At 37.4% G+C, this 144,179-nt stretch overlaps 7 protein-coding genes and 1 long non-coding RNA gene across 14 annotated transcripts in view; 5 read left to right on the top strand and 3 right to left on the bottom strand.

Annotated features, from left to right (window-relative positions):
* The first annotated feature begins 36,492 nt into the window (after positions 1-36,492).
* Positions 36,493-40,514, top strand: LOC136202569 (transmembrane 9 superfamily member 8). The gene is made up of 7 exons (XM_065993267.1): positions 36,493-36,766; positions 37,824-37,988; positions 38,091-38,200; positions 38,312-38,420; positions 38,500-38,612; positions 38,718-38,871; positions 39,161-40,514. Exons 1-7 carry the CDS (start codon positions 36,641-36,643, stop codon positions 40,316-40,318), a joined length of 1,935 nt encoding a protein of 644 aa, XP_065849339.1. The 5' UTR covers positions 36,493-36,640; the 3' UTR covers positions 40,319-40,514.
* Positions 40,515-42,573: 2,059 nt separating this feature from the next.
* Positions 42,574-43,063, bottom strand: LOC136203482 (uncharacterized). Its single transcript, XM_065994642.1, has one exon. The coding sequence runs from the start codon at positions 43,021-43,023 to the stop codon at positions 42,721-42,723; it is 303 nt and encodes a 100-aa protein (XP_065850714.1). The 5' UTR covers positions 43,024-43,063; the 3' UTR covers positions 42,574-42,720.
* Positions 43,064-53,622: 10,559 nt separating this feature from the next.
* Positions 53,623-55,164, top strand: LOC136202183 (early nodulin-like protein 14). Its single transcript, XM_065992683.1, has 2 exons — positions 53,623-53,895; positions 54,651-55,164. The coding sequence occupies exons 1-2, from the start codon at positions 53,712-53,714 to the stop codon at positions 55,013-55,015; spliced, it is 549 nt and encodes a 182-aa protein (XP_065848755.1). The 5' UTR covers positions 53,623-53,711; the 3' UTR covers positions 55,016-55,164.
* Positions 55,165-56,232: 1,068 nt separating this feature from the next.
* Positions 56,233-61,133, bottom strand: LOC136204245 (nucleoid-associated protein At4g30620, chloroplastic-like). Its single transcript, XM_065995465.1, has 7 exons — positions 60,937-61,133; positions 59,496-59,644; positions 58,434-58,534; positions 58,116-58,155; positions 57,974-58,045; positions 56,711-56,767; positions 56,233-56,528 (listed from the first exon to the last, which is right to left on the bottom strand). The coding sequence occupies exons 1-7, from the start codon at positions 61,031-61,033 to the stop codon at positions 56,454-56,456; spliced, it is 591 nt and encodes a 196-aa protein (XP_065851537.1). The 5' UTR covers positions 61,034-61,133; the 3' UTR covers positions 56,233-56,453.
* A 10,079-nt stretch (positions 61,134-71,212) lies between these two features.
* Positions 71,213-75,774, bottom strand: LOC136203589 (uncharacterized). 2 transcript variants are annotated; one of them, XM_065994784.1, is made up of 7 exons: positions 75,698-75,774; positions 75,386-75,623; positions 75,238-75,293; positions 74,759-74,813; positions 74,090-74,170; positions 73,764-74,002; positions 71,213-71,598 (listed from the first exon to the last, which is right to left on the bottom strand). In XM_065994784.1, the coding sequence occupies exons 2-6, from the start codon at positions 75,588-75,590 to the stop codon at positions 73,782-73,784; spliced, it is 618 nt and encodes a 205-aa protein (XP_065850856.1). In that variant the 5' UTR covers positions 75,591-75,623; positions 75,698-75,774; the 3' UTR covers positions 71,213-71,598; positions 73,764-73,781. The 2 variants fall into 2 exon arrangements, with proteins under 2 accessions (XP_065850856.1, XP_065850855.1); XM_065994783.1 differs by having other exon boundaries at positions 75,386-75,769.
* An 8,135-nt stretch (positions 75,775-83,909) lies between these two features.
* On the top strand, positions 83,910-87,629 carry LOC136204156 (uncharacterized). Of its 4 annotated transcripts, XR_010675054.1 has the most exons (5): positions 83,910-84,079; positions 86,272-86,411; positions 86,688-86,996; positions 87,109-87,309; positions 87,388-87,629. It is a non-coding gene; the product is annotated as an uncharacterized lncRNA (long non-coding RNA). The 4 variants fall into 4 exon arrangements; XR_010675052.1 differs by lacking the exon at positions 86,688-86,996; XR_010675053.1 differs by having other exon boundaries at positions 86,272-86,996; positions 87,409-87,629.
* Positions 87,630-123,587: 35,958 nt separating this feature from the next.
* LOC136203168 (pentatricopeptide repeat-containing protein At4g31850, chloroplastic) lies at positions 123,588-130,890 on the top strand. 3 transcript variants are annotated; one of them, XM_065994252.1, is made up of 3 exons: positions 123,588-126,201; positions 126,301-127,468; positions 128,826-130,890. In XM_065994252.1, the coding sequence occupies exons 1-3, from the start codon at positions 124,153-124,155 to the stop codon at positions 128,873-128,875; spliced, it is 3,267 nt and encodes a 1,088-aa protein (XP_065850324.1). In that variant the 5' UTR covers positions 123,588-124,152; the 3' UTR covers positions 128,876-130,890. The 3 variants fall into 3 exon arrangements, with proteins under 3 accessions (XP_065850324.1, XP_065850321.1, XP_065850323.1); XM_065994249.1 differs by having other exon boundaries at positions 123,588-127,468; XM_065994251.1 differs by having other exon boundaries at positions 123,591-127,570.
* Positions 130,891-140,671: 9,781 nt separating this feature from the next.
* LOC136203328 (uncharacterized) overlaps positions 140,672-144,179 on the top strand; it is a 3,925-nt gene continuing 417 nt past the window's right edge. The window contains exons 1-5 of the mRNA XM_065994450.1: positions 140,672-140,939; positions 142,149-142,415; positions 142,716-142,847; positions 142,984-143,100; positions 143,698-144,179. The exon at positions 143,698-144,179 is cut by the window's right edge and continues 417 nt beyond it. Of these exons, the coding sequence (XP_065850522.1) occupies positions 142,149-142,415; positions 142,716-142,847; positions 142,984-143,100; positions 143,698-144,039 (858 nt within the window). The 5' untranslated portion in view covers positions 140,672-140,939 and the 3' untranslated portion in view covers positions 144,040-144,179. The remainder of the gene's footprint in view (positions 140,940-142,148; positions 142,416-142,715; positions 142,848-142,983; positions 143,101-143,697) is intronic.

Genomic DNA, 144,179 nt, shown 5'->3' with positions numbered 1-144,179 from the left:
TTCCGTTCTTTCCAGTTTATCGACATTTCCGGGACTACGGCAGATATTCATGTGTGGTATTCCATGCTAGGCACCGCGGCGAGAGCCCGTGTGTGAGAGTTGGGCTTTGAGCCCTTTATTTTAGCGCTGCCCCGCGCCAACGGGGTGTGCGACCGTTTCGGCCTACGGGCCTTATGCGAGAGATGGGTTGACTCGACCCACACCTTCCATCTCTCGTTCGGGGAGATGACGATCTCGCCTCGTGACTTCTCTTTACTGACCGGGCTGCGGGGGAATGGTACTCCAGTTCCCTTCTCCTTTGATACGATGCGTCCACGGGTTGACCGTGCTAGATTGGCTGCTTTGATTGGGCCGGGAGTTTATACGGGTGTCAAATCTACCCCGGCGAAGTTCATCACTACCTCGAGGCTCTTGAGTCGTAGGGACTTTTGTGGGACCAACGACACTGATCTGGCTGTCCGTAGCTTCCTGATATATGCTTTAGGCGAGACGATCTTCCGCACTAAGAGCGGGACGATACATGCGGGTCTCATCCAGGCCTTTAGTGATTTGGACGCGGTGGCGTCTTACGATTGGGCAGGAGCGGGTCTAGCTTACCTGTACAAGTTTTTGGATCTGACTTGTCGGAAGCGCAAGGACTTCGACGGTTACACTTTTGCTCTTCTGGTACGTGGTTCATCCTTAACTTGCCCCTTTTATCTTCTTCGCGCCTTCTGTTCATAACCTTTGTTTTTACAAGCAGGTTAGGGCCTACGAGAGGCGGATTCTTCCCAGCGAGCGTCGGCGCAGGCCACGGGTAGTGACGCCCCCACTTATGGCTCGGTGGAGCAAGTTCGGTCTAGGTACCGGGGAGAGGCAGACGGTGGCGCAGCTCCTAGATTGGATTGATTCACGGACCTTGGGGCAGGTAAATATCTTCTAATCACGCTAGATTTTGTTTGATCGGACCTGACTTTTTCTTTGTGCTTTCAGATTAGATTCAGGTGGGACGATCTTGACTTCGGTCCCGATTACGCGTACGTCACCCTGATCCAGGAGCAGCAGAGCATGCTTACCGGCCCTTGCGTGCGGGCATGGTACTTGGGCGACCGGGGCATCACCGGGGTTAGTGCCTCGCATTGGACACCAGGCGAGATCCCCGTCTCCATGTTTGCGGTGCGGACTATGCCCTTATCGGTCATTCGTCGGGATTTGACTCGCCGCTTTGCTGGTAGAGATGTATGGATTCATGCCGGGGGCCGTGTCCCCTATTTATCGACATTATTGAGCGCGAGGGATGCCCCAGCGGTGGCGATGGAGGTGGACCCCATGGCGGACATGTTTTCGAGGGAGGCTGTCGCTGCGGTCTTCGGTCAGGAGGCGGTTCCGGTGAGTGTTTCGGCCTATTTATTTTTATTTACGAGATAGTTAGTGGTATTTACTGTGCCTTTGCTTGCACGAGGGTTCGTGGAGGAGTGCCCACATGTCAGATTTCTTCGATGATGCCCGTGCTCAGGCGTCTACGAGCGAGCCGCCCTATTATGTCGGCGAGTCCTCCGGCGCCGCCCGACAGGAGAGGTCCCCTCTAGGCGTACCCGTCCCGGACTTCGGGAGGGATTTCACGACTATTTGTTATGACGAGTCCGGGATGGCCTATGCCGGTGTCGAGATGGCTACTCCCGTCTTTACGTCGAGGATACCGTTTGATCCCTCAGACGCTCTCTAGACTTCGAGGGAGACTTGCACTGATTATGTGGGGCTGTCTGGTTACCTCCGAGATCGACTCAGCTTGCGCTGTGCTGACCATCTGGTAAGTATCCTCATTTTATTTTAGTGTAGTGGAATGTATGCATATATGTATGTATGATTTCTATTCTTGCCAGTATTTCTTCTTTCCCTTTTTTTTATATCTGTTTTTTTTTCTTTTTTTTTCAGAGTGATCTTCACACACATAAGCGGAGACGGAGCGAGTCGGTGCGGGAGGCCGATGCCAGGGTTGGCCAGGTCTACCGGGAGAGGAACGACTACAGGTCAGGGGTGATGCGGACAGAGATCGAGGGACGCCTTGCTGTCGAGGAGAGGGCGCGGGAGGAGACTGCCGGACGCCTTGCCGCTGAGGAGAGAGCGCGAGTTGCCGAGGAGAGGCTTCGAGTCACCGAGGAGACCCTATCTGCGGAGCGGGGCGTCGCATCTGAGGGACTTCGAGGCCCACTGGGATTTCCCTCCTTATTAGGCTTATCATGTATAGTTTCGTAGCTTTTATTAGAATTACCCCGATGTATAGCTTGTGTATAGGGAGTGGGGTGGATAGTATGTAGGCTTTTTATTGTGAAAAGAAAGGTAAGAAATGTATAACTCATGATTCGTATTACCATGCATTCAGTAGATTATAACGATTCCAATCATTCTCTTCAAATATATTCATGCCTTTATTTATTTACAAACAACAGAAATACTTAGCCTCTTATACATTATTTTTATAATTGCTCAAGATATAACTACCGTTACCAGGACCTGCCTTTTTTCGGTTTTCAGATCCTAGCGATTTTTTGTCTCTCCTTTTACTATCCCAGAATTTTCAAATGAGTGCCCTTTCGGGTTTTCACCCATTGGGATGTCCCTTATTGTTGCATAAGCCGCCCTTTGCGGGTTTTCGACCTAATCGGGAATTTTTCTTTCTTTTCTTTTTTTTTTTTTTTTACGAAAAGTATTTCTTAAGCCTATCCAGATTGGTAGGTTCGGAGAACTCCATGCCGTCCATAGTAGTTAACTTCACCGCTCCTTTGCTTAGTATCTTCTTCACGAAGAACGGCCCTTCCCAGTTTGGCCTAAACTTGCCCCTCGGGTCGGTGTGCGTCACACGGATCTATTTTAGCACCATATCCCCTTCTTTGATAGGGCTGGCCTTGACCTTTTTGTTGAAGGCTCGGGCCATCCTTCGTTGATATAATTGCACATGGTAAAGGGCCTCCATCCTTTTCTCGTCCACCAATGCTAACTGTTCATACCGCTTCTTCACCCATTCCGTCTCGGGAATCTCTGCTTCTACTGCGATTCTCAATGATCGCTTTTCAACCTCAATCGGGAGAACAGCTTCTGCACCGTATACCAAGGAGAACGGCGTTGCCCCAGTTGACGTTCTAACTGTCGTGCGATAAGCCCATAAAGCGAGCGGAAGCTATTCGTGCCAGTTCCGATGCGATTCTATTGTCTTTACGAGAATCCTTTTAAGGTTCTTATTAGCTGCCTCAACTGCGCCATTAGCTTGCAGACGATACGGAGAAGATCTGTGATGTTCAATACCGTACTCTCGGAAGAGACTCCTCACTTCCCCTTGAAACTGGACCCCATTATCTGTGATTATGTGATGAGACACTCCGAATCTGGTGATTAAGTGTTTTTCGATGAACTTCCTCATCTGCTTGGACCCTAACTTGCCGAACGACTCTGCCTCTACCCACTTGGTGAAGTAATCAATAGCAACTGCGATGAATTTGTGTCCATTTGACGCGTTAGGTCTCACCTCACCGATGATGTCAATGCCCCAAGCTACAAACGGCCAAATGGGCGCTAACACGTGCAGTTCCATAGCCGGTAAATGATTATAATCTCCGTGGATTTGACAATCATGGCATTTCTTCGCATATTCGTTACAATCTCTTTCCATGGTGAGCCAATAGAAGCCTTGCCTTATGATTTTCTTTCCAACACTGCTCCTCCCATATGGGCCCCGCAAATTCCTGAGTGTACTGACTCCATTGCTTCGCGGGATTCTCCCGCATCCAAACACCTCAGCTGTAAACCATCGGCGTGCCTTTTGTAAAGCAAGTCGTTGTGGATGACGAACTACTGAGCCAACCTTCTAATCACGACCTGATCCCTAAGTTCCGATTCTGCTGGGTATGTTCCACTCTTCATGAAGTTTACGATATCGAAATACCATGGCTTTTCATCTGCCCCTAATAGCATTACGTCTTCGTAGCACGGTTTGTGAGATCTCTTCAATACCAAAGGCTTCGAGGCCAGGTTCCGAGGGTTGTCCCAAACTGACACCAAAGTGGCCAAAGCATCCACTACCTGGTTCTGTGCCCGAGGAATACGACAAAAATGACATTCATTGAATCTTAGTGCCAATCCCTCCAACTGGTCTAGGTATGGATGCAACCTTTCTTCCCTCACTTCCCAGTTTCCTTGTGCCTGTTCAATGATTAGCTTTGAGTCGCCCCAGATTTCGACATATGATGCTCCCAGTGCTGCTAATGACTCCAACCCATAGATGCACGCTTCATATTCGGCCATATTATTGGTGAGAGGGAAGGATAGCTTCTTTGCCATCGAGATTCTTTCTCCTTCTGGTGAGATAAGTAGCACTCCTACTCCGGCCCCATTCGAATTAACTGCTCCATCGAAGAACATTTTCCATGGTATGACTTCTATTGCGTTCAAGTGCTCATCGGGGAAATCATAGTTTATCTCTTCCTCTTCTGCGTTCAGAGGTTGGTTGGCCATAAATTCTGCTATGGCCCTCCCCTTGATAACCTTCTTCGTTACGTATTCAATATCAAACTCGAACAAAAGCAACAACCATCGGGCTAGCTTCCCTGTTAAAGACGGAGTTCGGTACAGATACTTCACGGGATCCATTCGGGAAATAATGATCACTTTGTAAGATTGAAAATAGTGCCGTAGTTTCTTTGTTAGCCATACTACTGCCACGCACGTCTTTTCGATCATGTTATACTTAAGCTCGTACTCCAGGAACTTCTTACTCAGATAATATACCGCGTGCTCCACGCCCGTGTCCCCTTCTTGGGCCAACATTGCCCCAATAGATCGCTCCTCGATCGCCACATAGAAGAGAAGCGGTTTTCCCAGTTTAGGCGGTCTCAGAACTGGCGGATTAGACAAATAGCTCCGAACACTTTCTAATGCTTGCTGGCACTTATCATTCCAAATCGTGGGTTGATCTTTCCGTAGCAGCTTAAAGATCGGCTCGCAGATCGCAGTGAGTCGTGCTATGAACCGACTGATATACTGAATCTGTCCCAGAAATCCTCTCACTTCTTTCTCATTCTTTAGTGCCGGCATTTCCTGTATGGCCTTCACTTTGTCGGGATCTACCTCGATTCCCTTGTTACTGATCACATAGCCTAAGATTTTCCCTGATGAAACGCCAAAGAAGCACTTCTTCGGGTTCAACCTCAGCTTGAATTCTGCAATTCGGGCCAAAAACTTCTCGAGTGCAGCGAAATGCCCCTCTCTTGTCTCCGACTTGACCATCATGTCATCCACATAAACTTCTACTTCCTTGTGTATCATATCATGGAACAGGGATGTAGCCATTCGCTGGTAAGTTGCCCCGGCATTTTTCAAACCAAACGGCATCACCCTATAGCAGTATGTTCCCCACTCAGTTGTGAACGAGGTTTTTGCTTTGTGTTTGTCGGCCATCTGAACTTGCATGTAGCCCATGAAACCGTCCACATTCGTGTGTAAGACGCTCGATGCTGCACTGTCGATTAATACGTCGATGTGAGGCAATGCGAATTCATCTTTGGGGCACGCCTTGTTAAGATCTCTATAATCGACGCACATTCTTACTTTGCCGTCCTTCTTCGCGATGGGCACTACATTTGCGACCCAAGGGGGATAGTCGATTACTTCGATGAACCCTGCTTCTAACTGCTTCTTCACTTCCTCTCTGATCTTATCTGCCCATTCCGGTCTCATGCGTCGGAGTTTCTGCTTCACGGGCTTCGCGTCGGGGTATGTTGGAATACGGTGAGTTACGATTGATTGATCAATTCCTGGCATGTCTTCGTATGTCCAAGCAAACACTATTTCGTATTTTTTAATTATTCTCTCAAATTCTTTCCTCTCTTCAATAGTTAATTCTTGAGCAATTTGTATAAGTTTAGGATTTTCATCCGTGCCAAGATTGAAAGTTGACATTTCTATTGTATTGATTTCAAATGTAGGCATGTTATATGAATGAGAATGCATGGAATGATCACGATCAACATCAAGCAAGTAAGCAAAATCAGAATTCATTTCATTGATAGTGTTGGCGAGTACATCATCGGATTCAAATAAAGCAGTAATACAATTTTCATCGTCAGGGTTCTCGGGTTTCTCATAAGCTTTGGAGGTACTGGGCTCGTCCACCGCTCCCGCAGTTGCTTCAATAGTAACGACCTGCTCCTCGGCATTCAAATCTAACATCATAATCTCCTCGACGAAGCAGCTTGCCTTTCCTTTGCCCCAGTCGGTAACATCACTGAAGATCTCAAAGCCCGGCAGAATCTTTCCTTCGGCGCTAGTCCATCACTCGGGAGTCCCCGAATAAACCTTTCCGTGTCCCTCATTCACGAAATACTTCCTTAGGCCCACCTTTCCTTCAATACTTGTGTTGGACGGACTTCCCTGCTCATATCCTAAACCCCTCCGGGTTTTCTGACTCTTGAAGTCCGGAAATTCTGGCAACCCTTGATGGTGTGCTCCCAACCCATACCAGGGATGAAGCCTCCTTTCATCATCTTCACCACATCGGTGGTCATGCTAGACTCGTAAATCCCAGAAACTTGGAATCCGGAGAAAAGCTGAGGCTCAATTCCCAATGCCGCCATCGAGCTCAATTTTTCTGCTCTGATCGTCACTATCTCCTCCCCGAAGGGGAATTTGATCATTTGGTGGAGCATGGAGGGCACACCTCCTAACTTGTGGAACCATGGGCGTCCTAACAATACAGGAAAGGTTACCGGGATATCCAGCACCGTGAACTCTGTTTCTTCTTCATGCGGCCCCACTTTCAGCTTGGCCTTAAAAACTCCTTCGATGTGCCTACGGCTATCATCATAAGCCCTGATCACAGTTTCCGAGGCCGTCAGGTCTCCTCTTTCTACTCCCAACTTAGACAAGAGTTTCAGCGGGCAAACATTAATGGCTGATCCATCATCGACCATCACACAGCTAGTCTTCTTCCCGTTAATCTCAGCTCGGATGTACAAAGGCTTGTTGTGAGCCTTCCCCTCTTCTGGGAGATCCTCGTCAGTAAACGTGATTTCGGTTTTCTTTCGAGCCATAATTGCCCCCACTAACACTGTCGGCTCAGTATCGGTAGAAATAACCAAATTCTGCAGTTCTTTCATCAGATTTTCACGGTGGTACTTGGAATGGCATAGGACTTCCCACACCGTAGACTTAGCTTGTGTTTTCTTCAACTGCTCGAGGACTTGGTCATCTGGCTTGGGAGCCGATCCTTCTCCTATCTCAGTGTCCACCATAGGTGCCTTTCCCTCGGCCACTCGACCTGATCTTGTCATGACGGCGATTTCCGGCTCATCATCAGATTTATCCCAAATATTGATAGGAATCCTCTGATTAGCATCCTCCTCGTCCGAAGAACTTTCCCAAATTTCCACAATCATTAGATCCATTACGTGAGGGACGTTCGGATTCAAATAGAAGGGATCCGCTGATCCATACAAAGCCCAGCCTATCAAATCATCATAATCCCGGAGGGACACTCTACTCATCCTTCTTGCCGCCAACGGAATTGCACCTCTCTGTATGCACATGAGCTGCACCTTATCACTCATCGTTTCATGACACTGCTCATAGCGGTGCCTCCACCTCCTAGCATAATCCACGAATGGTTCCTCGGGGAATTGCCTGATCCTATCCAAATCCTCCAGGGATCCCGTCCATGGAACATACATCTCATATCTCGCCACAAAAGCGTTCCTAAGAGGTATCCAATGACCCATTTCCTCCTCTGATAGGCCTTCGTGCCACAACAAGGCTTCTCCCATGAGGGTTTCCGGGAAATGTTCATGTAATTCACATTGAGGGAACCCGGCATCATACATATGGTTGTGGAATATCCTCGCATGCTCAATAGGATCTTGGTATCCACCATACCTAGGCATTGCCAACACTGCCTCGGGTGTTTCATAAGAGGGTGAGTCCGGGGTTTGCTCCGCCAGCATCCATATCGTGTACTCTTTGATAAACCTCTTCATCATTGCCGCCCAATCGGTCTTGACATGCATCGGAAGTGACATATACCACATCAACGGCTCACCCATCAGCGAATTACAGAACAAGCTGGTGATCTCTCCTTCATTAAAACCCAAAGGCCCCATGGCCGACAAGTAGAAGTGAAGATGTTCCATCGGATCCTTGTTGCCATTATACTTACTGACCCTCGGTAACGGACGCTTGATAGGTCCAATCTGCATCGCAAAGCACTCTGTAGTCCTGTCCTCAGCTCTTTGGTACTTTTCTAGAAATAAATCTGACAATCGATCCCAATCATGCTTGCAAGAGTCGGGTAATGAGTGGAACCACCCCAAAGGCTCGCCTATTAGCGAATGGTGGAACCATTGAGCAATCTCGTCCACTCCGAAGGATTCAACAAACATATCGTGCATATATTCACGCAAGTGCACATCGGGATCCTCTCCACCACTAAACAGACCCAATTCTGGCACAATAGTCCGAGATGGCCCTTCCCCAGTCTCTTCAGCACTATCTTCATCATACGGTGCTCCACCGTCCAAACCTTCATCCATCGGTTCACCTTCCTGTTCTTCGCCAAGGAAGGACACATATAGGCCATTTCCTACATTTCTCTTTTCGTCGGAGTCCAACAACTCCTCATTGTCCTCCCCGAAGGGTTCCATCACTACACTTTCTTTCAGACCGACTCCGATCATGCTCACCCTATGATTAGGCAATGGATTACGCCTAGTGGAAGGGTTCGCTGACGAAGGATCAGCTATCTTCTTCTCCTCAATCAAATCTTGGATCTCGTGCTTCAACCTCTCACAGTTCTCAATAGTATGCCCATAACTGCTGTGGAATTCGCAGTATCCCCTAGCTTGTATCTGCGGGGAAGGTGGAACTTTGTTATAAGGAGTAAGAGCTTTCAGCAACCCCTTTTTCTGCAATCGTTCGAAAACTTTTGCGTAGGTTTGATCGAATTTGGCGAACTGCCTCTTTTCGATAGCATTAAGATCAAGCACTTTCACTGCTGCAGATTCTGCACTCGCACTTGGCCCTCCGGCACTATATCCAGACTTCATCCACTTGGTATAAGCTTTCTTTGGTTCTCCGTCCCCCTCAACTGTCAAGGCGCAGCTATACATTTGGTTGAAATCGGTAAAAGGCATGTACCGCAGCTCATTCTTAATATACGGCAAGGTGTTACCGACTACCATTCGGATCTGATCCTGCTCAAGCGGCTTCTGCTTCATAACCGCGGCCTTGGCCCTCCATCTTCTTACAAAATCGGAAAAAGATTCCCCAGTCTGCTGCTTAGTGCTCTCAAGTTCCTTCAAAGTAACCTCAAGCATGGTGTTGAAGCTATACTAAGGGATGAATGACTTTGCTAAAACCTTCCGATCTCTTTTCGTCACCATTGGCAACGCATGAAACCATGTGAGGGCAGCCCCCTCTAGATAAGTGTTAAACAGCCCCAGGACTTGATCCTCAGTCAGGATCGTGTGTTTCATCACGGCAACATACTGATTCATGTGAGCAGTAGGATCTCCAGTTCCATCGAACTTTTTCATGTCAGGGAGCCAGAATTTCAAAGGCAAAGCCGTTACCGATAAACAATTCTTCAAGTTATAAAAGTCCTGACTCCCGGAACTTCCCCCACGTAGATCCTGCACCTCCTGAGTGATGTGTTGCTTCCACTCCTCCTCCTTAGCTTTCTCTTTCTCCAGCTATTTCCGGATATAATCCTGATAGTCATCCTCATTCCCAAAGCGAGGTCCATCGTTCACCTCATTCTCAGCGTGCTTACTGCCACTCTTGTCATCCTTCATGGCCAACTTAGCTATCTAGGCCACTATCGCGGCTAACTGCTCATTAATGTTGTTCACAGAGTTTTCCAATCCGGCCACTTTTTCATCGGTCGCAGACATACTGACGGAAGAATGAGTATACCCGGATGAAGACGAATCAGAAGCCACAATTGCTGATTCGGAACTGTCAATCTGTAACTGGTCAGACTGCCTAACTAGCCGACTGCTCTCTCGGTACCACAACCGCTTAATGATGACGTCTGCGCGAACGGTATCCATTAGTATGTATGCATGATTTTATATGCATGATTCGTGGTGTGTGCGTTTATTATTTACGGATATATAAGATAAGAAGAACAAACGTTAGTCTAATTACACGTATCACAGCATCTCTCTTCCACCCTTATTCCTCCACACACACTCGATGGTCCAAGTCTCTTTCCTAGGATTTTGGTTTGGGGCTCACATTGCGGTCCAGGGGACGCGTGATGCCGTCGATTATTACGGAAAAGTAAATCATTCATCAGACAATACAGTTCGTTTTAACGTATCAGCGTTCAGCGACTAAGATATCGACCAAATGGATTGTCCTATCGGAATAACCCGTCTTTTGTCATTTTGCGAGACGCATTAGTTCGGGTTTTGACTCCCTTTTGAGCGTATCTCGGATTTAGACGCGGTACGAGTTATTCTTCTGGTTCAATCGTTCGTTATTGACAATGACTCGTTCCTTTTTATTCGCGTGGGTTCGTGTCTCAATTTTTGGATTACGACGGGATCTTTTGGATCTATCGAGAGACGTAACCACGTGTTCATTCAGTGATGAAAGCACTTTTTATTTTAAGGAATGGACTCATCGCGTAACGTGTTTGTTTTTAGCGTTAAGAATCCGTTTGCTCGTTTTTGGCTACGTAAAAAGACGGCGAGTCTTATTTGAGCGCACGGTAATCTTTCGGCTATTAACAACTCTTTATTCCTTCCAATCTACGGGATATATCACCTTAGTGTGGTTATAGAAAATCAACGTTTCGTTGAATCGCATGTTTATTCGAAGCAGGGATATTACCGTTCTTTTTCATTTAGGCACGAGTTTAAGCAAACGTGCATATCGGGCCATATTTCTTGTAGTTTTGGTAACGGTCGAAATGATCGAGCCATTAGTCAAATCCACAGTCTCGTCCATATGGCGCAATTATGGGGTTTGGTTTAATTCGGCTTCGTGATTTTTAAGCGGAATATATACCCGTTCGAGACATGTATTTAACGATATTGGTTCATTTTCTTTAACTACCCTCGGGATGGATATATGTCGTAGATACAGAATGACTTTGGTCGTTTGTCTATTTTTGCTTTTCTTTTATTTTCTTAGTCACTTTTGCGGACACGTCCATTTCTCTTAAGAACAACACAAGGCGTAACGTAAGGGTTTGTTTTTTATTCGGAAGGGACGGGCCACGTTTATGAAACTCTTTACGTTACAACGGGGTTGTTCAAAACAGAAATGTTCTTCGTTTTCGTTTTGTCATAATCTCGTTTTATCCTAACGTATTCAAAGAATGTGAATAACGGCTACTGTTAATATAGTCTTTTGAACTGAGATATAACTATCCTTAATATCAAACCGACTTGAACTAATACGTGCTTACGTCGCAACGTATTTTCTGAACATGTGCCTTCTTCGGGACACGGAAAGGGACCAGGCGGGTCGCACAAGTTCATTCATACGAGATGACTAAGTCGTCTTTAGTTCGAATTGTTTCGATGTTTTGGGGTAGTTTATACATCGGTTTAAGAGTATATATTAACGTATCGTTTCATTTCCTTTACATATTTCAGGATTAGACACGTATCATGGCAATTTGAAAACACGAACTGATTCATTCATCACATCAAAAATGGTAACGGGTAATCCTATGGCAACTTCTAAGGCTACTATATGCTGACACGGATGATCGCGAGACCTCACAAGACCGCACAAATTCGCCCCTAACGAATGGATGGGGACCCTTTGGCGCCTTACTGTAAGGGGGAACTTACACTAGCCTCTTTCGAGCGACGAATGGACTCTCGCTAGAGGTTTCACGGAAATTACCCAAAAGGTTTGCAATAATGCACATGAATGCATACGAAAAGAAATAATACGATCCGTCCCCGTTAAGGGCTTAATACACGCCTTCCAGAATCAAATTTCTCGCTTCCCCAGCAGAGTCGCCACTTGTTAGACGAGGTGCCGCAGCCTAATCTCCCGGGCGGACCGGGGGGTGGACACCTAATGGCGACGTAAGCGGTGATTGGCGTCGAAAGCAACCAATCGTGGAATCAAGCTGCTCGGCAGGACCGGAGCTCGGAGTATGGAAGACTCACCACCCACGAATGGGAAAATGAACACCGATCCCTTGCGGGAGACCGGTGAGGGTTCGGGAAACTTAGGTACGAGCCGAGAAGGCTAGCTCCTTTCCGGAGAAAGGCTACTAGGCACCCCGACATCGCCCGGTTATGAACCACCGGCCTCCTACTCAGCGTGTTAGGCGATAACGGACTAATCACACATTTCTTTAAGTTTAAAATTCATTTGAAACCTTTTCTTTCTCGTTTTAAAACCGTTTTGAGCATATATTATTGAAAGCCATTTTGGTAAAGAATCACCCATTTTGCATAAATTTATAAAGGAGAGAGGGGGAGAAGGGAGAATTGATTTATTTTACAGTGTGTCTTATGCTTCGATTCACATGTTAACTCTACACTAAACTCACTCCCCGAAAACGAGTTTATTTACTTGGTTCGTACCTTAATCGCCGTTGGAACGATTTAGGTACGTTTCAAAACCCCGTTTATTTATGTGGCCTCTACTCGAACCGCCATTGGAACGACTCGAGCGTTTGAAGACGTGGAATAAAGAATTTTAACCCGAAAACGTGGTTAGGCATACAAGTCAATTTACTTTGTACAAATCATTTAAGAAAACGATTCAAAACTCTATTATTTACGATTAAAAGCTATTTTAATTACAAGGTTCGCTTAATCCGTCGTTGGAACGGACTAAGGTTTTAAAACATGATGTTTTAAGAAATGGTTTAAAAATGTCAAGAAAACGTTATTTACACTTTAGGAATATCTAGAAAACTTTAAGTTTAAATAAGCAAATTAAACTCTCTTTTTGTGATTTTACTTTTCCCTTTTCACTCAATTAACCTTTAACATTATCATAATTACAACAATAAACTAATTAAACCAAAATTCATCAAGAAAAACACATTTGGAATATATACATATATACAAGAATAAAATAGAAATACATATATACATAGTTTTATCTAAAAATAGGGATATATCTATAGATGAAAATAAGTAAGAAATATTATATGATATAACAAAGAAAGTGAAAAAGAATACTAAATATAATACCTTTTTATTCTAATTCAAAATATGTAAAAACAATGAACCAAGTTTATAAATGGGAAGAATAACATTTAATCTCCAAAATAGTTTTACCCAATGATAACTAACATAATTCAAATGAGCCAAAAACCATATATATATACATATATACTACTTTACAATATTAAATCCAAACGAATTAAATTTCAACATGAAATAAATAAATATATAGTACATAATAAATAGCTATAGGATTAAAAAATAATTTTTATAAACATATTACACAATAATATACATATATATATAAGTAGAAATGTCAAAAAGTGGAGAAAGGAGGGTAAAAATGGAGATTTTCGGTTTCCAGCAGATTACCGACGGAAAATCCGTCGCCAATCTGCTGTTAGTGACAGAAAAGGCAGAATTACAGCAGCACTCCAAAACTTTCCAGATTCGTTCAAAAGCTTTAAATTAAATCTAATTCAATCGTTTCGGATCTCCGAACTACCAAAAATGGATCATAGTCTATAACGGAGTTTCCTAAAACGACGTTTTTATTTTAAAACGTTATTCGGAAATGTTTTTTCAAAACTTATAATTACAACATTTTTAATACCCGAACTACCTTTTAATCGGATCACGGTTCGTATTTGGATATTAAAACGAGGTTTTTTATTTCAAAACTAAACCGAATTTTTATTTAACACGGGATGAAAATAAATAAATACTGGAAATTAAATAAAACGTGACAAATAAATAAATAACTAAATAAAATTATAACATAAAAATAAATAAAGAAAATAAAACAAATGAAATAAATAAAACGAGTCTAGTCCTCGGATAATACCTCAAGTTCGGTATTGACGGTTGAAGTCGGTTGATTCCACAAATCGTGCTTTTCCGGTGTTTTTGTGTTTTTGATAAAATTTTAACTTTTAGGAAATTTGGAATTTTTAGGAAAAAAAATGTTTTTTCCCAAAAAAAAGATTTTCTCTCTCTAAAAATGTTTAGAGTGAGAAGCTCCTCCCAAAAAGTCATCTGGAATGCATGGGGATCCGTGCCTTATATAGGCAAACGGATCTCCGGAACTTTGGGCGATGCCCGAAGAAAATTGGGCATCGCCCAAAGTCAGTTGGGCGAACGCCCAAGCTAGTTGGGCGAACGCCCAACTTTCGTTGGGCGGACGCCCAACATTAGTTGGGCGAACGCCCAACTATTGTTGGGCGCGCGCCCAACCAGCGTTGGGCGCGCGCGCCCAACTGACGTTGGGCGTTCGCCCGACAATCGTCGGGAGTCCGCCCAACGTCGCTGGGCGCTCGCCCAGCGGCTTCCGGGCGTGCCCGCCCAGCGGCCGTCGGGCGTGCGCCCGCGCTGTCGGGCGTGCGTGCCCCACGGCCGTCGAGCGCGCGCTCCGCGTTGCCGGGCATGCGCGCCCAACGGACGTCGAGCGTGCGCCCCGCGCTGCCGGGCGCGCGTCCAACTGTCGTCGGACACGCGTCGGCTGCCGCTAGGCGCTCGCACCATGTCGCTGAGCACTCGCGAGCCGTCCACTTGACGACCGCGACTCACAATAATTTTTCTTTTCTTATTATATATTTTTGTTTTAAAACTTCCGGAATCAACCGCTTCGACCGTCTTGTTTACAGGTTTTCGTCACAGGTCCTCCGACTCGGTGTCTACAACAGTATGCTGTCTAGTTGACTTTACCATAAAAGGAGAGACACTCTGCCGAGCTGACCAAAAGCTGACCGAGGACAGAAGATACTCAAATCTGATTGGCCGAGAGCTCTGAGCAAGACAGGATGACAACGACAGGAAGCCGTTTCCCTCCAATGGTTATTTCGAAATTCAAAATGACCGATGCCTCAAGACGTCTCTATAAATAGTGCCATCAGAAGCTTCATTCAACACAGAACTTGATCAAGCCATTACGCTGACCAAATTTCTACGCAAGTTCTGCAAGCAAGAAGCAAAGCAATCTTACACTAAATTTCATATCTTTTGTGTAAAAGTCTAGAGTGATTATTCAATCATCTAAGGTGTCTTAGCAATCATTGTTTAGGACAAACACTTATCATTTCTAGAGATTAGAAAGGAGAGGCTGAGTACTCGGTTATAGTACTCAGCGAGAGATTAGGATTGAGTAGAGGTATAGAGGAAGGTACTCTTGTTATACACAGTTGCTAAGATTGTAAAAGGTTTGAGGCTCTACCTTTAAAGAGCTCAGTAGAGGATTCGAAAGCTCGGAACGTGTTCCGGGGACAGGACGTAGGCTTAGAAGCCGAACCTGGATAAATCTGCCGAGTAACGTATTTCTTACCTTAAACTCCTTATATATATTGCTTGCTTAAATAACCAAAAACTGACCAAGTAAAGAGGTCAAGCTGAGTTGTGCGCAACGAACATCTGAGCTCAGGAATAGACTCTAAGTGCTATATCCTGACTCAAGTTAAGAAACTGACCTAGTCACCAGTTGACTAAGCCAGTATCTTGCTGTTTACTCAGCGCCGCTGTTAAAAACCTTTTCTCTTAAGAAAAGAAGTCTGCCCTAAATTTAAAAAGTTTAAATAGTTCCTAACCCCCCCTTGGAACTATACTTGTAACGTTATAAGGGACCAACAAAAGGACCGTGTCAGTACCCATTGGGGTTGATATGGGTTTACATGTTGGGGTTTAGTGTCCTATAGACAATTGTTCTAGGATACAAACTTAATGTAAATGAATTGTTCTTTATATCATTTGTTTTAATGAGATATATGTTTTATAACTATATAAAGGCAATTCCTTTTAAGCGCTAAATAAAGTCTAATAAAAGGAAATCCGTAAGTTTATTTAAAGTGATTATAAAGTGTTCATACAAGCATGAAGTGAGACAAAACTTTATAATAAACTAATAAACTTAAAACCACCCCAAGTCAAGTGATATGTTTAGGATTGATATATCACTGTTGAGACTTGTATGTAACAATGTCTTCTGTCCGACAGAAAGCTGATCTCACAAGCTTCATATATGCAGATATCTGGACAGTTACATAGATCCGATGAAAAGTTATTCATTAGGATTGGGGATCCGATTTGAGATAAAAGGATGGGTAGATTCATCCTTGTCACCTATTCATCTCATTGGTATTAATAGGTATAACTAATCCTCAGACTCAAAGGAATATTAATTGGTATTCTGGATTACGGAATGTGACGCTTTGACTTTGGTGTAACACGATCCTTAACAGAGATGACTCTGGGGTGTGAACATTCGATGTTGGGTATCACAGGAAGTGATTGCGGGATCGTTATATATTGGATTGAGCATTTATCACTCCCGATAAATGGGAGATACATCCATGGATCGCTTGTGGAAGACTCGACTCTAAATCCTTGCAAGGTGATAGCTTAAGACTTGAAATACAGATTTCACTTAACCTATCTATTTGAGTTGACTCGGCATGTACAAGTAAAACGAACGTCTCGCTATATGTGACTTGACATCACCCATAGTCATAAGATTCAGTTCAAGGATGTAGTTGATAAAGGATCGAATTATACTGTAACTAATACGGAAAGGTTAACGACAGAATCAACCTGTCTTCTTATAGCTCTGGGGGAATGATTACGGACTTGCTAATCACATACTTTGTACATCATTCCGTTATGCAAAGATTAAATATAATTCTTTGAAAATTATTTAATAACGTTGCATACGGCTAGAAGCAATAAGAACCTAATGGGTCACACATAAGACTTGGAACCCAAAAGAGAGATAGATGTTAATTAATTGATGGAAGCCCAATTGAGCCCAATAAGGCCCATGGACCAAGGGGGGAGGGATCGAAATTCATGTAGTGATATACATGAATAATTAATTTGATTTTGTTAAACCTAATTAGATTGGGACTATGAATTAAATTAATTAAGAGATAAATAAGTTAGGAGTTTTAATTAGATTATAATACTCCTATTATTATCCAATAAGGTTATTATTGTTATCCTTAATATATTAGATATATAATGAGATAATAATTAGGAATTCTATTCCGAATTGAATTCCTATTCAGTAACCTAATTCTATCTAACTAGGGATTAGATACAAGAGATTATAAATACCCCTCCCCTATTGATTTTCGAAATCTCCAAGAGAGCAAGCCCTAGTGATTTTCGAAATCATACATTAAAGAGAGAGAGAGAATTTCGACACCCCTAGTTCGAGGACGAGATTTTCTACGGCTTCTTTCCGATCAATTGATTTCATCTATTTCTCTTATCCTTGATCTTGTGTTGATTAGTTAGAGGCAATCTACTTTGGTTGTTATTCAACGGTTGATTCTAAATTAATCCTCCCGTGTTTTATTTTGTGTTTGGGAACTCGGAGAAGAGTTGTGGGCACTTTATTAACAACGGTAGATTGATCATCAAAAGGTAATTCTTCTTATCCCTCTTTATATGAAATAACGATTAACGGATCCTATGATTAAATGGAAATAGGTTAAAAAATTTATATTTCCGGTGCTATACCTTAGCCTAATTTCCAACATTACATTCTTCCATATCAAATTTCTTTAACATTTCTTTGGCGTACTTAGACTGACTTATGAAGATGCCATTCTTACCTTGCTTGATTTGAAGTCCAAGGAAGAAGTTGAGTTCGCCCATCATAGACATTTCGAACTCAGTTTGCATCTGTTTGCTAAACTCTTTGCACATAGAATCGTCAGTAGCACTAAAAATTATGTCATCTACGTAAATTTGTGCAAGTAGGGTATTTTTACCCTTTTTCTTAATGAACAAGGTTGTGTCAGCTTTGCCTCTGACATAATTCCTGGTCAGCAGGAAGTTGGTCAACCTTTCATACCAAACTCTTGGAGCTTGCTTTAGGCCGTATAGGGCCTTTTTGAGTTTATAAACGTGGTTTGGAAATTTTGGATCTTCAAACCCTGGAGGCTGACTAACATATACCTCCTCGTTTATAAAGCCATTAAGAAATGCACTCTTAACATCCATTTGATATAATTTAAAGTTCATAAAACTAGCATAGGCACACAGTATTCGTATAGCTTCTAACCTAGCAACGGGTGCAAAGGTTTCACCGTAGTCAATGCCCTCTTGCTGACTATAGCCTTGGGCTACAAGTCGGGCTTTATTTCTGACTACATTGCCTTGCTCATCTAGTTTATTTCTAAAGACCCACTTAGTTCCTATGGTCTTTTGATTCCTATGTTTAGGTACTAAATCCCATACCTCATTTCTTGTGAATTGATCAAGCTCTTCTTGCATAGCGTTGATCCAATATTCATCGTGCTCAGCATCAACAAAATTCTTTGGCTCATGCACTGAGATGAAGGCAACATTGCTGAGATCCCTCCTAAGCTGATCTATTGTCATCAGCTTGTTGTCAGCAGCATCAAGAATGGACTTCTCTGAATGTCCTCTTGGAATTTTTATTTCTTTGGGCAATGTTGAGTTGTTTGGAACAGGTGTTTCTACAATCTCTGCAGGAACAGATTGGTCAGTAAAGGTTATTTCAATCTCTTGCTTACCGTTGGTCAGCCCTTGTATTGATGACTCAGAGGCTCCATTTTGATCAGCGGAAGCTGAGCTTGGTTCATCTTCATTGAGCTGAGTTGACTTTCCTGCAGGGTCAGCTTCATCGAACTCAATATGGACAGACTCTTCTACAACCTGAGTTCGTTTATTATATACCCTATATGCTTTGCTGTTAGTTGAGTACCCTAAAAAGATCGATTCGTCAGCTTTAGCATCAAATTTTGCAAGATTGTCTTTTGTGTTGAGTATAAAACATTTACACCCAAAGGCACGAAAGTACCCAATGTTGGGCTTTCGTCCTTTCCAAAGTTCATATGGGGTTTTCTTAAAAATAGGTCTAACTAAAGCCCTATTGAGAATGTAGCATGCTGTGTGGACATCTTCACCCCAGAAATACTTTGGAAGCCTATTTTCACTCAGCATTGTCCTAGCTATTTCGACAATTGTTCTGTTCTTCCTTTCAACAACCCCATTCTGTTGAGGTGTTCTAGGAGCAGAGAAATTGTGGTCAATACCACTGGTTTCACAGAATTCATCAAACTGTTGGTTTTTGAATTCTCCACCATTGTCACTTCTAATATGAGCTACTCGTAGGTCTTTGTCATTTTCAAGCTTTTTAATCAATGTGATGAACATCTCAAAAGTTTCATCCTTGCTACTCAGCAAGATGATCCAAGTGTACCGAGAGAAATCGTCTACAATGACCAAGGAAAATTTCTTACCTCCCAAGCTGAGTGGCTGGACAGGTCCGAAAAGATCCAAGTGTAGTAATTCCAATGGTCTCTTGGTTGAGACAATATTTTTACTTTGAAATGACTTCTTAGTTTGTTTGCCTTGCTGACAAGCGTTACACAATTGATCTTTTTCAAATTTAAGTTTGGGTAATCCCTCAACTAGTTGCTTTCTAGCTAATTTGGCAAGAAGATCCATGCTTACATGACCAAGTCTTCTATGCCATAGCCAGGAGTTATCCTCTTTAGACACTAAGCATATATTTTTAGAAAACTGTTTTTCTAAACTCAGCATGTATACATTGTCTATACGAGGGGCAGTTAAAATCAATTCGTTTGTTTTTCCCTCGAGTATTTGACACTTAGTATCATCAAATACAACCTTTCTGCCGCTCTTGCAAAGCTGAGCTACACTCAGCAGATTGTATTTCAGACCTTTAACTAAGGAGACTGACTCAATAGTTGGGTTACCTCCGATAGTACCTGAGCCGACTATCTTACCCTTCTTATTGTCTCCGAAGCTTACACTTCCACCTCGTTTAAGCTCTAGTGTGATGAACTGAGTTTCATCACCGGTCATGTGCCTCGAGCATGCGCTGTCTATATACCACAGTTTTGATCTCTCCACGCATCTCAGGCTCACCTGCATTTTAGACTATTCATCTTTAGGTACCCAATTCGTTTTGGGTCCTCGTTTGTTAGCATAAACAGGTGCAAAGTCGTATTTTAACTTATGACGGCATACTTTGATAGTGTGGCCACTTTTACCACAGAAGTCACAATGAATTACCCTTTGAGGGTGGTCAGCATTATTGTGCTGAGCATGCCAACATACTTTTGTGGTATGTCCTTTCTTTCCGCAGAAGTCACATTGGACAGTCCGCTTATTGTACCAACACACTTCTCTTGTGTGTCCCTTTTTTCCCGCAACAGTCACACTGTGTGAACTGTTTATGCTGACTAGTACTTGAGTACTCAGCATGGGGTTTATTTTTATTTGAGCCTCTTATTTGGCTCTGTAAGGTAGTGACATCCTTTTTCAGTTTCTTTGAATCTGATTGGACCTCCGAGACAAACTTGTGCATAATTTCCATGTTGCTATACAAAGTTGAGTTGTCTTGGAGAAGATATCGGAGGTCACTCAGCTTGACCTCTTCAATCTCATCACACCGCCTGCTGAGTGCCTTTACTTTCTTATTGCACTTTTTAGTTAGCACATATAAATCACTCAGGGCGTTTATCATCTCCTGGTCAGTTTCATCAGAGAGGTCAGCTTGCTTAGATTGAGAGTGGTCAGCATCATCGGCCATGAAGCATATGTTTGCCGTTTCATTTGCGTCAGCTTCGGATGAGGTTGACTCATCACTGTCACTCCATGTTGCTACCATTGCTTTCTTATTTCCCTTCTTATCTTTCTTGAGGTTTGGGCAGCTTGACTTGATGTGCCCAGTTTGGTGGCACTTAAAACATGTAACAGTCTTGGAGCTGTCCTTGTATTTATCACTGGACTCAGCTTTGTACCTATCATTTTTTCTGAATGGCCTTCTGCTGTTCTTTTCATTCTTTCTAAACAGCTTCTTCATTTTTCGTGTAAACATGGCCATCTCCTCATCGTCTGATGAGTCAGCTTCGGTCGAGTCAGCTTTCATGACAAGTGATTTTTGTTTCTTGTCCTCTGACTTCTCCTTTTCTTCAAAATTTTTCATTGATATCTCATGAGTCAGCAACGATCCGATCAGCTCATCGTACTTATACGTAGTCAGGTCCTGAGCTTCCTCCACAGCAGTCTTTTTGGCCTGCCAGCTTTTGGGGAGACTTCTTAAGATCTTCTTCACTTGTTCTTCCTCAGTAAAGTTCTTTCCAAGTCTTTTCAGCTCATTTATAATGTTGGTCAATCTAGCATTCATTCCCGAGATGTCCTCATTATCATTCATCTCGAACAGCTCGTATAGTCTCATATGCTGATTTACTTTTGATTCCTTGACTTTTCTTGTGCCTTCGTAGGTCACCTCAAGCTTCTTCCAAATTTCCTGTGCTGACTCACAACCTGAAATCTTATTGTATTCTGCAGCATCTAAAGCACAGTAAAGCATATTGATAGCCGAAGCATTGTTTTGAAGTTTTCTAAGGTCATCTTCTGACCACTCAGTTTCACTCTTAACAACTTTCTCATTGTTAACAGTTTTATATGGCACGTATGGGCCTTGAACTATTGCAAGCCATGCACTCATGTTTGTGGCTTGAATAAAGTTCTTCATCCTATTCTTCCAGAATGTATAGTTAGATCCAAAGAATAGGGGAGGCCGACTAATAGATAATCCCTCAGGGAGCATCTGTGTTGTTTGGTTCCCGGGAAGGAAACGAGTGCTGTTCTCAGCCATTAGTTGGGATCCGCTCAAGATAGTTATATCTTTGAGTAGTGAGCTTAGGCTCTGATACCACTTATTGGTCCCGTGTGATTAGTTCCAAGGGGGGGTTAGGAACTAATATAACTTTTTCGCTAATTAATCTTGCTGACTTAATAATTTTGATGAGTTTATTAACTCAGCTTTGGTCAGCTTGGCCGTTCTTTTATGTAAGACAGCTTTAGTCAGATACTGACTAAGACTGTTTCACTTGAGAGTTGAGAATTGACACTTTTGTGGTCAGCTTCCAACTCAGCACTCCAATTTACTCAGTGTCAGTTTATATGCTGAGTAAATACAACAAGCAACACATACACATATATATATATTTGAGAGGGTTAGAAATTACTCAGTATCACTTATCCTGGTTCGGCCTCTCTGCCTACGTCCAGTCCCCAGAATCCTTCGGGCTTTTAGAATCCAATACTGAGCTCTTTAAGGGTAGAGCACAAACCGATTACAGGCAGTTGAATATGCAAGAGTACCTTCCTCTATTCGTCTACTCAACTCCTACTAAGCGCTACAACCCAGCACTTAGATTTCTCTACCACTAAGTACTAAATACCAAGTACTCAGCATACACACTCTCAATATTACAATTGATCACAAACTTGTTCCTTTTAAGATAAAGAACACTTTAGATGATTATAGATAATCAATCTAGCATTTACACAAAGAATAGAAGATTAGTGTAAGCTTTCTCTTTTGTTTTGAGTGCTTTGAATTTGTATCTTTCTCACTTGTAATTTTCTGTAAATCGACAATACTCCAAATGATATCTTTGTCCCTTTTATAGTTGAAATGTGAGGAACAAATCATTTGAAATTGATTTGTCCGTTGAGTCCAAAACGGCTCTTTTGGGGAGACAACTTCTGGTCAGCTTCAGATGTGCAGGCCAATCCTGTCATCTGAATTCTTTAGACGTCAGATTTATCTTCTTCCTACAGACTTTGTCTTCTTGTGGCAGTTTGTCTTATAGCATTGAACAGTTGACCCATGCATCTTGGAATTTGGCTTTTGCGTAATTCAAGGCTTCTATTATTGGTGCAGACAGTTGTCGAATTTGTCTTTTAGCTAACGGATCGTTCATGCTATCCCGAAGATCACTCAGCTTCACTTCGACAATCATTGTCTTTTATTTTCACCAATACTCATACTGAGTTCTTTTTCCACTCAGCTTCCATGGTCAGCTTCGTTTTGTAGAATCTATTCCTTGGAGCAGACTTCTTCTGTGCTGAGCTTCGTTTCACTCAGCTTCTTTGATTAGCTTCATTCTGATGATGTTATTCTGCAGAAGACTTATCATCTCTTATGCTGAGTTGCTTCTTCACTCAGCTTGTGTTGTGTTCTCATGCTGACTTTGTCCTGTCTTAATCTTTATTTCTTTTTGCATTCATATTTATACTCAATATTGAACAAACGGACTAGTACAATTAAATCAAAGCACTTAAATTTAATTGTCTCTTAATTATGGATTAGACTTAAATGATTTTGTCAAATCAAAATCTTGTGGAAAGGTGTTTCAACACCAGTGGCTTGGTGAAGATATCAGCAAGCTGCTCATCCATTGGGACATAGGTCAGCTTGATCTCTCCCTTGAGTACATGGTCTCTGATGAAGTGATGTCTTATGCTAACATGCTTCATCCTGCTGTGCTGGATTGGGTTCTTTGACAGGTCAATGGCACTTTTGTTGTCACATTTGACTTCAATCATTTTAGTCTGAACACCATAATCTTCTAGCTGTTGCTTAATCCAGAGGACTTGAGCAACACAGCTTCCAGCAACAATGTACTCAGCTTCAGTGGTTGACAGGTCTACTGACGACTGCTTCTTACTGAACCAAGACACAAGATAGCTTTCAAGGAAATGACATCCTCCTGAGGTGCTTTTTCGTTCAAGCTTGTCTCGTCCGTAGTCAGTGTGAGTGTATCCAATGAGTGTGAAATCATAAGTATTGGGATACCATAAACCTGCATTCACTGAGCCTTGCAAATATCTAAGGATTCTTTTTACAGCTATGTAATGAGATTCCTTAGGGTTAGATTGATATCTAGCGCAATAACATACTGAGAACTGAATGTCCGGCCTACTGGCAGTTAAGTAGAGTAGAGAGCCAATCATACCTCGGTACAATTTGCTATCTACTGACTTACCATTTTCGTTAGCGCAGAGGACAGTGTCAGTGCCCATTGGGGTAGATATTGACTTGCAGTTCTCGAGTTCATACTTCTTCAATATCTCCTTAGCATACTTAGTTTGACTGATGAAGATGCCATTTTTCCCTTGTTTTGTTTGAAGTCCAAGGAAGAAGTTGAGTTCTCCCATCATTGACATTTCAAACTCAGTCTGCATCTGCTTACTAAATTCCTTGCACATGGACTCATTAGTGGCACCAAAAATAATGTCATCAACGTATATCTGAGCCAGTAGGGTATCTTTACCCTTCCTCTTAATGAATAAGGTTGTATCAGCTTTACCCCTGACATAATTTCTAGTCAGTAGGAAACTGATCAGCCTCTCATACCAAGCACGTGGCGCTTGCTTGAGACCATACATAGCCTTTTTGAGCTTATAAACGTGGTTTGGGAACTTGGGATCCTCAAACCCTGGAGGCTGATTAACATAGACTTCCTCGTTTATAACTCCATTAAGGAATGCACTCTTAACATCCATTTGAAATAACTTAAAGTTCATGTAACTAGCATATGCACATAAAATTCTTATAGCCTCTAGCCTTGCCACTAGGGCGAAGGTCTCACCGTAGTCAATACCTTCTTGCTGACTGTAGCCCTGAGCTACAAGTCTTGCTTTGTTCCTGACTACGTTCCCTTGTTCATCTAGCTTGTTACAGAAGACCCATCTTGTTCCTATGGTCTTCTGGCTTCTTGGGTTTGGCACTAAGTCCCATACTTCATTTCTCTTGAACTGATCAAGTTCTTCTTGCATTGCACCCATCCAGAACTCATCGTGCTCAACTTCAGAGAAGTTCTTTGGTTCCAGAACTGAGACGAATGCTACATTGCTGAGGTATCTCCTGAGTTGATTTCTGGTCATCAGGGTGTTTTCAGCCGCATCAAGAATAGCACTCTCTGAGTGTCCTCTTGGTATTCTGATCTCCTTTGGTAGAGTGATGTCTTTAGCTAGTTGTGTTTCAACAATCTCTGCAGGTATAGATTGGTCAGTGAAGATAATTTGAGTTTCACTTTTACCTTTGGTAAGCCCTTGAGGTAGTGACTCAGCGGCTGTTTCTTGGTCAGCAGGTGCTGAGTATGGATCATCCTCAGTCAGCTGCTTGTCTTTTCCTACAGGGTTAGTTTCATCGAACTCAACATGTACGGACTCTTCTAAGACCTGAGTTCGTTTATTGAAAACTCTGTATGCTTTGCTGTTTGTTGAGTAGCCTAAAAAGAAAGCTTCATCAGCTTTTGAATCAAACTTAGCAAGGCTGTCTTTAGTATTTAAAATGAAACATTTACAGCCGAAGGCACGAAAGTATCCAATGTTGGGTTTTCATCCTTTCCAAAGTTCGTAGGGAGTCTTCTTTAATATGGGTCTGACTAGAGCCCTATTAAGTATGTAGCAAGCTGTGTTGACAGCTTCTCCCCAAAAGTACTTCGGAAGCCTATTCTCACTCAGCATTATCCTGGCTATTTCAACCAAGGTTCTGTTTTTCCTCTCAACTACCCCATTCCGTTGAGGCGTTCTAGGAGCAGAAAAATTATGGTCAATGCCGCTAGCTTCACAGAATTCAACAAACTGTTGATTTTTGAATTCTCCACCATTATCACTTCGGATGTGAGCTAACTTTAGGTCTTTATCATTTTCAAGTTTTCTTACTAATGTTGAAAACGTCTCAAAGGTTTCATCCTTGCTACTCAGCAAGATGATCCAAGTGTACCGAGAAAAGTCATCTACAATGACCAAGGAAAATCTCCTACCACCCAAGCTCAGCGGCTGGACTGGTCCGAAGAGATCCAAGTGTAGCAACTCGAGCGGACGCTTGGTTGAGACAATGTTTTTACTGTGAAAAGATTTTTTAGTTTGTTTTCCATACTGACAAGCATTGCATAATTGATCCTTTTCGAACTTAAGTTCTGGAAATCGCTCAACTAATTGCTTTCTTGCTAATTTGGCCAGGAGGTCCATGCTTACATGACCAAGTCTCCTGTGCCATAGCTAGGAATTTTCTTCCTTTGACACTAAGCATACATTTTTTGAAAATTTCTTTTCCAAATTCAGCATAAAGACATTATCAACACGAGGGGCAGTTAAAATTAATTCATTTGTTTTTCCCTCGAGTATTTTACATCCAGTGTTATCAAATATAACTTTTCTGCCGTTGTCGCATAGCTGAGCTACGCTCAAGTTATATTTAAGTCCACTGACTAGGGAGACTGACTCAATAGTAGGATTACCACCAACGGTTCCTGACCCTACTATCTTACCCTTTTTGTTGTCTCCGAAACTTACGCTTCCACCTCGTTTACGCACAAGTGTGGTGAACTGAGTTTCATCACCAGTCATATGCCTCGAGCATGCGCTGTCAATGTACCACATTTTTGACTTCTCAGCACACCTCAGGCTTACCTGTAATATAGCTAGTTATCTTTAGGTACCCAAGTCTTTTTGGGTCCTTGTTTGTTAGGCTCAGCAGGTGAAACATCATGTTTAATCTTATGACGACACACTTGGATGGTGTGCCCATTCTTCCCACAGAAGTCACAGCTAACCTTCCGTTGGGGATATCTCACTGGATGGTCAGCACCCCAATGCTGAGCATGCCAGCACACCTTTGTGGTGTGTCCTTTCTTCCCACAGAAGTCACACTGGACATTCCACCGAGGATTCCATCTCTGCTAACTAGTACTTCGGTACTGAGTGTTCAGAGGAATATTTCTTTTATTCGGAACCTTGAATTGATTCTGAATAGATGTGATGTCTTTTCTCAGTTTCTTAGAATCTGATTGGACCTCAGAGACAAACTTGTTCATAGTTTCTATGTTGCTATGCAAAGTTGAGTTGTCTTGGAGAAGATATCGAAGGTCACTGAGTTTGACCTCTTCAATCTCGTCACATCGCCTACTGAGTGCTCTAACCTTCTTGTTACACTTTTTGATAAGTGTATAGAGGTCACTCAGGGCATTTATCATTTCATTTCTGAGCAGGGGTAGTGATATTACCTCAGTTGAGTGTGCCTCATCGTCAGATGCAATGGAGGGGTCAGCATGCTCAGAAACACAAGGCTCAGCAAGCTCATCAGCCATGAAGCAAATCTTTGCTGACTCAATGACATCAGCTTCTGATGATGATGACTCATCACTGTCACTCCAGGTTGCCATCATTGCCTTCTTGCTGTTCTTCTTTTCCTTCCTCAAGGTAGGACAGCTTGATTTGATATGGCCAGTTTGATGACATTCAAAGCATGTGATGGGCTTTGAGCTGTCCTTCTTGTACTTGATGTCGCTGGACTCAGCTTTGTACTTGTCAAACTTCTTGTAAGGCTTCTTGGAATATTTATCATTCTTTCTGAACAGCCTTTTCATTTTTCTAGTGAACATGACCATTTCTTCAACGTCTGTTGAGCTCCCATCAGTGGAGTCAGCTTTCATGACAAGAGACTTTTGCTTCTTGTCCTCAGACTTCTCCTTCACCTCAAAGTTCTTCATTGAGATCTCATGGGTCAGTAGAGATCCAATGAGTTCATCATACTTGTAGGTGGTCAAGTCTTGAGCTTCCTCAACAGCAGTTTTCTTGGCTTGCCAGCTTTTAGAAATATGTTACTCAGCAGACATATCCTGGTTCGGCCTCTCCGCCTACGTCCAGTCCCCGGAACTCGTTCCGAGCTTTTTGAATCCTCTACTGAGCTCTTTAAAGGTAGAGCACGAAACCTTTTACAACAGAAGCTGAGTATACAAGAGTACCTTCCTCTATTCCTCTACTCACTCCTATTACTACCGCTGAGTACTATAACCGAGTACTCAGCTTCTCCTTTCTATACTTCTAGAAATGATAAGTGTTTGTCCTAAACAACAATTGCTAAGACACTTTAGATGAATAAAATCGCTCTAGACTTTTACACAAGATTGGAGTTGGTGTAAGATTTGCTTTGCTTTTCTCACAGAACTTCAAGTATCAATTTGATCAGCGTTTCGACTTGATTGAAGATCTGCATAGAATGAAGCATTTGAGTGGCCTATTTATAGTGACACTTGAGGCACCGGTGATTTCGAATTTCGAAATAACCGTTGGAGTAAAATGGCTTCCTGTCGCTTTCACTCAGTAAAACGGCCAATCATATTCTTGTATCTTCTGTCTTTGCCAGTACTCAGCAGCTTTTCGTCAGATGAAACAGAATGTTCCCACATTTATGGCAAAGTCTTCCAGACAGCTTCCTGCGCCTTCTGAGCTTTACCCAAAGTAGAAATACTTTGTCTCTAAGTTTATTCTGTTCTACCGCTGACTTGTACTTTTTGTCGTTCAACTCAGCAGCTTCATCTTGAAGCTATTGGTAGAAGGCTTCTCGATCCTTCTTGTTGCTGGGCTTATGTCTTACTCAGTACGACGGCGTTTTGAGTCTACTTGGGCAGTGAGGCTTTGACTCTCTTTTATGGACCTTGGGTCCATTTAGCTAATTGGCTTATTAATCAAATAACTCAACATTGAACAAACACATTAGTATGAATAAATCAAAGCATTTAAATTTAATGTGTTGGAATATTTTTATCATTCACATAAATAATTTTATCAAATCAAAATCATGTGGAAAGGTGTTTCAACAGTCCTCTCATAAGCTGGTGTGAGAAATTATCACCTTGACATTATAGCTCCTTATTTTGAATAAATTTTATGAAAGAAAATAGGGTAAATAATTTATTAGTCCCCACATTTTTTACATAACATACTGTTTAGTCTCTCTATTTTGAAAGCACATTATAATGTTCCTATCTTTTGTCAATATTAACATTTTGGTCTTTTTGTTTTTTTTTTTTAGATTTTTAACTGGACATATCTTAGGTCTCAGGATAGTCATAGTATGATATAAAATAACCATGTTACTATGTTATTTTCTGCCTGGTTTTTTTTATGTCAAATATAATGGTTAAAAATCTAAAAAAAATAGATAAAAGGATCAAAGAGTTAATATGACAAATGATAGAGACCTTATAATGTATTTTTCAAAACAAGAGGATTAAACATGGTATTAGGTAAGAAGAATGAGACTAATAAATTATTTACCCAAGAAAATAATAATTTAACTTACTAGAATTTTACCCTGCTTGCTAAAAAAATAGAACAAACTAATTTACCGTTATTTGACTTGTTATTTAACTGTCATATTGGACACTCTGAACATTAATCATATCTAAAATGTTATTGTATTGTAACCGTGGTTACAAAAAAAAAAAAAAAACTATCAAAATGCCAAAAATTAAGTAAAGCTAATCATACAAAAAAAAATGTCTAAATTATTTATTATGTTATCAACACAATTATAAACGATCTGATAAAAATATAAAATTGCTAATAAATATGTTTGGAATATCTGATTTAAGAATCAAATAACTGTTTCAAAAAAAAGAATCAAATAACGGTTAAACTAGTTTTTTTTAAATTGTCATAAAAATAAAATTGATCATACTTAAAAACGTGGGCAACAATATTTTACTATTTTATACATTAAGATAAAGGGTAAATTACACTCATGGCTACTAAACTTTACGCATTTTAACATTATGATCACTAAACTTCAATTGTTAACGGTATGACCACTGAACTTTACACTTTTTAACAACGGTAGTCACTCAACTTTAATTAACTCCTCAAAATAACCGTTAACAACATCAAAATGCAAATATTCAAAAATTAAAGTTGTTCATGAAACAACATTTTTTTATCTTCCAAAATCACATTTTTTTGTAGTTTTCTCTCTCTAAAAGTTCACACTCTCTCCTAACAAAAAACACCTAAATGACCCCAAAATGAAAAATTTCAAGAATTAAAGTTTCTTAGAATATCATTAACCCTTCGAATTTTTTTATTTTGAGTCATTTTGAGGCGTTGAGTGTCCACCGGTGTTAAAAAATATAAAATTTAGTGACCATGCCGTTAAAAATTGAAGTTCAGTGACTACAATGTTAAAACGGGTAAAATTCAATGGCCATTGGTGTAATTTACCCTTAAGATAAATTCACATCTCTCAAAAACTAAGAGAATTTAAAATCATATACAAGTATAGAATAGAATATAATCCTATGCTATCTATGGGTACAGCCATAATTAAAAGAGATGAAATAACTATAAAAGATCAGAATGACCAATACTGAAATCTTCCTCAAATGTAGTGACATGACATCAACCTAGACCATCTATATATTTAAAGATATAGTCTTTAGTCCATATATACACCCTCTAAGTCTATAAAATTATTAAATTATACTATTTCAATTTATTAGTTAAATTTAGGGTATTGCTATTCACCTTCCATTTTTTTACTTATCACCACCTTCCATTTGACAATTTTGCCCTTCTCATTTTTTTTAACCAAGAACTGAAAAAAAAATCATTCTGTCGAGCAAAACTGAAATTCTAAAAAAATGGACCCGAGCACTCAAAAAATGGACGATTAAAAAAAAATTAACTCGTTTGGCTTCGGCGGGAAGTTCATCCCTCTGCCTAAAGGGCGGGCGGGAGATTCATCCACCTAGTAGGCAGATGACGAGTGGATTTGGAGACGGAATTCGTGTTTTCGATGAAAATTTAACAAACAAAACGTAACTTTCCACTAATTTGCTATCATTTTCCGCCATGATTCTTGTGTAGGTTTTTTTTTTTTTTTTTTTTGAGAGATTAGAGAGAAAATGAGAAGTTTTAGTTGAAAAAAATCAGAAGGGCAAAAATGTCAAATGGAGGACAGTGATAAGTAAAAAGGGGACGGTGAATAGCAATCCACTAAATTTATACAGAATTTTACTCATATAATTATAATCCTATAATTACCAGAGAAGAATAAATTAGAATGTAATTATTAAGGGTAAAATAATACATTTCATATGTATATTAGACTTTGTATTAAAATTTTAGGGATAATGTATACATAGGAGTAATTTTACCTTTAACGTTTAAAATGGTACAATTTTACCCTTAATATTGGCAACCAAGAGCAATTTTACCCCTAACGTTGACAAGTTGGGTCAATTTGAGAAATTATTCATAGAATTTTCTTCTCGGTCATGAATTTTGTCATCTACACTTCACATGTGTATTTTTTTTATCACTTATTAGTAATAGATCACAAACATATAATTAAACGTGATTTTTTTTAATTTTTAAAAAAACATATTGTATTTTGTATTAGTTGGACAAAAAAATCAAATATTTCACCGAATTTAAAAATATTAATCTCAAATTCTATTATTAAATCAAAAAAAAGTATGAAATCTTTTTTTAAGAATCAATTTATGTGCAATTGATGAAGAATAAAGAATAAAGGCCCTGTTTGGGAATTAGCTGTTAGCTGTTAGCTGATTACATTAGCTGATTTGACTAGCTGATTTGATTAGTTGTTTGTGTAGACCTGTTTGGTAAAAATTAGCTGATTGATAATAGTGGTTTGTGCAAAAAGACGAATAAGGGCATTAATTTTGACGCAGGAGAAGAGGGAGTCTATCTATTAGGGTTAAAGAAGTCCATTAATTTTAATATTGCAAAACGCTAATTGAAAAAGCTCATTTTAAGAGCTTTTTCTAAATTAGCGTTTTCATCCCAAACCTATCTCCCAAACCTCTCTCCACCAAACACTCCAATTAGCGGTTTCAGTGGTCAAACCTCTAAAGTTGGTCAAAACCGCTCTTTTTATCCCAAAACGCTCTTTACCAAACAGGGCCAAAATATATGTATTTTATAATAATGTCTGAACCCGACTTGTCAAAATCAGGAATAAATTTGCTCTTGACTGCCAACGATAGAGGTAAATTTGCACCATTTTAAATGTTAAGAGTAAAAATTGCTCATGCCTGTAAACGTTAGGAGTATTTTTGCATTTTATCCAAAAAAATTAGAATAAGATTGCAAATACAAGATAAAATCAAACTAAAAAAATAAAGTGAAAATAAATATAAAAACATAAATAAATTGGTTGAAAATAGTTATCTTTTAGGAAACATAAACCACCAAACTTTGAATAATTCTTCGACATATTAAACTATAGAGATTGACGATAGAGATTTGTATATCCAAATACTCTAACCAGATAAGTATCTGAATCTTCTTGTAGAGCAAATACAACATAGCTTTGGAATCTTAGACCCGTCTTAAAATCTTGAATGATTTCTCGGACCAGGTGCTTGAAAGGGAGTTTTCTGATCAAGAGCTCCATGTTTTTCTGGTACTTTGAAATTTCACTAAGAGCAATGGTGTCGGGAGTGTGAGGTTTCTTAACACCACATGTTGTCGAAGCAGATTTACGGGCTACTTTGGTTGCAAGTTGTTAGGTGCTTTTCCTCTGGTGGATTTCAGATGTGGTATTTGAAGATAATCTATGATTTTCTTTTATTCGAAAGAGAGATAGATCGTTGTTGTTGGTTATCTACGGTGGATATCGTCTGGAACTTGGATCGTTGGCGTTGTATTGCAGAATGGAAAGCTGGTACATAGAAGATTTTTAATCTTCAGTGTTGTTTTTTATATGATAGACGGTAAGGATTGCATTTTAGAAAATTCACAGGGATCGATGACATGGACATTTGTATTTGAAATTGCAATTAATTGAGAGGGAAATTAAAACACTTTGTATTCTGAATGTCATTCCAATGCTTTTGGTAGAATAAATGTTAAACATACAATCGGACCCTTAAACTTATATAGTTTTAAAAATTGAGTATTTAATTATTTATTTTTTCAGATTAAATCCCTATAATTTTAATTTTCACACATATTGAGTTTTTCAATAACGGTGTCGTTGACTAAATCGTTAATAAACGACTTAATGCATATGAAAACTAAAAAACATGAAATTAGTTAAGAATTTTTTTAATGGTGAGACTTATATAGCATGTTTTTTTTATATTCTGATAGCCCAAATTTAAATTCCACTATTTATATATATATTTTTTATTAAATATGGAGGTAAAACTAACCAGAAAAATGGACATGTTCGCGATTAACTCAGGCGGTTCAAATTGAATGAAAAATCACTAGACAATTTAACAAAATGAGTCGGAAAGCTCATGCTTTGAGTACAACATTAAATGTTTGGAGTAAATGAAAAATGACCATAGTGTCCCTATTTATACTTAGACTTTTATACTTCATACGTGAAGGCATTTTGTGGGCTTTAATCTTTATATAGAAACCATGGGTATTTCTAATCACATTGGCCCAACACAATAAAAGGATCCTTTGGAAACATATAATAATATATTTAATATTTAAAAGATTTTTTTGTTAATCTCTCAAAAACATGTAAGGTTGTAAAAAACACTAGAATAACATAATATAGATATCTATTTTCATAATTATTTCATTAATAGGTATGTTTTGGTCAAATATAATAATTATTTTAAAATATAAAAAATATTATATATCCATAAACGGATGTTCGATTAGTACATAATAAAGAGTCACTAACTAGTGTTTTATTTTGTATTATTCATTCATTCATTTTTTCTTTCTTTCTTTTTACTAAATAAAAATTGACTTTATTTTACTAAACATTAACCTCTAAACCATAAATCTAAATCTTAACGTTGTAAAAGACTAGACTGAGTACATAATCAGTCTTTTTAGAGCAATTATTATATCAAAAACGAATTTCGTAACTATGCATTTCAATATATAATTTATTTCATATATAGAGCTTTTTATTGTTAAGAGACGAATTTTATTCCACGTACAGAGAATGATGCGATTGAAGATAAACTCTGCCAAGTTTTAAAGTGTCGGATTTTAATACTTTCGAACCATGTTTTATATGAGTTTTAAAGACATGGGTGTCGTCTTCTCCAAACGCACCACACACGGGACAGTAGATCCAATGTTTTGAAAACCGGACCGGACGTTGAACCGGTGAGACAACTGGTTCAAGGTTCAATAGGTTCAACCGGATAAATAAATAAATAAATAAATATATATATATATAAAATAAAATGATGTTTCATTGAACATAAAATTAAAAATTTCATACATATAATAAACAATTCTTAAGTTAACATATTAATTAAAAATTAAAAATTCATATAGATAATATAAAAATTCACACATCGGTAACCAATCCTTAATTTAACACATTAATTAAAAATTCACACATCTAAATCAAACTCATAGTTTAACACAATATTAAGATTAAAATTAAATTAATTAACACCAATTATTAAAGAGGTTGTTCTCTACCTAATTTTTAAATTTTTTCCTTAATTCAATATGTTTTTCAAAAAATGGTAAAAAACCAGGGTCAATCCGGTTCACTAGTTCAACACCGGTTCACGGTTCAACACCGGTTCAATTCCGGTTTGATGCGGTTTAATATAGTTGAACCTGTATAGCTAAAACCGGACCGGACACTTGACTGGTTCGCGGTTCGACTGGCCGGTCCGGTCCGGTTTTCAAAACACTGAGTAGATCAGATGAGCTGTGCATCTCGATTATTGAAGCTATGGTCAATAATAGCATGTTTCCACTCTCCATTTACATCCAGTAGGTCTTGTACCAGTCCCGTCCAGAGAGCTGCATTTTATAGGTAAAATTACATGATAAATCAAGTTTGAAAACTATTTTCCAGTTATATAAAGTAAGCAATTTTTATTTTTTATTTTCCAATATAAACAATTACTTTGTGAAATTATAAACAGGTACTTATTAGTAGATATGAAGTGTGTATTTTTTTAGATTTGACATAATAACAAATAATTTTTAGAGATTTAACATAATAAAAATTACTATCACAAATTATAGAAACTTGTATTTATTTATTGAAACGTGAATATTTTGTAACTATCCCATTTTATAATACAATACAAGAAATCAAATAAAATAATGAAGCCCAGTCTAGAAGTTATTGAACCATATTTCTTAGGTCCAAAATATCATCTATTGGGCCCAGTATCCTTTTATTGTTGCAACTGTACAAATATCATCTATGGAGTGTTCATTTGTTGTATTCGTTCAAATTTAATATAATTGGATTTTTTAAAAGACATTTATATTTTATCCAATTAATCAATAGATGAAAGATCCCTATATTATAATCATCATATAAAGTGTTCGCGCAAGATGAAATGAAATGAAACTTTATATATAAGCTAAATGATCATAATCATAAAACATCTCAAGTTAATGTATTATATAATATGATTAGTATATATTGTTGAGATTGTTAGAGATAAATATCCCTGTATAATTTTTATCTCTCATTTTCTGTATTTATCTCTAGGATAACCTCAGTCATCTTAATTCTTTTGGGTTGAGTTTCATTAATACTTATTTATACCTCTTTATATTGATTTGTCTGTTACCACCATATTATATAGAGTTTAGAGTATAGTTTAGATCCCGTTTTACATGTTTTTCTAGCCTTAATATTTGTACTTTATAATGTCTTCTACCTATTATTCGTCTAGTGAGTGTTTTGAGTTGTTTCAAGAACAAACGTGCATGAAACGGAGCAAAAGGCCAAACTGACAGCACTGCTCGGCGAGCAGCACAAGGGTCACTGGAGCACCTGCACAGGCCTTTCTGATAGGTGGGTCAGTAGCAGTCTGGATCGGGGCCAGTGGTAGTATGGTTGCGGGCTCTGCCACGCCTGCGAAGCTAGCGGGAAAGAGTTACTCCTTTGTGTCGGTCCTGCTCTTGAGGAACTGCTAGATCTTCTCGTTCTCTTCCTGCAGGCTTTGCTGCTGCTCGATTATTTTCATATGTGTTGCGGTCTGCACGATTTGGGTAGTTTGAAAACTGTGTATTACAAACATTGACCAACTGAGCGGCAGTGCTGGCAAGAGTTAGTGCCTGCGGGTCACCCATTTTAGGTGGAAGATTCTGATTCGACTAATGATCATTTGTTCTCCACGCTCACCATACCAAATAATGGAGACGTGGGGATATCAAGTGATCCTCATTGTCGCTTTTGTGCATGTGCCAAGAACGGTCCTTGGGGACACTTCATCGATCAAGTTAGTTACTAAAAAAAAGAAAGTGAGAAAATATTAACATAGAGAGAGAATATATCAGACCTATCTATTTGGACATTGATGGTCTCTTTTATAGAGTGCTGCTGTGATGTAACGGACTGCTAGACCATGGCCCATGGTTCCCATGAGCCCTTATACCGGGCCAGACCATGCGATTGATGGGCTTGACCCATATCCCTCAATAACTAATAAATTATTTACCAATTTTCAAAAGATATAACATTTTAAAATTACAAATTTTTGGTAATAAATTCCAAATACATAGATTACGGTTAATAAAATCCAAATTTTAATTTTCACAGATTTAATTCCATTTATATTTTAATTCTCATTAAATATTTTCCTATTTCACTATCAAATAAGCTACAAGAAATCTTTCAAAAGAAAAACACGTGTCAACATAAGGATAGCGAACCAGCACTTACCGTAAAAATATTAACCGGACGCAACCAAGAACCGGATCTAAAAATCCCAACTCAAGCTTCTTCTTCTTCCCTGTTGACCCACATCTTTATTATAACATAAAACCATATCTTTCATTTTTCGATCTCACTCTCTGGATCTGCCCTTCTCTCTTTCTCCCACTGCTCTCTTCCTCCAAATCTCAGAGAAACTCCCATGGAGCCTCGAGGAAGTAAATCTATACCTCCTCTCTTATCCACGATCTGTTTAGTTTTCGCGGTTCTGATCCATGGTTGTCACTGCTTCTACCTCCCCGGCGTCGCTCCTGAGGATTTCGTCAAGGTTAGCGCCTTCGATATTTGTTTTTATTTCTCGATTTGAGTATGTATTGAATTTATATCGTTGTGTGCTTGTACTTCCGATCTGGTTCTGATTTGCTTGGTTTTCTGTTTAAATGATGGGGAATTAGAGTGCAATTGAAAGATTAACGTGTTAATTTTCTCGATTTATATGAATGTGAACGGATTCGTAGTTGCATTGTCGATTTTGATTCATTCGCTGTACGTTACTGTTACTGTCTTACTGAATGTGGTGATATCAGATTTGTGGTGGCACTGGAAGTTGATTTATACATTTGCATTGCTTTCGTTTATGTTATTAAATGTTAGCTATTCGGTAGATGGAATGCGGAGTGCAGTCCTTGCTTTTTAAGATCCAAACAATTGAAGTGTCAGTCAGTGTCGGTTATATCATTGTGTTTTCCGTGTTCCATTGCTTAACGGTGTTCGTTGTTTTCTGTTGTCATAATTCGTCGGGAGTTTATACTTGAAATTGCATGATAAACATCTTTTAGTCTTTTTAGCTTTGAGATCCATGGTCTTGGTGCATCTGAATATTTATGCTCAGTTAAATTGAGGAATGCAGAGCCGTGTATGTCTCATGTGTTTTAGAAAACTGAAAGATGTGTGTATTAGTTTTGGATATGGTATGGGCTTGCTTGTGATATGATTTACTGTATGGCTGCATTGTAATGTGATGGTTCTGTGCTCAGGTCTCTTGATTTATTTTACTTTTGCAGCTTTTTGCTTACAGTCATGTATGTAATGCAGTTTGTCTGATGGCTTAAAAATCTGTAACATTGATGGTATTGAGTCTTGTCCAATGTCATGCCCCCTTGACAACTTAACTTTTATCGGGCTGTTCTGAAGATTGACCAAGCTTTAAGCATATGTCATTTCTAATTAGCGAGTAATTTAACTTTTCATTTTTGTTATCTTTCAGTTGCTCTTAAAATCAAGAAAAGAAAGTACTTATCCTTTTGAAGCTGTTTGAAAGCGTGACAAAACCATTAAAATGACATTCTTAATAATTTCGTTCTTTATTTTCCTGTAAAATTCAGGGAGATGAGTTGAAGGTGAAAGTAAACAAATTGACTTCTACAAAGACACAACTTCCTTATTCATATTACTCGCTTCCTTATTGCCGCCCAGAGAAGATTGTCGACAGTGCAGAGAATCTTGGAGAAGTACTTCGTGGTGATCGTATTGAAAATTCTGACTATGTGGTTAGTTATATTATCCTTGCTGACCTAAACTAGATTTTCAAGGAGTTCCATGTTACTGAATTCCATGTTACTGAATTTTCCATCTATGCTGGAATATTGCAGTTTAAAATGCGGGAACCGAAGATGTGCAACATTGTTTGCCGTCTTGTCTTGAACGCCAAGACTACAAAGGAGTTTAAAGAAAAAATCGATGATGAGTATCGTGTGAACATGTATGAAGCACTTTTTTTTTATTTTTATCAGATCCATAGAGATTATGCTAATGAATGTGGGACACTTCCCAAGTTCCATATTCTGATAATCTTTTGACTTGTTTGTTACAGGATCCTTGATAACCTTCCTCTTGTGGTTCCAAGGCAGAGGTTGGATCAGGAATCTCCTACTATATATCAGCTTGGTTATCATGTTGGTCTAAAAGGCCAATACAGTGGGGTATGTAAACTAATGTATTTCAAACTCCATTTCCTGTTGATAGGCCTGTTTCTTTAGCTTACTGTCTAAGTATATGCAGAGTAAGGAGGAGAAATATTTTATCCACAACCATTTGGCTTTCACTGTCAAGTATCATAGAGATTTGCTAACTGACTCTGCAAGAATTGTTGGTTTTGAAGTTAAGCCATTGAGGTCTGTCGTTCTCTGTTGTGCTTTCTAAAAGCTTGCTTCTTGCCAAAATTTCTCTTCATGTTATTTAGTTTTTGCATTGCTCAGTTGATTCTTTGGATGATACAGTGTAAAGCACGAATATCAAGGGAAATGGAATGGTGACAAGACTCGCTTAACCACTTGTGATCCCAATGCAAAGCACACCGTTGTTAATTCCAATACCCCTCAAGAAGTTGAAGACAAAAAAGAAATTATCATCACATATGATGTTGACTTCCAGGTGAATTGTTTTGCATAACTATCACTTGCGTTAAACTTTTTCTTGGTTTTCATTTTAGTATTTCAGGCGTCATTCTTATGGATAGCGGAGTACAATAGGAGGTTTAAATGCACAGTTCATTTTCAGTGCATTTGTGGATATTCTTTTTCTTATTTCTTCATCTTCCTGCGGTGGTGTCTAGGTTTTTATATCATCGGATTTGAGCAGTGAATTGTGTTGCATGCTCATCTGTGAGGTGTGGTTAGGCACGTTACTCTATTCACTGTCTCACTCTTTATCTGCTTTGCAGGAAAGTGATGTGAAGTGGGCATCTAGATGGGATACCTATCTTTTAATGAGCGATGACCAAATTCATTGGTTCTCTATTGTCAATTCATTGATGATTGTCCTCTTCCTTTCTGGCATGGTGGCAATGATAATGCTGCGAACCCTTTACCGTGATATATCCAAGTATAATGAACTGGAGACCCAGGAAGAAGCACAAGAAGAGACTGGATGGAAACTTGTGCATGGAGATGTTTTCAGACCTCCATCAAATTCTGATTTACTCTGTGTTTATGTTGGAACTGGTGTTCAGTTTCTCTGCATGACCCTTGTCACCATGATGTTTGCAATTCTAGGATTCCTTTCTCCTTCTAACCGAGGTGGTCTAATGACAGCGATGCTCTTACTTTGGGTTTTTATGGGTCTTTTTGCTGGTTATGCTTCTGCTCGTTTATATAAAATGTTTAAAGGAACAGAATGGAAGAGAATCGCTCTCAGGACTGCAGTTATGTTCCCAGGGATTGTATCCTCCATTTTCTTCGTTTTGAATACTCTCATCTGGGGTCAGAAATCATCTGGAGCTGTACCATTTGGAACGATGTTTGCTCTGGTATTTTTATGGTTTGGAATTTCAGTTCCTCTTGTGTTTGTGGGAAGCTATATCGGGTTCAAGAAGCCAGCAATCGAAGATCCAGTAAAGACTAACAAAATCCCAAGACAGATCCCAGAGCAAGCTTGGTACATGAACCCAGCCTTCTCGGTTCTCATTGGAGGAATACTTCCTTTCGGAGCTGTTTTCATCGAGCTCTTCTTCATCCTGACATCAATCTGGCTGAACCAGTTCTACTACATCTTCGGTTTCCTGTTCCTAGTATTCATTATCCTGATTATCACTTGTGCTGAAATAACCATAGTACTCTGCTACTTCCAGCTGTGCAGTGAGGACTATTTATGGTGGTGGAGATCATACCTGACCTCTGGCTCCTCCGCACTGTACCTCTTCCTTTACGCAACATTCTACTTCTTCACAAAGCTGGAAATTACAAAGCTCGTTTCTGGTGTGTTATACTTCGGATACATGCTCATTGCATCGTATGCATTTTTCGTTCTAACCGGAACAATTGGATTCTATGCATGCTTGTGGTTCACAAGGCTCATCTATTCATCAGTGAAAATCGATTAAATAAAGCAGGCTGATTTCTCTCTCTCGTCACCAAAACAAAGGTAAAATTCAAAGATGGTAGATAATTATGTTTTTAGGTGTAAAACATTTTTGTTCAATTTTTTGAAACGGAGACCGTACGATTATAACCTTTTATTTACCTGTTGTTTAAGAATGTTCTTTTCCATAAAAATATATATAGGTTGTTGAAAGAGTAGTTCATTTTGCTTTTATTTGATTGTTCACTGAAAATTTAGGACATTTGCGTTTTTGTTGAGAAGGAAAGACCGACATAGACAAACCATGTAAAGGAGTTGGAAAATTATCCAACCTCAATCTCAATAATTTATGTCGCTGACACGACTTGATTTCACGGTTTCGTATGACGGTTCATGTTAGCCAGCCCAAATCATTTCGGGACTAAGGCTTTATTGTTGTTGTTGTCATAGAGTTCATTTGTTTCTCCTAGGATTTATTTAAATGTCTCACATCTAGGGAGTTAAATAGCTTCTTATACATGTACGATAATCCTCTCCCTTTGAGTTGAGTTAGGCGTTTGTTTACAAAGTATTAGAGTAATGGTTCATTCTTGGGTCCCACGCTAATATTAGCTTCTTCACACTAATATTAGGTTCTTCCCGCGTGAGGTGGTGTGTTGAATATCTTATATTCCTTAATTAGGAAATTGCATGAAAACTCTCCCTTACTAGTGTTTCCACAATTCGTGTCTGTTTCCGTTTTTTTTCTGTTTTCATTACCGGTGTCCATAGTCGATCTCCTGCTCGTACGATTTGAGAAAATGAAAGAACAACAAATAGAATGAATCAAAAGGACCACAAGCAAAAGGACTGAAGTCCTTAACAGAACCCAAAGAAGAGAAGCCCTTTTTTGTTCTTTTTAGTTTTCGTTTCCGTGCGAGTTAAACCTTTATTACAATTTCAACCACTCAATTAGGTCCAATTTGATCCAAATGAGATATCTATTTGGCAGTTATACTAAATTCTAATATCATGTGAAGAAAATATGCGCACTTCAGCATAATCAATTTGATACGGTAATCATAAGTTCAAAGTTAAGTTTCATTTTGGAAAATATTTTGATCTAAATCTTCATATTTTTTGCCAAATTGATAGGGTGACATTTTCCACGCGATTAAAAGATGACTAAATTTAACCCTAATGTTTTTCGAAGTTTGAAGTTTTAAAGAGACTAAATTTAAAACTAATGTTTTAGAAGTTTTAAAGCTACAGAATGATATTTAATGTAACGTTTTCAGAGCCATAAAAAGAGACTAGTTTATTTTTTAGGTACAAAATGGACTCAACATTTAAAATCAATTTTAAAGCCACAAAAAAAAAGCCAAAATCAATTTGAGAGCCGACGAAACTTGTTTGAAACATTGACTTACCATAAGTTAAACGATCTTACTTGAAAGGGTCAAAGATTAAATTTATACCATTTTGTATAGTCTTTGCTATATTAGTAAGACTAGACTAAAATTGATCTTAATATATTAGTAAGACTAGACTGAAATTGATCTTTTCAATAAAGTTAGAATTAAATTGAATTCTAACTGATTGTATCAGAAATCGACATGAGAAATATATGGTGCACTGTTGCTGATTAATATATGAAGCCTGTTAAAACTTGTTAAGGATCTCTCTTGAAACGGATTATCAGTTGGTTGGGGAGAAAAACCAGTAGCAAGTCTAAACTTTCTTACCTTCGTCGAGTTGCTTTTACAGTCACTGTTTATCAAATATGAGTGGCTCGTAACAAGTTCTACTTGATGCTGAGGTCCTGCGGACTATTAGTTTTTTTATTATGCTTGAGAGCGTTCTTTTTGGTTTTTGCTCTGCTGAGCAGAGATTCTTTCACTTTTTTGTTTTATGCCTTTTTTTCTCTGTGTTTTTGTGCTGGTTGCTTTCAATAATATGGTGCTTTTATTTGATAAAAAAAATCGACATGAGAAAGGAAAAAAAGGGAAGAGACGATTTTGATAAGACCTGATTATGGATCGGACCGTGCCGAGCAGAGTGTTCTTGGTCATGGGTCGCACCATGCCGAGCGGGCTGTTCTATAAAAGAACAAACACCCACTACATTATGGACTCCCCAAAAAGAGACTGTCTGGATGGCCACGGGTCTGGACGGACCGGGCCGCGGACAAGTCTAATTTTGATAGATTGAACTTTGACAAACACATGCTTAATTTCATAAAATAAAAAATAAATGATCAAATGTATTAAAACAAAAAATAAAAGATCATAATCAAGACACACCAAAATCAAAATGATTAGATTAGAAGTCACAATATAATTTTCACCTAAACATAAAACTATCCATCCCATCCCATATTACATAACCACAAACAATACTCAAATTAAAAAAAAAACATTTCCAAAAACATTTCCAATAAAATAATTACTTCCTAGGATGAGTATCTCTATAATCAGCAGAATTAACAGCAACTTTAGCAACATCGCCGGCGGTAGCTTCAGGTTTCTTCTTAGCATACAACACCACATATCCAACAACACCAGTTATAACAAATCCGGCAACCGCCATCGTTGTCATACTAAACGGAAGTTTCCGCCGTTGATGTAAGATTTCCCCGGGGTTCCGGCCCGGTGGCCTCTTTGATCCTTCAACTCCTGCAGCTTTCACCTCTTCTGGACTCATTTTGTGTGTATCTGCTGTTTTTCTCCAGTCTTCATTTCCTGCCATTTGATCTCTAGATTTATTTCTTAAGGTTGAAGATGGAATTAGAAGGTTTTTTATTTTATTTTAAGTAGCTGAAAAGTGGAGGTTTTGTCTGAGAAACACGTAGCAGTTGCATGTGGAAACTCACACCTTGGGGACACGTGGAGGGTAATTGTTTAAGTTGCAGTTTAAGCAAGGATGACAATGTAAGTGGTTGGGGTGAAATTTTAAAGAACGAAGGGCGAATTTGTAAGTTTAGTTTAAATTAAAGTTTAGGTAATAATTTAGTTTTAAAGTTTATAAAAAAAAAAGAAAAGTACAAAAATAAATTTCGTGCTTACATCTTATTGCAGCTTTATGATTTAAAAATTTATAAAATGGTATATCTGTTTATCAAATTGACTAACGATGTTAAAAATCAAAGAAAAAAGAGTTAAATTGATCTTTATATTTATTTATTTTATAAATCAACCTCCTATATTATCTAATTATCACAAAAAAAACCTCAAAATAAAAAATAAAAATAAAAACCACAATTTTTTTCATATTTTTTTAATTTCTTATTTTTTTTTCTTTCTCCTTCTTCTCTTCTCTTTTGTTAATTTCTCTCTCTAAAAATCAAACAAGCTTGAAAGATCAAATCCAAGAAGACATGGACGAAATCCCGGCGATCTCTCTTCTGGAACAACTTTCTGATCAGTTTCTTCTGATTCAATTGGCTTCAATATTGCTCCCTTTTGAAACCATGGATGTTGCCTTATTTCACAGAGAAAAATTATATATGAGAAAAATTATTCAATTGGGTTCAAATTTCTACCATTCAATGCTTGAAGCTTCGGACATGGTGGATAATAATTCAACCTAAACAAGAATCACTTTTCTCATCTTTTAACAGCTTACTCAACACATTCCTCGGCTCTATCCCCAATCCATCCGCCATTAATTCCAATACTTCATATGTCATTCTCTTCACTTCTTTCCTCTGTCAAAAACAGAGGAAACATTAAAATTGAAAAAATTACCTGAAATCGGGATGGATAATGGGGAGAGATTTATGGAAAAAATTACCATCAGGGTGGAACGAGCGCGGAACCTAGTTCCACCTTACAGTGGAACGAGTGCGCCATACTTTTGGTGGAAAGTATGGCCGACGCCGTTGCCACCACGGGCAGAACGAACAGTTCGTCCGTTCCGTCCGTGGTGGCAACGGCGTCGGAGTTCCGTTTAGGTAAAAAAAAAACGGGTTCCGCCTCCGATTTCGGAGGCGGAACCCGTGATTTCGGACATATTTTTTTAAAAAAAAAATTATCGGAAGATTCATTAAGCCTTTTCCCCTTCCTTTGGCGGCATGTCGTTTTAGGTCGGGTTTTATGAAAAGCTTCAAAAGCTAGAGAGGATTTGAGAGTTTTTGGTTATTGGTTTGAAATTGTGAAGAGGGTATAAATGTCAAAAGGGTGCGGTGGAAAGTATAACCTTTACGGTATATAGCAATACCCGTAGTAAAACAAATGGATCCCAAGCAATCCGGTTCTATTTACAAAAACAATAAAGCCACAAGATGAGAAATAGAGATGTGGAGTAAGAAAAAATTCTAAATAAATTGTAAATGCATTTTGACGATGAATTAGAGAAAAAGACATATAACTTGGTTTTTTTGAAATTTTTTTTGAGCCTTTCCAATTCCGGTATGTGAAGGAAAAACATTGCTTTAGGACTTCTCAAAGAAATGTAGAAAAATTTGAGAAAATCTATAAAAATATTCCGAGAAGATATAAAGTGATACATCCGTAGATGGATTTCAAGTATAAAATTCACCTGAAACTTGGACTTTGGCTCGTTTGATCAAATCAGTTGCTAAGATGTAATTAAAGTCATTATAAGATCCATGCTCACAACATGCTTCTTAGTTTTTGTAAACATGTCACTCATTCGAAATAAAGAAGGGAGATTTGATATACCAAGAGTCACACTTATAAATTTCAAAGTTTACAGAGGACGATTTTATTATTTATTTTCAAAAGAATAGAAGTAAGAAGAACATGGAGAAGATGAACAAAAGGAAGCAAGACGAGTTTTATGTTGCCTTCCATATATTCTTCATGGGAGGAACGTGCGAACTATGTTGTTGGAGTTAAAGGTAGTGATTCGGGATACGAGTAAAAGGCCCAAGAGGCCCAAGAAGGCCCAAGCAAGCAGAAGGGCCCAGGGCCCAAACACCCTCTATAAATACACAACTCACATTGGAAGCTAGGGGCGGGTAATCTTTTCAATCACTTGCACATTACATTCAATTAATTCTCTTGAGCGACTAACTGTCTTGCTCGTCGGAGTATCCGCAGGGACCCTTCCCGGCGCAGGGGCGAGCCATCGGTAATCCAGAGTACCTCTCCGGAGACCAAGATCACTGTGTTCACATACCTGATTATTTGGTGCGATGAACGTGGACTACAAGTGACTCCGGATCTTCAAACAAGATGCAAACCCCTAATGACTCGGCTCCAACGGTGGTACCCGAAGCTGGAGCGACCAGCTCCACGACTCACGCCGGAGGCGTGATCCAGAGCCTTCTGATCTCCCCCAGAAACCTTGGCCCTTTGATGGAGGAGGTAGGCCCAGAAGAAGAAGAAGCCTTCAACGCCACTCAACTCCTCAGCGCAATCCAAGGTTTTCAAACTACGCAGGTCGTACACACGGCGGCTCAAATGAAGATCATTGACCAACAGAGAAGCTTGCAGGAGGAGAATGCCAAAATTTGGCAATACCTCAAGGAGGCGGCAGAGTTACAGAGGGAGGGAGCCCTCCCGGAGTAGGGCCCGGAAGCAGCGATCATCGCGGGAAAAGAAGCCGGAGCCGGAATCACCAGAGAAGGCGAGGAGCGGCGAGCGGGAGCCACAGCTGCAGATAGCGAAGAATTATTGGAACTAAAAATTCAGCGTTTTCTCGACAAAAGGGCACTCAGGGGTGTAATGGGAGGTAGCATCACGTCCAGCAAAACACCACTGGTGCAAAGGATAATCGAGAAAAGGCTCCCGCGTGACTGGAAAGCTCCTCGACTGGCCCAATACTCAGGGACCGAGGACCCCAACGATCATGTGGCGTCGTTCATGAGCACTATAAATTTATACTCGAAGGACGAAGACATCATGTGCAAGGTCTTCCCCACCACTCTCTCATCCAGCGCGCAGGAATGGTATCGGGGACTTGCCCCGGAGTCTATCGATTCGTTTGATCTCCTGAAGGACCTTTTTCTCTCTCGTTTTGCCGCAGCGGCAAAGGTCAGGAAAATCAGTTCGGACCTCAACGGTCTCAAGCAGCGAATAACCGAGCCTCTGCGCAATTTCCTATCGAGGTTTCATCACATGGCCTCGCAAGTCAAAGGCCTCAACCTGGAGGTGGCCCACGACGCCTTAGCAAAGGGGACCACTTGCGAGCCTCTAAAGCAGAAGTGTTTCCGAAAGATGCCTAGATCCTTCAAAGAACTGATGACCATGGCACAAACGTTTGTCCGATACGATGACTGTGACCGACCCGCCGGATACGAGGAAACAGAGAGGGATAAGGCCAAGGGTGACACACAAAAGCAAGAAAGAAGCAGAGCGGCCCCGGAATCGCGTGAGGAGGTCCGAGTCCGCAGGGAGGCGCCGATGCCCTATCCGGCCCGTGCTGAGCGCACCAACTCGGAGCGAAGGGGGGACAGATCCCGGGGCAAGGAGGTGCATTACGCCACTCAGCATCAGCCTCGTCGGTTCACACAACAGATTTCGGTCGGTGATAAGGGCAAAACCCGAGCAGAAAAGGACTACTGCAAGTACCACAGATCCTCCGGACATTCCACGGATAACTGTTATCAACTACAGAAAGAGGTCGAGCGAATCACGAAGAAGGGGACACCGCCAAAGGCGAGCAGGCAAAGAGAGCAAAGCCCGAAGCAAAGGGAGGCGGGGCGAGCAGAGGAGTCGAAGAAGCCAAGGTATCATGGAGAGATACACGTCATAAGGGAGGGAGCACCGGCACTTTCCGCACAGCCCGACTGCTCCCGAAAGAGAAAGGCGATCGGACAGACGTTAACAGTGCAGCCTCCACTCCGATCTAGCCACTCGGAGGCCCTTGTCGTCACCATGAGCATCGCAGGTTTCAAAACTCACCGAGTGCTTGTCGACACCGGAAGTTCAGTGAACCTGCTCACCTGGGCGGCACTCCGCGCTATGAAGAATACTCGCACCGCCCTCCGGGCTGGGACTTTCCCTCTGGTCGGCCTTTCAGAAATTGAAGTGCCGGTAAAAGGAGTTATAACACTACCGACTATCTTGGCCGAAGAGGTAGAAGAGGTCGAGAACGCCGCGAAATGGGTGGTGGTCGATATCCCCCTGGCTTACAATGCTATTATCGGGAGGCCTCTCCTGGCCGCCCTGAGGGCCACAGTGGATATCTCCGAATTGTGCTTAACGTTGCCCTCCCCGCGTGGAAAGATCACCGTCCAGGGTGACCGTATGCTGGCCAAAAAGCTGCAGTGGAAGGCAACTCAACCTCGAACAACGCTCTACTTAGAAGACGGGCTGATGGACATGAGGGGTTATAATCCCGTGCCCATTGAACCAGTCGACGACTGTATCCTCGGGGATGGTATGATAGTGAAAATGGGAATGAAGCTCGCTTCCCCGCTGGATGAGGAAATCAAGGCTGTCCTAAAGGAGCATTCAGATATTTTCGCCTGGCGCACCGAGGACATCACGGGGGTCGCCCCTGAGAGAGCAATGCACAAGCTGAATATCGACCCCTCCGTCGAACCAATGAAGCAGAAGATGAGAGTGCAGGCGAAAGACAAGCAGGCGGCAGTAAAAGAAGAAATTGACAAACTCCTAGCTGTAAAATTTATCCGCGAGGTCAACTATCCGGACTGGCTTTCTAATGTTGTACTTGTAAAGAAAGCCAGCGGAAAGTACCGTATGTGTGTAGATTTCACGAATGTCAATAAAGCCTGCCCCAAGGATTCTTATCCGCTGCCTAACATAGATTAACTCCTAGATCAGACGGCTGGTCGAAAGATCTTGTCGCAGTTTGACGCCATCGCCGGTTTCCAGCAGATCCCTTTGGACCCTGCCGACGCCGAAAAGACCTCCTTCATTACGCACGAGGGGACATATTGCTATAACGTCATGCCTTTCGGGTTAAAGAATGCAGAGGCCACATACCAGCGTTTGGTAGATAAGATGTTCGCCCATCTCATCGGTAAGACGGTACAGGTGTACATTGACGACATGGTGGTCCTAAGCACCAAAGAGGGCGACCATTCGCGAGATTTGGCAGAAGTATTCAAAATCTTCAGGGCCTATAACCTCAAGCTGAACCCGGAAAAATGTTTCTTCAGAATTCGCAGTGGGAAGTTTCTGGGTTGCGTGGTGTCGGAAAAAGGCATCGAGCCTAACCCCGCGAAAATCGAAGCCATTTTAGCAATGGAGCCACCACGCGACCTGCAAGGGGTGCAAAGGCTCAATGGAAGAATCATCGCTCTGGGACGTTTCATCTCCTGCTCGGCTCAGCGATGTCTCCCGTTCTATAAAGCAATCAAGAAATAGCACCCCTTTAAGTGGTCGATTGACTGCCAGGCCGCGTTCAACGCCATAAAAAACTTTCCTCGCAACTTCCCCTCTGCTCTCGGTGCCGAAGCCAGAATGGGACATTCACTTATATTTCACCATCACGGATGAAACAATAGGGGTCGTTCTAACTCAGGAGGAGGGGACAGAGCTTTTTTCGATTTATTTCCTGAGCAGAGTGCTGAAGGGAGCCGAAATCCGATACTCCGAGGTGGAAAAGGCCCTTTTCGCCATCACACAAGCTTCAGAACGTCTGAGACCATATTTCCAAGCGCACACGGTCATCGTCAGGACGAACTATCCGCTAAAAAAGGCCGTCCAAAGGCCAGAGGTTTCCGGGCGTATCACCAATTGGTCTGTTCGTCTCTCCCAGTTTGACGTCCGTTTTGAGCCCAGAACGACGATCAAGGCTCAGGCTTTATCCGATTTCATTGTCGAGTTTACCGGCCGTGCTACCACCGAACTTACGGCAACGCCAGCTCGCCCGGGCGATGTCTGGACGATGAGCATCGACGGGTCTTGCGCTCCTGGACGGGCAGGCGCCGGTGTAGCCATTCAAGGACCCAACAATCTCCGCTTACGTTACGCCGTCCGATTGAATTTTCCGACCACCAATAATCAGGCCGAATATGAGGCCTTGATCGCCGCCCTCCGACTATCAAAAACAATAGTCACTGGCCGGTTGACAATATGCTCGGACTCGAATCTGGTCGTTAGCCATGTCCGTGGAGCTTATCAAGCAAAGGACCCCACGATGTGTCAATACCTGACCCTCGCCACGTTCCTACTCAATGATCTCAAAAACAGAGGCATAACCCTGGATCTGGTGTTAGTCCCACGAGAAGAGAACGAGGAGGCAGACGCTATCGCTGCTCTTGCGGCAGGCGAACAGTCTAGTGACCCACTCACCTTGATTGAGGTTACGAGCGCCCCAGCTTTTCGCATTGAGAATTCACTACAGATCGACTCAGCTGACGCCGCGGCGGGAGGATGGATAAGCCCGATTATCGGGTACCTGCGGGATGGGACGCTTCCAGCAGATCGGACAGCGGCATCCTTAGTTGTCCGACGTTCTTGGCGTTATGCATTACAGGGTGGCTTACTTTACCGCAAATCAGCCACGCATACCTGATTAGGTAGTATTTATCAATCTTTCAAAATCATAGATGAAAACGTTGGTACTTACCACTTCAAAAAAAAAAACGTTGATACTTACACTATATTCTATAACAAAGTCGGGATTATCAAGGAAAATTTAAAAACAAACAATTATTTCAGCAAAAATTAGAACCACGAACTTGTATTGTTAATCATATTTTTTCCATGCTAAAATTATTTAGGAAGAAGAACGAATAATCCATGAACTAAGAACAAAGTCTCACTGAGAGAGAGAGAGAGAGAGAGAGAGAGAGAGAGATGGGAGGGGTGCATGGGTCGAACAGGGGGGAGAGAGTGTGTGTAATTTTACGACGCGGCTGTCTCCTTCCCGTCTGACTTTGCAGATTCCAGCATATGCGAAGCCTGCAAAGCTAATGTTTGGTTTAGTTGATGATTTTAATTAGCATATGCGAAGTCTGGTTGTGTTTTTAACAAAATTCACTAAGTGATATATAACAAAAAATGCTAAACAACAACGGATTCTAACATTAAAATCATAACATTATCAAAATTTATAACAAGATTGCCACAATAACAACATTAAAATCATAACATTATCAAAATTTACAACAAGATTGCCACAATAAACTTCTAACAAATCTCTTCAAAGTGAACGTGACGAATCTGGATGGAAATTTCTCTCTTTACAGGAAATCCAGACTTTTTGGGATGAGAAATGGAAGTCGAGACTTTTTGGGATGGACGTGTCCCATGGTGCACATCAAGATTGACACAATCTCTCCTAACCAATCATTTTAAAGTGAATGTGCCAATCTTGAGGGAAGTAATCCCTATACAGGGAGGAAAGTCATCTCCTTTGCAGCCCAATACGTCGCCTTCCAGAAATGGATGTTGTGTATTCAACCACCTTCAGAAAAAAGTAATCGTGTTAGGCAGAAAAAAAGACGACTTGGCTTCACGAAATGAGGATTAGCGAAGCATGCGAATGTAAATGTGCATGGAAGAGGACGATTTTACTTAGCGAATCGATGCTTTCGCGAAGTCTGAAACGTGACGATCTACGTCGCATATCGATGCTTTTGCGAAGTCTGCGAGTGAAATTATGAACTTTTCTACTCGCAGACCTTGCGAAATAATCGATTCGCTAAGTAGATCGTCACGTTTCAGGCTCTTTCTCATCGCAGACTTCGCGAAATCATCGACTACGCGAAGTGATTTTAGATACTTACATTTTTCGCACATTTCACCCTTAAAAGCGACAATAACAATATGATAAACTGGGAAAAACGATGGAAATAACGTAGAATAATCATTTCTTTGATGATAACAAGAAGAAAGAAACCAAGGAACGAGCAGGAACAGGAAGATAAAGAACCATGACTTCATTTTCTAGGATTAGGAAGATGAAGAATCAAAAGATGAGGAGAGGAAGAAGAGAAATACATGATGATTTGGAGAAATGGTGCAGATTTCGTGCAATTTAAAGGAAGATAGGAAGATCAAAAGTCTGGGAATCATTAATGGAAGAGTAACCAACCGTTTCGCGTAACCAAGGAGAAGGGGGAAAAGGAAAGGTTAGGGATATTATGGGAAAGTCACACAAAAACAGTATAGATATGTAGTAGGTTGAGTAAATGAGTTAAATATGTAAACGAGCCTTCAATTTGACCTAGTTTTGTAATGTTCCCTTAAATAATATGTTACTGAGTCTAATACATTAATTTGCCACGTGGCAAACATTCACAACAAAACTAGCTGTTTTTTTTTCCATCAGTACCCATTTTAAATTATAAAAACATTTTAAATTAAAATAATTAAACATCTCATTATTTTACAGGGGAAAATTACAAAATTGGGTCAAATGGGAGGCCATTTACATATTTAACCCATTTACTAATCTTACTACATATCTAGACTGGTTTTGTGTGACTTTTTCATAATACCCCTAACCTTCCCACTTCCACCACTCCTTGGTTATGCGAATCGCGGCTCCCCCTATCTCCTTGGTTATACGAAAAGTTGCTCGTGCATTAATGATTTCAAGACTTTTGATCTTCCTTTCTTCCTTTAAATTGCACGAAATCTGCACCATTTAGTCAAAATCACAATGAATTTCTCTTTTTCATCTCTTCATCTCTTGATTCTGCAACTTCCCAACCCTAGAAAACGAAGCCATGGTTTTTCATATTCCTGTTCGTTGCTTGGTTTCTTTCTTCTTGTTACCATCAAAGAAATGGTTTTTCTACGTTATTTCCTTCGTTCTTCCGATGTTATCATATTGTTATTGTCGCTTTTCGGGGTGAAAGGGACGAAAAATGTAAGTATCTGGTTTTTTTTCTGCGTTTTTTCATGAATTCACTTCGCAATCGATGGTTTCACGAAGCTTTGCGAAGAGAACGAGCCTGGAAAGTGACGATCTACTTCGTTAATCGTTGATTTCGTGAAGATATGCGAAGAGAAAGCGTCTGAAACGTATGGATTTACCTCGCGAATCTATTAGTTCGCGAAGTCTGCGAATAGATCCTCACGTTTCAGACCTCGCAGACTTCGCGAAAGCATCGATATGCGACGTAGATAGCCACGTTTCTAACCTCGCAGACTTCGCGAAAGCATCGATATGCGAAGTAAAACCCTGCACATTTACATTCGCATGCTTCGCTAATCTTCATTTCGCGAAGCCAAAATCGTCTTTTTTCCTGCCTAACACGATTAATTTTTTCTGTAGATGGTTGAATACGTAATATCCTTTTCTGGAAGGCGGCGTACTGGGCTGCAGGGGAGATGATTTTCCTTCCTGTATAGGGATGAACTTCCCCAAGACTGACACATTCACTCCTAAAGTGGTTGGTTAGGAGAGGTTTTGTCAATCTTGGGGTGCACCATGGGACACGTCCATCCCATGGTGCCAATCTTCAAAGTGGACCTAACTTAATCCGGTACCAATCTTGAATCGGATGAGTAATCTTGGTGGGCACCGTGGGACACGTCCATCCCAAAAGGTCTGGAAGTCCAGACCTTTTGGGATGGATGTGTCTCACGGTGCCCACCAAGATTACTCATCCGTTTCAAGATTGGTACCAGATTAGTTAGGTTCACTTTGAAATGATTCGTTAGGAGAGTTCATTGTGGCAATCATGTTGTAAATTTTGATAATGTTATGATTTGAATGTTGTTATTGTGGCAATCTTCTTGTAAATTTTGATAATGTTATGATTTTAATGTTAGAATCCGTTGTTGTTTGCCATTTTTTGTTATATACCACTTCGCGAATTAGCTTCAAGTCATATCCAGCATTCGCATATGCGAACTAAATTCATCAACCAAAACAAACTTCAGCTTCGCAGGCTTCGCATATGCGAACTAAATTCATTAAGTAAATCCAAACATCAGCTTCGCAGGCTTCGCATATGGTCGAATATGCGAAGTCAGACGGGATAGAGCGAGCCGCGCGTAAATATTGAGGGTATTATGGGAAAGTCACACAAAATCAGTCTAGATATGTAGTAAGATTAGTAAATGGGTTAAATATGTAAATGAGCCTCCCATTTGATCCAATTTTGTAATTTTCCCTATTTTACAGACGGGTTTAGTAAAAAAAAGTTTAAAAATCTGTCTTCCTAATCAAGAGGTCAATGTAAACTAAAGACCTCAAAATCCTTTGCTCCAATAATAACATAACACGTCAGAAAAATATATAACACGTCAGAAAATATTTAGACGAAATAAACATTTAAAAAATCAAAACGACCGTTAGATTTCTTCCACTCTGTCAATACTACATAAGTAAAAAACAACAGTCAACAACAAAACGCCTGAACAAAAAGGCCCCACCACACTTATCATCTTCTCCAACGGCTACTTTCTCACTCCTATAAATTCCCCAATTTCCACCTCCATCACCACACAAAAAAAAGCTTCGTACTTTACTCATTTTCTCTCAAAAAAATTCAGATTCTCTCTCTAAAAAGTTCAGATTTCTCTCTCTAATTAGCTTCCATGGCTTCCTTTCTGAGATTCCTAGCTTCTTCCATGGTAGTTTTAGCTCTGTTGTTTAGCTTATCTGAAGCTAAAGATGTTCTTATTGGGGGTAAATCAGATGCTTGGAAAATCCCTAATTCTCAATCTGATTCTCTCAATAAATGGGCTGAAAGTTCCCGGTTTCGTGTCGGAGATTCTCTCGGTAATTTCCTCATTCTTCAATTGTTTTTTTAGTTCGGTTTTTATTTCAGTTTTAAACAACTTTAATTTTTATAATTTTTTTTGTTTTGAAACCATTTAGAGAAAATAATAGTTTAGAGTGAGAAAAGTCGGATTGGAAAATAAAAAATTAGTGATTTAATGGAAATGCGTTTTTAAACGATTTTAATTTTTCTATTTTGAGGTCGTTTTTTATAAGATTTTCGTATTAGTAAGGTAATGTTTACGGGTTTTTATATATGGTTTTGAAAGAAATGGATTACAAAGAGATTAAAGCTTAAATTGAAGGGCTATGAGTGTAATTTATCGGGTTTTTTCCATGTTTTTTAGGAACGGTCAAAAAAGTAAACCTTAGATTTGAGGGGTAATAATGTAATTTTGAGATTGTTTGAATAATATTTGGAGTGAAAATTTAAATGTCTATTTGGAAAATAAAAAATTAATGATTTTATAGAAAACGTGTTTTTATATAATTTTAATTCTTTTATTTTTCGATTTCAATGCTGTTTTCTTTTATAATATAAAAGATTTTCATATTAGTATAAGGTTTACAATTTACGGATTTTTATATCTAGTTTTGGATGTAAGAGCAACACGTCTAATTTATTTATCCGTTTTTTATATGTTTGTTAAGAATTATAGAATTATAGAAAAAGTAAAGCGTAAATTAAGGAGTCACGAATATAATTTATCGTTTTTTTTTTTTCAATATTTCCTAACACGGCCTTTTTATTACAGTGTGGAAATACGATAGCCAAAAAGATTCGGTGCTCCAGGTCACGAAAGAAGCTTACGTGACCTGCAACGTCTCAAACCCGATCAAAGAATACAAGGACGGGAACAGCAAGGTGGAGCTAGACCGATCCGGGCCATTTTACTTTATCAGTGGAGCTGAGGGACACTGTGAGAAGGGACAGAAGGTTATTGTGGTTGTTCTTTCTCAGAGGAACAAGAGGATTACCGGAATTTCTCCGGCTCAGGCTCCTTCTCCGATGGAATTTGAAGGAGGTCCCGCGGCGGCTCCTGCTCCGACTAGCAGTGGTACAAGCTTGAAAGGAAGCTTGGTTGTGTTTCTGGGGATTATGTTGTGGGGGTTGTTTTGAAAATGTTTGGTATTTTTTGTGAACTTTTTGAATTGTGAGGGGGAAATTGGGTTTCCTGAGAATTTAAATTCTTTATTCGTTTATTGTTTGAGTTTTGTTATTATGTAGAGAAAGTGATGTTTCTATAAAAATGGATCGTTTTGGAGTTATTGATATATTTATGTATATTTCTTAAATTATTTCTTATTTTATGTTTTTTTAAAATTATTTCTATCTAGTGAGATTATATAATGAGAAGAAGAGAAATTAAAAAAGGAATCATTTTAATCCAAACAAGTCCCCTAAAAAAATATTTAGTTTTTTAATAATAAAAATTAAAAATTTATATTTGTAAATAAAATTTTAATACAAATTGTACTTAAAAATTTTAATCATTAATATTAAATCGACCTATATTATTTTTATAAGACATTTTAGGTGATATTTTGTGTTTGGAAAGTGTTTTTTTTTTTTTTTTGTGAGTTGGAGGAAAATAGAAATTGGTGTTTGAAAAATGGATAAAATAATGAAAAAATGAAATCCTGATAAATACCAACCGGAGGTCCCGAATAAAAAAGAGTTTAATTTTAAACAATCCACCAAAAAAAATATATAGTTTGTATCTATAGAACAATTGTAGTACAAATAAATAAACAGAAGCTAAGCTCCATTCAAACTACCAAACTATATTTGTCATGACAAATTTTTTTTTAAAAAAAATCTATTCGTCCGCCTTCCACAAAATAGAAATCCTGATAAAATAAATGAAATAGAGGAAACAAAAAAAATTACGAGTTTGATGGTGATGAAAGTGGAAATGGTAAATTTTTTTTTTTTAATGTTTAAAAAATGTATAAAATTGAACTTTTGACTAACAGAATTCTACATGGAATAACTAAGTAATTGGTTTCGAAAAAATTAAGGTAGTTTTAAAAGAAGAAGAGGAGATTCAAAGACTAATAAATTATTTACCCTAATTCCTACCAAAAAAAAAATATTTACCCTAATAATAAATAGGAGTTACCAATTGTCATTACAATTTTGTCGTCCGATGAGAAAAGATTTACAAATCTCTCTTTTTTTCATCCGCCTTTCACACAGGTGTATCGAACAAAACACGACACTAATTCAAAAGGTCATAAGAATCGGATGAGAAAAGATTTACAAATTTCTTTTCGCCCGCCTTTCACACGGGTGCAACGGACAAAAATAACACTAATTCAGAAAGTCATTCAACATGAAGTAGAAAATAGTTTGTACTTTTACCACAAATGCGTCAATACCCCGTAGTTTTTTTACATGTGCCTTTTTCTGACAAAAAATTGGAGTAAAGAAATGGTGAATAAATACAGAAATTAATCTGTGCTCTTGAACTGTTTGAACATTCCTAGGCAAAAAAAAACAAAATTACTGTATTCTCTGCAAAAGCTTGCTTGATTGTTAAATTGTCATAAAAAAACTACTTGAGTTCGTCGTTAAGGTTCGGAGGCAGTCCTAAACTTTGGGCAAGATTGCTCATTCTTTCCTTCATTGCCTGTGGAATAATATTCAAACAAGGAAGACTGTTTAATCTAAATTGACAGAAGTCGGAAAAATCCGTGCTAACAGGCTGCTCTCCTCTCCGCTTAAGCAATTTCAGATCGTGACTGGCTCGAAATGAAATTGTTTAAGTGAAGTTGAGTGGAAAGAAAAACAGAAGGAAACTCGGAAACTCACCTTGACACTCTTCTGGTGTGCATCCCTGTAGGCCTCATTAACCAAAAGAGAGAGTTTCTGCACATAGACAAACAGTAGGAGTATCTGTGTCATGATCGTGTTAATATGATCTATATATTCCACATAAATGCAACAAAAATAATAATCGTGTTAAATGGAGGGCTCAAAGTTTGCCTTGCATTCTTTATGGACCCTAAACTTCAAAAACGGACATAAAAGTCTTTGAACTTTGTCCTATACCATCATAAAAGTCATAATACGACTTTAAAATGAATGTTGACGACCTCAAAGTGAAAAAGTCTAAGAATGAATGTTGTTTAGAACCCCATTTCACATGAAGCCACGTTTTTTATTTTCCAAATCACCATTTGCGGAGATTTCTCTCTTTAAAGAACTACTACTCCCACTACTCTAAGCGAGCCGAGCTTTAGTCTGCTCATGTTCGACTTGTTAGAAAATTGATGAGCTCTAGTTCGAGCTCAACATTCTGTCCATGAGGAGCTTTGTTCGCAAGCAGCTCGTTAATTTTGTGCATGAACTTCGCTCGTAAACAACTCATTAATTATGTTCATTTGAAATTTCTTTAACAAAAAATTACATAATTTTGAAATCTACAAAACTACGTTGTTTTACATTTCTCCATTTATCGAAGTACTATTATTAAAAAAATAATCGAATCAAGCTTGCTCACGAGCGTGTTCGAGCTCGTTCATGAACCTATAATCAAGTTTTCTCGCGAGCTTTCGAGCCGAACACGGTCGACCTTTTATCGAGCTGAACACCGAGCCGCTCGACTCATTTACAACCCTACTCATAACCAAACAACACCTAAATGATCTCAAAATCAATAAGTTCAAGAATTTAAAGTCGCTTAGAATATCATTTCCATGTGAGGGTTACCTACTATTTCAGTGGTCAAAGGCTAAATGACTTCCATAGGTTGAATGACTTTTACGTTAGTAACACAGTTTTGGAGGAACATATAGTAGGTAACCCTCACATGGATACATATAGTAGGTAACCCTCACATCGAAATGTAATTTACCTATCATAATCGTGTTATGTATCTATATATACCATATTGTTATATATGCTATAAATGCAATAAAAATGCTAATCGTGTTAAGCATGTCATCTCAGGCGGTTTGTTGGTGTAAAACGTGTTGTGTTAGAAATTGATAGCCCTAACAAAGAGTATCTAGCTGAATTGGCCCCCCAAAAAAAACTATTATCCAGGATAAAATTATATGAATTACTACTCACTTCAGCTCCTAGGTCCATCGCAGCCTCGGTTATCTCGAGTCTCACAGGTTGCTGGTTCCCGGTAAGTGTTGCCTACAATGTAGAGGTCATTAAAACAAGCTAAAAAGATGAGTACCAATGAAAATAAAGGAACAAAGAATACCTTTATTAGTTCATCTTCGCAGTAGCCGTCAAACTCAGCTCTGAATAACAGAATCAGAGTCAGAATACAGACAGTAGTACAAATTTCCATGAGAATAATTTAGTATCCGTTTAGTTCTCCTTTTCGTAATTCCTTTTCGTTTTTTTACTCCAAATAGTAGTATAGAAGTGTTCTGGTTAGGATTAATAAACAATGTTGATACTAATAGCCATTTTAGAAGGAAAATCAACTAACATCTATCAACTACCAACAACAACAAATAGCAAACAGTAACAACTAAACCAAACAAATCCTTAATAAAATGAGTGAAAAACGTACGCTGAAAGTTCTTTCTGCACTCGAACAGCCTCAACTTGGACAACATTTTGCGCTTTCTTTACAGTTTCGTATAGATTTTGCATGTTACCCAATAATCCTGCCTAAATTAATGGAATCACAAAGTCATAATGATTATATACTGAATGAACAATCATATTAGGATATAAGAAATCCAGTTTTGCAATCGGTTGTGAGGGCTTAAGTTCAACAGATTTGTCTTAATCTGACAAGGTTTGCTTGGCTGAGCCAAGCTAACCTTTCAATTACACGGGGAATCAACACATTTGTAGTTAATTTCCATACAATTTCTCCATGTACAGTGAATTGAATTTCAAACTATTTCCAAATTTTTGGTGAATTTGGTTAGCCCTGCTGGTCAGGAAGGCGGACATGTCGGCTCTTAAATTTTCTAATCAGTCCGCCAGTCACACAAGCAAACCATTATCAGTCTTTGCAGACCAATCTGAGTCCGCCTGTCATAGAGGTGGACTGATTGGCAAGTCAAAAACAGAGGAATCACCGAAAATCTCCTCATTGATTTCTGCTATAAAATTATAAATAAGGAAATGGAGAAATCTCTCACCTTTTCCTTAAAATGGAAAAAAAGGAATTAAAAACACATAAAGAAGGAACCTAAGGACCAATGTTCCTACATAGTTTAAAAGAGGGGGAATGAGAAAGAAAGGAAGATATAGATAAAAAAGAGTGAGAAAAGGAATTTGAGGACAACTGCTTAATTCAATTTCTGCTTTTAATGTTGGTCCGCCTGTGTGACAGGCAGACTGATATTGTTTCGCCTGTGTAACAACCAGACTGATTGGTCCACTGCCAACTCACTTCTCCGCCTTTCTGGTTGTGGGGGCGAGCCAAAACAACCATTTTTCCAGAAATAGTTTGAAATCCAACGTAAATGGAAAAAATTGTTTGAGATTTGACCATAAAAGTGTCAATTAGAATTATACTCATAAGTGTACATTTAGAGATTAAGAGGCTCAGCATCCTCAAAACTTAGATTTAACTTGCAGAAATATAATCAAAATGAAAAGAGAGAATTGAGTGAACCTTCGATTGGCCATCGTTCTTATCATCATTATCCTTTTTTCCCCCGAATAAACCATTCAAACGTAGCGACAATGACACTTTCCCAATCTTCCTATCAGACTGTGATGTAAGAAGAGGTGCAACATGATTTGTAAATGAGTTTACTTTACCTGAATCCAGCACAAGAACATACAATTTGTTTAGCATAAGAAGATTACTACATAGAAAATTGAAAATAATGCAAAAATAACATGTTTGAATCAATCTATATAAGAGGAAAGTTGTATCTAACAGTCTGCAAAATAAATAATTGTCACATTTTATAGAGCTATAAGTAAAATTTGCACAAGAACACAAGAAGGATTGAACAAGAAAATAATGAACTTGTAAAGCATAGCTCAGTAATTTGGCCTTAAGTTTCTCGTGTCAATTCCGATTTGGGTAATTTAAAATGTGATGGAAAGCTAAGACAAAGATAAACCTATAGGATCGATGAAAAAGAAAAGAGTGGTAGAATCTGAAATATTTTTATAAAGGCATTGAAATGTTGACGCTTCTAATGATCTGATGCTAAGGGGGTGGTGCCGGGATGGAAGGCCTGACCTATGAGCGACACTAAAAGATGACAAATGGTGGTAGAAATGAATTGAATCTCATATCAGAAATGGAGAGAGAGTGATTGAGCTATACTAGTAAGGTCTGTTTCTAATATATATAGACGCATTAAAAGCCATGAGGACTAAGGAATGAGATTTGGGTCAAAGCGGCAATATCTACATGGTATTAGATCATACTTTTAGTAGATGGCGTTGGAGTAGGACTGAGCAAAGAGTGATCCTAAAGGATGCAATCGGGGCAGGAATAAACTGAATCTTACATTGAAAATAGAGGAGTGATGGACTTTATTAATAAGGTAGGTTTCTAATATATGTAGACAACATTTTAAGGCCGTGCCACAAACGAATGGGACGTGTCCAAAACAGACAGTATCAGTAAGGTATTAGGCTGACACCTATGGAACGGAAACTAAAACAGAAATGGTATCCAGAAACGTTATTTCTAAAACAGTCTTCAAAAAATAGTCAGAAAACAGAAATGAAACCGAAACAAAAACGCTATATGCAGATTCTTGCATATAAGCATACAGTATGGCCTTCTTTTTCAATGGAACTCATGACAAAACTTTTGATTCCATACTCATATTATACAATGGACAACCACAAACCAATTAAACTAAAACGCTTCCATTTTTCCCCCAATTTACTTCAACTTTTCTTACATATGGAAAATTGGAAGTCCACAAAACAAAAACTGAGAAACTCAATTGAAGAACAAAAGCATATATGAAATCCACCAATCAGCGATGGCTGATAAACACATAATAATAACAATGTAAATATGCGAATTTTTTAAGAAACCGAAATCAAATAGACAGAGATAGAGAACGAGGGAGAACACTTACAGAAGGAGAGGGAGGTAAAATTAGGGTTTTTATGATGAGAGATGAAGCCACAGCTTCCCAATTTTGGCGTTGAAGCAGCAGAAACTGTAGCTGCCATTTGATTTTGGTGATAATTCAAGATAACAAGCTTCCACTTTAACAGAATCTCTCTCTCTCTCTCTCTCTCTCCTTTTAGTTCTGAAATCTCAAAAAAACTTTCCCATTTCCTATTCAATTCGTGTACTTGACCCGACCCAGATATTTCCGGCTAAACTATTCTTTTTTTTGCTGAAGTCTAGAAAAAACTCATGTGGTACCTCCAAATTTTTTTGCACCAAGTGTGAGATTTGCTAAAAATGAGAAGGGTTAAAGTGCAAAAATACCCTTAATATTTTGGGTCATGAGTAATTTTACCTCTAACATTTAAAATGGTGTGATTTTACCCATAACATTGGAAGCCAAGAGCAATCCCTAACGTTGATAAATTGGGTCAATTTGAGAAATAATTCATCAACCTGTCTCATCGCCCATGAATCTTGTCATCTACACTTCATACGTGCGTCATTTTATGAGTAACAAATCACAAACATATGCTGGGATGTGAAAATAAAAATAAAAATAAAAATATATCGTCTTTTATACAAATTGGACAAAAAGAAATTAAAAAATTCACCAAATTTATAAATATTAATCTCCAATTCTATTATTACAACAACAACAACAACAACAAAGCCTTAGTCCCGAAATGATTCGGGGTCGGCTAACATGAACCATCATATAAAACCGTGAAATCAAGTCGTGTCAGCTACACAAATTCTCTCCCTCCACTCTTTCCTATCCACTACCATATTTTCCTCAATCCCCAATAAACTCATACCACTCTCGATCACCCTCCTCCAAGTTTGTTTAGGTCTTCCCCTACCCCTCACCACTACATCCCTTTCCCACTCTTCAGTCCTCCTAACCGGCGCACCAAGCGCTCTTCGTCTTACATGGCCAAACTACCTTAGTCGGGTTTCCCTCATTTTATTCTCAATAGATGTAACCCCTACTTTTGTCCTAATTATTTCATTACTCACCCGATCCTTTCTCGTATGACCACACATCCATCTCAACATACGCATCTCCGCCACCGACATCTTATGAGTAAAAACATGAAATCTTTTTTTAAAACAAATTGATATGGAATTTGTGCAGAATAAGAAACAAAAATATTTATGTTTTATAATAGGGAATTGACCCAAATTATCAACGTTAAGGATAAAATTGCACAATTTTAAACGTTAGGGGTAAAATTACTCGTGATTCAAAATGTTACGTGTATTTTTACATCTTAACCCTTATTTAATTTAATGCTATAAAAATAACATTAATGATTTCAAAATGCAAATTCCAAAAATTAAAGTTTTATAAAAAAAAAATTCAAAATTATCATTTTTTGAGTTTTTCACTCATTAAACATTCACTTTCTTTTTTTATCATCAAACAATATCTAAATGACCTCAAAATTAAAAACCGGAAGAATTAAAGTTACTTAGAATATCATAAAGTCGTTAAATTTTTCAAAATTGATGTCATCAACGCTCATTTTAATTTTGAGGTCCTTGTTTTTAATAAAACGAAAAACCTCAATCATCTGCTGGTCGCAAACGATAGCCTCATTTCCCGTTGGGACAAAAAATTGCAAATACCAATTTGATAAAAAAAAAAAAAAGTGAAAACACATAGATTTTTCTTTTGAACTTTACCTTTTTTTTCTCTCTAATTTTATCACATATAAATGATATAATTGAGTGTTATATGAGCTATGACATCTTTAAAATATAATTGATTTAGCAAAGGTTTTGTTTTGTTTTGTTTTGTTTTTTTTTTTTTTGCGATAGAATTCTATCATGAAATATTGTTAAACTCAATAAAATATCCAAGTTTTTTAGTTATTTTTATCCAACACGTGCAAAATACATGATAAAAATTTAGATAAAATGGGACTCACACGATGCCACATGTATAGTATTTGATCTATTACTAATAAGAGTAATACAACGTAAATGTTATGTGAATATAACAAGATTTATGATCGGAAAAAGAGGATTGAGTTAATGATATCCGAAATTGACCAAAAAAATTACGATTAATTTATATGCAGCAAGTTTAGTTTTTAGTATTTTAATATAATTTTTGTAATTTTTTTAGTAATATACTAAATATTTTAGACATAATTGATATTTGTAGGTATAAAGTGACAGTTAAATACCAATCAAACCAGTTTTTTCTAAAAAAATTATATGTAAGACTAAAATTGATCTTGCTGGGAAATATTAGCGTTAAATTTGCATCAGTTTATTTTTTTTTTTTTGGTAGAAAAGGAAAGAAAAACAAGCAAACAAGACAGCTCAACCCGGGATCAGTCTAGGAAAACTGACCCCACTGCATCCTCCAAGATCAAGGAAGAAATGAAGACCGGTGGAGAAGAAAGGGTAGAAAGGCCCAATAAACCAGAGTGCCTTTCCAAAGCAAGACGGTCTGCGACGCGGTTCTGCTCCCTATAAATATGAGTGAACTTAATAGACTCAAAGGAGGACCCAATCCTTTTAATGCCTCTAATAATGTTTAAGCTATTCCGGCAAACAGACTTGCCCTCAGAAATCATCTTAACCGCTTCTTGGTTATCTGACTCAACCAGAAGCTTCTTCACCCTAAGATCCTTAGCCAGCTTCAGGCCAGAGAAAATCCCCCAAAGCTCAGCAGAAAAGGAAGAACCAATACCCAAATTCTGATAGAAGCCAGAAATCCACCTGTCTCCATCGTCTCTAAGGACCGCTCCTGCGGCGATTCTACCGTCTCTCAGACAAGATCCATCAGTGTTGAGCTTAATCACACCTTTGCTTGGCCTACACCAGCCTAAAAGATTGACTTCCTTCCTCTGAACCATCCTAGCTAAAGGGTCTTCACCAAAACTCTCAAGCAAGGTACTAACCTTTTTAGAAAAGAAATCAAGGACATTTGGCATAGAAACAATTTTTCCTCCAAAGATCTCATTCTGCCACCTCCAAATCTGATGGCACATCACCACAAAAAGAAGAACACCTTGATTCCCAGGCAAAAGAATCTCGTTAATACCATCAACAAACCAATCATTTTCAGAATGGGATAAAAAGGAATGGAGCACATCCCTAGGGAGAATTCTTCTCCAAACCTCTAAACTTTTCTCACAATCCCTGAGAGCATGGCACAACGTCTCCTCAAACCCTCTGCATCTGCCACAGGCTCCGGAGACCACCAGGTGCCTCCTTTTCCTATCCGAGTTGGTAAGCAACCTATTCCTAGCCCCAAGCCACAGGAAGCTCCTAATGCGGTATGGCACTTTTAAGCCCCAAATCGTCTTCCACACACCTGGAGAAAAAGAATCCAAGCCCTGATAGAACGCCTGATAAGCTGATTTACACGAATAGGTCCCATTGTTTGTCAGCGCCCAACAATAACTATCCTTATCCTCACTATGATTACTAATGTGAATACCTCTAATAGACAAGAGCGATTCCAGACTGAGATAAGATTCAAACTTATCCCAAATCCACTCACCCTCAGAATCCACTACATCAGCTATCCTCCAGTCCTGAACGTCCACCGGAGGCAAGGAAGTACAAACTTCCAATAAAGGCTTCTCACCAACCCAAATATCCTTCCAGAACCTGATGGACCTGCCATTACCCACATTCCACCCAATCACAGAACAAAATTATGCAAACACTGCACTAATGCATTTCCAAAGAAAGGAACAATTAACCACTCTTTCCTTAGGCCCCCCAAACACCTTATCCTTCCGGTACTTCCCGCAAAGGAGCTGGACCCACAGAGCAGAAGGACACTGCCACATTCGCCACAGGAGTTTCATTAATAAGACTTTATTATTGTCTTTAGCTTTCCTAATACCCAGACCTCCTGAATCTTTAGGCTGACAAACCTCACTCCAGGGCACAAGATGGATCTTTCTCCCCTTCTCAGCTTCCCCCCACAGGAACCTACGGTTAATTTTATCAAGATCTTTAAGCACAGGATCCGGAAGATGACAAGCCTGCATAATGTGATTGGGAGTCGCACAATTAACCGATTGAATTAACGTCAGGCGACCAGCGAGAGAGAGAGTCTTGGCTTTCCACATGGCACACTTCATATTAGCTTTATCCAAAGTATCTTTAAAAGACACTTTAGACACTCTCTCACTGTGGAGGGGAATACCCAGATACTTCCCGAGAGAGCCAGTCAGAGGAATACCCGACAGATCACTTAACCTTTTACAGACTCTCTGGTTCATATTTTTAGAGCACATCATCCTAGACTTCTGGACATTAAGTTTCTGTTCAGAGGCCGAACAGAAACAGTCAAGAATATCCATAATAATACTCAACTGCTCCTCATTACCTTCCAAAAAGATTAGGACATCATCTGCAAAGAATAAGTGAGTCACCTGGGGACAGAAACTATTGATAGCCACAGGGTGGAAACTCCCACTATCAATAGCATCTTGAATCAGATGAGACAACCTCTCCATAGCAATAACGAAAAGGAAAGGGCTCATAGGGTCACCCTGACGGATACCCCGGCCTGGCGAAAATTCCTCCGACATATCCCCATTAATCAAAACCTGAAAAACAGAAGAAGAGATACAAACCTTAATTAACCTTCTCCAACTGTCAGGGATCCTAGCTCTTTCCAGACTCTCCATCAGGAAACTCCAGTTGATGCGATCATAGGCCTTCTCCAAATCCAACTTAAGAGCAACAATGCCTTTCTTCCCCTTCCTGATCTTCATAGTGTGGACCATCTCTTGGGCAATCACCACATTATCCATTATTTGTCTACCAGGCACAAAACTTCCCTGATTCTGACAAATGATCTCAGGAAGAATGCAACGGATTCTATTGGCCACAATCTTTGTAACAGTTTTATAAAGAACATTACAAAGACTGATAGGTCTCATATGCAAAAAGGAAGTAGGCTTTTCAATTTTAGGAATCAGAACCAAAAGGGTTCTATTTACCAGCTCTATATCCTGAGAACCATTAAAAACACCTATGATAAAATTATAGATAGCTTCATTTACGACCTCCCAGTGCTTATGGTAAAAACCAGCAGGCAGGCCATCAATCCCAAGAGCTTTAGTAGCCCCAATACTAAAAATGGCTTGGTCAATTTCCTTCAGGGAGATAGGGTGAAAGGCATCCTGGATGCTATCCTCCACAATCATAGGAAAGGTAGCAACAGAGTGAGCCTTCTCCAGATGAACAGGCTCCTCTTTAAACATATCTTTATAGAACTCCAGGGCCAATTTCCGAATCTCCTCATCTTCATACACCCAATCACCATTAGAGTCTTTGATGGCATCAATTCTGTTCCTCTGCCTTCTAATGATGGTAGAAAGATGGAAATACCTGGTATTACGATCTTCATCTCTTATCCAGGACTTTCTAGACTTTTGAAACCAAAGAAGCTCCTCCTGCCTGAGAACAGCTTCCAGCTCCTTCTGAAGGGTTCTGAGGAGGCCATCCAAACTGTGATCAAACCTCACCTCCAACCTACGCTGAATGCCCTCCATCCTATTTAATAACTTATTTTTCCTTCTAATAATGTGCCCAAAGACATTTCTATTCCACCCTAGCACATTATTCCTAAATCCTTCAGCAGCTTGAAGGACATTCGAGTGAGGTTTCCAATTATCATGAACGAAATCCTTAAACTTAGGATGAGACTCCCAAGCCAATTGATAACGGAACGGTCTCTCACCCCTAGGACGATTGCCTCTCAACATCCTAAATAAAATAGGACAGTGATCCGAATGACGGAATGGGAGATTTAATACAGAACTCTCAGGAAAAGAAGTCTGAGCTAAAACATTAGCGTAAACCTTATCCAAACGAACAAAGGTATTGTTACGCTTCCAAGTGAACTTATGACCAGAGGCCCCAAGATCAGAAAGCCCACATAAATCCATACTATTTTTATGGTGAAGGCAACGATTAACATAATGATGCGATCCCCCTCTCTGATCACTCATAAAAGCAATATCATTAAAGTCACCCGCCACAAACCAGGGCTCAGATATACTGACACTCATAGAATAAAGAACCTCCCAAAGCCGTTTCTGATTGGCTAAAATAGGGTCAGCATAAACCAGAGTAATTAAAAAAGGATTACTACCGGAGACACTCACTTTACAGTGAATAAACTGCTTATCCATGCTAATAATATCAAAATGGACCCGATCTGGCTTCCAGAAAAGCCAAATCCCCCCAGCCCGGCCAGTAGCCTCCGATTTAACACAGTTCCAGTTCTTAAACTTTTTAACCACCTCCTCTGCTTTATCTCCACTAATCTTAGTTTCCATTAAAGCAAAACAAGATGGGTTAAATTGTTTAATTAGATCATTAACATGGATACATGTAGCCTTGCTAGCCGCACCCCTAACATTCCAACACAACAAATCCATAGAAAGGAGGAAAACTGACCGCACCAACACACCTAAGCCATGTATTTATTAGGGGCTCCTGAGAGCCTCACCGAGGTACCCGCAGGTCCCCTCTTCTCTGGTAAAGCCAAAGAATTCTGGATGCTTTTTTGTTTACCCTTTAGCTTTTTCAAACTAGTTTTATTAACCCCCATCGACTTCCCAATCCCAGGATCACCACAAAGAGTAGGAATACTAACCTCATTTATCTTCTTCATCCTTCGAGCAGCCAGGGCCAGGGTTCCCCCCTGGGCTTCGTCCTTGGAAACAAAGAGGGGATTAACAGATTCAACCACCTTCTCAGATGGTTCAACAGACTCCAGACCCGGCATGCTTTGATCAATATGCTCATCCCCCTGGTCAGAATCTTGAACTTCCTCAATAGTCAGGGCCCCAAATCTAGATCCTGACGTAAAAGCTGAACTGGCTCCAGCCTCCTCCCTAGCTTTGGGGATAGGCTTCTCCTTGACACTAGGAAAAACAATAGGCTTAGATAGGGAAGACTTCAAATTAATGTTAATATCAGGAGGACGATTCTGCACAACTGAAGGTTGTGTTCTACGTCGAGCAGTCCTTTTTGCCACCATCCAGGGTCCAAAATTCCCTCCATTCCCCTGGCTCACTTCAGTTCTACCCACACCATCCTCAACAATCTCATTTACAACACTCTCCCTTTTAGGGCATCCCTCCTGAGAATGACCATACATGCCACAATCATAACAAATGTTATGTAAACCTTCATACTCAATAAAGAACACCTTGTTTTGAACACAGAATTTTGACAACAAAGGTTTCGCAAGATCAACATCAACACAAACCCTTGCAAACTTGCCCCTAATGGCTCCAATTGTAGTTTTGTCCACGTGGTGGACCTTCCCAACCATACCTCCTATTTTGCTGAGAAACTTCTCACTATAATACTCAATGGGAAGGCCCGGGAACCTAACCCAAGTCAAAATCCTGTTAACAGAACAATCATGAGGATTAAAATTAGGAACCCAAGGTCGTAAGGCCAAAACATGGTTGGAAATAATATACGGGCCCCCCTTGATCACAATATTATAATCCTCAACCTTGGTAAATTTGATGACATAGTAGTCATTTTCCAGGTCAGTAATACTGACTTTCCCTTTCCTAGCCCACTGAGCTTGAATCCTTTGGGCAAAGTAGTTAAAGCTAATTCTCTTCCCCAGCACCGTAACTATTAAAGACACCTTCCACTTCTCTCTGAGTTCACGCTTTTCAGCTGAGGAAAGTCTAATAACCGGACAAAGAGGATCATCCTGGGCACCCTCCTCCTCGTCAGAATCAGAATACAAATCCTCAGAATCCCCTACCATTAACACTTCCTCCATACAAGGCTCCTCCTCAACCACCCCCATAACCGTATCTTTCCAAGAGCATTTACCTATCTCGTTTGTGCTAACCCTAGCCCTGGGGTAAGCCGCGTTCCCCAGTCCCTGAGCATCACACTCAACCCCAAAGTTAACCGATTTATTAGAGTGGGCCTGACCCGAGGCAGCCTGCCCCCCAGTCGCCGCCCCATCCTGCCCAGCGCTGCCCGGGAACTTACATCCAGCGCCAGACACCACGCCGGATGCCCCAGCCCAACGCCCAGCAGCAGCGCCGGTAGATCCAGCGCAGTGCCCAGCGCTGTCGGCACATCCCCCAGCGCCAGGCGTCCCCCGCCCAACCTCGCCCCCAGAGAGAGGAGGCGCCTTGCCCCCCGCGTCCGACACAACTTCCGGACCAGCCGCCCGAAGCTCCCGAGAACCCTCCCCCAGCCGCAGCGATTCCTCCCGCGATGCCTCCCTCATCACCCACGCGTCCCCCCTTCCAACCCCCAAGGCCTCCCCTGCCGCTCCGCCTAACACCCCGCCCAGATCCATCCCTACCGCGCGCCCCCCCCCTATCCTGTCCCTCGACGCCCCTCACGCCCCAAGCTTCCAGGCCGCCGTCCCCCTCCTCGTCGCTCCCCCCATCCCGATCCGCCCAGATCCCAGCCGACGCCACCCCCCTCACCGCCAATAGCCGCCCCCCTATCCCTAGATCTATCCCTCACACCAATTTTATTCATAACATCATAAACGGAATAGCCTATCATGGTTGGTTTTTATGATTATGACAATGGCGAGAAATTATAAGAAGGATCGAGTCCTTACAAGACCCTCGTACATTTTTATACACCCGGTCCTTGCTATAATTTCTCATCAAATAACACATCCTAAGCCACAAAATAGGATTTTTAAAGATCATATCTTTATCCAAGTCACATTTAATTAACATATAATCAACTATTTTTTATATCAAGTCAAACATTTTTTAAATACAAAAATTAATATAAATGACTATCTAAAAATTAAATATAAAATTCAATTATTTTATTGAAGAAAAAGGTTTAATGAAACTTGTAAAACCGATTCCAAACTTCAACCACCATCACTGTAATTTACCCCGGAATTATCCCTAGTTAGAAAAATGGAAAAATTTATCTGACCGTCGGAGGAGCGTCTGTACAGGACTAAGAAAAGGAAAGACCCAAGAATAATATTTTTTTCAAAAATAAATCTTAGACCTAAACAAATCCCAGCACACATATACGCACAAGGAATGGAAGGGAGGGATCAAAAAATAAAAAAATTATAAAAAAATATATAAATTAAAATCTCAAAAGATAAAACAACAATAAATATAATTCTTTGGTTCAAAAAACAATAAATATAATTCTTAGACCTAAACAATTACAACACACAAATTTATGACTATAATTTTTTATAATAATTTTTCGGGTAATTAATTTATTAGTCCCTGTATTTTGACAAAATACACTGTTTAGTCCCTGTATTTTCAAAAACACATGGTAAGGTCCCTAACCTTTTTCTCAGTGAACTGTTTAGTCATTTTGTACGTTTGTTAGATTTTTTTACCGTTTATGAATTCGGAAATGACTAAATCACCTTTTCTATTTACCTTCAAATTTCAGAAGAGAAAATCCAATTTAGAAGAAGAAGCTTTTTGTATGGAGAACGAGAAGAAGAACAAACCCAATGCTTACGAATTTGAACGATTAAGAAGAAAATTAAGAAGAAAAACACTCAAAGTTGATTTCAGATGCAGTAGAGTTTAAAGGAATGGAAAATAAAGGAAAAGAAAAACACAAATCCAAATTGACTAACAAAATCTTCATGAAAGTCTAACGGTAGGGACTAAACAGTTCACCGAGAAAAACGTTAGGGACTAAACAGTTCATCGAGAAAAAAGTTAGGGACTTTACCGTGTGTTTTTGAAAATACAAGGACTAAACAGTGTGTTTTGTCAAAATATAGGGGCTAATAAATTAATTACCCTAATTTTTCACATGTTGATACAAATGATATTTTTTCAGAAATGAAAGTATTTGCAAATAATTTTGCCAAAATTATTGATTTTGACATTTAAAATCCTTGAGTTTGTAAAAACAGTAGATTATTATCCAAATATTTTAATTGCTTTTCAAATCCTTAAAGAAATATGTTATTGATGTAGACACTATTTTTAATAATTCTGCATCTAATTTGTATGACCAACTAGATATTTAATGCGAAATAAAATGTTTTTTTTATATGAAATCGAATGTGTTTATTAAATCAGCGTACTAAAAATGTCAATTTTAAGTAATCTTTATTTTACGTAATTGATTTTTCTACACTTATTTATTAACGTCTTAAACCTCCAAAATCTCAATATCGGCACTCATTTGCTTAATAACGAAACGGAGATCTGTATTTGGTGTTCAAAATGCTGCACTGCTGGTTTTGAGATAATTCCAATATCACATTAAATAGATGAGCATCCAACAAAATCATTTCACATAATCATACACAAAATCCTAACATATTGCTAACCATTTGGTGAGAACTGTGTAACAGATTACAAACAGCAAAAAAGTTAACTCCACTGTCTTTTCCCTGCCAAGATAATCTCATCGGAATGGCTTCTGGTAACCGAAAGCGAGTTCCGAAGATAACTAGACTTCGGAATGTCCTCCGTTTGCTCCACCAGAGATTCAATGTGTCCATTGCCAAGCATCCAGAAATACTGTGGCTGATAATAGAAACTCACCAAGGGTTAGGCATTATATACCTGTGGCTAGCTAAACGAAGCAAAATGCGGAAACTGGCAGGTCCGGAACTGCATTCCTGAGAGAATTAGAAAGGGGGAAACGATGTCAAATAGGAGACAAACCGAAACATGACAACGATGGCAAGGTTACTAGATGAAGTTTGCATAGAAGATGATAAAAAAATACGTCACTTTAAAGACTAGGTGTGAAACCGTATGAAAATAACGCAACGCATACATACACGGCAACTATGGCACATCAAAGAAGAAAACGCAATGCATACAAACGACAACCGTACAAGGTTACTAGATGAAATTTGAATAGAAGATGATATAAAACATACCGCAATTAAGGACTAGGTGTGAAAACTGGATGACGAAAACGCAATACGTACATTCTCGATCATATAAGCAAATATAGCTTCTCATAGGGAAGCGAGTAATAAGCCTAAACAAGAATCAAACATATTTACCCTTAAACTACAGCTGATGTAGGATATGGAAAGCAGAAAGCAAGTTCTGCTAGCACTGTAATTTACGTTTACGATAAGTAATCATCCACTTGCTTTTAATTCTTCGGTCAGAATATTGACAGTGATGTCTCTGTTAGATTCTCCGATTGAAATACGGGAAAACTCCATTCAATTCTTGATGGGAACGGAGTTTGTAAATTCTCGCCGGAACTAGAAGATCATTTCGAAATCGTGAAACATTTTCGAAGGTACAATGTAACTATTGTAACTTCTGCCAATACAAGATGAGACTTTACCACTGTGGAGCAGCTTAGAGATGAGGGGGAAACTCGGTAAGATGTCAGAGAAGCGAAATATACAAGGTTAAAAAAGTAGATCGCGCACGGATGTCAAAATCAACTGACAATTCTAATCAAACTACGAAGTTAATCTAATCTAATCTTATATAAAATTGTTAGATATTAATATGAACTGGGTCTTTAACTATCACCTTAAGCTTTTAGTTCAATTGATTGCATGACATGGTATTGGAGCCTCTTTGACCAATTGGTTAAGGGTTCGATCCTGGCAACCCCATTTGTTGATTAAATTGCAGGACATGGTAATATGGGTCTGTGTTGTGCACGCTTCAAGCCCAGTGGGCATTCGGGATGTGTCAAGTATTAATATGAAGTGGACCTTTAACTATCAAAACCCGAATCGACACCCCTTTTTCTATCCCTCAATACATCTAAAGCATGCAATGGCAAGAGAACCTCTGCCCTTTACTCCTAAAATCGGCCACAAATCCGTTCATCTTTAATTAGGCAAGGACTACGTCAATGCATAATGAGTATGTATTAACAGATGATTGAACAGCAACAATAAAAGATTTTGAATAAACAGGAAATGATGATTGAGTCGAAACCAGAAAGCGAGAGAGGTAAGTGTTAATTTTGATTTCCTTTTCGTAAAGGTTTCCTTTGGATGTTTTGAGTATAAACCTTTCGTTCTAGGCTGTTGAAATGTGAGATGTCTTCTTCAAACCTCCTTTTCGTAACATCTACACGATTAAACTAATATGATAGACCCGACCTTCCATTTATTAGTAAGATCAGGTTGTTTACATTCATCTATTTAAGAGCAAATATAGTAGATTCGCAAGTAAATCAGCAAATATAGTGGCTTAATAATACAATTCTAGCCTGTCCAACTTGGCCCAAACGCCTAATGACCCCCTAAACTTTAAACAACCTTTTCGCCCCCTCAACTTGTTAAACTACCAGGACTAAGCCCTTATTTCCACATGGCGATACCGTGCACTCTACACGCCACTAGCAGTTTAAGCAGGTTGATGTGGCAGAAAGGTCATCTTAAGGAGGTTGAGGTGTCGGAAAAATTGTTTCAAGTAAGTTGACGTCAAAGAAAGGTCATATTGAAAGTTTGGGAGGTCATTAAGTGTTTGAGTGCCAATTGAGGTTGGGTATGTAGTAAGCCAATTTTAATCAAACAAACACCATTAGATCTCATGATTGAGGTCGAGCCTTGGCGCAACGGTTACCGTTGCTGTCGTGTGACCAAGAGGTGTAGTGCGACCGGGGACGTGTAGTGCGACCGGGCCGGACCCTCGCTCAGCGGGGACGTGTAGTGCGACCGGGCCGCCCTTTTTTTTTTTAAACACCATTAGATCTCATGATCAGCAACTAGGAATTCAGCAGTTTTCATATACTTTCTTGAACCAACATGGAATAACCATAAAATTCATGACAGAATATTGAGTTCATATGTACCAGGATGTTAGGAACTCGTTAATCGGACAAATCATCTGCATCCATCTGTACAGGTCCCTTGAAACCATGTGTATTATTGCCAAGGAGCTCACGAGATGCTTTTTCGAGAAAATCTGAAGCAGCAGCTTGGACTGAACGTCTTTCGGATGATTGGAATTTTCTCTTCTTTTGGACCCTGTTCTCCAAATACTTCATCTTCGGTCCTTCTTTACTGATTTCCCTCATGCTTTTCCTCTGATCTGTACGTATGCAGCAAAGAAAGAAACTTTAAAATGAGATCAGCATTAAAGGAAAGTCGCAGCTGCATCAAGGGATTGAGTTCATACCAGGTGTAAGATCCGGCAATGAATGCTCAATGAAACGAGCTGCAGCCTGGTAATTTAAAGTGGCTGAAGGTCGCAATGGAGCTATGAAACAAATTCAAACTCATTCACTCAGTAAGGAATACATGAAATAGAACACAAAAAACTAAATAGTTAAAAGCATAAGACATAAGCGTATGACAAGAAATGTAGAAGGTACGCATTGGGGATAAAGTGCATCGACGATTACTGATGTTCGAGGTCAGCTTCACAAAGGTCATTAAACTTCATTTTATTTCAAAAAGATCAGTGAACTTTACATTTGATTTCAATATAGTCATTCCGGCTAATTTGCGTAGACAAACTCACTGGAACATTAACTTGACACAGAAGACCATTAACTATATGACAATGACATTGTTAGACATGTTTGACTATTATGGCTGACATGGCAGAAACATGGTAGCCAAGTTACAAATCTGAAGCCACAAAAAATTTAAAAAAATTGACCGACATGGCACTTAGTTAGCATATAATTAACTATCTTAAGTATCTCGTCAAAATTCCAGTGAGTTTTTATACACAAATTGGCCAAAATGACTTTATTTTCTTGAAATCAAATGAAGTTTAATATCTTTTGTAAAATATATCTCAACTTTTAGTGACCATCAGTGCAATTTATCTCAGAAGTACCTTTACTCAAATCAATGGACCGCTCTAGCTTGTCTTGGTACAAGCGCAACCTTTCCTACACATATGAATCATTAAGGTGCAGATATTAGTAAAAATGGTATCTGAATCAACCAATTAAGTGTCAAAAAGGTCCCTAGAGCTGACAGCCAGGATCAATTTAGCCCAAATCAAAGTTTAGGTATCTCAGCCATGAAGTTAGCAAATTTTGACAAATTGACACAGATACAATCAGTTTTAATACCAAATATTTATGAAATTTGGGTCAATTTGTAAAAATTTGCCGAACTTGAGGGCTGAGTAATTTGGACTAAATTGATCCAGACTGCCAATTTTGAGGGCCATTTTCACCATTAATTCCTGAATCAACACAGATAAACAAGCTAAAAACGATAAGGCATTCAATGAAAAGTGTAACAGCTACAAATTTAGAACGAAATGCCAAAATTAAACAAATAAGGAAAAGCAATTCGAGAACATACAAGTTCAGTTTTGACAGGATGTTCATCTAGGTCAATTCCATTGCATTTCAATCTCACTGAAAAACCAAAATTGAACAGATTCAAAATCAAGCAAGCATTATCATACTACTAAATTTGAAAAAGAGAAAATAAATCAATGGAAACGTACATGCGAAAAGCAAAGTAGTGGCTTTGGCAAGCATAAACAGAGACTGAGCGCGTTGGATAGGAGGCAACTCAGCCATAGTTTCCGAGTCGGATAGAGAGAGGAACTGAAGCAGATGAGTTTCTACTTGTTGAAGGTTAGCCAAGGTTGTTTTGGCAGAGTCCGTCGCTGATTCTGGTACAAGCGAGTTGATGTCTCTATCTGCCATTTTATTTCTTCGAAGGAGAAACAAAAATGCGACCTATAGTTCGAGATTTTCCGGTTATCTCCGTGAATTGTACAAGAGAAACAGCGAAAAATTGAGTTACTGCTTACTGCTAGGGCTTTTGGAATTGCAAAGGTTGTTAATGGCGGCAGTTCAATTTACAATACGGTGGTTCAGTCGATTTAGGCCTCCCTTTTGCATATATCTATATCTATCTATATCTATATACATATAAGGCTTAAATCATTATTTGGCCCTCGACCTATCCAAAATCTTGTTATTTGGTTCCTGACTTATTATTTGATCACATTTAGCCCCTGATCTATCCCAATTGATGCAATTTCACTCAATTTAAATAGAGACTTAACATAATTATTATTCTATTAACACGTGACGATATTTTGACACTTAAATTTAATAAATTTGAGTTTATTTGTTTTTCTTTTTTAATCTAATTAATTATTTTCACATAAGAGAGTTTATGTGTCAAATAAATTTTAAGATGTGTGATATGTTAAGCTCATATGTCAAAATATCATTATATATGAGGGGGGATAACGGTTTTGTCAAGTCTTCATCTAAATTGGGTGAAATTTCACTAATTGAGATAGTTCAGGGGCCAAATGTGACCGAATAATAGGTCAGGGACCAAATAATAAAATTTTGAATAAATCAAGGGCTCAATAACACCTTAAGCCTACATATAATAAGAGGAGCTGACATAAAATTAGAACAACTCAAAAAGAAATTCAAAAAATAAAAAATAAAAACAACTATCGTAAATTTTACACTATAAAATTTATAACGATTTCAAAATGAAAATTTTCAAAAATTTTAAGTTATTTAACACCATGTAGGAACAAATTTTTTTATTTTCCAAAATTATTATTTTTAGAGTTTTCTCTCTCTAAATATTTAATTTTCTCTTTTTTCATCAAACAACTAAATGATTTCAAAATTAAAAAGTTAGAGCATCTCCAAGAGACTCTTAGTCCACTCTTTAAAAATAATATAAATAATTGACTCTTAGGCTTTGATTGGATGAGAGATTTTGAAGGGTAATTAAAGGGAGGGTAGGGAAGGGTATGGAAGGGGAAGGAGGGTGAGAGAGGGTATTACCCTTACCCTTGTTTGGGAGAGAGGTAGGGGTTCATAAAATATTGAACCCTTACCTTGTTTGGAATGAAGGGTTTATAAAGGGATGAATTATTATAAAATGACTAAAATATCCCTTTTAATTTTATATATACGTGTATCTTATTTTATTAAATTTTGATTTATTAAGAAACACATTTCACAAAATTTATTTTAACAATTTGACATTATTATGTAGATAAGATTTATATAATCATATTTTGAAATAAGTAATGGATAAAAAAATTACAAATGACGTGATCCACATTGACTTGATACATGATAAGAAATACATTTCACAAAATTTATTTTAACAATTTGACATTATTATGTAGATAAAATTTATATAATCATATTTTGAAATAAGTAATGGATAAAAAATTACAAATGATAAATAATTAATAACAAAAATAGCTAAATAATATAGCTAATGTCTATAATATAGCTAAATAATCGATTGATTACACGTCTAATAAAACTTGATCCAAAATGAAGTGATCCACTTCAACAAAACATCCAAATTGACTTGATACATAATAAGAACCTGCAACCAATGTCTGTAATACGTCTAACAATTAATGTCTGTAATATAGCTAAATAATCGATTGATTACACGTTTAATACAACTTGATCCAAAATGACGTGATCCACATCAACAAAACGTCCAAATTGACTTGATAAGAACCTGCAACAAAATAAAATAGAATTAGTTAAAAATTTTGGATTACTGAAATAGAAAAAAGAAATATTTGCAACCAACCTTTTTCAAGGTTTAGTAATCCACAACAATAACATGTTCTTTCGATGCTCCGCATGCATAGTATCCAAGGTTTCAAACTTCTCTGGATTTTCAAGAAGATAATTGCATGCAATATAATAGTGATCTTTCTCCATTCCAATATCATCTACATATTTCCACATGTTGAAATCCTTGTTTAGTGGGCTAGGTTTAAAAATATATACCAAATCCTTACTTGCTTCAGATATATACTTTATCCATCGAATTAGTCATAGCAGATATTTCATCAACTTCGGTTCTTTTCCTTTTTTTGGCCCTAGATGAAGTTGGATTATCAAATACATCTTCATCTCTCACTCCTTTATTAGGAGTAACGTGTTCTTCAAACACATTTTCATGTGCACCTACATTTACATTATCACCCATCTGATCCATAGTATTATCTAGTGACATCTCATTCTGAGAAATCATGAAGTCAATGCCATCAATGGTAATTGTTGAATTTGCATCTCTCACCCTTTTTCGCCTAATATCTGCTGCACATTCAGCATTCTCCCCAGAAGCTCTATCTTGTCCATAAAGACTAACCAACTTCAAATAATTCCTAACACGTTTGTTCTTCCATTCAATAGCATCCGGATGAGCCTACAATGAAAAAGAAAAAAAAATGAAATAAACTCGTAAAAATAAATGTAAAACAATTTGCTGCAATGAAATTGTAACAAACCAAATTGGTTTGCTGCAATTGGCAGCAAACATTGCTGCCAATTGCAGCAAACCATTGCAGTTGCTGCAATTGGCAGCAATTTGCTGCAATGAAATTGCATTGGTTTGCTGCAATGCTGCCAATAGGCTTATCGGGAAATTTACTTCAAACCATCTTTAGGCTCATTTAAATTGTGTCGATGCAAATCAAATTGTTTTGTAAATTACCTCAAACAACATGAGCTCCCGTTAACTTATATAAATGATGCATTAATATGACAAGTTTAACTTTGTCATCCATCCTAATAAAAAATAAATCACTATTTCAGCACAAGTACAAAATAATCAAAATATAAACTTGAAATTGGCAATTGCAAAAGGTCTTAAAATATAACCAATTGCGTTGAGTAATGACTGCTACTTTATGTTATAAATGTTATTCAATTCTAAGACCCTCATATATATCATAAGAAAATCGAGGAAAAAAGAAAATAACATGTCAAATGCTTTGATGAATGCTTTATGCATTTTTATGAACATCAGACTTGGGTAATGGGTAATGTACATCAAAACAATAATTTTGGAAATAGATGAATAATTTGGGTAATGTACAGCAAAACAATAAATTTGGGTAATGGGTAATGACAGCAAAACCATAAATTTGGGTAATGGGTAATGACAGCAAAACAATAATTTGGGTAGTGCTGTACAAACTATTTTAGAAATAATTTGGATAATGTATAAACAAGGGAACCAAATTGTTTGCAAAAATTTGGGTAATGGGAGGAGCAGCAAAAATTCATCAATGGGAAACAAGATATCAGAAGAATGAAGATTAGTTTGAGAGGAGCAGCAAAAATTCATCAATGGGAAACAAGATATCAGAAGGATGAAGAACTTACCTGGAAAAATTGAAGAAGAAACGCGGGAGCAGAGAACTGAGAATAGAAACGCACGAGTAGAGAACGATGTAGAAATTAACCTAGACTGAATGTAATTAATTAGATTGTTTAAGGTTATTTTTGTCCAAAAAATATTGGACCCTTCTAAACCCACCGATTTGGTGGGTTGAAAATCCTATCAAAACTCATCCATTTTAAACCCTTCAAATCCCTTCATCAACCCTTCAAAACCCTTACCCTCATATTTTTTAATCACCCAAACAAGGGTTTCTACAAACCCTTCCCTACCCTTCCTTTAATTACCTTTCAAACCCATCCATCCAATCAAACTCTTAGTGATTTAAGAGTGACTAAGACATTCTCTAACAATACTCATTATATTCACTCCTTATTTATTATTTTATCATTAAAATTATTAATTATTGTTATATTTACCAATAGTGTGAGGAGAGAGACTCCTCAATAATAAATTATTAATAAAAAATGAATTAAGAGGCACTAAAAGATGAAGAGAGATTCTCTATTAATAGAGAGAATGAAGAGACTCTTAGTAATTTGAGGAGCCACTAAGAGGCTGTTGGAGCTGATTTTTCATTCTACTTCCAATTTTAACTTAAGAGCTAATTTAAGAGGTTATTGGAGATGCTCTTAGAAGAATTAAAATTGCTTATAATATCATTAAGTTCTTGAATTTTTATTCGTTTTAATTTTAAGGTCATTATTTTTAGTAAAGCGAAAAATTTCAATCATTTTCTTGTCGCAAACAAAAACCTCAGTCACCGTTTGGATAAAAAAAATTCAGATACTCGTTTGACAAAAAAATGAAACCACATTTTATTTTTTGGACTTTATCCTATTTAATTTTATTGAATTTTCAATTTCAAACTTTATTGCATTTTAACTCATTAATATTCAATTTACATTAATATTCACTTTAGTTAAATTAAATTATAATATTTAAACTAATTAATTATTTTATAACTGTCAAAAGACAATTATATAAAATGAAATTGAATTTTCAATTTCAAACTTGTTAATATTCAATTTAGTTAAATTAAATTATAAGATTTAAACTAATTAATTATTTTATAACGGGAGCAGTTTCGGTTAAAATGGTGGAAGCACTTGCATTGAAGAAAAGCATGGGGTGGATATTATCGCTGGGATACACTTCGGTTATCTTTGAAACCGATGCAAAAGCCGTATTAGACTCTATTTTGGCACAACGAAAAGATCTTAAGTGATGTGAGAGTTATTCCACCCTAGGTTTAAGGTGAAGTTTATTTCAAGATTAGCGAACGATGCAACTCATACCATGACACGTAATGCGTGTTCCTATGTTAATTCTTTCATTCATTGGACTAGTCCTGTATTTGTTCGGAGTATCCTACAAAAGGACGCTCCCCATTTTTCTTAATAAAGGAGTTATGTTTTTCTTCAAAAAAAAAATATATATTTTATAACAGTAAAAAAACAATTATATAAGGTTTAAAAAAAGACAATTATATAAAATGCAAGTTCGTCCACATTATTTTTTATTTTTCTCCACCAATCCAATCGATAAATGGCACATCATCACCATCTGTATCTCTTTTTTCTCTCACCAATTTTCTCTCTCCTTGTTTTTCTTCTCTATTTAAAACAATAATTTCAAAAGCTTTATTCAATTATGATTAATGAAAATAAAAGAAGATTTGTTCCTATAATTAAAGGAATTACTTCAACAAGTTTCTGTTCCTAAATAACTAAGATCATTAGTTTTTCCCATCTTCAATTTCATCTTCGGTCGTTGTCGTTAATGATAACCCTGGGTTCCATATTCTTCTTTCTTCCCGTTCATTGTTAAGTGGAATTTTGTTATCGCTTTAAACTTCAGTGTCTGCGGCTTCAGCTGAATGAGCTATTTCATCCTTGGTGTCGTAAAAATGAGAATCTCGATTCTCCATCTTTATAACTTTTTTTTGCTTCCTGCATTGTCTTGAAACGGGAATTTATTGAATTTATGGGTTTTCTTTAATTCTTACACTACTCTTTCACGATTTGAGACTGGGATTCTAGATCTTATCTTTTCTCAATTTCTGCTTCAGTTATCTGTGTACGTAAATACCAAACACACAAGATAACTGAAGCATAAATCGAGAAAAGATAAGCTCTAGAGTTCCAATCTCAAATCATGAAAGAGTAGTTTAGCAATTAAAGAAAACCTGTAAATTCAATAAAGTCGCGTTTCAAGACAATGCAGGAAGCAAAAAAAGTGATAAGGATGGAGAATTAAGATTCGCAATTTTACAACTCCAAGGCAAAAGAAGAAAATGAGAGCACTCATTCAAGTGAAGCTAGAGACACTGGAGTCCGAAGCGATAACAAAATTCCACTTAATGATGAATCAGAAGAAAAAGAAGATAGAAACCAAAGGTTATCATTAGCGGCAATGACCGAAGATGAAATTAAAGAAGATGAGAAGAAGAAATGAGTCAGAAGCAACGAGCAAAACTAACGATCTTAGTTATTTAGGAACAAAAACTTGCAAGAACAAATCTTCTTCTATTTTCATTAATCACAGTTGAATAAAGCTTTTGAAGTTGTTATTTTAGAGAGAGAAGAGAAATAAGGAGGGAGAGAGATGAGAGATATAGAGATGGTGATGATGTGTCACTTAGGAATTGGGTAGGTGTAGAAAAATAAAAATAAAATGATAAAAATGCCCCTTTGGCTTTTTTACTTTGACCGCCACATCATCGTTTTCTAACGACATTAGCATTTTGGACCTCATGTGCTAACTGAATCAACCTCAATATTACTGCTTGTTATGTTTTGAAATATGTGATTGTGTTTGAAAATGGCTGAAACCACATAGGTCCCTAACATTCTAAATGCATCAATTAGGTCTTCAACCTATATCTTCAAATTTAATTAGATTCTTAACCCTTTAAATTCCTCAATTAGGTCCTCAACTATGTTGAAACTGCTAATAAAATTTCTTCCTCAATTGAAATAAAATTTGATTCGTTTTTCTTTATATATTTGTCAATTTGGTTTATCGGTCATTTATGATATTTTAAATTTCAATTATTGGTTCGATGGTTCTATAATTTCAATTAGTATCGATTAGTATTTTATGATATTTTCAGTTTTAGTTATCACTTCGCTTTTTTAGTAAAAAAAACCAGTTAAATCTAACCGAAAATAAATATTATATATATACATAATTTTTTTTTTGATATAATTTTGGTTCATTTAAATAACACTCAACCAATAACCGAAACCTAAAATATCATAAAATACAACTCCAAATCAAACTGAAAATAATTGAGCCAAAATTTATTTAATTGTAGGAGAGATTCAATTGATGGATTATTACTTCAAAAAGACAACGATACATGAACACAAGAATTAAAGAGACATAAAAAAAATATTATGGATATGAAAGTACAAGAAAATAATTAAAATCACAAAATTTACTTGAACCTTTTGAAGAACCGAAAGTAGAACATAATAATCTGATGCCTGATTATATCATTATATCACTTTAGATTTAGCCTCAATTGGCTATTGTCTCTAAATATGACATCAACGTTGACAAACTCGAACCGTGTGTATAAGTTATCACTGAAATAGGAGCACGGGTTGAACAAAAAAACAATTTAATATCTTGTGCATATACGTTTTTACTTTTTCCAACTTAAAAGAATATATATAGGAAAAATAAAGGTTGTAACGTTACAAAAAATAATGGTTTACAAACCGTTTTCGTTTTCTTTCTTAAATTTTCATAACCGTATTTAATTTAATAAGATTAAATATAAACCAATTTAAAACACCATTTATCCAATAGTTCCAGCATATGTTGGGGATCTAATTAACGATTTTAAGGCACTTTGTATTAAAAAAAAGCAGTAAATATATCATCCCCTTTTAAAAATGTCTAGACCTGCCACTCGTTTGTGAATCTCTATAATTCGAAGAAGTGACGAAGCCAACCCAAAGCCTCGGGGGCTGGGGGGGGGGGGGGGGGGGGGTTTGGCCACCGACTCCATCCTAAGTAATAGTGATTCTGTTCCTTATAATCCCCTCTAATATTGGTTTATATTTACATTTTATAGTGTTATGTCAATATTTTAAAGTTGAGTTAGTTTAAGATATGTTTTAATGTAAGAGGTCATTGGGTTCAAACTTCCATCTACTTAGTGGTCAACCTATCAGCCACAATTGTCATATATTTGGCTAGGGGTGAACATGGTAGATTAACCAGTCCCTTAACAAAAAATATATTAACTTATCTATTTAATTCAGTTAATCATATTTCAGTTATCCTATTACTTCGGTCTAAGACCCCGTTTGTTTGAAGGAAAATATTGTGTTCTGAAAAATTTTATGCAGGGAAAATATTGTGTAGGAAAATAAAATATTTTCATGTGTTTGGAACCAACACTGAAAAATATTTTCCGGTGTTTGGGTACAACAGTGGAAAATATTTTCCAATTACTAAATATAGATTTTCTGTATTTTCAATTGTGACTACAAATTAAATGGTTATTGGGTACAAATGGTTAGGGACATTTTAGAATTTTTGTCCCTTATTATAATTTTGAAATTTACACGGAAGACACTTTTACTAATTGTCCCCAATTGTTTTCTAATATGTAATAGGGGACAAAATAAAAACTAATTATATTTTTATAAGTAAATACACATGGGATATTCATGAGTAGGGGGCTAAATATGTAAATATATTAACTAGGTTTGATTTGATGTCGTTTTGAATTGGAACTCTTCCTTCCACGTTCAATAAACTCTAACTCTATCCAATATCTTCTTCTTCAAAAAAAAAAAAAAAAAACTCTATCCAGTATCCCACTCCTTCTTCCTTTCGATTCCTCTCGGTTAGCAGCAGAAAATCTGTGAAATCCCCAAGACCCAACCAGAGACTGAGGCTAGAGACAACAATAGCCCTAAGAACCCAGCCCCCACTGGTCACCGCTGTTGTTCCTCTCAGACGCCCATCCCTAAAGGTTAGTTGATTTTTGTTTAATTTGTATTTGAAATCTCTAGGTTAGAATTTGATTAGTCTAGTACCATTACCCAATGCCTTCAACTTACCAGTGCTTTGAAGGAAAATTGAACAAATTAATATTATCCTATGCTCTTGGTGAATGCCATTAGAATCTAAAACATCTACCTGGAAATCCTTCTTCATGTCATTGTCATCGTTATTATCTTTTTTTTTGGTGAACGATTATCTTTTTTTTAAACAAACATCTTATTGACATTAATTAATATGAGCTTAGTCTATATATAAGGAAGCATTATGATAACAAGTTTTCAGATACAGCAGATAGAAAAGAGATTTAGAGAACTATTCTACAAAAAATAGTAGTTGTTGATCAAAATGGGTAGGTTGATTTTGTTATTAAAAATCTTTATAGCAGTAGTTAATGAAGTGGCCAATTTTATTGATCAATATGATAATACCTAATTCTATCCCTAGGATTATTGGAAGTGGCCAATTTTATCTTGTCATAAAACATCATGAGGCTCATCATTACGATTTTGGTGCATTGAGTTCCTGAATTTTAAGCCATTGATCTTTCATTATTACGATATTAATCTATTATTTTTATCATATTAAGCTTATGCTTGACAAATTAGTTAGTTGTGAACAAAAACAGTTGGTTAACTTAGCGCTACTCATTTCATTTGTCGGAAATTGTATGGTTAGTGTTCAAAATGTGTTACTCAAGTCTGATCCTATGAAAATATTGCTTTACCATTTGAGTTTAGAGCAGTTTTGGGAATTTCATTGCTATAACTTGTTCAATCGCTTAGGGGCCTAATATTTTTTTGATAGAAATTGGGACAAGACAGAACTTGGGCGGGGTAAGCACCCATGACCCAAGAATTGTCAAAGCTTAGGGGCCTAATTAACATGTTCATCTTTCATTGATTATTTTACATGGCCATTGGGTGGAATCCAGGAGTTGAAATAAGTAACTTGATAAGTAAGCATTTTTAGGTATTGTTAATCATCTCTAGTATACTTAAAAGCACTAGGATCTCTTAAGTAAATGAACCTCAAATTGCCTGAGGCGCTTGTCTAAGCAAGTGATGCACTAGTTAATGGACTGAAGCACCTTTACCATTACAAATTTTATTGCATCTCCATATCTAGTCCCAACAACTATCTTCAGCTGTGGAATTTGGAGAAGATCCCAGGAAAATTTTCCAAGAAAAAAGCTTTTCTTTTCCATGTTTTAATGTAACGTAACATTATCTCAGATGCCAAACTTTCAAAATTAGAACTCCAAAAAGAAAGGATTGAATAAAGGTTTCAAGATTATGATAAACATTGGGAGATAAGTGAGCTTATCTAGAGAGGGCATCTGATGGGATGTTGCCAATCTTTATTGTGGCATTCTATCGGGTTCCAAATTTCTATATACTTATTTTCCTGGCCTTAATATGTTGCTGCATGCATATTCTTATTCCACCAAGATTACAATGAGTACAGTGCCATCCACTTCCCTAAGAACCATAATAAAGATTTTTTAGGCACAAATGATAGAAAATACAGAATGTGAACCTCACAGTTGTAATATGAAGAATGTGAACCTAATTAAAGAGATGCATGTATGCTTTTGCACTTTCAAGTCAATATGATCTTTAATAGGTTTTAACTGAGTTGTGAGACCTATTACCTCAGTTCACATTATTATGTTTAGATGATTTGCAGGTGTTCAAATCATACCCTTCAACCAATTTTGATCAGAATTATAATTACCAACAGTAAATAAGTTAAATGTGTTATATATGTTATTAACTTAGAAATGGAAAATGTTGTGGTGACCTCGTTTAAGGAGTTAAAATTTTATAGTTTGTTGGCTAAGTAATTCTCTACCAATTCGTGAAACACTGGATGCTATGTAGGATTTTAAAAAATTTCCAGCATTGCCTAAAATTTTCAAGGCTCCGAATAAAATTCGGCTACTTCAGTTTCGTACCAAACTGATAAGTTTGGTTGGTTAGGTTAAGTTTTGTAAGTTAGGTGCTTAAAATGTGCAAAGAAATTTTTCCTTTCAGTGAACTGACGGATGCTCAGCCCTATATTATTGTGAAGTTTTGGATTACTGTCGTTTTACTATGATTCCCCTTATGATCTTGTTGTCAATGGTAACTCAAGTAGATTAAATCTTTTTTTTTTCTTTAGTAAGATTTGCCTTGAAAGATGGCAAGACGAAGAGCAACAAAGACAGTGAAGGAAACTGCATCTTCATCACGGCATAGTGCAGATGGCAATCAACCCCCAATTGAAGAAAAAAAAGAAACTACAATTGATATACCAAGCAGGTTACTGCTCAAATTCATCCTTCTCTTTTACTTAGTCTGCATGTAATTGGGAGCTTATTAACTTTTATATCAATTTTGGGCTATCAAACTTAATATTATATCAGTTGCCTTCTCCAGTGTGTTATTTCTAGATAAATGCTAATGTTCATCTTTCTTTGGATTTTGTAGCTGAACTGTCATTATTTATACATTCTACTTTTATACAGTTAAAAAAATAGAGATGCTACTAAATGTTTCTTCTTTTGGCTATTGACTTTTGCCGGTATAAAAAAGTAGAGTGCCGAAGTGCTCCAATCAGGGTGATATGAGATATGGAGATTGAACATTCATTAATTACCTTGCGGTTTCTTCATTCATATTTAAGCGAGGAACAGTTGCAAACCCCTGTTATCCAGCTATACAAAGAAAACCTTCCTAGCATACTTGTCATGAAAAACTGTGAAAATGGTCAATTTGAAGTGCAGTGGAATGATAAAGAGGATAATATATCAATTAGTCGAGCTCCTAATGAAAAAGATGTACATGGTTTTCTTATACGTCGTCTATCCATTGCATATGATGACTGCTTAGCTAACCCATTTGCAGGTGATCTAAGTGATGCCAAATCTCTCTTGGTTCTTGTTTGCACATATGGGTTGAATTTGATTTCGTGAATTGGTTTTATCTGACTTGGGTCCCATTCTATGACTGCTTGCAGTGAGGAGGAGCCTTTTAAGTGTTGATGATCTGCAGATAAGAGACTTAGTATGTTCTTTATTTATTTGGGTGGCTCATATGCTAAAGAGTTCGATAGTGAAAGTGATGTCGTAAATGCAATCCAATACCAGAATCCTTTCAAAGAGAAGGGGCGAAAAACCAACCAAATGGCATCTTTGAAGCTTGTAATCACCTTAAATTGGTAAGAATTTTGTAACATGTTTGATGTGTTCCTTAGTGCCTAATGAAATTGGTCCTCTCTGACAATTGTAAAATGTAGTTATGGCTTTGCTATTTGCAGGTGAAGATTCATAGATAGTTTTAAACTCGATGGCCGTTAACAGACTCAAAGGTCCTTATAATGTATTTGCTAATACGAAGACTAACTATTGTGATAGATAAAAAGTTAACAGAAAACATCAAGCTGCTCTATTTGCAAAGGTACAAACCATATATAACAACATTTGAATTGAGATTTATTGTGAGAGCACATATATTTCCATTGGGACTGATGATGTATGAAAATTTTATTATTATTACCAGCATTTCCTCTGTTGTTTGGTTAACGGTTAACATATCCAAATATGATGGAGTAGACATGGAATTCTCTGATAATTCATTCTCAGCGAGCTTAGACAATGATAAAGGTTATGAATGGGGTTGCCCAAAAGACTAACCTCTTAATAGCCTTACTTTTGGCAAATGATTCGAGAACTTGTCAAGTTTAAGGATGATTACCTCAGGTAGTAACATTAATATGCTTTGCTAAATTTGAATTTCCTTTCACTTGACATGGAAATTAATGATAGCGTGTCGCTAGTAGTGCTTTTCTACGACAAAATGTATATTAGGATGTTTGCGCTATGAATATGGATGTGGTCTTTCTAAGTGCTTTATATCTACTAGACGTCACGACTACTTAGGGGCAAGTGTATCCCGTCGTATCAAGTAATAATCCGGTTAAGACCGGGTATCGAATCCACGGGATTTATAGTTACAAGTATTAGACGACTCGGTTTCGTATGTTATTTAAGCGGTAATTACTTTGGGTTAAGTAAGACACAACTACACACTATTCCTCACTATTGGCGACACATATTTATGTAGCTAAAACTCTATGAAGTGAGATGAGTATGATAAGTTATAACCATGATAAATAATGACTCTAAATGTATACGGATAATAGTTTACTCTTGCAAAGACGACCAAGTGTAGTAGAACCGATCCGTGAAGCACTTAGACTACGTGATTCCTAGTCAAGGCGTATCTAACGCGGGGGAATTAGAAACTAGGGCCCATAAGTTCCGTGGCTTGTCAATTCCTACGGTTTCCGGTTTGTCACTTCCGGTAAGGCAACACCTATATAACTCCCTAAAGATAGCCCGAATGGCGGCGGTAATCGCGTTCTCCTACACAATAATCAATTATCAATATCAAAACAAGCAATAAACATTAACACATAAAGGGAAATAGAGATTATAAATCATAAATTATAAATATGGAAAGTGATTAGATGAAATACAACCAAGCCTAGTACATAGGAAGAGTACAAGCTAATTAGCAAGTAAAAAGGGAGAACCCGCCCTTGGAACTAGCTAACCGGACTCAAAGTCGTCTCCTAGGTCGTGGAGGTGGAACTCTCGAGCTTGGTGACGAGTGGTGGAACGGAGCGTCAATGGAACGCCGGAACAACGAACAAGCTCTCGAGGGGGAGAGTTTAACTTACAAAATTTGAATCTAAATTACAAGGAAAGAAAAGAGTATAGTGTAGCTCTCTAGTATGTAATTGGTGTCTAATGAAGTTCAAGAGCTTCTTATTTATAGACATCAAGCAAGGGCAAGTTTGTAATTTCACAAAGCACAAGTATGGAGCAACATTATTTGGTGCAGAAATCCCATGATACGCCCCGCGTAAATTGGTCTACGCCCCGCGTAAATGCCCATTCCGTCAGAAATCTCCTGCATGTGGACCAATTCGTTGTCTTGTTGTCTCAAGCACGCCCTGCGTAAAGGATTGTACGCCCCGCGTGTTTGAGTCTCTGGAGTTTTATTGCTTGAATTGGAGCTTTTACGCCGTGCGTAGCTGAAGTACGCCCCGCGTAAAAGAGTCTCTGATATTTTTACGTTGAAGAACTGCCTTTTACGCCCCGCGTATATGGTGGTACGCCCCGCGTAAGGAGAGTTGACTCTGGGAGACAATGCAGTCTGACTTACAAGATTAGGCCAATCATTTCCGACATGTGTCATACGCCTCGCGTAAGGTGTCATACGCCCCGCGTATGCTGAGTCATTTCCACATGGTGCCTGCGGATAAGGCAATTATTTCTGACACCATGTTTTACGCCCCGCGTAGGGGATTATACGCCCTGCGTATGGAGTGGATTTTTGCTCCTTTCTCGTACCTGAAATACAAAACTTGAGAGCCGAGTTAGCTTGACGATTTTATTTCCAAAACTAATCAAAACGAGGAAAATAAACTGAAAGTACGAGATTTATTTTTATTTCTTTATTTTATCAAAAACACTTTATTTTTGTAACTAAACTTATTTATTTTATCCAAAATCAATCCGTAAATCACGCTAAAAGATAGGGGTAAAATACCACTATCAAAACCTCCTCGGACTTTAAAGTTTTACTTGTCCTCAAGTAAAAGAAATCGAAAGACAAGGGATTGAGAAAATTAGGAAACAAACCGAAGGTTGGTTTCCAAGTGCGTGATTTCAAAGTTATGGTTTTGTGCAAAGGTTTCGGTAAGTACCTACGCAAACAATTGAGTACAAAAACTTGTTTGAAACCTCCATGATCAAGATTTAATAGGCAATATTAACGGGGTTGATTATCTTTTGAGAACCCGATAGTACCTCACCACGGGATTTCGCTCTTACGCTCAATTTTAGGTGGGTCGGTGTTTTATCGCTCTTCTTTGCACTTACTCGAGATCATGTTGAATTTGCATTTTTATCCGGGTTTTTCCTCCTAAAATATGGTTAGGCAATATTAAAAATGAACCCGGAGGGGGGTTGTAATATGGATGGCTACTTTAGTGGTCAGTTTAAAGAAACTCGAGTTCAAAAATACCGTTTTGTGATTGCACCGTATCATTGCTTATTTTGGCCTTGGCGAATTTTACAAAATTTACTTCAAAATTGCTCGGGTGGAGCTTGAGAATGCCTTTTTATTTTTTATTGTATCCTTTGTTTTGACAGAGGCACAAAAACAATATTTTGAGAACTAATGGTGCTCATTTGCTAAGGCCATGACTCATTTCGGGTAATTCGGGTGCAACTTGATTATGTCGGTAATTGAACAAGAGGAAAAAGGGCTAGATGTTAAGAGGGTATTAATAAAAAAAGTTGGTTAATAAGCTCGAGGGGGTTTCCTAATGTTTAATGAAAACGAGAAAAATAAATTAAGAAAAATTAGCCTAAGTGGGTTCGGTTTATCATCTATTGCCTTTTTACCATAATAAGTGTACTTAACCCGGTATTAGATGCAAATTTTATGAGTCGAGTGAAGTCAAAGCTCTCGAAAAAGTGTGAAAGAATTAGAGTTCTCGTACGAACTCTTTTAGGCTCAAAATACCTCACAAAGATTCGGGTTTAAATTGTGTACTATCAAGTCTTCGCTAAATTCTCAACTATCCCGTTTTTATTGCCTTTTCAAAGTTCATTATGGAGATAACATTCGGGTTTAAGACTCAATGCCTTAGTTTAGTACGAATCCTAAGTTTTGCACAAATTCCCTAACTTTAAGATCAAGACTAAAATTTCTTAATCGAATCATTCCTTTATGTTCCGACACTTTTATTTTTGATGACAAATAACAGAACTTTAATTAATTTCCGAGGGAGGGATAGCATGTCGGGAAAATTTAAAAGAGTAAATAAATTAGTTTAATTATTTTTTTGTTATTACATTTTTATTTTTGATTTTGGTAGTGCAAAACAAACGTTAAGTGCGGGGTTGCACGTCCCTCCGCGTTATTTAAAATGACGCCTATTCTAAGGGCATCGCAAAAAGAAACTACAACAAAAACAAAAATAAAGCTAAGGAAGGGAAAGAAGGAGGCCCTAAGTGGCCAGGGGCCCTACGCCAGGCGTGTCCAGGGGGGCGCTCCGCGTAGGGTGGCGTTTAAATTCTTTATTTGGGCAGAGACACAAGTACGCGGGGCACAATAGGGAGGGCGCCCCGCGTAAGTCGGTGTGTTTATGCTTTGTGGAGTCAGAGACTCAAATACGCGGGGCGCAATAGGGGACGCCCCGTGTGTTTGAGGTTCTGAACTTTAGGAACCACGGAAAGGAACTTATACGCAGGGCGTAAGAGGGGGTGCGCTCTGCGTAAGAGGTATCTCATGCAGAATTTTGGATCAGAGGCACAAAGACGCGGGGCGTGCATAGGAAGACGCCCCGCATATTGTGACGAATTGGGATTTGGCTTTCCGTGGCTGGGAAGCGAAACGAAGAAAACAAGGGGAAAATTGAACATATATATACAGGGAGTTTGAGAGAGTCAAACCAATGCTACGTTTAGAGTCAGAGTAGCTCGACTTTCCTTTATGGCGGCTTATTGCAAGACGTCCGCGTTGGAGCTTGACGGGTCCGAACTCCTATTGTTGAGGAGCGTTATTACTTGTCCGGATTCCCTATTCTTACCCCGCGGATTTTGTTCAGTGTTCGCCGGGAGGGTTCCTAGTGGCCTCTCTTGTTGTTGACGATTTAGGTGGGCCACCTGGCGGCTAAGATCCCTACAAAACCCTTCGTTATCGGAAATACGGGTTAATATGTCCTTCAACAAGGACGTGACCGATTGGTCATGTACATTGTTGGAAGGTGGAGCGTTTCGATTACCGGGAGCGGCTTGTGATTGCCCGAGCCCGTTTTCCCGAAATTCTTGCTCAAAGCCGGATGGGGGCCTCAACACGTTATTATTGTTGCCATATGATAGGTTCGGGTGTTGGTATCGAGGCCTCCATCCGCTGTTGTTATTATTATTATTGTGGTGAGAATAGGAGTTTGGATGGGAGTTATACCTTTGGTTACCTCCTATATAACTTACGTTTTCGGCATCGCCGGCGAAGGGGCTACCAATTTGGCAATTAAACGCATCATAGTCTCCACCACAGTGAGTGCACATCAGGACCTGCACACTTTTATTGAGGCTTAATTGGGCGATCAACGAGTCAAGCTTCTTGTTCATTTCAGCTATGGAGCTTTTCGGAGCCTTTTTCTCCACAGCGAATGTCTGGTGTCGCGACGGGCCGGCAAGCCGATCCTCTTGCCATTGCACACTTTTCCTTGCGAGCTCATGAATGAGCTCGTAGGCCTCACTAGCTGACTTCCGAAATAGATCCCCACCTGCAGCGGAATCAACAGTCGCACGGTTAGTGGGAGTCAACCCGTGGTAAAAAGTGCTTACCAAGTCGTGCTTTGGGATGTCATGGTGGGGGCAGTTTCGGAGCAACTTCCGGAACCTAGCCCAAGCTGCGTGAAGGGCCTCGCATTCCAATTGCCTAAAGGATGTGATATCGGTCCGTAACTTGACTGTTTTGGGCGGCGGAAAATAGTAGGAAAGGAACTCCTTTTCGAGCTCTTCCCATGACGTGATGGATCCCGCCTCCAATGAGTGTAGCCACTCCAACGCCTGTCCTGTCAATGAAAAAGGAAACAATTTCAGTCTCACAGCCTCAACGGGGACACCATTTTGCCGAGAGGTATCGGCACACATAAGAAATTTATCCAAATGTTCGTTGGGGTTCTCATAGAGTTCCCCTCCGAATTGACCGCATTGTTGTATCAATTGGATCATTCCGGTCTTGATCTCGTATGTGTTGGCTGGGATCGTGGGAGCGACAATACCGTTACGATTTTAGGGACGATGTGGTGCAAGGATCTCCATCATCGAACGCGTATCATTGCCCCCGCGGACATTGTTCACGTGTGGCCTTTGGTTTCCGTCGGGTTGGTTGACCTCGGCGTTAGGGTTTGCCATTCTCTCTTTTCGAATCCTATAAAGAGTACATTCAATTTCAAGATCAATAGGAATAAGAGAATCACTTTTCGATCGGGTGTGCATAAAGTAAAAAGAAGTATAAAAGGTTATCAACAAGAAAGAATAATGTTAGTAAGAGTATATATAAACAATTCATACAAAAAGAATGCTTAAACTAACAATGAAACGTTTTTGTCTAATATTGTAGGAAATTATAAATCCCCGGCAACGGCGCCAAAAACTTGATAGCGTGTCGCTAGTAGTGCTTTTCTACGACAAAATGTATATTACGATGTTTGCACTACGAATATGGATGTGGTCTTTCTAAGTGCTTTATATCTACTAGACGTCACGACTACTTAGGGGCAAGTGTACCCCGTCGTATCAAGTAATAATCCGGTTAAGACCGGGTATCGAATCCACAGGATTTATAGTTACAAGTATTAGACAACTCGGTTTCGTATGTTATTTAAGCGGTAATTACTTTGGGTTAAGTAAGACACAACTACACACTATTCCTCACTATTGGCGACACAGATTTATGTAGCTAAAACTCTATGAAGTGAGATGAGTATGATAAGTTATAACCATGATAAATAATGACTCTAAATGTATACGGATAATAGTTTACTCTTGCAAAGACGACTAAGTGTAGTAGAACCGACCCGTGAAGCACTTAGACTACGTGATTCCTAGTCAAGGCGTGTCTAACGCGGGGGAATTAGAAACTAGGGCCCGTAAGTTCCGTGGCTTGTCAATTCCTACGGTTTCCGGTTTGTCACTTCCGGTAAGGCAACACCTATATAACTCCCTAAAGATAGCCCGAATGGCGGCGGTAATCCTGTTCTCCTACACAATAATCAATTATCAATATCAAAACAAGCAATAAACATTAACACATAAAGGGAAATAGAGATTATAAATCATAAATTATAAATATGGAAAGTGATTAGATGAAATACAACCAAGCCTAGTACATAGGAAGAGTACAAGCTAATTAGCAAGTAAAAAGGGAGAACCCGCCCTTGGAACTAGCTAACCGGACTCAAAACCGTCTCCTAGGTCGTGGAGGTGGAACTCTCGAGCTTGGTGACGAGTGGTGGAACGGAGGGTCAATGGAACGCCGGAACAACGAACAAGCTCTCGAGGGGGAGAGTTTAACTTACAAAATTTGAATCTAAATTACAAGGAAAGAAAAGAGTATAGTGTAGCTCTCTAGTATATAATTGGTGTCTAATGAAGTTCAAGAGCTTCTTATTTATAGACATCAAGCAAGGGCAAGTTTGTAATTTCACAAAGCACAAGTATGGAGCAACATTATTTGGTGCAGAAATCCCATGATACGCCCCGCGTAAATTGGTCTACGCCCCGCGTAAATGCCCATTCCGTCAGAAATCTCCTGCATGTGGACCAATTCGTTGTCTTGTTGTCTCAAGCACGCCCTGCGTAAAGGATTGTACGCCCCGCGTGTTTGAGTCTCTGGAGTTTTATTGCTTGAATTGGAGCTTTTACGCCGTGCGTAGCTGAAGTACGCCCCGCGTAAAAGAGTCTCTGATATTTTTACGTTGAAGAACTGCCTTTTACGCCCCGCGTATATGGTGGTACGCCCCGCGTAAGGAGAGTTGACTCTGGGAGACAATGCAGTCTGACTTACAGGATTAGGCCAATCATTTCCGACATGTGTCATACGCCCCGCGTAAGGTGTCATACGCCCCGCGTATGCTGAGTCATTTCCACATGGTGCCTGCGGATAAGACAATTATTTCTGACACCATGTTTTACGCCCCGCGTAGGGGATTATACGCCCTGCGTATGGAGTGGATTTTTGCTCCTTTCTCGTACCTGAAATACAAAACTTGAGAGCCGAGTTAGCTTGACGATTTTATTTCCAAAACTAATCAAAACGAGAAAAATAAACTGAAAGTACGAGATTTATTTTTATTTCTTTATTTTATCAAAAACACTTTATTTTTGTAACTAAACTTATTTATTTTATCCAAAATCAATCCGTAAATCACGCTAAAAGATAGGGGTAAAATACCCCTATCAAACCTCCTCGGACTTTAAAGTTTTACTTGTCCTCAAGTAAAAGAAATCGAAAGACAATGGATTGAGAAAATTAGAAAACAAACCGAAGGTTGGTTTTGCCAAGTGCGTGATTTCAAAGTTATGGTTTTGTGCAAAGGTTTCGGTAAGTACCTACGCAAACAATTGAGTACAAAAACTTGTTTGAAACCTCCATGATCAAGATTTAATAGGCAATATTAACGGGGGTTGATTATCTTTTGAGAACCCGATAGTACCTCACCACGGGATTTCGCTCTTATGCTCAATTTTAGGTGGGTCGGTGTTTTATCGCTCTTCTTTGCACTTACTCGAGATCATGTTGAATTTGCATTTTTATCCGGGTTTTTCCTCCTAAAATATGGTTAGGCAATATTAAAAATGAACCCGGAGGGGGGTTGTAATATGGATGGCTACTTTAGTGGTCAGTTTAAAGAAACTCGAGTTCAAAAATACCGTTTTGTGATTGCACCGTATCATTGCTTATTTTGGCCTTGGCGAATTTTACAAAATTTACTTCAAAATTGCTCGGGTGGAGCTTGAGAATGCCTTTTTATTTTTTATTGTATCCTTTGTTTTGACAGAGGCACAAAAACAATATTTTGAGAACTAATGGTACTCATTTGCTAAGGTTGTGACTCATTTCGGGTAATTCGGGTGCAACTTGATTATGTCGGTAATTGAACAAGAGGAAAAAGGGCCAGAAAGGCAATAAGGAAAAGGCCACACCAATTATGAATGTAAGCCCTGAAGAAGATTTAGTACACCAACCAGGTATATACGTATCTTGCATTTCAAAATAGTGGTACTAATTCCTAAAGAAAAAAATATTATTAGTAATAAGTATATAAGTAATTTAAGTTGGGTCTAAAGAATTTTTTTTATTAATAATAAGTATATAAGTAATTTAAGTTGGGTTTCTTTAATTTATGGAGTCTAGAGTTATTGTTGAACCATATATTGTTAAGTAATTTAAGTGGTAAAACATTTTAAAGCATGGAAGCTATTAAATAACCCTAAACTCATAATAGTACATGTAGTTGGAGAGCTGGTTTAGGATTCATAAATAGCCCTAAACACACTCATCTAAAGATTTGGAGAACTTGTCATTGGTCCGGGGACCCGTTTGCCTATAAAAGGCACGGATCCCCATGCATTTTGGAAGAGGGAGGAGAATTTTGGAGCCTTTCTCACTCTAAACATTTTTAGAGAGAGAAAGTGATTTTTTTTAGAAAAATATTTTTTTTTCTCAAAAATTCCGAATTTCCCAAAGTTAAATTTTTACTAAAAAAAACACAAAAAACGGGAAAATCACGACTCGTGGAATCAATCGGCTTCGACTGTCAGATACCGAATTTAAGGTATTATCCGAGGACTAGACTCTTTTATTTTATTTAATTTATTTCTTTTCCTTTATTTATTTTTATGTTATAATTTTATTTATTTTGTCATTTATTTATTTATCACGTTTTATTTAATTTTTCGTATTTATTTAATTCCCGTCTCGTGTTGAATAAAATTCGATTTTGCTTTAAAATAAAAAACCTCGTTTTGATATCCCAATACGAACCGTGATCCGATAAAAAGGTAGTTCGGGTGTTAGAAACGTTGTAATTATAAGTTTTAATTTAAAAGAATTTCCGAATAAGGTTTTAAAATAAAAACGTTGTTTTAGGAATTTCCGTTATTGACTATGATCCATTTTTGGTAGTTCGGAAATCCAAAACGATTGAATTAGACTTAATTTAAAGCTTTTGAATAAATCTGGAAACAATTGGAGTGCTGCTGTAATTTTTCGTTTCTGTCACTAATTGCTGTTTACCGACGGATTTTTCGTCGGTAAATCTGCCAAAACGTAAAAATGTCATTTCAGTCCATTTTTCTTAACTTTTAAGCTTTTAATCCTTAATATATATATGTATAGTTATGTAATATATATTTTCAAACCATTTTAGATATTTAGTGTATATAATTATTTAGGATGTTTGTATATCATTTTTTATTCAATTTTTTTAGCATAGGTATATGTATATATATATTCTCCTTTTTTATTCATTTGAGTTATATTAGATTCTATTTTAAAAGGTTATTTATTTGGGCATTTTGGGAACTAATTAGTAAGTATTAGTATATGGATATATGTTATTTTTGGTATTTAAAACTATATTAGTTATGTATATATATAGTTTTGGGATATTTGGGTTATGTTATTGTTTATTATATGAAACTATTTTGGATAAATGTTATTTTCTTATCTAATGAGATTTATTTACTATTTCCACCTCTTTAAAGTATAAATGTATTATATCTAGTATTTTCATATATGTATTATATAGTTTCTTTTTATTAACTTTTATTTTCATATTCTCTTTTTGATTTGAATGTATATATATAAGTTTAAATTATTTTCTTTATTATTTTGGATCATTTATGGGTCCATGTTTCAAATGGGCTTTATTTGGGAGTGAATCTTGGTTTAAATGGGTTTATTATTGTAATTATAATAGGTAAACAGTCCATTAAATAAAAGGAGAAAATAAATCACAAAAAGAGAGTTTTCAATTTAATTATTTAAACTAATGAATTTTTAGAGGTTCCTAATGTAAATAAATATAGTTGTTTTGTTAATATTTCAAATCGTTTTCAAAACACCACGTTTTAAAACCTTATTCCGTTCCAAAGGCGGATTAAGTGAACCTTGTAATTAAAATCATTTTCATTGTGAATAATCGAATATTTTGAACCATTTTCTCAAAAGAATTTGTACAAAATAAAATGGACTTGTATGTTTAACCACGTTTTCTTACTAAAGGTTTTTATCTCAAACGTTTTCAAACACTTGAGTCGTTCCAACGGCGATTCGAGTAAACTTCACCAATCGGGGTTTTAAAACGCACCTAAATCGTTCCAACGGCGATTAAGGTGCGAACCACGTGAATAAACTCGTTTTGGGGGGAAATAAGTTAGCATAGAATAAACACACAGCATGACATTTAAATAAAGTTGTAAATAAATCACTTCTTTCTCCCCCCTTCTCTGTGTATGTATAATATAAATGGGTGATTCTTTACTAATGTGGCTTTTCAATAATATATGCTCAAAACAGTTTCCAAAAAGAGAAAGAAAAGGTTTCAAATGAATTTTAAACTTAAAGAAGTATACGATTAGTCCGTTATCGCCTAACATGCTGAGTAGGAGGCCGGTGGTTCATAACCGGGCGATGTCGGGGTGCCTAGTAGCCTTTCTCCGGAAAGGAGCTAGCCTTCTCGGCTCGTACCTAAGTTTCCCGAACCCACACCGGTCTCCCGCAAGGGATCGGTGTTCATTTTCCCATTCGTGGGTGGCGACTCTTCCATATCTCCGAGCTCCGGTCCTGCCGAGCAGCTTGATTCCACGATTGGTTGCTTTCGGCGCCAATCACCGCTTACGTCGCCATGAGGTGTCCACCCCCCGGTCCGCCCGGGAGATTAGGCCGCGGCACCTCGTCTAACATCTGTACATTTCATCCGGCGAATCTCTGTTACTTCGAGTGGACATGGCGAGAACACCAAGCTCAGACAACGAATCGAATTCATAAGAAATGACGAAAAAGAGGGTAAATAACTTGACTTTACATTTTCGTTTCTCTCTTGTATTGCATGTACATTTGTTGTGTTTGAGAAGGAATATTTCGTTTCGTTTCGTTTCGTTTACTTCTTCTGGTGTTAGGGTTTTTCTGGGTTCGTCTGGTGTTAGGAAGTCATTCGGTTTGGTTGAAATTCGTCGATGTGTATGTTCATCGGCAACCTAATTATAGATAGTACATAGTCATAGACAGCCTAATGGCCGATAGAACATCCATATCGACGATATATTGCTGACAGAACATTCATATCGTCGAGCTAATTGCCGATAGAACATTCATATCGACGATCTATTGCCGATAGAACATTCATATCGACGAACTATTACTGATAACTCTCTTATTTTAGCATACGCTAGCTCATTCTAGCTCAACGTTATAATTAGCTTAATTGTATGTTCCCTGATGATATGTCTACAACATTTTTCAGCATGATCGTGTAGACAAGAGGAAGAGAGATGAGCATGGCTCTCCTTCGAAGAAGAAAGCCAAGAAGAAATCTGGATATAAATACAAAAAAGCATTTAGAACGGAAAGCGTCATCACAGTTAGGTGTAACCTAGAAGCAGCAAAACATATAAAGGATTGTTTAACACTAAACCAAGTAAATCTATTTAGGAAGAGTTGCTTCGGCCAGTATTTGGATATGACTAATACAGTATTTGCAGGAGTCCTTTGTCATACCCTTTTAACAAGGGAGATCATACGTGAAGACCTCAAACCCAGGGAGCTTTGCTTCAAAGTTAGAGGTGTTGAGTTAAGATTTGGGGATTGGGAGTTTGGACTCCTAAGTGGGTTACGGTTTGGAGACATGGAAGCATTTCTGGAAAGGTTCAGTGCGATAAATAAGCCATATAGATTTAGGAATAAGTTTTTTCCAGGCATCCCTACACCAACCTTTAAAGAGGTGGAAACAATTATGCTGCAAACTGTTTGGAAGAATGAATCTGATCAGGATGCAGTTTCATTTGCCATGTTGTATTTTGCCATTGGCTGTGTGTTGGATAACACTGCCGCAAAAAAAGCTCTTCCTTGGGTGTTGGAACTTGCTGAATTTCCAAGATTGTTTAACGAGTTCCCGTGGGGTGTTTGTGGCTGAGATGTGACCTACAAGTCTCTTGTTAATGGGATAGATGATGGAAAAGACCGAATTGATCAATTGGTCGCTTATAGGGAGAATTTTAGGACTAACCGTGTCTCATACAACCTATATGGTTTTGCACACGTATTTCAGGTATGATGTGTGTATATTATGTATACTAGAAATGTTGGTAATAGGCATAAATAATGAATTGGAACTTTGTTGCAGGCTTGGTTGTTCGAAGTATGGGATGCCACCCACGCATGGTATGAGAAGAAAGGCACTCGCATCCCACGATGGCTATGATGGAAAAAGACCGGTATCGCTAAATTGCCCAAAGTTCTAGCCATTTTTGAAGTAAGTTGACCACTCATTGTGCCTATATGTGTCACTATTGTGCTATACATCTGACTGACTTGTTTATTTGTACATTTGTATTTTTAGTCGGGTATAAAACCAAATGCCACACAACTTACAGCTGAAGACATGGAGAAAGAAAGCTCATGGTATGATCATCTAGTAAACCATGTGGATGGTCTGCAGTGTAATTATGACCAAGTGTTTACCGATTTGGAAAAGGGGCAAGAGGAGGAAAAGGGGCAAGAGGTTGCAAAGGGGAAAGAGGTGGAAGAAGAGGAGAAAGAGGAGCAAGAGGATGAAGGCATGGAAAAGGAGGAACATGAGGGATTGGGTACATATGAAGGGGGAGATGTTGATGTAGAGGATGACAGTGAATTTGAGACTGATAATGATGAAAATGCCTTCATTGTCTCACCTAGAGTACCTGTCCAGAAGAAGAAACAATCTGGTCTGGAACGACTACTGAGGAGGATGTTTGATGAGCACGAGAAGAAAATGAATGACAAGTTTGCTGAGCAAGAGAAGATGATAACTGAACAGTTTGGTCAGCAAGAGAGGAAAATGAATGCCTTTGTAAATAGATTGTCCGTTGTAGAACGTGATGTGCAGGAACTGAAGTCACAACGGGATGTTGATATGTATGAGATGGAGATTGGAGGACAAGAGATGAAGGATAATGAGAAGACGGAGCAGGAGGCGAGGGAAAAAAAGAGCAGAAGGAGAGGGAGAAGAAAGAGCAGGAGGATAGGGAAAAGAAAGAGCATGAGGAGAGGGAGAAAAGAGAGCATGAGGAGAGGGAGAAGAAACAGCAGGAGGAGAGGGAAAAGAATGAGCATGAGGAGAGGGAGAAGAGAGAGCATGAGGAGAGGGAAAATAAAGAGCATGAGGAGAGGGAGAAAAGAGAGCATGAGGAGAGGGAAAAGACAGAGCATGAGGAGAGGGAGAAGAGAGAGCATGAGGAGAGGGAAAAGAAAGAGCAGGAGGAGAGGGAGAAGAAACAGCAGGAGAGGGAAATTGTTATAATGATTGATGTAAGTTTGTTTTTAATGTTTAATCTGGTGCTTTTAACATAGAATAATGATATAATTTGCGTTTCTAATTGGTGTTTTAACAGGATGAGAGCCATGACGGCCATGATGCTGAGATAGATCATGGACAGCTTACTCTTCTGGTTAACCAAGTTGTCCAATCATCTTTACCTAGACGTGAAGACAAAGGAGAAATAGAAGATTTGACTATCGAGGTTAAACATGAGGAGGAAGGGAAGGGCAAAAGAGGAGGAAGAGGAGGAGGAAGAGGAGGTGGAAGAGGAAGAAGAGGGGGGGGGGTAAGGGATGCAAGAGGAAGGGATGGAAGGGGAGGAAGAGGGGCAAGAGGAGGAAGAAGAGGGAGAGGAAGGGATGGAAACATCAAGGAGGAAGAAGAAGTGAAAGGGAGACCCCAGCGAAAAAAAAACCTGGGAAAGACGTTAAGTCACCATTCACTGATCCTCGGATGGAATATCATTTTGATGATGATGATGGTCAGTACCCCGTGGAACAACACGATGGTCGCGATCGTATAAAAGGACACCTTCTACAGGCATATGACGACTGGAAGAAGAGTACCCCCCATGATCAGCTGAGGAAGTTAGGTGGAACCGATTGGGGATAGACTGTATCGTGGTTTGAAGAGGCAGAGATAACTGGAAAGTACATAGACAGCCAAGTAAGATATTGCTCACTTTGTATGTTTTGGTTTATATTGCTCACTTTGTATGTGTTTGTACTTATTTTTGCATGTGTTGCAGCTTGTAAATGCATTTTTGTGGTTATTGAACGGAAAATACGTCCATAGAGTCAGGATTGGACTGCCATCGACTCAAATTTCTTTGGATTTATGGAGTTTGCAAATATGACCAAGAATTATGACAAACCCGGAAAGTGGGGACAATCCAAGTTGTTTGTGCAACGAATCAATGGGATGGAAGAGTTTCACACTCGGCCTTGGTATGAGGTTAAACATGTGCTAATACCCATCAACTATAAAGGAGAACACTGGTTACTCGGTGTGTTCTACGTGGAAGAAATGAGGATGGAGTTCTATGATAGTCTGGAGTCAAATGCATCCAACGAATCAATAGACAAATGGCTAGAACCCCGGTTTCGTATTATGACAAGAGCAATGGAAGAGGCCGATTATTGGAATAAAAGTGGGAGGCCTGATAACGGTAATCGATTGATAAAGTGGGAGAGGGCTCGCGGGTGCCCACAACAGCTGCGCAAATCCAATGATTGTGGTGTCTTCCTATGCTTGTTTGCTCAGCATTATGTTGAAAAAGGGCCATTATGTACGGATTAAGGATTCTCCGGGTCTGATGGACGTTTCTATAGGCTGCGGGTGTGCTTGGAACTCTTCAACCAACGATTGTTCAACCAGAATGATCTAATTACAAGGCCTAATTTGCTTGGATTGTAATCTTTTGTAAAATGTAAACGTTTGTTGGTAACTTATTAATGTAAATTGTTATTGGTGATAGACGTTTGTTGGTAATAGGACAGATGGGAACATATCGGCGTCTATATAGTCGATATGGGACCATATCGGCGTGTACGTAGGACATATAGGATCATATCAGCGTCTATATAGTCGATATGGGACCATATCGGCGTGTACGTAGGACAGATGGGATCATATCGGCGTCTATATAGTCGATATGGGACCATATCGGCGTGTATGTAGGACAGATGGGATCATATCGGCGTCTATATAGTTGATATGGGACCATATCAGCGTGTACGTAGGACAGATGGGATCATATCGGCGTCTATATAGTCGATATGGGACCATATCGACGTCTATATGGTCGATATGGGACTATATCGGCGCCTATATATGACATATTGTTGCGTAAACTCCTGATTCAAAAGACACAAACTCTCAATCGTGTAATTATCATGGAAACAATACACAAAATTTCACAAATTATCAATACAGAAATTATCAATAGAGAAGATACTAGAGTACACTATTTGCCAGCTGAGTTTTTAAAGCAGCTTGCTTCACTCGATATTGTTGGTGGAAGCCGAGATGGAACTCGTAACATACTAGTACAATTCGCTCGATTATGACCAGTATGCTCGCATCTGGTGCATCTTGTTGGAGTTACCTCCTCGCCCCTTGACGGTATTCGACTTTGATTTCTCGGACGTCCCACTCTAGGCGCAGCCTTTTTAGGAGGAAGCACCCTCTTAGGAGTCTCACAAACTTTCCATTCAGACTGGTGGCCTAGTGGATGTATGGGCTCATGGTATGACAATCGTACAGTCTCATTTTTGTAGTAGCGATGCACCCACGCATATGCATTCTCTAATCGATGCATTGATGCAATCTTACATACATGTCTGCATGGAAATTGTGACAATTGCCCTTTCCTACACGTACATGTTCCCGCGCGCAGATTCACTATTCCACCCTTACCTCGATCGCCGATTTCAAAATTGTGAGCATCAATGGGCTTATATGAACACCGAACTGACTTATTGACATGTTTATGCATCTTCTTGTTATAAAATGTGGACAAATATGTCTCCCGTTCCCCTGCAAAAACATTTTCAATATATTAGCATATAAGAACTATTAGTACATTATACTAGGGACAAGGTCCTAATATCAAACCTGCTTTTGTGCGTCTCTCATGAAACCATGCTTGGAGGATTGTCCTTATATACTCAACCAACAATGTGATCGGTAGACGTCTACCATCTCCCATTCTCGCGTTGAATGATTCTGATATGTTTGTCGTCATAATGTTATACTGACGTGCGCAAAAGTACGCACGTGTCCATTTCTGTCTTCGAGCTTCCTCTAGGTAGTCCGCTGCCCCCGGACATATACTACGGAGTCTGGCGAATCTTTCCTGAAAATCAGAGGTCCGCCAGGCTTTTGCAACTTGCCAATACGCTATGTCTAACTTTTTCCCGCCCCCAAATTTAGCCTTCACATTCTGTTTCAAATGCTGAGCACAACTTCCATGTACCACATTTGGATACACCATATTGACTGCATAATCAATGCTCTTATTCCTGTCTGATATTATGACGAGGTCTTCAACATCACCAATATATTCTTTCAACCTGGTGAAGAAATAAGCCCATGATTCATTACATTCATTCGGCCCAATTCCGAATGCAAGTGGATAAATTTGATTATTACCATCCTTTCCAACTGCAACATAAAGTACCCCTCCATATTTAACCTTTAAGTGTGTTCCATCTACACATATAACGGGGCGAATATGTGCGTTAAAAGCCCGGATTGAAGCACCCATGGCCATGAAGAAGAATTTGAAATGATCTTCATCGTCAGTTTCAATATGTGTCACCGTACCTGGATTAACAAATTTCAGTGTCTCACAATAGTCAGGTAACAACATGTACGATTCTTCAGGTGAACCACTCGTGCTATCTACCGCCCAACATCTTGCTCTCCAAGCTTGCATATAAGATAAGTTGATTGAAAATAATTTTTCAATCTCCCAAATGATGTGGCTTGGACGGTACACCCGATTCTCCATATCTAACTTCTCACTAAGTATGATACCTGCAATTCGTTTTCCCGCTTGCCTATGATGTGGCAATAGTTGTCCACCCCTATCACAAGTGTGACTGTCCATACTGTCAATTCTCCGGAGCATGAACATATCTGAACCGAGTATGACTCCACCTCTAGCCTGCCACTTGCATGTGTCAACATGCTTGCATCGGACCTCAAACAAAGACTTAGTTGATCTGTGCACCTTCCATTCGAACATATTATCAATTGAATATCTCCCAAGTGCATCTTGCAGTTCTCGTTTGCTTTTGAACATATCATGCGCCTTCAACCCACCATCCCCCGAAGATTCTATAGTTTTCATCAGAATGTCTCCATCCTTTGGTACTTGTGGAACAAACCGAAATGGATCCGTTCTCCGTCTCATTCCTGCTTCATCATCATTCTCATTCAAACTTGGTTGAACATTATCCATCGATGGTTCTGAAACGGATCTTTGGCGATCATCGTTATGATATACTTGATCATCATTGTTATCCATTATAGTCGTTATCATATCCATGGTCATCGTTATAACATCCATTACCATATCCTTGATCATCCCCGTGCACTACATTATCATTCCCACAATTGTGATCCAATGTAATATCGTCTAGCCCAAGAGGAGATTAGGTATATGGATTCATGACATGTTTTGCCGGACCACGAGTCTCAATTGCTATGTTCGGTACACAAGAACTTATTCTGGTTGCCTCTACTTTAGCAACATTTTGTGGCCATAATTTAGCATCAATTGGTCGTCTTACTTCGGCAACAATTGGTCGTCTTACCTCTGCAACAATTGGTCGTCTTACTTCCGCAACACTTGGTCGCCGTACTTCAGCAACCATTGGCCGCCTTACTTCCGCAACACTTGTTCGAGAAGTCATAGTCACATATAATGGCATCACATCGGGTTTATTCCATCTACAAAACTCAATGAAACCAGCAATATCACTGTCATCCACTATGTGTGCTAATCTTCCAAAAAGTTTATTTGGACCGTATGTTGTGTGCATTGCCATTTGTATGTCAAAACAGGTTGCATCAACATTCAAGGAAGCGTGAATTCTATCTCTCAAAGTTAAATAATCAGTTGGCGTTGAAAAATGGAGCACCTTCGATTGACCACCAACGTATATCATAGTGTTCATGGGCCCCTCTTTTTTCCATTCTCCATCCCACGAAAGCATACACAGACAAGTATTCGGGGTGGACATATTTCTGCATTATCATACACAACGAAGTAAATTATATATTATTTGTAACTTAACGAAGAAAGCTAACGAAAAATATATATTATTGGTATACACACTTCAAACTATAAGATATGTCGACATATGTCGACATATGTCGATACAACTTAAATATAGACACCTATCGGCACATATCTACACATAAGACTGGCTACTCCGCCGATATTTGACATATATCTACGATGCATTCTCGTCATAGATGTCGATAGTGATCATGTATCGACTGATTTCGATGGAAGATCAAAAGATGTTTTTCTAGAATGATCTGTTAAGCGGTGCCTTAAATGCATGTAATGATCACTTTGACTTTCACTCTTCTTCGAATATCACTCTAAGCATTAAATACGAGGCTTGTCTATTGAGATTCCCCATGAACAATACAGTTCTTTCTCCTATAAATAGACGCTTTGTCTGTTCATAGTATACTCATTCTAGTAAACTCTCAAAAAACTCTCAACACTCTAGTTTATCCAGAAATGGAAGCGCCACCACCACCACCTCCTCTTCTTGAGTTCGAAGCTTTAATAGCTATGTTCGGCGAATCCTTCCGTGATGGTGACACGGACGAGATAGTCCGATTCATGAGGGGCATGTCGCGCACCATGTCTTTCGCTGCTGAGTCCATGGCTGACCATCTGGAGTCAGTTAGGGAAAGAAACAGGCGGCTCAAGAGGACAATTAGGCGCCTCAAAAGGCAGTTGGAAAAGTCCAAGATGGACTACGCTGACGCCCTTTTGGGTCTTGAGTACCTGAATGTTTAGTTTGTGTATTTTTTGTCTTTCATGTTTATGTACTTTTGTTGTTTTGTGTGTTTGTTTCTGTTTTCTGTATGTGTTTTATTGTGTTTTTTTTCCGTTTTTTTCCGTTTTGTGTATTTTTTCTTTATTTTAATATAAAAATATTATTATTGTCTATGTTTTATGTGTTTTGTGTTTGAATATTATGATTTAGAATGGAAAAAATACGTCGACATACGTCGATATTCATCATCTAACGACGTCGATATGTCTGTCGTTATGAATAAGATATCGACGGCTATCGACCTTTTTGGTAAAAAATCGCTGATGAGTGAAGTTCAAAACGAAATGCATCTTCCTACAACAATGTCTCTGTTTTTAGGGATTCGCACGAACAGGAATAACATGAAAATGCAATAGCAACAATATACATTGGGTTTTAGAGAAACAAAATCCTACATCTTAACCTTGAATATGACGAAGCTTTATATTTTGTAAATAAATGAAAGACTTACATGATTGTGTATAAAATCTTGAAGCACAAACTGTGGGTTGGATTGATTGTTGTTCGTTGTCTGTAAATCGATTTGTTCTTTAGAGAGAGAGAGAGAGCGAGGGTGAGGGCGCGAAAGAGGCAAATGGGGGGAAATACAACGTTATAAAAGGATAGAGATGAGGGCAAGGTTGGAATTTAGTTAATGAAATGTGTTAGTTTTGGTGAGTTTCTCAAACTGAGTTAGAAAAGAAAACTAGCCCTTTAAAAGGTGCTAGTTTTATAATTGTCCCTTTTTTTTATTGTATTTATGTCATTTATCTTTGTAATTGTCATACTAACTTCTTATATATGTTATCTATATTATGGGTTGGTGCTCTCTTCAATCCAAATATTTTTTTTATTAATCGGCTCGTGTCTTTATTTGAGGACGGATAATTGTCCTCTAATGAAGGGACAAAAGTAGTTCCCTTTGTATGGGGACGACAATTGCCCCTTTGTTTAAAGACAAAAATTGTCCTCTAAAAATAGAGACAAAAGTCGTTCCCTTTGGATGGAGACGACAATTGTCCTTTTCTTTGGAGACTAAAAATTGTCCTCCTAAGAATAGGGACAAAATTCGTCTCTTTTGCACGGAGACGACAATCGTCTCTAGAAACAAGGACGACAATTGTCCCTTAGAATAAGGACGACATTTGTCTCTATGTTTAGGGACGACAATCGTCCCATAAAATAGGGACGACTCAACTTTTTGTCCCTTATAGAATCGGGTACGCTCGCATAGGGGACGAAACAAGAGGACGGAAAAAATTGTCTCCTAAAAGTATATGGGACAATTTTCTTCGATTTTGGGGACACTTTTAGCCGTCCCCAATAATCATTTTTTTTGTAGTGTGTATATATAAAACACAAAAAATATGTAGAAACGAGGAAAACTATGAAAACGCAAAAATAGGAAAAAATGTAAAAAAAAAACCATAAAAACAATAAAATGTAAAAGAACACGAAAACACAAAAAACGTGAAAAGATGCGGAAAACACGAAAATATTAAAAACGTTAAAAACACGAAAACCTGAAAAAACATAGAAAACAGAAAAACGTAAAAAAACACAAAAAAAAACGTAAAAATTTGTTAGAAACACAAAAGGTGGAAAAATGCGAAAATCACGAAAAGTAAAAAAAAATATTAAAAAACATGAAAACATGGAAAAAAAGTGAAAAAAATGAAAATGTGAAAAAAATTAATGTTAAAAGCACGAAAAAAGCGTTCACATTTTTGGCATTTTTTGTACATTTTCTCGTGTTATTAATGTTATTGTGTTTTTTTACATTTTTTCTTCATTTTTTCGCGTTTTTACGTTTAGTTTTTCGATTTTTCGATTTTTCATGTTTTCTTTTTTCCCGTTTTTTTATTTTTGCATTTTGTTACTTTTCCGTGTTATTCACGTTTTCGTGTTTTGTTTGCATTTTTCTTCGTTTCATGTTTATTGTATTTTTCATGTATTGTCACGTTTTTGTGTTTTAGCATTTTTCGTGTTTTCGTATTTTTTCACGTTTTTGTGTTTTTTTGTATTTTTCACGTTTTTGTATATTTCGTGTTTTGTCACTTTTTCGCGTTGTTCATGTTTTGTGACTTTTCAAGTGTTTGCTCTCTTTTTTACATTTTTGTGTTTTTCGCATTTGTTCACCTTTTTATTTTTTTGCTGGTTTTTTTTACATATTCTCGTGTTTTGTAACGTTTTTAAGTTATTCATGTTTTTCGTGTTTCATATTTGTTGTGTTTTTATATTTTTTAAAGTTTTCCCTATTTTTCTCTCAATACGTATGTTTTGGGGAAAATGTTTTACCCTTACCCTTTTGAAAAGGGTAAAACATTTTCCCTTATTTCTTCATTCTTTTTCCATTGACTTATCACTTATTTTTCTTTGACTTATTTTCCTGTCCAAACAAACACTGGAAAATTGGGAAAATATTTTCCTACAGAATATTTTCCCCCAAACAAACGAGGCCTAAATAAAAATATTGAAACTCAAATTTAATTAAGAAAACCATCTAAACAAATAAATTTTAAGTTATTTTAATATGTTTAACTCTAAAATTAAATATAAATATGTATAGTTATATATTGATAATTAAAGTTCTACATATATTTATACTAGTTTCATGTGTATGAATACATAATCAGTTTATTTTTCGGTTTTGGTTAACCATCGATTTTTTAAATGAGAAACTGTAACCTAATCCATCTGTTTCGGTTAACCTATTTTTTATTCGGTTTCAATTTTGATTTTAGTTTTGGTTTCGAAAATCAGTTTTTCGTTAGTTTTGTGCCATTTGACCCTTTATTTGCCTACGTGGCACTAACATGGAATATGCTGGTGTTACAAATAATATGAGACACGTGAAAGAGAGAATTCTTCTTTCTCTCTCCTTCCTAACGGTAAAATCCCAATTTTTTTATACCTCAATGGTAAAATCCTTAATCTTTTTGTGCTTCTTCATCCTTTAATTTCTTCATCCTCGTTTTTCTTCTGGTTCGATTTCATCATCTGTGTCTTCTTCTTATACTTCGATTTCTTCTACTAGTTCGATTTCTTGTTTTGCTTCTTCTTATTCGATTAGTTCTTCTTCTTCTTCTTCTTCTTCTTCTTCTTCTTCTTCTTCTTCTTCTCCTCCTCCTCCTTTGTTGTGCTTGAGACCAATTTCATACCGATGAATCATGATATTTATTTTTGCGGTGAATTTTCATTACTAAAGTTTCTTAGAAACCTGGGAAGCCATTGGAGATATGTCACATGTCCATTTCTTTTACAAAAACTCCCTCAAGTCTACATGTCTATGCATGCATTTTATTCTAATCTTTTCTAGCATGGAACTTATGGTATTATGCCTAGCAACTAAAATCCAACCATTGAAAGTTTTGAACTTATTATCTACAACATCTATTTTGTTATCCATGGGGAAATAAACTCTACACCATTTATACTTATTGTAATTCAACAAAGTTTGTTCTATTGGTTTCCCACCTAATTTACTAAGCTCATTCAGATTATCTCTTAACTCAGTCTCAAATGTAGACCCAAATATCTTCCAAAAACACTGTCTCCTCTCAATTCCACCCAATCCTTATGTTTAGCACACATTGTGTGTTCTGCATCAGGCAAAACTTCTTGGATCGCTGGAATCAAACCCTAAACAACATAATACAAATAGTTCACTACACTAGTTTATACATACAACAATACCATTACAATAAACAGTTAACTAATCAATAATAATAAATAGTTAAGAATTATATAAGGAATTATAAATAATCACATCTTTTATCATTCACCTATGCAGTTTACTAAGTATAACCAAAATATCTAAGTACCATATTATGGGGCTAAAAATATTTAACAACCAAATACATGATATAGAACTCAAATAGAACACTAACCTCAACTACAAGTATGTCGAAATCGAGCTTGCATGCGTTGGTCCTTTGAATCCACAATTTTTTTTTGTTCGCAATGTTGAAACACTAGAATCTTCAATCTTGCATGCGTTGTTTCTTTTAGTAGTAAGAGAATCAATGATGAGAAGATAATCAAATTGTATGAGGTTTGAGAATCAGATTTCTGGAATGAGAATATGAAATCAAGCGCGAGAAGATAAGAGGGAAGAGAAGAGGGAAATCAGTTTCATAACATTTGAGGGAATTTTAGTATTTCCGCATTATTTCATTGACATGGCAAAAAAATTCGATATATGGCTTAGGTGGAGTCAAACTTTTAGCATGTGCTAACCAATGTTCTTCAATTTGACCGGGTAACTCAAAATAAGGGGCAAAATGTATGACAATTGTTGAGTTGAGAGGCCGATAGTTGGCCACTAAGTAAAAGGGATTAAATGATAAAATGAAACAAGTTTAGGAGGCGAGAAAGGTATTATTAAGCCTTTGTTAAAAAAATATGTAACACATGCAGAAACATGTAGTAAAAATCCAACAATGCAAGATCTACACATGGCACATATATACACATATTTTTAAGTGGATTGCTAGTTACCACCCTCAGATTGCTAGTTACCGTTCCTAATTGGAAAATTTTGCCATTTTCATTTTTTTTTCAAAAACTGTGAATGGTTTCTCTCTTCCAATCAAAACTGAAATTCTAAAAATAATTGATGAGTTACAACCCAAGAACCCCGAAAATGGATGATTATGAGTCAGAAAAATTGGACGAGATACATTTTTCATGAAAATATACGTTATTGAATGGTTTCTCTCTTCCGATCAAAACTAAAATTCTAAAAATAATTGATGAGTTACAACCCGAGACCCCGGGGAATGGATGATTACAAGTCGAAAAAATTGGACGAGGTACATTTTTCGTGAAAATATACGTTATTGAATGGTTTCTCTATTCTAACCAAAACTGAAATTCTAAAAATAATTGATAAGTTACAACTCGAGAACCCCGGAAAAGGATGATTACGAGTCAGAAAAATTGGACAAGGTACATTTTTCGTGAAAATATACGTTATTGAATGGTTTCTCTATTCCGGTCAAAACTGAAATTCTAAAAATAATTGATGAGTTACAACCCGAGAATCCCAGAAATGGATGTTTACGAGTCGGAAAAATTAGACGAGGTACATTTTTCGTGACAAAAAAACATGTACATTTTTTATGAATTTCCGCCTATTTTTACGAAAAGGAAAAATTTTCAGTTTTGAAAAAAAATATATAAAAACGATAAGATTGTCCAATAAAAAAATGGTAACTATCAATTTGAAGCGGTAAATAGTAACACCCATTTTTAATCTGTTATTGATTAATAATAACATAGTGTCCAAGGTAAATAAAACAAAAAAATTCATGACTAAACAAAGTATTCTAATAAATGGTATCAGAGCCTTAAAAGGATCTCACAAATAGTTAGAACTTGTTAAAATCACTATATCATCATCATATACCAGTATGTTTGCATCACAGGTTAATATTCATAGGAAACCAGTCGACAAAATTATAAGCGGCATAATTGAATTAGACTTAAGCAATAGTTTAGAAATTTCTATTCTCTTAGGCAAATTAATTATATTATTAGAATATTACCAACATCTCCTTAATATAAGAACTAGTGATCTAAATAGGCATATAATGTTAATAAGAAAAGTAGAAATGATTAAATGCCTAATTAATTTCACAATCATGATTTTTCAGGATTATACACACTAGATAATGGATATATCAGTTGAAAGTCTTAGGATTATTGCTGAAAAACCATTAATTTATAATCAGGATATTAATCAACATATTATAAGTTGTAGAAGAGCATTACAAATTATGGAATTAAAAGATAGACAATTAGAATTAGCACAAGGTGCTTTAGACGCTAAGCGTATTGAAAAGATAAAACTACAGAAAAGAGTTTTCGACTTAGAAGATGAAGTAAAAAGATTAGAAGAAAAACGTAGAGAGCAAGAAGAGACAATAGAAATTCAAAAACAAATAATCACTGAAAGTTACAGACATATTCAAGCGTTAATCAATGGAAGAGAATAAAGAAATAACAGAACAAACCCATACAGAAAATACTAATATCTACTATCAAATGGATACTTATGAAAGTGGTATAACTCAAACTTTAAGTTTTAAACCAGATATTTATCAGAAAATACAAGATGAAACTGAAGAGCTATCTGTAAATAAGATATTTAAAACAAAATGGTTTGAGAGAAATAAAAATATACGATATATTGTTCAGAAGCATGAGAATATTATAGATACAACTACTATAAATGGTAGAGCAAGGATAAATTTAATAACAGATGACGTAATAGAAAGAGAATTATCCAAATTATCACATAAAGAATCAAAGAAATATAGGAATATTTACTTTGGAGGAATAGAATTCACTATAAAAGCATATTTTCAGAAAAATATCGATACTCCTATTCAAATATATGTATTAGATGATAGAATATTAGATAATATCCAAGATGCCTTAATAGCAGTAGTAAGAGGAAACTTAATTTATCAGAAACTTAAATTCACAATTCAACCAGATTTTAGTGTCTCATTAGAAGATAAACATAAAGATCTAGCTTTAACACTCTATTATAAATTAGAAGGAATAAGAATGCCCCCAGGAAGTAAAGTAATTAGTATAGAAACAAAAATGATATATGCCCTTACAGGTAATCATCATATCAGAAAACAAAATGATAGGGATATATTAGTACCAAAATTATATCAGGAAATATTAGAACCACTAGAACATAAGGAAAATTCCATAATAACAATACCAGACGAAATATGTATAGATTTTAATTCTAGAAAACTACAACCAATCCAGAAATTATTACCTAGGATAGGAGGAAGGTTAAGTTTTAAGAAAGAAATAATAAGACAACCGAGAACCTTAGATTTATTACATACATATTATGAAGATAAGTTACGAATAAAAGTAATATTATTTAATGAGCTACGAGCAACTGACTGTATAGCTGAAATTAATACAGGAACCAAAAGTTTAGTACATATTAGCCAAATAAATGAGAATAAATGTGAACTAATCGAACCACAAACTTATAACTGTCCAAATAGTACTAGAGAAATAATCATAACTAAAAGCATAAGAATTAGATTTAAAATTCAAGATCTAGAATATGAGATAATTGTAGGAGTAACAGAATATGATAGTACATATGCACTATTATTAGGATACGACTTTTTAAATAAAATAAAATATAAGATAAATAATGAAGGAATTACGATAGAGGACCAAAACTGTAATAATCCTAAATTTTATCGTATATTAATTTTAAAATATATATTATATTATATATGTATACCTATATATGGAATTTAAACCTTATGTTTTTTTTTTAAATCTAAGGTTAATCTATTTTATCTTATTTGGTTAAAGCACTTTTTTTATTTCCTTATTCATTTATTTAATTATTTTATATTTTTAATAAAACCTAAACTTAAACCCAGTAATTTCTTTACGCCATACTGTCTTTCAAAAAGAAAAGGTCTTGTGCGTAGCCGTCATCGTCTTCCTCGGTGTGGTATTGCAGAATCTTGAAATTCATATACCTATCTATTTTAAGTAAGTGTTTCTTGAACCTTTTGTTGTTTTAGTTGTATATCACATTGATTAAAATCTACTTTATGAAATCAAATAATTATCAAAACTCACCTTGTGAAATTCTAGGCACTTTTCAATGATTATTAGTTTGTCTTCTTCCTTTTCTTTGGCAAGTGGGAATCCCTGCAAAAACCACTTTTCTTTTAGGTTGATAATTAAGGAATTTTATAATATTGTTTCATAAATTAGGCATTTAATTGTTTTCCCTATTTCGAAAATCGTGCCAAAAAAAAACCTTATCTTAAACACCATTTACAATTTGTCAATTTGTGATTAGGAAGTTGATTTCTTGTCCTTCTTTTATTATATTGATACCTTTTCAAGACTTGATAGAGGTAATATTGTTCTTTTAAAGTATTATTGTTGTGTTGAAAGAAACCATCATATCTTTTTGTTAATTCAACATAAACTTCTTTTGAAATAATATGATATAATTATAATTATTGTTTTGTCTCCTAAAAGAAGTCAGGACCCTGTCAATTTAAATTCAATCTTAGATTTTTTTTAGATGTAGAGTGATTCACTACTATTCCCTTTTATTTAAATTATAGGAGATAACAGTACCCATTAGTCAGTTGAGTGGTGAACTACCGGAATTCTTAGATTCATCATTCGACTGGATATCAGGTGAGTGGTAATTATAGTACATGATCCTATTTGATTGAAATATCGGACTTGAAACTGTTTTATCAAAAAATTAGCGTTTGACTGTATATTTTCGTTCCTAAAAACGTATAGCTTAAACCTTGTGTTTACTAAATATCCTTAGTATTAGAGCGTATATTCTGGGAACAGGCCTTTATGTTGATTTGTTTTATTATCAGGTACAATGAAATTATTAAAAACTTGATTTGATATGATTTGTAGTTTCTGATACGCGATTTATCGCGGTTATTACATTTGTTTTAGAAATATGATAATTCGTTCAATCAGTTATGATTTTCTGATTTATATATGTATACTATATGTTTTCAAACTGGTACAAGTGCTCAGTATATCTGTATCTGTTATCTGGCCCCCCACCGATCTTCATAACATTAGGTCATTGCATTTGTCTTTGAGTCAGGTTGTCAGTTTGTCGTCAGCTGTGTCAGCATTAGAATCATGCATAAGATCGGTGAAGGCAATTATCTGTTATCTGTATCTGTTATTGGTAGCGCGCTTACCATTTATCTGGCCCTAGTGGTGTGCAGTATCACCACTCTGTTACACTGTACCATGTGTTTTAAAGCTTTTGCCTTATTTTCTGATTATTCTATTATTTGATATTTTGAAAGGCTTCAAGGATTAGGTTTGACAATTGATTTCCAGTATTCTGAATTGATTATCTTATATAGACCCTTTAGTTTAACTGATTTTGAAATACTCTATTTTGAACTATAATTGCCATGATTTAAGAGTATCAGCCTGCCTGCCTGTTCCCTTTCTGTTGTGTGCTATAGCTACTGCTCACTGAGGTTTTCGCTCGTATAGACGAAAATCTCATACCACGTTGAATCTTTCTTTTTCAGATTAAGGTCCATGTTCGTGAGGTAACCCTTGGATTGATGTTGAAGGAGACTGCCTAATAAATTTGCTTTATATTATCTTTGGAGACTTTTGATTATTGAGATTTGACCTGAATAGTTAGGTTCCTTTAACTTTTATGATGTAATTTCAACGAATTTGATATTATGTTAGTTAATTTTGGAATTTTCCATTAGTTCAGAATTAAGGCTAACATAGATTAAAGTTAATTTAATTTATGCGCCGGTCATGGCCTAGGTTGGGTCGTGACAAAAACAAAATACGGTATATAAATAAAATATGAACATACGACAACAACTTGATAAAAAAGAGAGAAAATTACAAACAATAAAAACTATTATGGCGGAAGACAAACGAACATTGAAGTAAACATTTTTAAATGAAAATTAACATCCATAATATATTAAATCTTTAAGTTTAACTAATTAGAACAAGAATTATAGAGAACCTCCAGTATACCTTTCAAAGCAATCCTCAGTGGAGACTTCTGAACTCTGCCTGACACCCGTTCTTCATCATCATGGGCTATGGCTATGTTCCAGCATCTCTACACACCTCTTGGAGTCGTCTGGAAGATAACTATTGTTGCTCTATAACTCGTAATCTTTTCAAACTAATATGCTATACGGAAGTTAAACGTAAGTATTTAACAACTATGAATGTTAAAAGGGGGAGTTTAGAAAGCCATGGAAGGAGAGAAAGAAAGAGTTTATTACTCAAAGCAAGTTATATCTCATACATCATATGTCTTCTCCTTATATAGGTAGAAGATCAAAGGTGAAATTACAAAAAGGAGATTACATCATTACAAAAGTTAAAAGTACAAACTTTTAGGTTACACGTGTCGAATGCTTCTTATTTTGCTCTTCCACCTCAAGCTTTACATCTTGCCACTAATCTCTAATGTTTCCACCTCATGCTTCTTCTTTGGACACATGTCTCTTCATATCTTCATGTCTTGCCACGTGTTGATCTTATTGCCACCTTTTCTTTAGGTATTGACACCTCGTTCTTATATTTCTTATTTTTCTTATACATTTTTATCTCATTTTCTAAACAAATGGATCCTCCTCTTTTCCTGGATGGGCTTCTTCTTTGGGCCTTATGGAGTCAATATTCATGGGCTCAGGTCTTATGGGCTCAATTCTAATTAAACATGATTTCCTTGGGCCATATATGGATTCATAATGGGCCAATGTATTTGAACTATGTTTATATTTCTTATCCATCAATTTCGTATGCATTTCTATCAAAATTTGTGTTTCATCACCCATTTCCATTAAATAGTTGATAGTTATCATTTCTTCAACTTCTCCATGATTCGATCTGGCTATTATAGCCACCTTTTTATTTCTAATATAGTCTTCGAGTCTACATTTGATCGTATGGATTCCATGTGCTCGTTTTTCTCCTAACCAAGATTTAAAATTTTCTAATTTGCATGGAATGTCCCATTGATGGTCGGAATTATCTACATCAATCTTAGTGTTTCTACCAGTCTTAAAGATCTGAGCAATTATTATTGGTTTCCCTTCTAAGTCCATAGCAGCATCAAAAATTTGAACACAAAATATTCCTCTTCTAAATCTTAATCCAAGTTCGTCAATGGATCTGGGTATGATAGATGGGAGTTTTGAAACACTATTAAGGCTCTCATCAGTCATGACTTTGTCCAGAAATCCATATCGAAATAGTTTCTGAACAACATCTGGACTGCAGTCTTCTGAGCATATATACCTAGGGTATTTGGTCATCTTAATGGTTCTATATACGGTTTGACTCTTCTTATATGTAAAAAATTTCATGATATTCTTATATGCTTCTGTCATTTCTGGAGGGAATTGTATAACCTGGGAGGTTGTGATTTCTGATGAGTTCTGATTAATCAGCTTAGAATGGTTCAAGGTGGTGGCTCCTGAGAGTCCACTCGATGAAGTTGGCATCTCAATTGGCTTCTTATGAAGATCTCCTAACAACTCATAAGATGATCTAGGAGTCATGGTTCTTATATTCTGATTGTTCTGAGACTAGAGTTTCTTGAGTTCTTCCTCAAGGTTGTCCAGAAAGTTCTCATGATTTCTGATCATTGCCAGCATCTGGCGGTTCTGATTTCTGATTTCTGATATTCATTGGATCATTATCTCCATTCCTGCTCAAAAAATCAGCTAAGATATTTCGTTTTCCAGAGATAGGTTTAACAACAAAATTATAGCAATTGAAAAAACTTTGCCAATGCCTTCTTTTGTTCAGTTCTGGTAGGGGATCTATTTTATTTCTGATAAATGCTCCTACTTGTGTATTATCTGTTCTTATGATAAATTCTATGGGTAACAAATGATACCTAAACCCTTTAATTCCATTTTTAACAGCTAGTAATTCTTTTTCATTGATATGATAATTTTTCTCTGAGGGTTTCCAAGTTCCTGATCTATAGCCACATATTAAAGGAGTTTCTTTGTCTATATCTTCTTTTCTATATGCGATGAGTACTGCTCCCCACCCAATATCACTAGCATCTGTATATAATTCTAATTGATCATTATCTTTAGGTAGTCTTAATTTTGGGAGAACTTTTACTGCTTCTTTTATTTTTCTTATAGTATCAGTATGAGTTGTCGTCCATTCAAATACTTTATGTTTCTTAATTAGCTCTTGCAAGGGTTGTCGTAATTTTGGTAAGTCTTTTATATAATCTGATGCATAATTTATTATTCCTAGAAATTGTTGGACTTCTTTCTTAGTATCTAATTTTTCTTTAAAATTTTCGATTCTAGTTACGATATGATCTTGTAGTTGTAATCCTTCACTATCTATTATATATCCTAAATATTCTATTTTATTTTTAAAGATTTCTGATTTCTTTTCGGATAAAAGGATTCCATGTTGTCTTACTGTTTTTATAAATGCATCTAGGTGCTGTAAATGGTCTGCTATATTATTACTATAGATTAATATATCATCGACATAAACTACACAAAATTCATTTAATTTTCTAAATATCGTATCCATTCTTCGTTGAATATCTGGGGTGCATTTTTCAAACCAAAAGGTAACACAATCCATTTATAATGTCCTTGTGGTGCACTAAATGCTGTTAAAGGTCTTGATTCCTTAGTAAGCTTAATTTGCCAAAAGCCACTTTTACAATCAAATTTACTAAACCACTTTTTTCCTGATAATCTATTAATTAAATTTCTCTTATAAGGTAAAAAGTATCCATCAAAAATCGTTTTCTTATTTAGTTCTCGATAATCTATTACCATTCTTGCTTTGCCTCTCTTTTGTTCGCTATGTTTTCTTACTAAGAATGTCGGGCTACTATGAGGGCTTTTACTTTCTTGAATTAATTTTAAGTCTAATAATTCTTTTATTTGTATTTCAAATTCCTTTTGATCATCAAGACTATATCTTATTGGTCTGGTGCGAACAACATCATTAGGGTTTATGAGTTCTATCTTAGCATATATCTTTTCTTTTTCCCACAACGTTATAGGGTTTTCTCCAAAGTTGATCTTTAAATGGTCTAAATATTTCTGTTTTTAAAAGTTCTAAATTATTATCTCTGTTTGTTTTGATATTATGTATTGTGAGTGGATATAAAGGTAGGACTCGCTTAAGGATAATCCATTTATTACAAGGAGTTAAAAGACTTATGGTTTCAGGTTTGATTAGCTGGACTTTAAAGAAATCAAGGAAATTATTTCCTAATAATATATGTTGTTTCATATTATTTTCTTGATAAATTATGGGTAATCGAAAGATTGTCTTGTTAAGTATTAATCTCATATTTTCGGCTATAATATCTAATTCTTTCATTTGTTCATTAAATCCTGTAACTCTGACCTTATGTCCTTTAGATCTTTTCCATTTATGGGGAACTAGTACATCTTGCTTCGCTAAACATATATCAGCTCCACTATCTATAAATATGCGGCGTTTTATAATCTTATTAGGTTTATATTCTACCGGTGCTTCTACATATATGGCTACCATTAGTTATCAGTTTCACTATCTTCATATTCTATTGGTTCTAATTCTTCTGAGTTCTCACCTTCTGTTTCAGTAATATAAAATTCATCTTCTTTATTCCATTTATCATCGCTGGCTCTTATTTGTTCTAGACTCATTATAAATTCTGTTGTTCCTATATATTTGACACCTTTTTGTTTTAATTTAGGGCATTTATTAGCATAATGTCCTTTCTCATTACAATTCCAACATTTACATTCTGTAAGTTTAGTATTTTTATCCCTTAGTGGTCTTTCTCGTCTTTTCCTAAACTTGCGTTTATATCTAAATATGTTCCTATTTTCTGGATTATTTTTATATCGTCTAAATCGTTTTCATCGAAATCGTCCATTATCATGCTTGTTAGTATAAGACTTCTTATATGTAGGATTATGTCTATAAGTGCGATTAGGAGTATATCGTCTATATTTTCTCATAACTTTATCATCACAACCAAAAACTAACCGTTTTTTCGTGAATCCACATATTTCTCGTAATCCGAGTTTCTTATCCTTTTTAACCTTTTGTTGAACTCTATATTCTTCACATTTTCGCATAAGATAAGCTCGTAGTACTCTAATTCTTTCTCCTAATGTTTTTTCTTTTGGTTCTAATTGAGTATATTCTTTTGAAACTTCTACGTTGTATGGGTTTGGTAAGTGGTCATAATATAGTTGTTGGTATATCAATCCTTCTTGTGGTAAAAACCTAGCTTCATAAAAGAACTTAGTAAAACTGATAGTATATTCTGGTAATTTACTAATTTTACAACATTTCATGTTATTCAAATTCATTATTATTTCAGCTTTTCTTTCAGCAAATACTGTTTCTCTAGCCACTAACCATCTTTCTCCTAAAAATTCTCTTTTTAATACCATATCAAACAATAATAACATTGATTTCCAATCATGAGCACAAGCTTCTATTTGTGGTCTTAACTGATGAGTTATAGATTCCATCCAAAATCCTACTTTTCCTATCATTGTTTTAGAGATTAGGTCATACATATAATCTAAATTTTCAGTGTGAGATGAATTCATTGAGGCTATGTACATTCCTAAATTCCAATCATTTATTCGTCTACTTATTTCTTGTTCATCATAGACATTATCTAAGTCTAAAAAATATCCATTTGGATTTAATCCTTGAGACATAGATCCTATAAATTTTTTAAAGTCTCCTTGTTGGCCTATAGGTATATGTCGTGGAATTGTAGGTACTTTTTTAGTTACTACGTCTAAATTGGGGTCTATCATTTCTTCTTCTGGATAATTATCGGCATCTTCGTTTACTATATTTTCTGATCCTATATCCGATTTTTCATACCTAGTGTATTTGTTGTTGTATTCGTTGTTTTCTATATCACTTTCTGGTTCTTCTTCTATTATTGCATTAATGTTCTTCATTTGTTCTAATGCTTTCATTATTTGATGATTTTCTTCTATTAATTTTGTTTCATCTTTATTTTCTTCTTCTATATACCCAATGATTTTTAGTTTATTTTCACTTTGAGTATCTGAACTATCTGAACTATCACTACTACTGTTACTGATGTGAATAGTTTTCCCTTTTACTTCTTTAACCATTGTTCTTAAGACTCTTACTTCTTCCTTTAATTCTTTTAATTCATCTGTAATGTGGATTATCTCTGTTTTTGTTTGTTTTAATTCTAGCTTTGTTTGTTTTAATTCTTTTTTAGTATTTTTAAATTTGTGTTTATATTTTTTATATTTTTCGACCCATTTTGTACTCGAATTTATGACTAATTTTATGTTTTCTTTTTGCAGGTCTTTGATTTCTTTATGTTGTTTTTAGATTTTTAGTTGAAGGTATTCGGCTTCGGTGCTTACGTCTACATTGGATGTTTTAGCATCATTGTCTTTGAGTTTTCTGTTTTTTAGCGGTTCATATTTGTATTTTTCCTTTTCAATAATTTCTTGGGCGTGATTTTTAAGAAATGTTATTACACTATGTTCTTGTTCTGCCATTATATTAGAATTGTCCTTTTTTGTGTAAATCGGTTAACAGATCTAAGGTTTTATTTACGGTTGTAGGGATTTTAGGTTTTATTTCACTTATATCCTTAAGCATAAAATTGCTTTGAGTTAGCAACTACAAGTTTATATATGTTATAGTTCCAAACTTGGGCGTGTTTGGTTGTTGCTTTTTTACCTCATGTTTACCTTTTCACTTTGAAAATGAGAGTTTTAAATGTTTGGTTAGATCTCTTGTTTGCCTTTTGTAGCTGAAAAGCAGCTTTTTATAAAAGCAGTGAATCTATGTTTTTTTTTTTGAAAGCAACATTTTCAAACAGCAAACAATCAAACCGTGACAGGAAACAACAAATAACAACAGTAAACAACAGATAAAACAAATGAGCCATTCAATTGCCTTTTTGAGTTTCAAATAATACCTATAATTATTCAATTTGATTCAATAATCCTATATTTCTCACTAGAATTTGTTGGTTACAGAAAATTAGAGATACGTCCATCCATATGTCAAAGTGTTTGTTACGTGTCAAAAAGAAAATATCAAATAGACAAATAATTAGGAATTATGAATTTTTTAAAATTCATGGGACAATTGAAATTTTGAGGTTATTGAATGTAATTAGACAAACATAAAAAGTTATTGAATGCAATTAGATAATAATAGAGAGTTATCAAATATAATTGGACAAGAATAGAAGTTATTTGTAACTTTTAAAAATTTGAGGGTGCATTTAAAGTTTTGGACCAAATAGACATGTATTAATTTTTTTTTTCTTTTTAATTCTTTTTATAAATAAAATATTAAATTTTTTTATTGGGATAATGTGTAAAATACCCTAATGTTCACAAGGAGGAGCAAATTGCCCATTGACATTTAAAATAGTGCAATTTTAATCCTAATTCCTCACACTATATTTTTCGGTCATAAATTTTGGCATCTACACTTTACATGTACATCATTCTATCACTAATTAATAACAAATCATAAACATATGTTTAGCCGTGAAAAAAATGTTTATTTTGTATGAATTGGATAAAATATTCCAATATTTCACTGGATTTAAAAATATTAATCTCAAATTCTATTACTAAATCACAAAAAAAATTATAATTTTTTTTTTTTAAAACCAGCTTGATATAGAATAAGAAACAAAATATATGTGTTTTATAATAATGTATGAAATTGATACAAATTGTCAATATTAGAGATAAAATTGCTCTTAACGGTTAATGGTAGAGATAAAATTGCACCATTTTAAACGTTAATGATAAAATTGCTTTCTTATTTTTTTTTGGGTTAAGGTGCAAAAATACCCCTAATATTTTGGGTCTGAAGCAATTTTACCCCAACGTCTAAAATGGTGCAAATTTGCCCCTAGTGTTTGTAGTCAAGAACAATTTTATCCCTAACGTTGATAATTTGGGTTAATTTCAGACACTATTATAAAATACAGACATTTTTGTTCTTTATTTTGCATCAATTGCATGTCAATTCGTTCTAAAAAATGAGTTCATGTTTTTTTTGTAATTTAATAGAATTAGAGATTAATATTTATAAATTCAGTGTATTTTTTTTTATTTTTTTTGTCTAATTTGTATAAAAGACAATATATTTTTTTTTTTTTTCACATCCCAACATATGTTTGTGATTTGTTACTGATAAAATGACGTATGTATGAAGTGTAGATGACCAGATTCATGATCGAGAAAACAGTTTGATGAATTATTTCTCAAATTGACCCAATTTATCAACGTTAGGTGTAAAATTGCTCTTGGCTTCCAACGTTATGGGTAAAATTATTCCTAACCCAAAACGTTGGGGTATTTTTGCACCTTAACCCTCTTGTTTTTCACATTATCCCTTTTTTATTTTATTTATTAAAGGGACAGTCAAATATAAATATCTGAAATGCAGCTTCCAACGGCTACCACATCTTGCAGCCATTTCTTTTTGTCACATTTCAACCAATAGCTTTACAGATTCTCCGGCAATCCAAAGCCATAGCCACAGTGAATACCTTCTTGCTCCAGAATTCCCGCCGTTGTGCTCTTTTTGGGTAAGTCTAGTTAAACATTATCTTCAATTCAAGTTCGTTTCCTCTCTCAGTCAATTCGACAAACAACTATCAGGCATAATTCAACTCATCTCTGATTTCTCCAGATTTTGTCATTATGCTTGTTTCTTAGTTTCTTATAAACCTTTCATGGCTGTTCTAATCATTTGCTCTTCAAGCATTTGTTGCGGTAGTCTCAATTACACTTACGCTTTCACTCAAGATGGTAGATTACCTGTTTTCGTTAATAACCAGTCATTAGGAGGCGGTAGGGTAAGAAACTTGAAATTGTTACCATGTCGTTCTGTGTCATTTTGGAAGAGAAAACCTAGGAGAAAACGAGTGAATTTGTGTGTGGTTGCAGTGGGAAGCAATCATGAATCTCCGGTGGTGAAGAGTAAGACAAAGAATGCCTTATCTTCTGATGAAATTATGGCGGAACTTAAGTCGATTTCGGACCCAATTGAAGCTTTTTCGTACTTCAATTCAGTTGCGGATTCCCCCTTTGTTGTTCACACAACTAAAACATGTAATCACATGCTTGAAATATTGAGGAGCCATGGGAAAATTGGGGATATGGCGGTTGTGTTTGATTTGATGCAAAAGCAAATCATAAGGAGAGATTTGGAGACTTATTTGATTATATTTAAGGGTCTTTCGGTTCGGGGCGGGCTTAGGCAAGCACCATTTGCACTTGATAGGATGAGGAGGGCTGGTTTTGTTTTGAATGCATATTCATATAATGGTTTTATCTATATGCTACTTCAATCCGGATTATATAGGGAGGCGTTACAGGTATATCGAAGAATGATTTCGGAGGGTCTTAAGCCGAGTCTTAAGACTTATTCTGCTCTTATGGTAGCAACAGGGAAGAGAAGGAATACTGCAATTGTTATGGATCTGTTGGCAGAGATGGAGAGTTTGGGATTGAGGCCGAATGTGTACACATACACCATTTGCATCAGAGTACTTGGAAGAGCGGGGAAAATCGATGAGGCGTGCAGAATAATGAAAAGGATGGAAGATGATGGGTGCGGGCCTGATGTTATTACTTATACAGTTCTTATTGATGCGCTTTGTAACGCAGGAAAACTACATGATGCCATGGAATTATTTGCTAAAATGAAAGCTACTAAGCATAAACCGGACAGGGTAACCTATATTACCATGTTAGACAAGTTAAGTGATTCTGGTGATTTGGATTTGGTGAAAGAATTTTGGAGTGAAATGGAAGCTGATGGTTATGCCCCCGATGTTGTCGCTTTTAGTATACTTGTCAATGCTTTATGCAAAGTTGGGGATGTTGATGAAGCATTTGATGTACTGGATGTCATGAGAACGCAAGGTGTGTCGCCTAACCTTCACACGTATAACACTTTGATTGGCGGACTTCTGAGGGCAGATAGATTGAATGATGCTGTAGAACTTTTCGATAATATGGAATCTTTCGGTGTTGAACCCACTGCATTTACATACATTCTTTTCATTGACTACTATGGAAAGTCTGGTTGCTCCGAAAAAGCTCTCGAGACCTTTGAGAAGATGAAACGTAAAGGAATTGTTCCGAATGTTGTTGCTTGCAATGCATCTCTATATGGTCTTGCTAGAATGGGTAGACTTAGAGAAGCAAAGGCGATTTTCGATGGACTCAAAAGCAGTGGGCTGGTTCCGGATTCAGTGACATATAACATGATGATGAAGTGCTATAGCAAGGCAGGACAAGTGGATGAAGCCATTAAGTTGCTATCTGAGATGTCGAATAACCAGTGTGAGCCTGATGTAATCGTTATCAATTTGTTGATTGATGCGCTTTACAAAGCTGATCGTGTAGGTGAGGCGTGGCAGATGTTCTGCAGATTGAAGGACATGAAGCTTGCTCCTACTGTTGTCACCTACAACACGTTAATATCCGGATTAGGGAAAGAAGGTCAGGTCCAAAGAGCCATCAAGTTATTTGACAGTATGATTAAGACCGGCTGTCCGCCAAACACGATAACTTTCAATTCACTCCTCGATTGCCTGTGCAAGAACGATGAGGTTGATTTGGCTGTTAAAATGCTTTATAAGATGACAACAATGGATTGTACACCTGATGTTCTGACTTTCAACACTATCATTCATGGATTTACTAAAGGAAAACGGATTAATGATGCAATCTGGCTCTTCTATCAGATGAAGAAACGCTTGGTCCCTGATTATGTAAGTCTGTGCACTCTCCTCCCTGGTATTGTGAGTAATGGGATGATAGAGGAAGCTTTGACTATTGTTTCCGATTTTGATCACCGGGTTGGATTTCAGGTTGACGGGCTGTTTTGGGAAGATCTCATGAGCGGGGTTTTGACTCAAGCTGGAACCGAAAAGGCCATTTTATTCGGTGAAAGGTTAGTACAAAGTCGGTTTTGCCAGGATGACTCTGTATTACTCCCTATAATTAAGGTTTTATGCAAGCAGAAAAAGGCTCTCACTGCTCAGAATGTATTTCAGAAGTTCACCAAAGAACTCGGAGTCAAACCAACAGTTGATGCCTACAGCTTATTGATCAGCGGGTTCATGGAAGTCCGGAATTCAGACCAGGCTTTGAATCTTTTCAGTGAGATGAAGAATGCTGGTTGTCATCCAGATGAATTCACCTGTAACTTGATACTCGATGCCTACGGGAAGTCCAGGAAGATCAACGAACTTCTTAAACTGTACGAAGATATGTGTTCTAATGGATGCAAGCCGGGGATCATAACTCACAACATAGTCATTGCCAATCTTGTGAAATCCAATAGCTTAGACAAGGCTTTGGATTTGTATTGTGATATTGTAAGTGGTGGTTTCTCTCCCACTCCTTGCACATACGGCCCTCTGGTAGACGGGCTTATGAAGTCGGATAGACTAGACGAAGCAACGAAGCTATTCGAGGAAATGGTGGACTATGGATGTAAACCCAACAATGCAATTTACAACATTCTTATAAACGGATTTGGGAAATCCGGTGATGTAGAGACAGCTTGTAACTTATTTAAGAGAATGATTCGAGAAGGAATTCGACCAGACTTGAAGTCTTACACTATCCTCGTCGGTTGTCTATGTATTGCGGGAAGAGTAGACGATGCACTCGAGTACTTCGAGGAACTAAAGCAGACAGGGTTATATCTTGATTCTGTTGCTTACAACCTCATCATTGATGGACTTGGAAGGTCACACAGGATCGAAGAAGCGCTCTTCCTTTTCGATGAAATGCAGAACTGCGGTATCAGGCCTGATCTATACACTTACAATTCGTTGATTCTCAATCTTGGAATTGCTGGAATGGTGGAGAAAGCAGGAAATTTCTATGAAGAACTACAACATGTTGGTCTTCAACCTAATGTGTTCACCTATAATGCTCTTATTCGGGGTTACAGCGTATCCGGAAATTCTGATCTTGCTTATGCAGTCTACAAGAGAATGATGGTTGGAGGTTGCAGTCCTAATACTGGTACATTTGCTCAGCTTCCTAATGAATCCTGACAATTTTTGAGATATGCGGCTGATCATTCGTTACAATCCTATGCTGATCCCTCTGCTCGAGTTGCACGAGGTATTCCTCGATTTTATAGGATAAATTACACTCATAGCCCTTCAACTTTGCTTGGTTTTCTCTATGGCTCCCGAACTTCAAAACCGGACAAAAAGTCCGTGAACTTTGTCCTTTACTAACATAAAAGTCCCTTAACCTTTGACCACTCCAATAGCAAGCAACTTTAATTCTTGAACTTGTTGTTTTTGTTGTCATTTGAGATATAAAATGGTTGTTTAGAGAGAGAAATCTCCGGAAATGGTGATTTGAAAAATCGAACAATGTGGTTCCATTGGAAATATGGTTTTAAACAACTTTAATTCTAGAACTCTTCCATTTTGAGGTTGTCTACTTTTAATAAGGACATAATTGAGAGATTTGTATGTCTGTTTTTGAAGTTCAAGGGTGCGTAAAGAAAGTAAAGCCAAAGTTGAGAAGCTACTGATGTCATTTACCTCCAATTTAAGCTTCACGTACAAAATAATACTAATATAGGTTTAACGTTTAAAAAAGTATCAATTTAGGCCTCGATAACGGAACGTGACACGTCATTCATATTACTCCGTTAAGTTCTGCTCCACGTAAAGTTGATAGAACTTAACTGAGTAATATAAATGATGTGTCACGTTCTGTTATCAAGGCCTAAATTGGTACCTTTTTTTTAAAGGTATACTTATCCCTTCTTTTTATTGAAAGATGGCTTAATACATCAGTTGCCCCTTTAACTTGTCCAAAAAGCTTGATTTGCCCATGAACTTACATGGTGTCTCATTAGCTAGCCCGTGTCATGATTAAGTCCCTAAATCTATAAAAACGCCATAAAAATGTATAAAATAGAAAGTTAATTTGTTATAGAGACTTAGAATCGAATTAGGCTCTTATTTTTTAAGTTTTTTTACATATTTGGGCAAATTGAAATTTATACCAATTTAAACAAGTTCAGGAGACTCAGTAGGTCACTTTAAACAAATCCAGGTGGCCAATAGCTTATTTTAAGCAACTTGAGGGGGCTAATGAGACACTTCCTAAGTTTAAAGGGCCAATCAAGCTTTTGGGACAAGTTCGGGGGCTGATGATGTATTAAGCTTGAAAGATTAAGAGCTTATATACAAAAATGAGCACAAATACACTAATCCATGTAATTGCTGCTACAATTCTGCTATTGCAATTAGCTATGTTCATACTATGACTACTCCAATTTCAGCTGGCCACAGTAATTGAATGCTAATGGATGTTCCTATTCAGTTAATAAGTTCAAATTTTATTTTTTTGACAGGAATTCATTGCTCACTGGAAGATTTTGGTGCCAGCCATTGTTCACAGTGATTTTGTTCATACCAAAGACAGAATCTGTCTGATAAACTTGACAACTCTGTCATTGCCATTGTTTCCATTGCAGATCTATTGGCCACTTCTTCCGATGAAGAGGATAAATGTATAAGGTGCGTTCTAAAGCCGTTCTAAAGCCATCGACATACGGTAAATGAGAATTGATAAGTGTAAATATGACACCATTGCTTGCTGTCTATAAGGTTCTCTGATGCAGCAATGGTGATTTTTTTATGTGTACATGACATGTTCTACTTGTATCTGTACAATAGCATTTAAGCAATTCCTCATTGAATATATGATGCATAAAATTTACTGCATAAATTTGCATTCACATGTATTCGAAATACACCTTACTAATATCGTCTAGATTTCTTTTGGACTCTGAAACGAACGCTTAAGCTTCGTTCTTTGTTTTCTCGACTTTTAAAGGCCAAGTAAAGAAACAAAATGTGGTTGGTGTGAGTGGTTGGGACACTCTTACTCCTTGAGAGAGGTCAGAGGTTCGAACCTCGCTATCCTATGGAGGCTAGGACTTAAACGCCTTCTGGACCTTTACGGTGAGAACTTGGATTAGTCTGAATGTGGTACAGACTTAAATGTGCCTCACACAGTTGGGGTCCATCTAGGACACCACATGCTTGCAACAAAAAATGAGAAAATGCAGTATATGAGAAAAACATGGAAAACGAGAAAAATAAAGAATATGGGAAAATACTACAAATGGTAGTATTCTGCATTTTCCCAATTTTTTTCTCATTTTTTATGTTTTTCCTATATTTTGCGTTATTTTCTTATTATCCGTATTTCGCATTTTTCCTGTATTTTGCGTTTTTCCCATATTCATTGTTTTCCATGTTTTTCCTACATTCTTTGTTTTTTTTTTCTGTATTTTATGTTTTTCTTATCTTCTATATTTTTCTCATATTTTGTGTTGTACAGTATTCTCCGTTTTTCCTGTTTTCCTATATTATGTGTATTTTGCATTTTCTGCGTTTTTTCCGTTTTCCCTATTTTCCCCATATTCGTCATTTTCCACGTTTTCCAGTTTTGCTGTATTTTGTGTTTTTTCCATATTCTTCATTTTTCTTGTATTCTCCTTTTTCGCGTTTTTTCGTTATTCTATGCTTTTCCCATATTTTTTTATTTTCCATGTTTTTCCTATATTTTGAGTTTTTCAATATTATGGGTTTTCCCATATCATGTGTTCTGTATTCTCCGTTTTCCGCATTTTCCTGTATTTTGTATTTTTTTAAATTCTGCATTTTTTTTATCGTATTCAGCGTTTTTCGTGTGTTTATGCTTTTTTTTTTGTTTTTCGCATTTCCCATTTTCTGTGTTTCTAATGTATTCTGCATTTTCTTATATAATCTATTTTTCGTGTATTTTGCTTTTTTTTTTATGTATTCTATGTTTTTTCTATATTATGCGTTTTTCTCATTTTCTACGTCTTTCACATTTTCTGCTATTTCTCTTTTTTTTTTCTTGCATTTTCCCATTTATGTGTTTTCCCGTTTTCCCTGTTTTTTTTTCTAAAATATTTTTACCGTATTCTTCGTTTTTGGCGTTTTTCGCCCTTTTCCCGCTTTCATGTTTTCCCTTTTTTTTTGTGTGTTTTTTGCATTTCTCTCGCTTGGTTTGATCGATAGATGAAAGGAGTACTTTTGGAATGTAATAAAACATAAGTTAATGAATACGTTTTCCTAGGTTCACTTAAAAAATATGTATTTCCTCCACTTTTGGAATAGCTATTGCATAAAAACTAGATTTGTTCAAGAGCCTGTTAGCCTGTCCAAGCCCGTCCTTTATGGGTTGGGGTTGGACATGTATAGCTTATGTTTGGCCCAACCCGGTCCAGACTTGTTTAAGTCCGTACATCAAATGGGGTGGGCTTGGGATTTGCCTCAAAATCCCGAGCCCGGCCCAACCCAGCCCGCCTTTATATTATATATTACGGTTTTATTATTATTTTGTTGAAAAAATGTATTAGTTTAAAGTTTTAGTATATTAAAGTTTTTTAATTCAATGCATATTCTTTTGAATTAAAAATATACCGCTAGTTAGTATTTTAATTCATGCTTACTGTTAGTATTTTTAATTCATGTGTACTGTTTTTTTTTTTAATCAAAGAATCAAGATTTCATTGAATAGAAAGATCCGAACACAGAACCGACTCCAAAAACTGAGGACAAAAGAATGAAATGAAAGGATTAGCATTGGAATTAGAATGGCGAGCCAACACGTGCGCCACCTTATTCGCTAATCTTGGAACAAATCTCAAAGAATAACCTTGATTAGAATTGAAAATCTGTCTAATATCTTTAATGATGCACCCGAACTCAGTAATATCTCGTTTGAAAGACTTGACTGCATCCACCACGGCCTTGGCATCAACTTCGAAACACACATTGTCAAAGCCGCACTCCTTGGCCCACATCAGACCATCTCTCAACGCAGCGGCTTCTGCATAAATTGCCGGAACAGCACCAGCAGCGCATCCGCTTCTGCACCCCCGGAAACGACCAGTTTCGTCGCGTATGATGGCACCAACTCCGAATCGCCCATCAGCTTCGAACACAGCGGCATCAATGTTACATTTCAGCCTCCCCGATGGCGGTAACTCCCAATTGAAAACCATCCGGCGTTCCAACCTCCCGGAACTAACAGCCGCTTCAACTCTTTTACCAGCCGCCAACCATTCATCGTGCAATTTAAAGGCGCTAACCACAGCCTTACTAGGGAATTGACACTGATTATTCCACAAAAGATTATTACGCTGACCCCAAATTGCCCAAAGAATAATTGCCCCACGACAAACCTCCTCACGGCTATTATTCGCACAAAAATGGAGAAGCCAGTCTTCAATTCGATCCCAATCAGCACCCGGCGCCATTAAACCTGCATCAAGCCAACAAATAGACGCATATGGGCATCCGGAAAAAAGATGCCAACCATGTTCGATATCCGTAAAGCAAAAGAGGCAATTGGTCGCGATTCTAACATGACGATCGCTCAATCTAGTACGCAAAGGTAAGAAACCAGTCTCAAGCTTCCAGAGAAAAATTTTAATTTTTGGCATTAGATTCAACGACCACAATTTGTCCCAGCCCTTCCTAATATCTGCACAAGGTCTGTCTCTTGCCATAATACGGTATCCGGATTTAACGGAATAAATTCCATCTTTGCTAAAATGCCATAATAACCTGTCAATTGGATCAGCGGTAGGATGAACATCATTCAGAATAATGACCGCCTCATGCTCGATAAACCACTCCCTAACCCGTTGCCTATTCCAAAATCTTATTCCCGGGATCAGAAGATCCTGAACCGTGGCCTGCCCATTATCAGGAGTAGGTTCAGATTGAATAGCCGTCAAGTTCTCAATAGGAATCCAAGAATCCGTCCAAACCTTCACAGAACTCCCATCTCCAATTCGCCATCTAGTACCCTTTTGAAGAAGTCCGATAGAGCTCCACACGCTCCTCCAGATGAAACTTGGATTATTTCCTAATCTAGAAGAGAGGTAAGTGCAGTTGGGGAAATATTTGACTTTAAATAAACGACTTACCAACGTGTTTGGGCAATCAATGAACTTCCAACCCTGTTTCGCTAACAATGCTAAATTGAAGTCCCTAAGGTTCCGGAATCCCAGGCCTCCTTGCTCTTTTCTTAGACACAACCGCTCCCATGAACACCAATGGATGTTCTGCCTTCCGTCCTCCTTTTTACCCCACCAAAACGAGTTCATAATGCGCTGCAATTCTTCACAGATAGATTTAGGAATTAAAAACGTGCTCATACAGAAAGTTGGTAGAGCCTGAGCAACTGATCTCAATAAAACTTCCTTTCCAGCGCCAGATAAGAACCGAAAAGTCCAGGTATTGAATCTTTTTGACAGCCTCTCTTTCAGAAACCCGAAAATTTGCTTCTTATTTCTCCCAATTAGTGACGGGAGACCAAGATACTTACCCGTATCCAACGGCCCAGACACACCAAGAATCCCCTTTACAATGTCTCGGGTTCCCTCATTAACGTTGGGGCTGAAAAAAATTCCGGATTTAGCCGTATTTACAGCCAGACCCGATGCAAGTTCGAAAGCCCCTAAAAATATCAGCAATCGCTTTGCTCTCAATCCCAGAAGCACTAAAGAAAAGGAAACAGTCATCAGCGAAAAACAAATGAGTAATACTCGGCGCACCTGAACAGATCCTGCAACAAGCGATTTCACCCTCACTCTCAGCTTTAGATATGAGCCGTGACAGCACTTCCGCACACAAAATAAACAGATATGGAGAAAGCGGGTCTCCTTGCCTCAAACCCCTTCCGGGAGAAATAGGGCCAATTAACTCCGAGTTAAAAGACACTGAGTAGCTAACAGTGCTAATACAGAGCATAATCCAAGCAACCCAAGTATCGTTGAAACCCATTTTAATCATAACAGTTTTCAGAAAACCCCAATCAACTCTATCATAAGCTTTGCTGATGTCGATTTTCAGTGCAACCTCTCCCTTCCCATTTCTTTGCTTCCTCTTCATAAAATGAATAGCCTCAAACGCGATCTGAACGCTGTCAATAAGGGACCTCCCAGGGACAAACGCGGATTGGCTCTCAGAAACAATGTCAGGGAGAAACTTCTTCAGCCTATTAGCAAGTACCTTGGCGATGATTTTGTACAAAACGTTGCATAAGGAGATCGGTCGTAGCTCAGTCATTTTCGAAGGTTTCTCACACTTTGGAATTAGTGTTATTATGGTGTCATTTAGATTTGCAGGGAACTCTTTCCTCTCAAGCCATCCAATACACGCCTGGAAAATGTCAGTGCCAATCACATGCCAAAATTTCTGAAAAAAACCCGGGCTCCACCCATCAGGACCAGGGGATTTGTCCGGATGCATTTGGAAAATCGCATTCCTGAATTCTGAGATGTCAAACACCCCAGTCAGCTCCTCATTCATCTGCTCAAACACTATCCCTTGTATCACCTCAGTTGCAATATAATTGCTTGATTGACCAGTTTCAAAAAGCTTATTAAAGTAGCTCAGAACCACCCCTTTCAACCCCGCTGCATCAGAATGCTCAACCCCACTCTCATCAATGAGCAATTTAACAGCATTTGATTTTCTTCGAGAGTTAACACAGGAGTGAAAAAATTTGGAGTTAGAATCACCTTCCTTTAGCCAGAACACCTTTGCGCGCTGTTTCCAATATACTTCCTCCTGTTCAAGCAGGACATTTAGCCTATTCTTGACAAGAAACCAACGGTTAACCGAATCATCATCCCGTTTTTCCCTCAACAAAGAAAGCTACCTATTGCACCAATCGATCTCCCTTCTAAACTTTCTTCTGACATCAGCCCCCCACTGACCCAAAACTTTGCTACAGGCTCCAAGTTTAGCAATGACAGACGAAGAACCTTGATTAAACCAGCAATTTGATACCATTTCAGTAAAACCATCTTCCTTGGCCCACGCCTACTCGTACCTGAACCTAAAACTCCTAGGACGACGACCCCTCTCTCCTAACTTCAAAACCAGAGGCACATGATCGGAGTACGGAGCCATAAGAATTGAAACCGAACACCCCGGGAAACGCTCAAGCCAAGACGCCGAAGCAAATGCCCGATCAAGTTTTTCCTGCACCCAATTCAAAGATCCTCTCCCACGATCCCAAGTAAAGCTACCTCCCTTCATCGGAATCTCAGTCAACGCATTGTCCTCGATAGCCTTCACAAACTGATTAATCAAAAAATTCGGATACTCCTGACCCCCTTGCTTCTCCTCCTGTGAAACAATACAATTAAAATCACCAAGAACACACCAAGGTAAAATAGAACACTCTCCCAGCCTCCTAAGTAACTCCCAAGACTCTCTGTGCCTATTTCGATCCGCATAACCATAAAAGCCAATAAGTCGCCAGTCCCCAAGCCTCAAATCAGATACTGACATTTCAATGTGTCTCGCAGAGTAAGACTGTACATTCAACCTTGCACAAGAATTCCACAAAAAAGCAAGGCTCCCACTATGACCCTGAGCTTCAACAGTAAAACAGTTGCTAAAACCAAGCTTTCTACGAATTGCTTCCATCCTCCCTTTATCGGCAAAGGTCTCAATTAAAAAAACCGCATCCGGCTTATGAGCTTTCACAAGCTCAAGAAGAGAACGAACTGTCCGGGGGTTGCCGATGCCCCGACAGTTCCAACTTAAGCAAATCATTAAGGTCGACGAGCCTGACCTACAGGCTTCGCCGAAATAGAAGTAACAGAGATCATTTTATCCTTTAGGTTGTTGGAAGAAACCATCTCAGAGTCCATACTCAGTTGCTCAGTTAATATATTGCTACTTGCCTTGCCCAAAATGTTAGTGCTTGACTCCTCTCTCCTGCGTTTTCGATCATCCTGTAACACCAACTCAGAATTCTCATCCCGTGCTACCTCCTCCATCATATCCGGTACATTATTCTCTTTAATCAGGCCAGCACAATTACTTCCTACTGGCTGCCACAGATTACCCAAACTTTTACTATTAGTACCTTTCAGCCATTTTGACAAAGGTGGAGCTCCACCCCTTCGTATCGGCGCTCTCAGCCATTCCGCCTTGATTTCCCGAGTTTCAGATACGAAAAGCAAGTCACAAAACCTCTCTGTATGGCCTATGCGACCACACACATAGCAGAAATTACTAAGCCTCTCATATTTAAACACCAACAAAGAAACTTCATCAGCAGCCTTCTTAATCCTTTTGCCTCTTTTCAGAGGTTTACGGACATCGATTAAGACACGGATCCGCATAAACATCCTCCTGGTCTCGGCATTATTCTTCTCATCATACTCTATGAAAGATCCAACAAAATTTCCCAAAAGCTTACCAATTGCCTCAGATATACACTCCATGGGTAATTCGTATACCTGCAACCAAATTGGTGTAAAATTTAGTTCAACCTGTTCTGGTATTGCGCCTGCCTTCCATTCCGCTAGTATCAGCATATGGTTGTCGAAAGACCATGGGCCTCCGGCAAGAATTCTGTCCCGATCGATAATGTGAAAGAATTCGAACGAGAAAAGATACGGATTAATTTCATCAATAGCGATCCCCTGTTTTGGCATCTAAAGATCCGCAAGCCTCGATTTCATAGAGGCGAAATTCACCGGCCGCTCCGTCAAGAAACGACCAACAAACCGTAATCCCGGTGCCGGTTCTTCACTTTCCCCAGCGATGGTAAAATCGAGAATCTCCTCTTCCTCATTATCTAGGGTTAAATCACGAAGCTCTTTCTCCATTTTCTTGAGAGAGACACGCGAAACAGAAATGATGGTGAGATGGTGAGATGGTGATTGTGAGATGGTGGTGATCGGAAAAAATACAGAAACCCTAGACCAAAACACTCTTACACGATGAAGAGACGCTCTTACGCGATGAAGAGAAAAAAGCTCAAAAAATTCCTTTTTTATTTCCCTTGTATGTATGCATAATTCATGTGTACTGTTAGTTAGTATTTTATTTTTTTGATAGTGTTAGTTAGTATTTTATAAAACATAAGGTTAGCTGTTAATGAAACATGAACAAATATATTGTTATTATTTATTAAATTATGATTAAAATATGTATGTTTTATAAATCTAATCCATATTTAATTAACATTGTTTTTACTCCTTATTTTTTTCTTGGTAGGAAAAAGTTTAGGTAAGGGTAGGTCTACCCACTTTTAAGGTCAGGGTAAACCACAGACCTCGATGAGGGTTTACAGTGGAATTTACAGATCACCTACCAATAAGGGCTAATCATAATTTAATTGATTGTTATTTCTAAAACTAATCATAATTTAATCTTTTTATTTTTAATATAAAATATATTAATTGGCGGGCTGGGCCGGACTGGGTTTGGGAATTAATTTCATTAATTTGGCCCAGTTCGGTCCTAGCCCGATGCGAATATACAATGAGATGGGTTGGATTTGGACAAACTAATTACATGTCAAGTCCGGTTAGGTCCAATATAATTAAAAATTACATGACAAACTAATTCTATACAAACTTATTTATTTGTTTGTATACTTTTATATATTTTGATAAAATATTATTAAAAATTTAATTTATCTTTACAATATAAACAAAATTTATTTAGTATTTAAACTCAAAATAAAATTTAAAAGCCTAGTGAATTTTATAGTTTAAATTAAATTAAAAAAATATATATTATTTATAATGGTATTTGGTTTAATCCAAGTCAATCCATTCAACCCATTAATCTCTAATTCAATTGTCATTTCGATTCGACTTCCAATCAAGTTTTTAAAACATTTTGTTACTCTTAGCTCATTTTCCATTAATCATATAATAAAAATGTAGTAGTAGAAGTAATCAAATTTTCATAAGTATACAATAAACTTTATTTTTACAGGGATACATTAAATCCTTAATAAATCATTTTGAAATACATTAAACTCTTAATTAATTATTTTTTTAACACATTAAGCATTTATTTGGCATGCTATTTAATCTATATGTCAATTTACGTGTTAAAACAGTGACATACTAACAGTTTTATTTGCGTTAAATGAAGTTTTGAATTCCGCTGATAATTGGATCGTCCAAAATAGGCTTAATGTGTTAGAAAATAAATGATCATGACTTAGGCCCTGTTTGATAACAACAAAAATCACTTAAATTATTAGATTAAGCACTTATTTAGTTTAAGTATGTTTGTTAATGGTTTTTTATTAACCACTTAAATTATTCAATTAAGTTACATATCACTTATTTTGATAAGTCAAAATATTTAACTTAAAATTTTAAGTTGAACATTATCAGCTAATATTTTAATATTCAGCACTTATTTTTAATATTTATCAAACACTTATATCATTTAATAATTTCAGCACTTATGATATTCAACACTTAAAATTCAGTACTTATTTTTCCAGCACTTATTTTTCAGTTTTATCAAACGACACCTTAATGTCTTCATTTAAAAAATTAAAGGCTTAATATTAAAAATAATTGATGAAAGGTTTAATATATCCATTTAAAAGATTAAAGGTTTAACCAATAATCAATAAAAATTAAGTTGATAAGAAACTTAAATACATCATGAGCCCTGAAGTTTGATTGAAAAAATTGATTGGTCCTTTAAAATTTTAAAGATATCTCATTAGTTTTCTGAAATTGCTTAATACGATATGATTACCCCTAATATTATGTGGCATCTTAGATTTGAGTATGCTAAAGCGTGTATTACTATAAGCTAGTTCACTAAATGAATGAGTTATTCTAAGCAAATTCAAGAAGGCAGTATGCCACGGAGAGTCAATAAATCATTTTAAGTAAGTTCAAAGAGGTAACAACACATCTTTAAAGTTTAAGAAGCTAATCTTTTTTTAACGTTAGTCCCGTGTATTTAGGGTCCATTTGGTTTACCTACCGTTTGCTATTATAGTTTACTGTTTATCCAAAGAGCATGTATTTCTTGCTATTGGAAAATGTTGTTTTTCATGTATAAAATAGCAACAGTAGCTCCCTAACCAAACACTTAAAACTCTCATTTTTAATATGAAAATGCAAATATGAGGAGAAAATGGAGTAAACAAACCCCTTTTAGCTTAAAATTTTCTACCTACCTAATATCAAAATCAAAATTAGTATTCACGTGATTTTTCTTAAGAAGTCTGATTTATTGGATCGAGAATTTATTCTAGACTATATTTACAAGCGAACTAGATCAATCATATTAAAAAAAAAATATTCTCAAGCCTAACTCAGCCAACTTGTTGAATTAATGTATTTATATTATCAGGATGTATAATAAAATGTAACATACTTACACAATGTATTCTCTAAAGAAAGAGAAATTGAAAAAGAAGTAAAAGGATTAGCGTTGGAATTAGAGTTACGAGCTAAAACGTGAGCAACTCCATTCGCTAAAACAACACTGAACAAGCCAGATGATTAGATAAATATTTTTGATGTCATGGACAACCCCTCCGTACTCCGACAGATCACTACAATTAGAGTGGACACTATCAACAACGCCCTTCGCATCGACTTCGAACATCATACTGCCAAACCCCGCTGCTAGAGCCCAACAGATCCCATCTCGCAACGCCAGTACCTCTGCCAGTTTTGGCGATACCGGTCCCTCCGACACTGAACTGTATAGGCTATAAAAATTGATCCTCATGGTTGCGGACGATTGCTCCTAAAGAATTCTTTAGATCCCACCAATTTGGTGGGACTGAAATTGAGATTATTTTAAGGTTTTTAATCTTCGTTTAACTTCCATTTAACCTTTGAAAAAATCCACCTTACATTAAACTCATTTTTAAGTAAGATTAGCCGAATAATATCCCTTTAATTATAACCCCAAAACAAGCCGATTTTAAATACTGAATAAGAATGCAACCCTAAAATTCATTGAAATTGACAATTTCGAATCCTTCTTTGCTTTCTTTTTCACTCTTCCAACCGGACGCCTACAGATCATCCACCACTCGACCACTGCCGTTCCATTGCCAATCGTATTCGAAGGCTCGGGGCCATCTATCCGCCTCCTTCACATCCTTCTTCTTAGTCTCAATTTTTTAGAGGAAATTACGTTCAACATCATATATCTATTTAATTTTACAATTGAAATAATATTTTTTTTTTGTCTATTATCAGCTAAAAAATTTCTTTTATAACATGAAATTGGTATAAAATAAAATCTCATATAAGTATGGACTAAGCCTAATACATACTTTTTTTTATTCTCCTAATAAAGGATTATCTAGTTTTTCTATCGCTTTTCTTCCCAATATTTTACTTTCTCGAGCCATTGTTTTCGATCCTTTTTCAGTTCTCTTGCTTCTCTATTTCTTATCCCCAATTTCTTCATTTCGTGACTTTTAATTTATTTTTTATTTCTATCTCCAATTGTTTTTTTGGTGTAATTCGTGTAATTGCTCTTTGCATATCCATGTAAGCTACATTTAAATCTTTCTTCTGTACCTAAAACAGTGAGAATATATATTTCCAAAACTAACTCAGTAACAATACTATTACGATGAAAAAAATATAAATTAATAGTTCCTTCGTTCTATAATACATGTCTTTCTAGAGAAATTTTTTTTACGATAATACATATCATTTTGTTTCAATCTATGCATATTAATTTACTTTTACTAAATATACCCATATTTAAGTTGACTTTTTACATTCGGAATAGATAAAGTTACTAGTAGATGTAATTAATACAAAGATAACAAAGCCTTTTACTTAAAATTAATTGTATTTCTTAATTAGTGTGCATTAACCTTAAAAGACATGTATTGTGGAACAGATGGAGTATTCAACTTCAAACTTCAAAGAATTGGTCTGAAAAATCTAAACCTTCTTATAGAAAGAGTGCACCAATTTAGATTAGGAAAAAGAAAAAACATGTTTTAGTTTATTGAGAAGTATTTCATGCTAGTTTTTTTCTGCAAAAGCAGTTGTTTCAGAATTTTATCAAACATTTTATAGTTTCTGTTTAATATTGAAAGGTAAAAAGCAGTTCCGAAAAATGAAAACAAATGGGCACTAAATTAAGTTTAATTTTTTAAATTTGACATAATTAGAAATTTTCCTTAAGTAAGGAGATATTGGTAATAATCTAAGTTATTCTTGACTTTCTTGTAATTAACCTATTTTTTTTATCCAATTTCTCATGTGGGCTGGGTTTGGGCCTTGAAATAAGAGGGCAGGCCCAGGGCCCATAAAATTAATTGGCAAAAAAGTATGTAATATTTTTATATATAAATAAAACTGATATATGTACATAAAAAGAAAAAAAAACTGATAATCTGATAATAAACAATTGAGAGAGAAAGCCCTCTTTGATCTGCTGCGATTTTTAGGGATTTGATTTCCTAACCCAATCTTCTACTTTGCCATCCCGACTGCGATTTGCTTGCTTGTATTCTTCTGAGTTCTTGCGGTTTGCTTCGAGTCTGCGATTTGCTTCTCTTCCCTTCGCTTGCGGTGCGGTGCTGCTCCTGCTTCCTTCCGATTTGCTTCCCTTCCGGTGTGCTGCTTCTCATCTCTTGCTGTCTGGTAAGTAACTCTTTGCATTTTAATTAATTAGTCAATTTCTTAACTTCTTCAATAGATTAAGATTGGTTAAGTAATTTTAGGGTTTGCTATACTATTACTGTTTTTGTGCATTTGATGAGTTCTTTTATGATTTACTTTGAATTTGAACATTGAATTGATATGGTAATCACCATTTGGACCCATTTTGAAGCTCTGTTCTTATAAGTTATAAATTGTAAATTGTTTTGAAAAGGAGTTCTTCTAATTGTTTTCATTTTGTTTCTCCTTCTAATGATATTTATGATCCTAGAAATTGGGAAAGGGACATTTTTCATATGCCTTATACTCTAGAAAGCTAGGCAATGGTGAGATAAGTGACATTTTTCAAATATAGTTTACCTTTTTTTTTATTAATATGTCAACCCTGTTAATTTAGCTCATATGCCAAGCCTTTAAAGTTGATTTTTTCTTTATTTTTTTTAGGGAGGTGTTGATATTTTTGTACATCTGCGTAATAGCCATTTCTACACTAGGTTTGATACTTCTCTCCTATTATAAGAAGTATGCCATTAGACATGTCCGACAATACCATTAAAGGGAAAAGGTTTGGAAAAAAGATAGTCCATGCTTTTCAAGCTAGCTTCTTTAAGTAATTTCAAACAAAATGCATGGTTCTTATTTTAGCCATGAAAATTGTCTCAATCAAGAGCTAAATCACAGGTTTACTTTTTATGAATATGAATATTTGCTCGCACAAGACGTTGAGGTCTCTTCTAAGTTTGAGGAATTCTACGTAATAGCTTCAGATGCAAATGAGGATTGAGAACTTTGGCTATGACCTGGGATGTTCTATTCCTTAACATAGATGTTTTTGGATGATAGTCTAGGGGGGTTCGTTGGGTGCCAACCTAGTTGGGATGCCCGACAACCTCTATGTCATCTAGGTTCTAGTCTTCAACTTTTAAGGAAAAAAAGATTTTAGAATTTGTGTATTAAATGGCCCACATTTATTATCTCGCCCCGGCCCTACAAAAGGTCAGGAACGGCCTGTGTTTCTTTATGATAATTTACAGCCAATCTCCTATGTTTTTTTGAATCACTAAGTGTCGGTTAATCTGTATGAATTTAATACAAAACAGAAATAATTCTTTGATGATGCTTATGCTTTTGTGTGATATTATAATACTTTTTTCTTCAAATTGGAGATTGAACCATTTGTTTGCATTATAGATGGCGTTGCAAGAACAGTTAAGTAAATTCCAAAGGCAACAAGAGAAGTGTAATGCAACTCTCGGCAGCATTGCAAAATCAAGGCCATCGAATTCCAAAACGCCTCAGAAACCTATACCTGTAGCAGCTTCACCATTGGCAGTTTCTAAGACGCCTGGTCCGGCGGTTAAATTTTCAAATGATACGGAGAGGCTTCAACATATCAATAGCATTCGGAAAGCACCTGTTGGAGCACAGATAAAACGTGTTATAGACCTGCTCTTAGAGGTTTGCTTGTTCTTGCTCTTAATCGTAATTTCATGATGCTGCGCATTAGATTATGCTAGCAATATTAGATGATTTTGATAATGGGTTAGTTACTGAGTGAGGATCAATGAATCTGATAACTAGTCACCACCATATAATTTCGGTATACTTATTCTTCTAAGGACGCACTGTTGCTTTCACTTTCTCTTCCTTCCTTTGGTTGGAACTGAATTCTTAAGAAGATGGTTTATCGTTCTGGGACAAGTTGAGTAGTACTGAGCTACTAGCTGTCTTGTGGTGTTTAATTTTGTGGATTTGCAGACAAGGCAAGCCTTTACACCAGAACAAATAAATGAAGCATGTTATGTGGATGCAATCTCCAACAAAGGTGTCTTTGACAGTTTGAGGAACAACCCAAAAGTTAGCTATGATGGAAGGCGCTTCGCTTATAAGGTGAGTCTCAACATCTTGTGCTTGCAGATCTGATACGTTTGCAAGATGTTTAATCATTGCTCAGGTTTAGTTACTACCTTATTTTCTTCTATCTTCCTATAAGATGATATTTACACGTGTTTCAATTGTTTCGCAGTCCAAACATGATTTGAAAGACAAGAATCAGCTACTTGTCTTGATACGGAAATTTCCTGAGGGCATTGCTGTCATTGATCTCAAGGATTCATACCCAGCTGTGATGGAGGATTTGCAGGTCTGATTCAAAAACTGCTTTCATGTTTATGTTCTGTTTCGTTTCATTCTCTATGAATGAATCCATTATGCAAGCAAAATCAAAGTGAGGGTGAAATATTGCGTCTACTACTAAGTTGAGAATTCCTTCGGGTGCATCCATAGTTATTAAAGGCACATGGCACACTAAGGCGCTAACTGCCCCTATCTCACCAAGATGCCCCTTTGGCAACTGCCCCTTGGCGCAAAACGGCGCACCAGGCGCGGGCCACGGCGGTGGCGCCTGCCATGGGGGATGTCATGGCGCTAAGGCCTGCACCTGGTGCGCCATGCTCCAAAGGCGCTCCTTTAATAACTATGGGCGCATCAACATGTCCAGAACGAGTAAAAACCACATCTGTAAGATCTTGCCATTCTACGCCTATTTCTGCTCCTTTTCTTCAAAATTCTTTCGGCTAGAAATATTCTGCTTTTCATCTGCTCTTTTTGTCTTTATCTATGATTGTTATTTTCACAGTGTTAGTTGTCTTGCCTTTGTCACACTGACTCAACAAGCCGCATAAAAAGTTTCAGTTATTTCTTCACACCGGGAATTGAAAAATTACTATAACTTGTGCAGGCCTTGAAAAGTACAGGCCAGATTTGGTTGTTGTCGAATTTCGATTCGCAGGAGGACATTGCCTACCCAAATGACCCTAGGGCAGTAATTAAGGTAGATGATGAACTTAAACAACTCTTTCGGGGCATAGAACTACCTCGGGACATGCTCGATATCGAGAAGGATTTGCAGAAGAACGGCATGAAACCTGCTACAAACACCGCAAAGAGAAGGGCGGCAGCTCAGGTGCAAGGCATTTCCACCAAGCCCAAGATCAAGAAGAAGAAGAATGAGATTAGTAAGAGGACGAAGCTGACAAATGCTCATCTTCCCGAGCTTTTTCAGCATCTTGGTGGTTCTTAGAAGTCGGAAGAGTTCAAATAGAGTTCTCAAACTAAGATAATACCGATGGTCACTGAAGTTTCGAGTCTGTTTCACAAAGGTTACTGAATTTCATTTTCTTTTAGTAAAATAGTTGAATTTTTACATTTTATTTCAGTAAA

The sequence above is a fragment of the Euphorbia lathyris genome, chromosome 8, assembly GCF_963576675.1.
Source record: "Euphorbia lathyris chromosome 8, ddEupLath1.1, whole genome shotgun sequence".
NCBI lineage: Eukaryota > Viridiplantae > Streptophyta > Magnoliopsida > Malpighiales > Euphorbiaceae > Euphorbia > Euphorbia lathyris.
This window is presented reverse-complemented; position numbering and strand designations above follow the sequence as displayed.

Bases quoted from the DNA above. Each gene is read 5' to 3' on its own strand.
- LOC136202569 (XM_065993267.1), top strand. From the start codon at position 36,641: ATGGAGCCTCGAGGAAGTAAATCTATACCTCCTCTCTTATCCACGATC. The intron at 38,421-38,499 runs GTATGTAAACTA...AAGTATATGCAG, and splicing joins TAAAAGGCCAATACAGTGGG to AGTAAGGAGGAGAAATATTT. The intron at 38,613-38,717 runs GTCTGTCGTTCT...TGGATGATACAG, and splicing joins TTTGAAGTTAAGCCATTGAG to TGTAAAGCACGAATATCAAG.
- LOC136203589 (XM_065994784.1), bottom strand. From the start codon at position 75,590: ATGGCAGATAGAGACATCAACTCGCTTGTACCAGAATCAGCGACGGAC. The intron at 74,814-75,237 runs GTATGTTCTCGA...TCATATGTGTAG, and splicing joins ATCCTGTCAAAACTGAACTT to GAAAGGTTGCGCTTGTACCA. The intron at 74,171-74,758 runs GTACTTCTGAGA...TTTGTTTCATAG, and splicing joins GTCCATTGATTTGAGTAAAG to CTCCATTGCGACCTTCAGCC.
- LOC136203482 (XM_065994642.1), bottom strand. From the start codon at position 43,023: ATGGCAGGAAATGAAGACTGGAGAAAAACAGCAGATACACACAAAATG.
- LOC136204245 (XM_065995465.1), bottom strand. From the start codon at position 61,033: ATGGCAGCTACAGTTTCTGCTGCTTCAACGCCAAAATTGGGAAGCTGT. The intron at 58,046-58,115 runs GTATTCTTTGTT...TCTACATTGTAG, and splicing joins GCGAAGATGAACTAATAAAG to GCAACACTTACCGGGAACCA. The intron at 56,529-56,710 runs GTGAGTTTCCGA...ATTATTCCACAG, and splicing joins CACACCAGAAGAGTGTCAAG to GCAATGAAGGAAAGAATGAG.
- LOC136203168 (XM_065994249.1), top strand. From the start codon at position 124,153: ATGGCTGTTCTAATCATTTGCTCTTCAAGCATTTGTTGCGGTAGTCTC. The intron at 127,469-128,825 runs GTACATTTGCTC...TTTTTTTGACAG, and splicing joins AGGTTGCAGTCCTAATACTG to GAATTCATTGCTCACTGGAA.
- LOC136202183 (XM_065992683.1), top strand. From the start codon at position 53,712: ATGGCTTCCTTTCTGAGATTCCTAGCTTCTTCCATGGTAGTTTTAGCT. The intron at 53,896-54,650 runs GTAATTTCCTCA...TTTTTATTACAG, and splicing joins TCGTGTCGGAGATTCTCTCG to TGTGGAAATACGATAGCCAA.